Raw genomic sequence first — 111538 nt, forward strand, 5'->3', positions numbered from 1 at the left:
TGTGTTTCTTGGGAGACAAAGCAAAGCAGATTCATGAAGGATGTTTGATTATGGCTTACAGCTTGTAGAAGCATCAGCTGAACCTGATCTCTACACCAAGAAGACTGGGATGCAACACTGCCCTGTGACAACATATCAAACCAAGGCAGCAATAAGAATGGATCAAAATCTTATATTTCAGCAATGTTGTCTGCATTAGTTATGCTGTTGCTGAAATGGCTTTACTGATTTCTTGTCAATCATGCACTTGAGGAAAAGGAGGAGAAGCTGTGAAAAAGGAAAGAACTGATTGACTTGAAGCAGACATGGCTGCATTGATGGAGAAGGAGACCATTTAAAGAGCTTCTGGATCTGGATTGATGAGCACATCTTCTCTGTGATCTGATAGCATGCAGTACTGAGTGGAAAAAAGGATGATGGAACATGTGATGACTGGTGAGAACAGACATTGAATGCTGTCACTAACGCACCTCACTGAAACGTTGGCACTGTGGATGCATCCCATCTGGAGACAAATCAAAATACAAGGTAGGTGCCGGAGACATGTAGTTACTGTCATAAGGGTCTTATGTGAAAGGGTGTTTCCTCTCAGGGGGGGATGATGAAGTTTTGCAATCTCCTCACAATGGTTATAACCTGGGGGTGCTGAAGCTGATGTTAAATAAACTTTTTCAAAAGTGTGTGTTCATGGCAAAGGTTACCACTTAGGTGCTTTCGGATCTGGATTAATGAGCACATCTTCTCTTTGATCTGATGACATTGAGTACTGACTGGAAAGACTCTGAGACAAGGATGAAGGAACATGATATGAGTGATGAGATCAGACAATGCATGTTTGCATAAATTCACTTCCCTAAAAACCTGGGGACTGTGGAAGTGTCTCTTGGAAGACAAATCAAAATGGGACTCATGGAGGATGTTCAATGGAGGATTCATTTAGGCTTTGACATAATCAAATACTTCTTCATATTGTCTGCATGAATTAAAGCTGTGGCTGAAATTGCTTCACTGTTTGCTCATCAATTATGAACTTCAGGAACTAGAGGAGCAGCTAAAAAAACAACGAAAGAACAGTTTGACTTGTAGCAGATATGGCTGCATTCATGGGAAAGGTGACCATTAAGGATCTTCAAGATCTGGATTAATGAGAAGAACTTCTCTGGATCCGATGGCTATAGGAAGCACTCTGAGAGAAGGATGATGGAACATGAGTGCTGAGCACAGACAATGCTTGCTTGCATTAACACTGCTGTAAAAACCTGGGCACTGAGGATGGGTTTCTTGGGTGACAAATCACAGCAGGACTCATGGAGGATGTTCAATTGAGGCTTCATTAAGGCTTCATCAAAACCAAGTACTAATGGAACATTGTCTACACAATTTGAAGCTTTTGCTGAAATGGCTTCACTGATTGCTTGTCATTTTGCACCTGAGAAACAGGAGGAGCAGCTATGATAAAGAAAAGAAGAGTTTGACTTGAAGCAGACATGGCTGCATTTATGGTGGAGAAGACCATTCAAGAGCTTCTGGATCTGGATGAATGAGCACATCTTCTCTGGATCTAATGGCATGCAGTACTGACTGGAAACACTGAGAGAAGGATGATGGAACATGAGATGGATGGTGAGCACAGACAATGCATGTTTGCATTAACACACCTCATTAATACCTGGGGACTGTGGATGCATCTCTATGGAGACAAATCGCAATACAAGGTAGGTGCTCAAAAGCTTGAGACATGTTTTTATCAGGTTCTTAAGTGAAACAGGGTTTTCTTTCAGGTGGGATGATGAAGTTTCACAATCCCTTCACAATGGATATTACTGGAGCTGATTGTGATACAGGTATCAGGGCTTCATCATAATGGAATACTTACACAATGTCTGCACAAGTTTAAGCTGTGGCTGAAATGGCTTCACTGATAGCCAGTCATTAATGCACTTGAGGAAACAGCAGGAGCAGCTGAAAAAGTAAAGAACCGTTTTGACTTAAAACAGACATGTCTGCATCCATGAGGAAGGGGATCATTTTATGAGCTTCTGGATCTGGATTATTGAGCACATCTTCTTTGGATCTAATGGCATGGGACATTGACTGGAAAGTCTCAGAAAAAAGGATGATGGAACATGGGATGAGTGGTGAGAACAAAGAATGCATGAATTACCACACCTCACTGAAAACACTGGCACTGTGGATGTGTTTCTTGGGAGACAAATCAAAGCAGATTCATGGAGGATATTAAATTATGCGTTACAGCTTGTAGAAGCATCAGCTGGACCTGCACAAGTTAAAGCTGTGGCCAAAATAGCTTCACTGATTTCTTGTCAATCATGCACTTGAAGAAAAGGAGGAGAAGTTGTGAAAAAGGAAAGAATGGATTGACTTGAAGCAGACATGGCTGCATTGATGGAGAAGGAGACCATTTAAAGAGCTTCTGGATCTGGATTAATGAGCACATCTTCTCTGTGATCTTATAGCATGCAGTACTGAATGGAAAAAAGGATGATTGGACATGTGACGACTGGTGAGAACAGACATTGAATGCTGTCACTAACACACCTCACTGAAACCTTGGCACTGTGGATGCATCTCTTTGGAGACAAATCAAAATACAAGGTAGGTACCTGAAATATGTAGTTGTTGTCATAAGGTTCTTAAGTGAAAGGGTGTTTCCTTTCAGGGGAGGATGATGAAGTTTTGCAATCTCCTCACAATGGTAATATCCTGGGGATGCTGAAGCTGATGTTAAATAAACTTTTTCAAAAGTGTGTGTTCATGGCAAAGGTTACCACTCAGGAGCTTCTGGATCTGGATTAATGAGCACATCTTCTCTTTGATCTGATGGCATTGAGTACTGACTGGAAAGACTCTGAGAGAAGGATGAAGGAACATGATATGAGTGCTGCGATCAGACAATGCATGTTTGCATAAATTCACTTCCCTAAAAACCTGGGGACTGTGGACGTGTCTCTTGGAAGACAAATCAAAATAGGACTCATGGAGGATGTTCAATGGAGACTTCATTAAGGCTTTGTCATAATCAAATACTTCTTCATATTGTCTGCATGAGTTAAAGCTGTGGCTGAAATTGCTTCACTATTTGATCATCAATTATGAACTTAAGGAACTGGAGGAGCAGCTATGAAAAAATGAAAGAACAGTTTGACTTGTAGCAGATAGGGCTGCATTCATTGGAAAGGTGACCATTAAGGAGCCTCTGGATTAATGAGCAGAACTTCTCACAACAGGACTAATGGAGGATGTTCAATTGAGGCTTCATTAAGGCTTCATCAAAACCAAGTACTAATGGAACATTGTCTACACAATTTAAAGCTGTTGCTGAAATGGCTTCACTGATTGCTCGTCATTTTGCACCTGAGAAACAGGAGGAGCAGCTGTGATAAAGAAAAGAAGAGTTTGACTTGCGGCAGACATGGCTGCATTTATGGTGGAGAAGATCATTCAAGAGCTTCTGGATCTGGATTAATGAACACATCTTCTCTGGATCTAATGGCATGCAGTACTGACTAGAAACACTGAAAGGAGGATGATGGAACATGAGATGGATGGTGAGCACAGACAATGCATGTTTGCATTAACACACCTCATTAATACCTGGGGACTGTGGATGCATTGCTATGGAGACAAATCACAATACAAGGTAGGTGCTCAAAAGCTTGAGACATGTTTTTATCAGGTTCTTAAGTGAAACAGGGTTTTCTTTCAGGTGGGATGATGAAGTTTTACAATCTTTTTCACAACGGGTATTACTTGAGCTGATTGTGATACAGGTATTAAGGCTTCATGGTAATGGAATACTCAACAACAATGTCTGCACAAGTTAAAGCTGTGGCTGAAACGGCTTCACTGATAGCCAGTCATTAATGCACTTGAGGAAACAGCAGGAGCAGCTGAAAAAGTAAAGAACCGTTTTGACTTAAAACAGACATGGCTGCATCCATGAGGAAGGTGATCATTTTATGAGCTTCTGGATCTGGATTAATGAGCACATCTATTCTGGATCTAATGGCATGGAACATTGACTGGAAAGACTCAGAAAAAAGGATGATGGAACATGGGATGAGTGGTGAGAACAAAGAATGCATGCTTGCATTAATACACCTCACTGAAAACCTTGGCACTGTGGATGTGTTTCTTGGGAGAGGAATCAAAGCAGATTCATGGAGGATGTTTGATTATGGCTTACAGCTTATAAAAGCATCAGCTGGACCTGCACAAGTTAAAGCTGTGGCTGAAATGGCTTCACTGATTGTTAGTCAATCATGTCCTTGAAGAACAGGAGAAGCAAAAAGTAAAGAACTGATTGACCTGAAGCAGACATGGCTGCATTGATGGAGAAGGAGACCATTTAAAGAGCTTCTGGATCTGGATTAATGAGCACATCTTCTCTATGATCTTATAGCATGCAGTATTGAATGGAAAAAAGGATGATTGGACATGTGATGACTGGTGAGAACAGACATTGAATGCTGTCACTAACACACCTCACTAAAACCTTGGCACTGTGGATGCATCCCATCTGGAGACAAATCAAAATACAAGGTAGGTGCCGGAGACATGTAGTTACTGTCATAAGGGTCTTATGTGAAAGGGTGTTTCCTCTCAGGGGGGGATGATGAAGTTTCGCAATCTCCTCACAATGGTTATAACCTGGGGATGCTGAAGCTGATGTTAAATAAACTTTTTCAGAAGTGTGTGTTCATGGCAAAGGTTACCACTTAGGTGCTTCTGGATCTGGATTAATGAGCACATCTTCTCTTTGACCTGATGACATTGAGTACTGACTGGAAAGACTCTGAGAGAAGGATGATGGAACATGATATGAGTGATGAGATCAGACAATGCATGTTTGCATAAATTCACTTCCCTAAAAACCTGGGGACTGTGGAAGTGTCTCTTGGAAGACAAATCAAAATGGGACTCATGGAGGATGTTCAATGGAGGATTCATTTAGGCTTTGTCATAATCAAATACTTCTTCATATTGTCTGCATGAATTAAAGCTGTGGCTGAAATTGCTTCACTGTTTGCTCATCAATTATGAACTTCAGGAACTAGAGGAGCAGCTATAACAACAACGAAAGAACAGTTTGACTTGTAGCAGATATGGCTGCATTCATGGGAAAGGTGACCATTAAGGATCTTCAAGATCTGGATTAATGAGAAGAACTTCTCTGGATCCGATGGCTATAGGAAGCACTCTGAGAGAAGGATGATGGAACATGAGTGCTGAGCACAGACAATGCTTGCTTGCATTAACACTGCTGTAAAAACCTGGGCACTGAGGATGCGTTTCTTGGGTGACAAATCACAGCAGGACTCATAGAGGATGTTCAATTGAGGCTTCATTAAGGCTTCATCAAAACCAAGTACTAATGGAACATTGTCTACACGATTTAAAGCTGTTGCTGAAATGGCTTCACTGATTGCTTGTCATTTTGCACCTGAGAAACAGGATGAGCAGCTATGATAAAGAAAAGAAGAGTTTGACTTGAAGCAGACATGGCTGCATTTATGGTGGAGAAGATCATTCAAGAGCTTCTGGATCTGGATTAATGAACACATCTTCTCTGGATCTAATGGCATGGAACATTGACTGGAAAGACTCAGAAAAAAGGATGATGGAACTTGGGATGAGTGGTGAGAACAAAGAATGCATGCTTGCATTAACACACCTCATTAATACCTGGGGACTGTGGATGTATCTCTATGGAGACAAATCACAATACAAGGTAGGTGCTCAAAAGCTTGAGACATGTTTTTATCAGGTTCTTAAGTGAAACAGGGTTTTCTTTCAGGTGGGATGATGAAGTTTTACAATCCCTTCACAACGGGTATTACTTGAGCTGATTGTGATACAGGTATTAAGGCTTCATCATAAAGGAATACTTACACAACAATGTCTGCACAAGTAAAAGCTGTGGCTGAAATGGCTTCACTAATTGCCAGTCATTAATGCACTTGAGGAAACAGCAGGAGCAGCTGAAAAAGTAAAGAAACATTTTGACTTAAAACAGACAGGGCTGCATCCATGAGGAAGGTGATCATTTTATGAGCTTCTGGATCTGGATTAATGAGCACATCTTCTCTGGATCTAATGGCATGGAACATTGACTGGAAAGACTCAGAAAAAAGGATGATGGAACATGGGATGAGTGGTGAGAACAAAGAATGCATGCTTGCATTAACACACCTCACTGACATCATTGGCACTGTGGATGTGTTTCTTGGGAGAGGTATCAAAGAAGATTCATGGAGGATGTTTGATTATGGCTTTTAAATTATAAAAGCATCAGCTGGACCTGCACAAGTTAAAGCTGTGGCTGAAATGGCTTCACTGATTGTTAGTCAATCATGTCCTTTAAGAACAGGAGAAGCAAAAAGGAAAGAACGGATTGACTTGAAGCAGACATGGCTGCATTGATGGAGAAGGAGACCATTTAAAAAGCTTCTGGATCTGGATTGATGAGCACATCTTCTCTATGATCTTATAGCATGCAGTACTGAATGGAAAAAAGGATGATGGAACATGAGATGCCTGGTGAGAACAGACATTGAATGCTGTCACTAACACACCTCACTGAAACCTTGGCACTGTGGATGCATCTCTTTGGAGACAAATCAAAATACAAGGTAGGTGCCGGAGACATGTAGTTACTGTCATAAGGGTCTTATGTGAAAGGGTGTTTCCTCTCAGGGGGGGATGATGAAGTTTTGCAATCTCCTCACAATGGTAATAACCTGGGGATGCTGAAGCTGATGTTAAATAAACTTTTTCAAAAGTGTCTGTTCATGGCAAAGGTTACCACTTAGGTGCTTTCGGATCTGGATTAATGAGCACATCTTCTCTTTGATCTGATGACATGGAGTACTGACTGGAAAGACTCTGAGAGAAGGATGATGGAACATGATATGAGTGATGAGATCAGACAATGCATGTTTGCATAAATTCACTTCCCTAAAAACCTGGGGACTGTGGACGTGTCTCTTGGAAGACAAATCAGAATAGGACTCATGGAGGATGTTCAATGGAGGATTCATTTAGGCTTTGTCATAATCAAATACTTCTTCATATTGTCTGCATGAGTTAAAGCTGTGGCTGAAATTGCTTCACTGTTTGCTCATCAATTATGAACTTCAGGAACTAGAGGAGCAGCTACAAAAACAACGAAAGAACAGTTTGACTTGTAGCAGATATGGCTGCATTCATGGGAAAGGTGACCATTAAGGATCTTCAAGATCTGGATTAATGAGAAGAACTTCTCTGGATCCGATGGCTAAAGGAAGCACTCTGAGAGAAGGATGATGGAACATGAGTGCTGAGCACAGACAATGCTTGCTTGCATTAACACTGCTGTAAAAACCTGGGCACTGAGGATGCGTTTCTTGGCTGACAAATCACAGCAGGACTCATGGAGGATGTTCAATTGAAACTTCATTAAGGCTTCATCAAAACCAAGTACTAATGGAACATTGTCTACACAATTTAAAGCTGTTGCTGAAATGGCTTCACTGATTATTCGTCATTTTGCACCTGAGAAACAGGATGAGCAGCTATGATAAAGAAAAGAAGAGTTTGACTTGAAGCAGACATGGCTGCATTTATGGTGGAGAAGACCATTCAAGAGCTTCTGGATCTGGATTAATGAGCACATCTTCTCTGGATCTAATGGCATGCAGTGCTGACTGGAAACACTGAAAGAAGGATGATGGATCATGAGATGGATGGTGGGCGCAGACAATGCATGTTTGCATAAACACACCTCATTAATACCTGGGGACTGTGGATGCATCTCTATGGAGACAAATCACAACACAAGGTAGGTGCTAAAAAGCTTGAGACATGTTTTTATCAGGTTCTTAAGTGAAACAGGGTTTTCTTTCAGGTGTGATGATGAAGTTTTACAATCTTTTCACAACGGGTATTACTGGAGCTGATTGTGATACAGGTATTAAGGCTCCATCGTAATGGAATACTTACACAACAATGTCTGCACAAGTAAAAGCTGTGACTGAAATGGCTTCACTGATTGTTTGTCATCTTGCACCTGAGAAACAGGATAAGCCGCTGAAAAAGTAAGGAACCATTTTGACTTAAAGCAGACATGGCTGCATCCAATAGGAAGGTGACCATTTTATGAGCTTCTGGATCTGGATTAATGAGCACATCTTCTCTGGATCCAATGGCATGGAACATGGACTGGAAAGACTCAGAAAAAAGGATGATGGAACTTGGGATGAGTGGTGAGAACAAAGAATGCATGCTTGGATTAACACACCTCACTGAAAACCTTGGCACTGTGGATGTGTTTTTTGGGAGACAAATCAAAGCAGATTCATGGAGGATGTTTAATTATGGCTTACAGCTTATAATAGCATCAGCTGGACCTGCACAAGTTAAAGCTGTGGCTGAAGTGGCTTCACTGATTTTTAGTCAGTCATGTCCTTGAAGAACAGGAGAAGCAACTATGAAAAAGGAAAGAATGGATTGACTTGAAGCAGACATGGCTGCATTGATGGAGAAGGAGACCATTTAAAAAGCTTCTGGATCTGGATTGATGAGCACATCTTCTCTGGATCTAATGGCATGCAGTACTGACTGGGAACACTGAGAGAATGATGATGGAACATGAGATGGATGGTGAGCACAGACAATGCATGTTTGCATAAACACACCTCATTAATACCTGGGGACTGTGGATGCATCTCTATGGAGACAAATCACAATACAAGGTAGGTGCTCAAAAGCTTGAGACATGTTTTTATCAGGTTCTTAAGTGAAACAGGGTTTTCTTTCAGGTGGGATGATGAAGTTTTACAATCTTTTCACAACGGGTATTACTGGAGCTGATTGGGATACAGGTATTAAGGCTTCATCATAAAGGAATACTTACACAACAATGTCTGCACAAGTTAAAGCTGTGGCTGAAATGGCTTCACTGATAGCCAGTCATTAATGCACTTGAGGAAACAGCAGGAGCAGCTGAAAAAGTTAAGAAACATTTTGACTTAAAGCAGACATGGCTGCATCCATGAGGAAGGTGATCATTTTATGAGCTTCTGGATCTGGATTAATGAGCACATCTTCTCTGGATCTAATGGCATGGAACATGGACTGGAAAGACTCAGAAAAAAGGATGATGGAACATGGGATGAGTGGTGAGAACAAAGAATGCATGCTTGCATTAACACACCTCACTGAAAACCTTGGCACTGTGGATGTGTTTCTTGGGAGAGGAATCAAAGCAGATTCATGGAGGATGTTTGATTATGGCTTTCAAATTATAAAAGCATCAGCTGGACCTGCACAAGTTAAAGCTGTGGCTGAAATGGCATCACTGATTGTTAGTCAATCATGTCCTTGAAGAACAGGAGAAGCAACTATGAAAAAGGAAAGAACGGATTGACTTGAAGCAGTCATGGCTGCATTGATGGAGAAGGAGACCATTTAAAGAGCTTCTGGATCTGGATTGATGAGCACATCTTCTCTGTGATCTTAAAGCATGCAGTACTGAATGGAAAAAAGGATGATGGAACATGAGATGACTGGTGAGAACAGACATTGAATGCTCTCACTAACACACCTCATTGAAACGTTGGCACTGTGGATGCATCCCATCTGGAGACAAATCAAAATACAAGGTAGGTGCCGGAGACATGTAGTTACTGTCATAAGGTTCTTAAGTGAAAGGGTGTTTCCTCTCAGGGGGGGATGATGAAGTTTCGCAATCTCCTCACAATGGTTATAACCTGGGGATGCTGAAGCTGATGTTAAATAAACTTTTTCAAAAGTGTGTGTTCATGGCAAAGGTTACCACTTAGGTGCTTTCGGATCTGGATTAATGAGCACATCTTCTCTTTGATCTGATGGCATGGAGTACTGACTGGAAAGACTCTGAGAGAAGGATGATGGAACATGATATGAGTGATGAGATCAGACAATGCATGTTTGCATAAATTCACTTCCCTAAAAACCTGAAGACTGTGGAAGTGTCTCTTGGAAGACAAATCAAAATGGGACTCATGGAGGATGTTCAATGGAGGATTCATTTAGGCTTTGTCATAATCAAATACTTCTTCATATTGTCTGCATGAATTAAAGCTGTGGCTGAAATTGCTTCACTGTTTGCTCATCAATTGTGCACTTAAGGAACTGGAGGAGCAGCTATAAAAACAACGAAAGAACAGTTTGACTTGTAGCAGATATGGCTGCATTCATGGGAAAGGTGACCATTAAGGAGCTTCAAGATCTGGATTAATGAGCAGAACTTCTCTGGATCTGATGGCATAAGGAAGCACTCTGAGAGAAGGATGATGGAACATGAGTGCTGAGCACAGACAATGCTTACTTGCATTAACACTGTTCTAAAAACCTGGGCACTGAGGATGCGTTTCTTGGGTGACAAATCACAGCAGGACTCATGGAGGATGTTCAATTGAGGCTTCATTAAGGCTTCATCAAAACCAAGTACTAATGCAACATTGTCTACACAATTTAAAGCTGTTGCTGAAATGGCTTCACTGATTGCTCGTCATTTTGCACCTGAGAAACAGGATGAGCAGCTATGATAAAGAAAAGAAGAGTTTGACTTGAAGCAGACATGGCTGCATTTATGGTGGAGAAGACCATTCAAGAGCTTCTGGATCTGGATTAATGAGCACATCTTCTTTGGATCTAATGGCATGCAGTGCTGACTTGAAACACTGAAAGAAGGATGATGGAACATGAGATGGATGGTGAGCACAGACAATGCATGTTTGCATTGATACACCTCATTAATACCTGGGGACTGTGGATGCATCTCTATGGAGACAAATCACAATACAAGGTAGGTGCTCAAAAGCTTGAGACATGTTTTTATCAGGTTCTTAAGTGGAACAGGGTTTTCTTTCAGGTGGGAGGATGAAGTTTTACAATCTTTTCACAACGGGTATGACTTGAGCTGATTGTGATACAGGTATTAAGGCTTCATCATAATGGAATACTTACACAACAATGTCTGCACAAGTAAAAGCTGTGGCTGAAATGGCTTCACTGATTGCCAGTCATTAATGCACTTGAGGAAACAGCAGGAGCAGCTGAAAAAGTAAAGAACCATTTTGACGTAAAGCAGACATGGCTGCATCCATGAGGAAGGTGATCATTTTATGAGCTTCTGGATCTGAATTAATGAGAACATCTTCTCTGGATCTAATGGCATGGAACATTGACTGGAAAGACTCAGAAAAAAGGATGATGGAACTTGGGATGAGTGGTGAGAACAAAGAATGCATGCTTGCATTAACACACCTCACTGACATCATTGGCACTGTGGATGTGTTTCTTGGAAGAGGAATCAAAGAAGATTCATGGAGGATGTTTGATTATGGCTTTCAAATTATAAAAGCATCAGCTGGACCTGCACAAGTAAAAGCTGTGGCTGAAATGGCTTCACTGATTGTTAGTCAATCATGTCCTTGAAGAACAGGAGAAGCAACTATGAAAAAGGAAAGAACGGATTGACTTGAAGCAGACATGGCTGCATTGATGGAGAAGGAGACCATTTAAAGAGCTTCTGGATCTGGATTGATGAGCACATCTTCTCTGTGATCTTATAGCATGCAGTACTGAGTGGAAAAAAGGATGATGGAACATGAGATGACTGGTGAGAACAGACATTGAATGCTGTCACTAACACACCTCACTGAAACCTTGGCACTGTGGATGCATCCCATCTGGAGACAAATCAAAATACAAGGTAGGTGCCGGAGACATGTTGTTGTTGTCATAAGGTTCTTAAGTGAAAGGGTGTTTGCTTTCAGGGGGGGGGTGATGAAGTTTTGCAATCTCCTCACAATGGTTATAACCTGGGGATGCTGAAGCTGATGTTAAATAAACTTTTTCAAAAGTGTGTGTTCATGGCAAAGGATACCACTTAGGTGCTTCTGGATCTGGATTAATGAGCACATCTTCTCTGTGATTTGATGGCATGAAGTACTGACTGGAAAGACTGAAAGAAGGATGATGGATGAGAGAAGCCTCACTAAGGCTTCATCAAAACGTAAATACTTATGCAACATTGTCTGCATGAGTTAAAGCTGTAGCTGAAATTGCTTCACTGATTGCTCGTCACTCATACACTTGAGGAACTGGAGGAGCAGCTATGAAAAAGGAAAGAACCATTTTCACTTAAAGCAGACAAGTCTGCATTCTTTGGAAAGGATACCACTTTGGAGCCTCTGGATCTGGATTAATGAGCACATTTCTCTGTGATTTGATGGCATGGAGTACTAACTGAACCACTGAGAGAAGGATGATGAAACATGAGATGAGTGATGAGCACAGACAATGCATGTTTGCATTAAAACACTGTTCAAAAAACCTGGGCACTGAGGATGCGTTTCTTGGGTGACAAATCACAGCAGGACTCATAGAGGATGTTCAAGGCTTCATCAAAACCAAGTACTAATGCAACATTGTCTACACAATTTAAAGCTGTGGCTGAAATGGCTTCACTGATATCACTCGTCATTTTGCACCTGAGAAACAGGAGGAGCAGCTATGATAAAGAAAAGAAGAGTTTGACTTGAAGCAGACATGGCTGCATTTATGGTGGAGAAGACCATTCAAGAGCTTCTGGATCTGGATTAATGAGCACATCTTCTCTGGATCTAATGGCATGCAGTACTGACTGGAAACACTGAAAGAAGGATGATGGAACATGAGATGGATGGTGAGCACAGACAATGCATGTTTGCATTGACACACCTCATTAATACCTGGGGACTGTGGATGCATCTCTATGGAGACAGATCACAATACAAGGTAGGTGCTAAAAAGCTTGAGACATGTTTTTATCAGGTTCTTAAGTGAAACAGGGTTTTCTTTCAGGTGTGATGATGAAGTTTTACAATCTTTTCACATCGGGTATTACTGGAGCTGATTGGGATACAGGTATTAAGGCTTCATCGTAATGGAATACTTACACAACAATGTCTGCACAAGTTAAAGCTGTGGCTGAAATGGCTTCACTGAAAGCCAGTCATTAATGCACTTGAGGAAACAGCAGGAGCAGCTGAAAAAGTAAAGAACCATTTCGACTTAAAACAGACATGGCTGCATCCATGAGGAAGGTGACCATTTTATGAGCTTCTGGATCTGGATTAATGAGCACATCTTCTCTGGATCTAATGGCATGGAACATTGACTGAAAAGACTCAGAAAAAAAAGGATGATGGAACATGGGATGAGTGATGAGATCAGACAATGCATGTTTGCATAAATTCACTTCCCTAAAAACCTGGGGACTGTGGACGTGTCTCTTGGAAGACAAATCAAAATGGGACTCATGGAGGATGTTCAATGGAGGCTTCATTAAGACTTTGTCATAATCAAATACTTCTTCATATTGTCAGCATGAGTTAAAGCTGTGGCTGAAATTGCTTCACTGTTTGCTCATCAATTATGCACTTCAGGAACTTGAGGAGCAGCTATGAAACAACGAAAGAACAGTTTGACTTGTAGCAGATATGGCTGCATTCATGGGAAAGGTGACCATTATGGATCTTCAAGATCTGGATTAATGAGCAGAACTTCTCTGGATCTGATGGCATAAGGAAGCACTCTGAGAGAAGGATGATGGAACATGAGTGCTGAGCACAGACAATGCTTGCTTGCATTGACAAGGCTCTAAAAACCTGGGCACTGAGGATGGGTTTCTTGGCTGACAAATCACAGCAGGACTCATAGAGGATGTTCAATTGAGGCTTCATTAAGGCTTCATCAAAACCAAGTATTATTGCAACATTGTCTACACAATTAAAAGCTATTGCTGAAATGGCTTCACTGATTGCTCGTCATTTTGCACCTGAGAAACAGGAGGAGCAGCTATAATAAAGAAAAGAAGAGTTTGACTTGAAGCAGACATGGCTGCATTTATGGTGGAGAAGATCATTCAAGAGCTTCTGGATCTGGATTAATGAGCACATCTTCCCTGGATCTAATGGCATGCAGTACTGACTAGAAACACTGAAAGGAGGATGATGGAACATGAGATGGATGGTGAGCACAGACAATGCATGTTTGCATTGACACACCTCATTAATACCAGGGGACTGTGGATGCATCTCTATGGAGACAAATCACAATACAAGGTAGGTGCTAAAAAGCTTGAGACATGTTTCTATCAGGTTCTTAAGTGAAACAGGGTTTTCTTTCAGGTGTGATGATGAAGTTTTACAATCTTTTCACAATGGTTATTACTGGAGCTGATTGGGATACAGGTATTAAGGATTCATCATAATGGAATACTTACACAACAATGTCTGCACAAGTTAAAGCTGTGGCTGAAATGGCTTCACTGATAGCCAGTCATTAATGCACTTGAGGAAACAGGAGGAGCAGCTGGAAAAGTTAAGAACCATTTTGACTTAAAGCAGACATGGCTGCATCCATGAGGAAGGTGATCATTTTATGAGCTTCTGGATCTGGATTAATGAGCACATCTTCTCTGGATCTAATGGCATGGAACATGGACTGGAAAGACTCAGAAAAAAGGATGATGGAACATGGGATGAGTGGTGAGAACAAAGAATGCATGCTTGCATTAACACACCTCACTGAGAACCTTGGCACTGTGGATGTGTTTCTTGGGAGACAAATCAAAGCAGATTCATGGAGGATGTTTGATTATGGCTTACAGCTTATAAAAGCATCAGCTGGACCTGCACAAGTTAAAGCTGTGGCTGAAATGGCTTCACTGATTTTTAGTCAGTCATGTCCTTGAAGAACAGGAGAAGCAACTATAAAAAGGAAAGAATGGATTGACTTGAAGCAGACATGGCTGCATTGATGGAGAAGGAGACCATTTAAAGAGCTTCTGGATCTGGATTAATGAGCACATCTTCTCTGGATCTAATGGCATGCAGTACTGACTGGAAACACTGAGAGAAGGATGATGGAACATGAGATGGATGGTGTGCACAGACAATGCATGTTTGCATAAACACACCTCATTAATACCTGGGGACTGTGGATGCATCTCTATGGAGACAAATCACAATACAAGGTAGGTGCTAAAAAGCTTGAGACATGTTTTTATCAGGTTCTTAAGTGAAACAGGGTTTTCTTTCAGGTGGGATGATGAAGTTTTACAATCTTTTCACAACGGGTATTACTGGAGCTGATTGGGATACAGGTATTAAGGCTTCATCATAAAGGAATACTTACACAACAATGTCTGCACAAGTAAAAGCTGTGGCTGAAATGGCTTCACTAATTGCAAGTCATTAATGCACTTGAGGAAACAGCAGGAGCAGCTGAAAAAGTAAAGAAACATTTTGACTTAAACAGACATGGCTGCATCCATGAGGAAGGTGATCATTTTATGAGCTTCTGGATCTGGATTAATGAGCACATCTTCTCTGGATCTAATGGGATGGAACATTGACTGGAAAGACTCAAAAAAAAAAAAGGATGATGGAACATGGGATGAGTGGTGAGAACAAAGAATGCATGCTTGCATTAACACACCTCACTGAAAACCTTGGCATTGTGGATGTGTTTCTTGGGAGACAAAGCAAAGCAGATTCATGGAGGATGTTTAATCATGGCTTACAGCTTGTAGAAGCATCAGCTGGACCTGATCTCTACACCAAGAAGACCGGGATGCAACACTGCCCTGTGACAACATTTCAAACCAAGGCAGCAATAAGAATGGATCAAAATCTTATATTTCAGCAATGTTGTCTGCATTAGTTATGCTGTTGCTGAAATGGCTTTACTGATTTCTTGTCAATCATGCACTTGAGGAAAAGGAGGAGCAGCTGTGAAAAAGGAAAGAACGGATTGACTTGAAGCAGACATGGCTGCATTGATGGAGAAGGAGACCATTTAAAGAGCTTCTGGATCTGGATTGATGAGCACATCTTCTCTGTGATCTTATAGCATGCAGTACTGAATGGAAAAAAGGATGATGGAACATGAGATGACTGGTGAGAACAGACATTGAATGCTGTCACTAACACACCTCACTGAAACCTTGGCACTGTGGATGCATCTCTTTGGAGACAAATCAAAATACAAGGTAGGTCCGGGAGACATGTTGTTGTTGTTGTCATAAGGTTCTTAAGTGAAAGGGTGTTTCCTCTCAGGGGGGGATGATGAAGTTTTGCAATCTCCTCACAATGGTTATAACCTGGGGATGCTGGAGCTGATTTGAAATAAACTTTTTCAAAAGTGTGTGTTTATGGCAAAGGTTACCATTTAGGTGCTTATGGATCTGGATTAATGAGCACATCTTCTCTTTGATCTGATGGCATTGAGTACTGACTGGAAAGACTCTGAGAGAAGGAGGATGGAACAGGATATGAGTGATGAGATCAGACAATGCATGTTTGCATAAATTCACTTCCCTAAAAACCTGGGGACTGTGGATGTATCTATCGGAAAACAAATCAGAATAGGACTCATGGAGTATGTTCAATGGAGGCTTCATTAAGGCTTCGTCATAATCAAATACTTCTTCATATTGTCAGCATGAGTTAAAGCTGTGGCTGAAATTGCTTCACTGTTTGCTCATCAATTATGCACTTAAGGAACTTGAGGAGCAGCTATAAAAACAACGAAAGAACAGTTTGACTTGTAGCAGATATGGCTGCATTCATGGGAAAGGTGACCATTATGGATCTTCAAGATCTGGATTAATGAGCAGAACTTCTCTGGATCTGATGGCATAAGGAAGCACTCTGAGAGAAGGATGATGGAACATGAGTGCTGAGCACAGACAATGCTTGCTTGCATTGACAAGGCTCTAAAAACCTGGGCACTGAAGATGGGTTTCTTGGCTGACAAATCACAGCAGGACTCATAGAGGATGTTCAATTGAGGCTTCATTAAGGCTTCATCAAAACCAAGTATTATTGCAACATTGTCGACACAATTTAAAGCTGTTGCTGAAATGGCTTCACTGATTGCTCATCATTTTGCACCTGGGAAACAGGAGGAGCAGCTATGATAAAGAAAAGAAGAGTTTGACTTAAGGCAGACATGGCTGCATTTATGGTGGAGAAGATCATTCAAGAGCTTCTGGATCTGGATTAATGAGCACATCTTCTCTGGATCTAATGGCATGCAGTACTGACTAGAAACACTGAAAGGAGGATGATGGAACATGAGATGGATGGTGAGCACAGACAATGCATGTTTGCATTGACACACCTCATTAATACCTGGGGACTGTGGATGCATCTCTATGGAGACAAATCACAATACAAGGTAGGTGCTAAAAAGCTTGAGACATGTTTCTATCAGGTTCTTAAGTGAAACAGGGTTTTCTTTCAGGTGTGATGATGAAGTTTTACAATCTTTTCACAATGGTTATTACTGGAGCTGATTGGGACACAGGTATTAAGGCTTCATCATAATGGAATACTTACACAACAATGTCTGCACAAGTTAAAGCTCCGGCTGAAATGGCTTCACTGATAGCCAGTCATTAATGCACTTGAGGAAACAGCAGGAGCAGCTGAAAAAGTAAAGAAACATTTTGACTTAAAACAGACATGGCTGCATCCATGAGGAAGGTGACCATTTTATGAGCTTCTGGATCTGGATTAATGAGCACATCTTCTCTGGATCTAATGGCATGGAACATTGACTGGAAAGACTCAGAAAAAAGGATGATGGAACATGGGATGAGTGGTGAGAACAAAGAATGCATGCTTGCATTACCACACCTCACTGAAAACCTTGGCACTGTGGATGTGTTTCTTGGGAGAGGAATCAAAGCAGATTCATGGAGGATGTTTGATTATGGCTTACAGCTTGTAGAAGCATCAGCTGGACCTGCACAAGTTAAAGCTGTGGCTGAAATGGCTTCACTGATTGTTAGTCAATCATGTCCTTGAAGAACAGGAGAAGCAACTATGAAAAAGGAAAGAATGGATTGACTTGAAGCAGACATGGCTGCATTGATGGAGAAGGAGACCATTTTAAGAACTTCTGGATCTGGATGAATGAGCACATCTTCTCTGTGATCTTATAGCATGCAGTACTGAATGGAAAAAAGGATGATGGAACATGAGATGCCTGGTGAGAACAGACATTGAATGCTGTCACTTACGCACCTGACTGAAACCTTGGCACTGTGGATGCATCTCTTTGGAGACAAATCAAAATACAAGGTAGGTACCGGAGACATGTTGTTGTTGTCATAAGGTTCTTAAGTGAAAGGGTGTTTCCTCTCAGGGGGGGATGATGAAGTTTTGCAATCTCCTCACAATGGTTATAACCTGGGGGTGCTGAAGCTGATGTTCAATAAACTTTTTCAAAAGTGTGTGTTAATGGCAAAGGTTACCACTTAGGAGCTTCTGGATTAATGAGCACATCTTCTCTTTGATCTGATGACATTGAGTACTGACTGGAAAGACTCTGAGAGAAGGAGGATGGAACAGGATATGAGTGATGAGATCAGATAATGCATGTTTGCATAAATTCACTTCCCTAAAAACCTGGGGACTGTGGACGTGTCTCTTGGAAAACAAATCAGAATAGGACTCATGGAGAATGTTCAATGGAGGCTTCATTAAGGCTTCTTCATAATCAAATACTTCTTCATATTGCCTGCATGAGTTAAAGCTGTGGCTGAAATTGCTTCACTGTTTGCTCATCAACTATGCACTTAAGGAACCAGAGGAGCAGCTATGAAAAAACAAAAGAACAGTTTGACTTGTAGCAGATATGGCTGCATTCATGGGAAAGGTGACCATTAAGGATCTTCAAGATCTGGATTAATGAGAAGAACTTCTCTGGATCCGATGGCTATAGGAAGCACTCTGAGAGAAGGATGATGGAACATGAGTGCTGAGCACGGACAATGCTTGCTTGCATTGAAACCGCTCTAAAAACCTGGGCACTGAGGATGGGTTTCTTGGCTGACAAATCACAGCAGGACTCATAGAGGATGTTCAAGGCTTCATCAAAACCAAGTACTAATGGAACATTGTCTACACAATTTAAAGCTGTTGCTGAAATGGCTTCACTGATTGCTCGTCATTTTGCACCTGAGAAACAGGATGAGCAGCTATGATAAAGAAAAGAAGAGTTTGACTTGAAGCAGACATGGCTGCATTTATGGTGGAGAAGATCATTCAAGAGCTTCTGGATCTGGATGAATGAGCACATCTTCTCTGGATCTAATGGCATGCAGTACTGACTGGAAACACTGAAAGAAGGATGATGGAACATGAGATGGATGGTGAGCACAGACAATGCATGTTTGCATTAACACACCTCATTAATACCTGGGGACTGTGGATGCATCTCTATGGAGACAAATCACAATACAAGGTAGGTGCTCAAAAGCTTGAGACATGTTTTTATCAGATTCTTAAGTGAAACAGGGTTTTCTTTCAGGTGGGATGATGAAGTTTTACAATCTTTTTCACAACGGGTATTACTTGTGCTGATTGTGATACAGGTATTAAGGCTTCATCATAATGGAATACTTACACAACAATGTCTGCACAAGTTAAAGCTGTGGCTGAAATGGCTTCACTGATAGCCAGTCATTAATGCACTTGAGGAAACAGCAGGAGCAGCTGAAAAAGTAAAGAAACATTTTGACTTAAAGCAGACATGGCTGCATCCATGAGGAAGGTGATCATTTTATGAGCTTCTGGATCTGGATTAATGAGCAAATCTTCTCTGGATCTAATGGGATGGAACATTGACTGGAAAGACTCAGAAAAAAGGATGATGGAACATTGGATGAGTGGTGAGAACAAAGAATGCATGCTTGCATTAACACACCTCACTGAAAACCTTGGCACTGTGGATGTGTTTCTTGGGAGAGGAATCAAAGCAGATTCATGGTGGATGTTTGATTATGGCCTACAGATTATAAAAGCATCAGCTGGACCTGCACAAGTTAAAGCTGTGGCTGAAATGGCTTCACTGATTGTTAGTCAATCATGTCCTTGAAGAACAGGAGAAGCAACTATGAAAAAGGAAAGAACGGATTGACTTGAAGCAGACATGCCTGCATTGATGGAGAGAAGGAGACCATTTAAAGAACTTCTGGATCTGGATTGATGAGCACATCTTCTCTGTGATCTGATGGCATTGAGTACTGACTGGAAAGACTCTGAGAGAAGGAGGATGGAACATGATATGAGTGATGAGATCAGATAATGCATGTTTGCATAAATTCACTTCCCTAAAAACCTGGGGACTGTTGACCTGTCTCTTGGAAAACAAATCAGAATAGGACTCATGGAGAATGTTCAATGGAGGCTTCATTAAGGCTTCGTCATAATCAAATACTTCTTCATATTGTCTGCATGAGTTAAAGCTGTGGCTGAAATTGCTTCACTGATTGCTCATCAATTATGCACTTAAGGAACCAGAGGAGCAGCTATGAAAAAACAAAAGAACAGTTTGACTTGTAGCAGATATGGCTGCATTCATGGGAAAGGTGACCATTAAGGATCTTCAAGATCTGGATTAATGAGAAGAACTTCTCTGGATCTGATGGCTATAGGAAGCACACTGAGAGATGGATGATGGAACATGAGTGCTGAGCACGAACAATGCTTGCTTGCATTGACAATGCTCTAAAAACCTGGGCACTGAGGATGGGTTTCTTGGCTGACAAATCACAGCAGGACTCATAGAGGATGTTCAAGGCTTCATCAAAACCAAGTACTAATGCAACATTGTCTACACAATTTAAAGCTGTTGCTGAAATGGCTTCACTGATTGCTCGTCATTTTGCACCTGAGAAACAGGAGGAGCAGCTATGATAAAGAAAAGAAGAGTTTGACTTGAAGCAGACATGGCTGCATTTATGGTGGAGAAGACCATTCAAGAGCTTCTGGATCTGGATTAATGAGCACATCTTCTCTGGATCTAATGGCATGCAGTACTGACTGGAAACACTGAAAGGAGGATGATGGAACATGAGAGGGATGGTGAGCACAGACAATGCATGTTTGCATAAACACACCTCATTAATACCAGGGGACTGTGGATGCATCTCTATGGAGACAAATCACAATACAAGGTAGGTGCTAAAAAGCTTGAGACATGTTTTTATCAGTTTCTTAAGTGAAACAGGGTTTTCTTTCAGGTGGGATGATGAAGTTTTACAATCTTTTCACAACGGGTATTACTGGAGCTGATTGGGATACAGGTATTAAGGCTTCATCATAATGGAATACTTACACAACAATGTCTGCACAAGTTAAAGCCATGGCTGAAATGGCTTCACTGATTGCTCATCAGTCATGCACTGGAGAAACAGGAGGAGCAGCTGTCAAAAAGGAAAGAATGGTTTGGTAAAGGAGACCATTTAAGACCTTCTGAATCTGGATTAATGAGCAGATCTTCTCTGTTATCTGATGGCATGGAGTCTTGACTGGATACACTGAGAGAAGGATGATGGAACATGATATAAGTAATGGGCACAGACAATGCATGCCTTCATCCGTAGACTGTACACAAAAGTTGGGCACTGTGGATGCCTTTCTCTGGAGACAAATCAAAGTTGGAAATATGGAGGATGTTCAGTTATGGTTAACGCAGCCTGATTAAGCCACCAGCTTGCCCCGATCTCTACGAGATAAAGCTGTGTCTGAAATGGCTTCACTGATTTCTCATCAATCATGCACTTGAGAAAAAGGAGGAGCAGCTGTGAAAATGGAAAGAACCATTTCCAGTTGAAGCAAACATGGCTGCATTGATTGTGAAGGAGACCAAATAAGACTTCTGGATCTGGAATAATGAGCATATCTTCTCTGCAATCGAATGGGAAAAGAGAAAATTGTTGACCGTGGTATTGTCTAAGATTTGGAAGTTTCAAGACTGGACAATGATTGGGTTTGTGAAATGCCAGGAGTTTTCACTCAGCAAAGGATGTCCGTAAACAGGAGCAATGTGCCACAACAGGAAGGATTTGGAAAAATGGCAAACCAGTCAGCAGTGACTCTCAGTAGAATCTCACTGTGAAACTGGATGAACTACGGAATCAACAGTTCAAGGTGGACTTCCCGGAAAGCAGCCAGGACAGGCTTTCAAGGGACGAAAAAAGGTCAAACTTCCCAGTGGCCACTACAGTCTCTGTTTGCCTTTAATAAACAATTGGCAGAGGAACTTGCTTTCAACTGGAAGAGGAGGCCAACTGGCCAACTGGCTCTATCTGCTGGTGCCAGAATTGAAGGTACGCAATTGTTGGATCTGCTTGCTGGAGTGCTTGCAGGTCTGCAGGTAAGTGAACACAGGTAAGTGAACACAGGTAAGTGCTGGAAATCAATAAAAAAGTTTGTTTTTTTGGAAAAATCAAAATACAAACTTTTTTTAAAATTCACAATACAAAAACAGTTATCTTAAAAGTAAAATAATTATTTACTTAACAAATAGACAAATGCCGTAAAAAAAATCTGGAGGTCACAATCTGTAAAAGAGACTATACACCACATCTTGTAAGCTCACTGAGTCAAACTATTAAACAGTAATAATCTGCGCATCCATAGCCTCCTACACAGGAATAAATCCTAAATTGTAACTGAGCAGCATCTTAAAACAAATAGAAAAGAGTAGCTTGAACCAAAAAGTAAAGACAAAAAACCTCACTGTGAACAATAACGAAAGTAAAGCTCAACTAAGGTGATTTGAACCCTTCAACATCAGATGTGTTGGCGAAGACACATCACAGTCTGAAGGACGGTCATTTCTAAACGGTAAAAACTCCAACGGTTTGCGAAAGCTGAGAGAGTTCCAGCGACACACACCAGAGTGCCAAGCAGATGGATGACCACTGAGGTTTCAGCATGATTCTGGGACCAAAGGGACATCTGAATGAGCAACTTCATTTAAAAAAGGTAACACTAGATAGGATGAACTTCATGATGAATGAGGCTCTCTCTTTCTAGTTTTTACTTTGCACATTTAATAAATGTTACAATCCTTAGTAAATGAACTATTTACTGCAGTGTAATGTAAATACATTGATGAGTTTTATTATTGTTTTGTAAATACTTAATTGTTTTAGTCCAGAATTCTACGCTTCTAAATGCTGCCTTAGTTCCACTATTCTGTCACAAAACTTTTGATATGTTTAACTTGGTTCTTATGTTCAAAGTTTATTCATTTTCAGTAAAACATTTTAAGTGTGTGCATTGCTTTAGTTGATATTTTATCCTGTAAAAATGTTATATCCTATTCATCCATGTTTTATATCTTCCAGAAAACTTCAGTTTCCCTTCATTTGTGTTTGTATGTTTGTCATTTCTATCCACTTTATATGTATTTGTTTGTCATTTCTATCCACTTTATTTGTATTTGTTTGTCATTTCGATCCACTTTATTTGTATTTGTATGTTTGTCTCGATGTTCGTCAGAGTTTGTCCTGTTCGCCAAGTACGTCTTGTCCTGTGTCCCCACTCATGGCCTGCACCTTGTCGTGGTGAGTGGGCTTTCAACCAAGACAGGCCACCTGTGTTGAAAAGCTTGTTACATGTATTGTGTTATTAAAGGTAGGAGAAAGCTCACACAGCATTCATATTTCCAAGTTTTATTTGAATAGCCACATCAGAAACAAAGTCAGAACAAGAACAGTCAACAACAGCAAAACAAACAAACACATGGTGAAGAAAGTGAGAAGCTGCAGTTTGATACCAAGTACCATATATGATTTGTAAACATCATGGCTACATAACTACTATTTTAATTTCATATGTTGAAATTATGGGATATATTGTACTATTCTGTAATGCATAATTAACCTCTATATTTAACCCTTAAAGTCATAAGACTGTTATAAATTAAACATTGTAATACTTCTGAGTCCAGTCAGCAACAAAAAATTGTAAGGTTAATATGTAAAAAACTAAGCTTGATAAGTTTGGATGAAAACATCTTGAAATGTAATTATTTGTATTGAGTCACAGTTTCTGCTGCCATCTGCTGGTCAGTTTTTTTGATAGTGCATCAAGCAGGTGCAGTCTGAAGTGAAGCACAGACCAGGGACTTGGGGGGAATCATGTAGCAGCAAAAATCTGAAGAAATATCATGTCGGAGACTTTCTGTTCTTTGGATCAAACATGCCCTTGATCAACACTTTCATTGCTTTTTTAAACTTGTGGTGTTCAGCTGGTTTTTTTTGTTGTTTTTTTTACTTAAAGGGATAGTTCAGTTTTTTGAAGTGGGGTTGTATGAGCTCTATGTGACCACTAAGGACATTAGATACAGTAGAAAGTTGTCTCCTCTCCCTCAGTAAGACACAGACTGTAATCGATGGTGACGATGAAATAGGCGCTAACAGGGACAGACGGTACCAAATTCAAAGGCTATTTTCTCTACCTACAAGAACTAAAATCAAAAAGTAATACCACAGTTTAAGAGTACACTACATAAAATTATTTTTAAGTGCATAAAGTCTTCGGAAATACAAACATTTATCCGGACCTAACTAACTGGTCATGTATCCTTCCGCGCAGCGCTAGTGCGCTCCGTCCCCCCTCCTCCTTTCAGCTGTAGGGAATGTAAACAAGCTATGCTTCGGGCGCCAGTTGTAGCCTCGTGTAAGTTTGATCAAGTATCGTAACTCTTTTGTTTGTACTCTAAGGATTGTAAGGTAGCGTAGGAAATTCAAAATGAGTGACTATGACAGCGACGATGATGTTCCATTCACTTCGGAACCAAAAGGATACCTGTATGAACCGGAGCACACAGAAGAGCTGCTACAGATGGCGACTGAAAGGAATACAGAGGAAACATCCACGGACACTCTTCAAAAAAAGTGAACTATCCCTTTAATACAGAGCAGTGCCTGATTTAGTCAAAGACAATACTTTTTAAGTAACATGAGTTGTTTCTTTTTTGTCATTTGATAGGATTGTGTGTTTGAATGAAATTGATTTGTTTTATTGTCACTTACTGGCACTTGTCTCTTTTTATCTTTGAAGTCTGTATGTGAATTAGATTTAATTTATCCAACGTTATTAAAGTGAAGCAGATCATGAGAGTTTGGATTAAAGTTTCTGGATAATTAGATGAAACCTTTTGAACAACTGGACCCTGATTTTTACCAGAAACATTTTCAGTTGCAGAGCAAATCTTCAATCTGCTTTAAAACAGAAGCATCACATGAGCTACTCACAGTCAACTTTATGATTATGTTTCTGTGTGTTTCTACAGAAGCTTCTCTGAGTCAGGCTTCATTGCCAGCCAATGACAACATGGAGGATTAGTTCCCAGAAGAGATTTACAATCTTCAGCAGGAAAAAAAGTGCGAAGAAGCTGAATCCCAGGCTGAAAGACGTTGTACTAAGAGTTGGTGGGAGACTTGGCAAGGCCGCCATGCCTGAAGAATCCAAACATCCTGCAACTGACATTTTTAGTAATTGTCTCCAAACAGGGATATCAATTATTGTTGCAGAAACACAGTCTGTTTTTTTAAAGGCAGATCAATCAATAATAATATCAGGTTAGTTTTAGACATCACTGAATATCAAAACCTAATCAAAGATGATGGATTCCTTCTGTTCCTAGATTTCTACAAGGCCTTTGATTCAGTAGAGCATCTTTTTTATCATGTTGGTACTTGAACACTTTGGCTTTGAATCCAAATTTAGAAATTTTATAAGGGGTCTGTATCGAGATATTAGCAGTTGTGTCATATTGCCAAATAGAATAGAATAGAAAATACTTTATTTATCCCCGAGGAGAAATTCAGGAGTCACAGCAGCAATGAGGAAAACAAAAGTAAGAAAGTGTATAAAGAGTGCAAAAAGGTCCATAAGAACATAGATGATGACAGTTTGTCCATCATTCTCTAGCCCAGTCAGTCTCCACCTCCACAGGGTCCAGGACTGAGCTTCTTCAGCAGTCTGTTCAGTCTCTGTCTCCTGGATCCTGTCTGCCCACAGCAGGCGAAGCTCCTCCAATGTGGCGCCGGCGTCCAATGGCAGCTCCGTCAGCCACATCCGTGAACAGCATGATGCCACTCTGCCCTCTGGCAGCCCCTCTGGGCTAGCACGGCTAGCTCGTCCATCCCACTGGAGATAGATCCCACGTTCCCAACAACGATGGATGGAAGGACAGGTCTACATCGTCACCTCCCCTGCTCACACCTGAGAACCAGCACGTCGTCCTCACCTCCTCCTCCTCCTCACCTTGAGGGAAATCATCAAGCCCTACACTAGTTAGCATTGACATGCTACAGGCTACTAACAGCTAATTTCACATGTAAATAATGCAGCCATGGTTACATGTAGGATCTCCATGATATTATATATGATATGCCCTTGTTTCCTTTTGATTCATGGTTTTTCCTATTTCATTTATTTGTTATTGTTATTATTTCTACTTTTATTGCTGAACTAAGTCCAATGCGCACTAAATGCATTTTAAAACACTCTTTTTATTTATATTTTTCAAAGTTATTGTACTGTTAAATATTGTCATGGCAGCAGTTCTCCCTTGACTGCTTTGTATTATTACTGTTCTGTCATGTTAATAGTTATATTTTTACATAATCAAGAGTGTTCCATGAAATAAAAATTATAAAGAAGGAAAAAAGCATGATTGAGGGATACATGGACTGTAATAAAATGGACATCATTTTGCTCGAGGTCGCCACAAAAAAACTTCCCTGGTGGCTGGCTCAAGTATAGGTGAAAAAAAACAATCTGTCTCCCCAGCCATTCCAGATGAGCTGTGCTCAAACTTTAAAAAAATGATTTCACCTTGTTTAAATGTTTCTCACATCCTGTTGTTTTGGTGATTTGAAGATAATATTGGGCTTGTAATCAGGGCCTCTTTATTGTGAAAAGTTTAATTTTCATTATTTGCAAGATGTTAAAAAAAAACAGGTTTTATGTCACGTTAATGATGATTGACAGCTGCCGTTCTTGTGTATTTTTATCGGGAATTGTAAAATATGACAGGAGGGAGAGCCAAGAAGAGACTAAAATCTCGAAAATAACAGTAATTAATATTTTTGTCACCTGGCTCCACTCAGATTCTGTCCAAGTCCCTCATAGCCTCCACTGCGCAGACACAGGCTGCACAACGGCTGCCAAAGGCAGTGCCTGTGATGGGGGTACTTTGGGTTCAAAACGTTCAAAACCATGCAACTGAGATGCGCAAGAGTGGGGCAAGATGGCGGCTGAGTAGATGCTCTACAGTTAGCAGACACAGACTTTCACAAATTTTATTTGATTTACCTGGTTTACCAAATCATATGAACTCTAACTGCATTATCAATCAACGGACTCTATATTTAATGTTGTGATGGCCTCAGAATACCCGAAAAATGGAGGAACAGAAGGTACCGCCAAACACCCGCCAACAACTCTGAGTAAAGCTGAGATGAAGAAACAGAAAACCGGTGAGATGACTGATGATGAACCAGAATTTTCCAATACTGCGCTGCTGGTAGCTATCCAAGCATCTCTACATTCTCTCATTGAGCGTTTTGACAAGCAAGACAGGAGGCTTGAGGACATGACCACTACTATCAAAGAACACAGTGAGAGCATCGCTTTCAACATGACAGAAATATAAGATTGTAAAAAAAAAAAAAGGCCAACATGGAAAGTGTGCTGGCAGAGTTATCCCGGGAAAATAATGAGCTGCGTGAGAAAGTCAAAGATATAAAGAAGGTGGAACCTCCGGATCAACGGGCTCAAAGAGCGAGAAGGTGAAAATATAAGGCAGGATGTCATCAATGACCAAGGTACGTTTTATCAGTCTGTTTCCTGGGTATAAAAGACACGAACAGAAACAAGAAATCAAACTGTTTTTCCGTTTTGTACAAAAAACGAAAAAAAAAAAAAAAACAGGAAATGGCTTGTTTTTTCGTTTTTGTATTTTACACAAAATCAATTCAATCATCCCTAAATGTCCAAGTGATCCATACATGGATGACGATACGTGATACTTCAATTTTTTAATCTTGAATCATGAAAAACACATAAACGGTTTCAAATTATATATATATATATATATATATATATATATATATATATATATATATATATATATATATATATATATATATATATATATATTCTCCATTTAAATGAATTATGATTCATTTATGATATGTCTTATCTGAGTCAACACTGACCTATATTGATATTTTAATAAGTTTTGTGATCATCAAATACCCCATTTAATACCGAATAAATTAGCACATCTCGTCAAAAATAACGATGAAAAAACTAAAAATAAACTATAAATACTGGACTACACTGATTGGGCTAGAATTTTTTTATTGCGAGTTTTATTGTGAAGGGCACAGGACTGTCAGGCTTCGAAGCCCCGCCAACTAACAAAATGAAATATTGAATAAAATCATATTGTTTTTGGTGTAAAAACGGTAAAAACAAAAAACGGGCCGTTTTTTTTTGTCTTTTGCACAAAATATAGAAACGAAAAAAAACAAGCTATTTCCTGTTTTTTTGGTTTTTTTTTTTTTTTTACAAAATGGAAAAACAGAAAAACAGCTTGATTTCTTGTTTCTGTTGGTGTCTTTTATACCCAGGAAAGCGACTGATAAAACGTACCATGGTCAAGTAGGCTGTTTGTATAAATCTTTTGATTTATTTCATATTTGCGCAGAATAGTGCAGTGTTTATAATTTTGAACTGCACAACTATGTATGAAGTATCTCTGTATTTGATCAAATTAAAACTAGGGCTGATATATACTCTTTGAAATGAATTCAATTAGTTTGACCATTTGGCCCTGAGGAGACCCACAATGATTTTAAGACAATATGTTGTTTCCTCAGCTCCTATATATTTACGGCTCAGGTTTGCCCTTTTGTTCTCTTTAAATAATTTTGCATTTGGTCCTTTTGGGTCTGAGGTTGTAAGAAAAAAAAACTCAGCCATTCCTACACCGGTTGAATAAAATATAATATGATAAATGAAAAAACAAAAACAAAAAACAAGTATTTAAAAAAAAATAAAACTCAACTAAAAATCAATGAACACATGACAGACGTGATCTAACAACAGAAAACTAATACACATGAACAATGTGCGTGAGTAAAACTCATAAACTCGAAGGGTATACTTGGATGTGGGATGTGGCAGACCTGTGACCGAGCCTTCTGCGCGTGCGCATTACCTTCTTCTAATTAACGACCACATGTTCAGGTACAGTATTTGCTAATGCAGTGTTGAGCCATAAATTTGATTTAATTATATAATTCAGCGTCGTATGTTGCAGGAGTTGCATTTTTAACTTGTTTAATTCGTGTATCACAGTTTTTATTAACGTAAAAGTTGCTAACTGGTAAGCAAGCTGACATGTTCATCGCTTCACCTGAAGCACGAGTTAGCTAGCTGCTTCGCAGTCCTTTAGCTCGCGATAGCCTTTAAGTATTATTGGAAATTTAATGCACATTAAGTCGTAACTGACTGTCTGTCAAACATTATCAACAGCTGCCGCCATGCACCGTGCATTTTCTCCGAACACGGTTCGACCTAACCCGCCCTTGAGGAAACCCTGGACGAGTCCCATGGGTTCTCCCATTGCAGCGCCTCCTCTGAGGTTTGCTATCTCGGATGCAACGGCTGCGCACCACGTGCAAAGATCGGCTGGAGACGGTATGTTAATGCCACTTATAAAACATATTTAAGTTAAACATATCGTTTGGAGGAACCTTCTCTTCAGACTTGACTTTGTGCTGAATTACCTGCATTAAGATATGCGCAGTTCTAAAGGTAATACCAGCACTGTGCGTAAATTTGTATGAATATTTTAGTCGTTCTTTCTTTACAGGTGTAGGTGTCTCACCTGTCAGGAATACTTCTCCAGTATGTAACACTTGAGTTTCATCTTTTTTCATAATCAGTGGTTTGTAGAAAGAAATACAGTTTGTGATTTCTAACATTTTTTGCTCTTTAGTTTTTGGGACCTATGTCACCTGTACTTGGTGTATACAACTGCAACTACTGTGGTCACAAAGGTAATATTATCAAAAACAGTTGTAACTGACAGTTGGTGAAACTGACACATGTCAATTGATGTGACCAACTTTTCTCTTATTAATCTGACATTGTGCAATAAAGTTACTATGAATCTGATTTTGGCAGTCTACTACACGCTAGAAATAAAATTTTAAATTCTTTTATAGGAACTGATCCAAAAATAGAGGGAAAAATTGTCTAGGCAAACTGACTTGCTTAGTACGTCAAAAACCCTTTTAAAAGTTTATAAATTTAATATTTTAAACTTATTTTAAGATGATATTTTTTTAACAAATATCTTATAACATCAGAACACCTGCTAAACTTTTAGAGGGGTAATTATTCAAAACTCTTTTTTTTTGTTACACCATTCGATTATTGAACAGGACTGATTCTTTAATTGGTTAAAATGGTAGAAATGCCTTAAAATACTATGACACCATCAGAAATGCAAAGTACACATTTAAACAAATATTTAAGACATAGTTTTAACAAGTTTAAAGTTTTTTTTGATTTGGACATCATACATTTGGACATGATATTTGCAGCCCAGTGGTAACCATCAGCAAATCCAAGAAGGGATTATTGGGTCATTAACTTAAAAAAAAAAAAAAAAAATTCGTAAGGTTTCTGTCTTAACTTTGCGGTTTCTAATGAACTAACTCTGAACCCTCAGCAAACTGGCGTTGCAAGCGCTGCAAGAAGACCCCTTACTGCTCCGTGTCCTGCCAGACAAACGACTGGGGGGCACATAAAATCATTTGCAGTCCTGTTCCTGAATCTGCGATGTAAGCTTTCAGTCCACACAAACAACTCTTAACTGTCAGCTGAGATTATTGTAGGTTCATGCTGTTAAGTAGTTTGTGATCTGCCTGCAAATACTTGGATCATTGTGTGATGTCTCAAAATGTGTGTTCTTTTTTTTATACATAGGGAGCAACCGAAAGTGACTGTAGCTCCAACCATGACAGAAGACAAAGCCATTTTGCCTCAGTCCAAGGTAAATGGAATGATTGAATTTTATACAACATAAAATTAAATAAATCTTTTTATTTATGATCTCAAAACCATAGCTTTTATTCCTCAAAGAGTGTATTCTAGTCACTTGACCCCTTTGTTGAAAAACTGATCAAGACAGGAATGGAAGCTGGGGTCTCTGAAATGTGGCTGAATTATGAGGAATAGTGGACCCCATGTGCAGCACTTTATTGGCAAGCATTTGCTCCAATTTTCTTCAGTTTTTTTCAACAAACTGGTCAAAGTGACTGGAATCTGTGAGTAAATCCTTTAGTAATGACAAGTGCCTTTCTAAACCTGCCTCACAAAAAGTAAACCAGTCACTCTGTTTTGTTGAAGCCTGAAGATGCACCCAGTGAAAAGAGGGTCTACTTCAAGGACTTGCACGTGACTAAGGTCATTAAAGGATCTGACATTCAGGTACAGCTTAACTCTGTCTGTCTCAGTTGTAAAAACAACTCCATCAAACTTTAGGAAACACAATGATTAATGTGTCCTATGTGTATGTGTGATTTTAGGCAACTTTGGCAGAGTTCTACAGCCCCAGCAGGTTTTTCCTCGTTGCCCAAAGCCCTGAGGTGCTCGATGCTCTGCAAAGCATCAGCATGGAGCTTCAAAGATCTTACAGCTGTCCCTCAACAGCCATTTACATTCCCCATGTCGGAGAGATTTGCGCGGTTCAGTTTTCCAGTGATAAGGTAAGCAAAGATTTCTTTATCTGTAAAATGAGAACAAATTAGTTTGACGCTCCTTTGTTGAATATGTTGCTTATGACGCTCTGCTTTCTTTCTGTAGAACTGGTACCGAGGCCTGGTCCAGACTTTGGCTGCTGACCAGAAGATGGCAAATGTCCTCTACATTGATTTTGGAAATGAAGAACAGGTCCCTATGGAGAGGATCAAGCCCTTAGCTGATAACATCAAGCCATTTTGTCCATGTGTAAGCACAGATTATCTGCATGCAAGCTGCTCTTTGCTGCTATTTTAGTCAAAGCAGTAAAAAGAGTAATACACAAATTATCTTTGTGAATTACACATCATGTATTTAAATATTCACTTAGGCTGTGAGAGTGTTGACATAGTGACTTGAGTGGGGATCTTTTACTTCCAGGCGATGGAGTGCCGTATTGCCAGCGTGGTGCCAGCTGGTGGTAACTGGTCCAGTGAGTGTTGCTTGGCAGTGAGACAACTGCTAGCCAGCAAGTTCAGGACTGTCAAGCTGGTTGAAACTTTGGAGAACGGTTACATCCATGCTGTGGATATTCAGTTGTACCAGGGTGGGTTAAAGGCACTACTGGAGATTTGCAACATTAAGTCAACGCTCCAAAAAATCGAAATGTGGAGCCCATCACACAACTTTCTTTTGTGTTTTCTAGGAAAGCTGTTGAGCTCCTTCCTTCTTGAACATGGTTACGGGGTAGAGGAAACGGTCAATGTAACACCGACTGAGCAGGACATAAGTAAGAAAGCTTCATGTGTTATCTATTAACCTGGGGGGTTAGGATAGTGGTATCTAACTGGAGAGACATACTGGTAAAACATTACAAAACTGTGTCTCGTGCCTTGATTGCCTCACAGCTGGACTATTTAATGGCCTCTGTCTGGTCATTGGTCAGTTGATCCTGTCTGTGAGGTGGCTCAGGCTTCTCCTTTGCTCTTAATCCTTGCTGCACTGTCCGCACCATATAAATTAATGCACATCTTCCACAGATGCTATGGTGAGCGCATCTTTAGAAAACTTCAAAAGACTCTCCAAGGGGAAGGACGACAACAGCTGGGCTCAGCCTCCTGAGCCGCTGACACAGGCAGTGGGTGACTCCTTCTCTGTTATAGTCACCCATATCCAGTCACCCGATGACATCATTGTGCAGAAAGTGGAAAATGCTGGTGAGTAGAAAGTCTTCTTGGAAGTGCAGCTATAAGCTCTGGACGTTGACGCACAGTTTATCTCTAACTTGTGTGTATTGGGTCCACAGGTGCGATTCAGCAGTTGCAGCTGCAGCTGAGGGAGCACTGTGCTCAGGCCCCTGCCCCGCAAAACTTCAGACCTGCCCCTGGCACAGTCTGCTGTGCCCAGTTCTCAGGTACAACATGTAATGAAAATACAAAACATTTAACACATGACAGTTGGTGGGTATACATTCTGAGTGCAGTGCTGTGTTTAATCTACCCACATATAAAATGTAAGTATTTTTCCCTCTGACATTGAAATGCCTTGAATCTGAAAAAAACAAAACAATAAAATATAGAATGACCTCTGACCTCTATCCTTTCTTTTTCTTTTTTCTCACAGAGGACAAACAGTGGTACAGGGCCAAAGTCCTGGCATATTCATCAGAGGACCATGTCTGTGTCGGTTACCTTGATTTTGGAAACTCTGAGGAGGTGGATTTAGGTCATCTGCTACCCATCAGCACTGCACTGCTGGCCCTGCCCATGCAGGCCATGCCTTGTGGCCTAGCAGGTAGTGTGTGGTTTTATTTTTTTGGTTGAATGTGAACACATTCTTCAATGTCAAGTACGATTCTCTTTAAAAAGTGTCATCATCTGAGACGGTTTTGTCTTTGGGCTCTTTTCAGGTGTGCGGCCTGCAGAGGAGAGCTGGTCGAAGGACTGCCTGTTAGCACTGCAGCGAAGAATCTTCAACAGAATCCTTCGCATTGAGATCCAGCGAGCACATGAGGGAAAAGCCTTGGTGGCTTTGATAGATGAGTCCAGCGATCCCCAGGCCAATGTGGCTGAGCTGCTGACCTATGCTGGGTTTGCAGTGCCTGCTCCCGTTTCCACTAACAGCGACCAGCAGACTAGTCAGGCAGCTGATGCAGCAGAGGAACCACAAGGTGCGAAGAAATGCATTAAAACACCTTTATTTAAATTATTCTCAATTTTTTTTGCCAAACATAACAGTGATTGTAGCTGCTGAGCATTGCCATGTGCCTTTTTTAAGACACATCAACTCCCCATTCCGTAATGGGAGCATATTCATGCTGCAAACACTCATGAACTGAATCCCAAACTTGATCATTTTGGTTGAAATCAGCAGAAATTTAGATATTTAAAAAATATATTTTCAATATTTTCCTCAGTGCCTACTCCTGCTTGTGAACCTCTGAAGTGGTCTTGTGCTGAGCTTCCCAGTGAGGGCCAGACAGTGGAACTGTTAGCCAGCGTGGTGGAAAACCCTGGGGACTTTTACTGTCACATCAACAATCCAACAGGTTTTTTCTGTTTTTCTTTTTTTCATCAAATTTAGCTCAGAACCAGAAGAAATGGGTCATGACTTTAAAATTGAAGGGCCAAAGTAAATGTACTTCCATTTCAAAAGTAAAAATGTTAATTTTTTTTAACTGCTGCCTGACTGTTAGACCTAGTTTTTGCCAGATGCCAGATGCTGGCTATAGAGCATCTTAAAGCTAATTGCCAACTGCATCAAGACAGAAGAAGAATGCTAAATGCATTGAGTTGCAAAAGATGAAGAAAACATTAGCAACAGTTGCTGGAAAAACAGGTGTAATGCTGTGAGGTTCAGATATGTAGAGAATTGCAGACACAAGGTGTTAACATGTAAACATACATTATGTTGGAAAGATGTTACATAAACCTGTTACTCAGACATTTTAACTCGCTATTTAAAGAAGTTTTTTGTTTTTTTTTGTGTTTGTCAGCTCATCAGCAGTTAATGGAGCTTGGGGCTGAGTTGAAGCAGCATTGTGAAGCGCAGACAGCACCTTTTGTGCCCAAAGAAGGAGAGCCCTGCTGCGCCATGTTCCCCGGTGAGACGCTCAGCCATGAAGGTCTTTGCACACTGAGTCCGTTTTTTTTTGTTTTGTTTTGTTTTTTGCTGTTTTTGGATCCGTAATCTGAAAAAAAAACTTCAAGCACAGACACCTTGCACACTGTCTCTGCTGCGTTTTTATTTTGTAATTTGCGAAAATTTGAAGCACAAAAAAAATGGAATCATCAAGTAGTGATCAAGCAATTGATCCTCAGCAGCAGCTGTTCGGACTGAAAAAACGGACTCACTGTTCAAAGGCCTTTACAGTGTTAAATCCCCTAGATTATCTGTATCAAGTGGGCTGAGGTGTTTTCTTCGACTTGATCTTTGTCTGTTGTTGGTACTTCTGGAGGATTTTCTGGAACATAAATTGCTTGTTTTTTTGTCTCTTCAGATGATGGAGCATGGTATCGGGCTATGGTTAACAAGGTGTATGAAGACAAGGTTTCTGTGAACTTCGTGGACTACGGCTATAGCATGAAAGTGGGCATGAACCAACTTCGATCCATTACACCCAAACTTCTGACTCTGCCTTTCCAGGCAATTCACTGCTCACTCTCAGGTAGATTCTGAATATATGTGAAAGATACACTAGTTGAGAGGCCATCATTTGATATCCAGAGAAACAGATTAAAAATTGGCCGGCTGAAAGAAAGGGAAGCTAAAAATAGCATTAAATTAGGATTCATATTCTGATTTCGTGTGCTGCCAATGTTGTTTCTTTTGTTCAGGCGTGGAGCCGCTGGGATCAGAGTGGACCAGCGAGGCCCTCTCGCGGTTCCAGATTCAGGTGTATGGGAAGCAGCTCTCTGCACGCGTCCTCTCTGTCACCGAACAAGGTTACAGTGTGAAGCTGGAGAGCAGAGGCCAGAATGTGGCAGCAGCCCTAATTTCTGAGCAACTGGCCAAAGCTCCTGGAGAGCTTCCCAAAGAGGCACATGCAGCCAACGCCTCTGAAGCCAAACAGCAAGAGAAAATAGACAAGAAGGAGCACAGCCAAATACGAACAGAAGCCAAAGAGGCTTTGCCTGAAATACAGACGGCAGCGCTGTCAGAAGGTCAGAGGCAGTGTCACGCTCATGAAGATCAAATCTGGTGGTCTGATGATCTAAAGTGGGAACTCTCTTCTTTGTTTTAGCACCGTCATTTCCTGTGGAGTGGAAGACAGTGGAGCTGCCTCTCAACGAGACCTTTCAGCCTTACATCGCAGCCATCATCAATCCATCGCTCTTCTACCTGCCCAGTCCCCGCCAAGGTTAGATCTCCCACAGGAGTCCTCTTCATGTCAGAGGATGATGTGTCAGTGTCAACAGTTGCAGATAATATTCCTGTCCTTGTTGTTTGTTGTCATTGTGCAGTGAACCAAGAGAAGCTTCAGGAGGTGATGCTGGAGCTGGCTGTCTACTGCAGAAACAACCAGGCCTCTCTGTCCTCAGCTGCCCTGAGCAGACCAGCGCCTGGAGCTGCCTGCTGTGCCCAGTTCTCTGGTGAGGAACACTCTGTGCCTTTGCTGATTGTTTCTATCTTTAAAGCATGATATGTGGGTCACTAGTTGGATAATCATGCTGCATGATTAATAACAGGAATCAAAGCATTTTTGTCAAACATATAAGCCACTAAGTCATTTAGCCTTTTTTCACTTTTCTGTGATGTTTAAAAACACCACAGCCACGGGAAGCAGTGTGAAGACAGACATGAAGAGGCTGCAGACAGTAAATTGAAAGCTTCCCTCTGCTGCAGACCTCATTTAGAGAAAATACAGATTCTGTTACTTTGAGTTCCAAGCATTGTCATGACCCCACATGACCACTAGATGTCAGAGAGGTAAATTATCAATGAAAGATGGAGAAAAATAGGGCTCCAAATTCAGCTAATGTGTCACACACCCAGCCTGATATTTTTGGAAAAGAAAATGTAACTTGAAAGGACAAATAAAACTACAGATCCAGCTGGGAAATAAAGCCAACAATGTTATATTGTTTTGTGCTTGAGGAGGAAATATTCTGCTGACTGCAACAAGAGGGACTATTTTTCACATTTAATAATAGTTTATGAGGAAGTATCAGTGGAAGGTTAAGTGATACTGTCTGTAGGGGAAAACCCCGTAACTCAAGCAGTGTCAGCCCCACTCATTGTTTAATGATTACAGGTAAGAGGCCTTTTGAGGAAAAAATGAAGCTCTCACACTCTAAGACACACACACACACACACACTATGATCCTCATTATGAATGACCTCTCCCCATTCTTTTATCCAGTTTCATGTTAGCTCTCTGACTGAGCTGAGACCCCACCTGCAGTGGTTGCCCTTCAGCCCTAAGCTGCTAATTTAACGTCTGCTTGTAGAAGTAATTACACAGCGTATGTGCAGCCGAGCTCAGGAGCGTCTCTCCTTTAAACACAGTATGTAGGTGCAAGACTATAGCCTGGCATGCATTCCACAGCTAACAACAGGGTCTGTTTAATAGAGTTTTCTGTGCAGGACCCTGGCTGATAAAAGCTCATCAATTACTCAGGGCAGCTCTGCAAAGACCCCCTGTCATGTGTATGAAAAGCTGGAATCTAATCTTTAATCCAAATTAACAAAAAAGAAATGTGTTTAAAATTTTGATGTGCATTTGTCATTGCTCAGAGTTGCCAGAAGACATTAAATTTTTTTTCTCTTTCCCTCAGCTGACAATAACTGGTACCGTGCCGTTGTCCTGGAGGTTGGAGACAATGAGCTGAGCATAATCTACGCAGATTACGGCAACACTGAGAAGGTGCCATTCTCCCGTGTAATGCCCATCACCAGCCACCTGCTTCAGCTCCCTTTTAGGATCACTCGCTGCACACTCACTGGTAAGTAGGGATAGACCGATTATCGGGGCCGATATTTGGCATTTTGGGGCATATCGGTATCTGCCTTTTTTTCAATCTGACGGCTGATATGAAACCCATTGAAAACTGTGTTGTTTTGGCTCTGATGCTTCTCTGCACAGAGTTTCTCCCTGTCTACACTATGGAAGCCCTAGATGGTCATTTAAAATCAGTCATGAAAACCCAAACAGAAAATTAATTGAACTGCATTACATGCCTGTAAAAGGTAGCACAAACTAAATTCTGTCCAGCTTTATTGCAGTTACGTAGAAAACTTTAGCTATATATTTTTTAAGTTTTCATTTAACTTTATAAAGCATGCTGCTGAGCCTGAGAGCTGTTTAATAAACATATGCTTGAAGGTGTTTGATTGCAGTTAAGTGTTGGAGTTTGTATTGTTCATAATTTTTTTCGCCAATATTTTCACTTTGACTGCAAATGAATATCGGCCTCCTTGCCTACAAATAATCAGTATCTGTATCTGCCCCAAAACATCCATATCGTTCTATCTCTACCAGTAAGACAAGCCGTCACTTTTCTTCAATGAAACGTGCGACTTCCTCCCATGCTGACTCTCCTATGTTTTCAGGCAAGGACCACTTCCCCACAGAGTGGACCGCAGAATCACAGCAGATGTTTCAAAACCTGCTGGCGAACGGCGTCCTGGCCACAGTCCTGTCCTTTGATGGCTCCACCAACATACTCTCCCTCACTCTGCCCATTGAGAGAGGCGGGGGCAACGTGACTGCCATGATCTTGGATGCAATACAAGCTGAAGCCAAGAGTAACTCTCAGGCACCCACCACTCAGATTGACCAAACAGACTTCAGCTGTGGGGAACCCATGCCAAACTGTCCCCAGACCCAGGAAAGTACACCTACAAACGCAACTCAAGAAGCAGCACCTGGGTTAAACCCGCAGAAGAAAAACAGCCCCACAGAATCAGTCAACGCAAACAATGGTTGGTCAATAGCTGATTCCATTTCAGTAACATCCCTATTATATATACATTTTGCAAGTCCATTGGTTAAATTTGATATACTACAGATAATAAGGCTGTGGCTAAAGTGTGGTTTTGGTTGGGACACCCTGAGATGGCATATTTGAAGGGACCTGTCTGAATAGATGAATTTCCTGCTAAGTGCTCTGTTATAACATTTTGTCTTTCAGCAGCTCCTGCTCCAAAGATTGTGGGACAAATGGGGCCCCCATGCCAAGTTGATAGAAAAAATGATGGTTTGTATGCTCTTAAACAAAATCATGATTTTTGATTATGCTTAAACGAATTGCTTGAAAGCTCTTCTCATGTATACATGTTGCTTTTTGCTTTAGTTTTGAGATTTTTTAGCTTAGTATCATTTTCTTTTTGAATCCCAGATCCTCAGGCATCTGGCTGCTGCTGCCCCAGCCTGGCAACAAAGGTTAGAGCAAGTTTTTTAAGCTTTTCTTTAAATTGTACTTTTTTATCTGTAGCTGTGTCAAGTTTTGTAATCTTACTGGATGCACACATGAAAAACTTTTGTTTTTGTTATTTCACAGATCGACCACCTGGAAGAGCTGATCCAGCTGCAGCTTTCTCTCATCAGGCAGTTAATGGGACAGACAAAATAAGACCTTAGTACATGCTGTTATTGTTTTATTTGGCAGGTTGTTGAGTTCAAGGATGTGGTTTTATTTACAAATGTCTTAAAAAATAAGTTAACTGTTTTAAGTTAAGAACTCTGATTTTGTTGTACCTTTTATTTTCATCTCTATGTAAAACTATTATGTTTTTAAACTGAAATTCAAAATATTTTTTTTAGTGTGTCAGGACGTACACAAGCACTTTTATTTCTTTTAAGTTTATAGCAATTATCCAACTTGAATATCATCCATATATTTTTGTAGTGCTGTAGCATGCTGTTCTAGCATCTGTTCCTCGGCTCTGTTCTAATTATCTGTCCAGCCTGACCTCTCTGTTTGACACGTTTCAGTTTTTACATAAAGGTTCTGACTCATTTTTTGGTGCGTTTTGGAGTTTTTATATTTTGCACACAGTATAAAAACATGAAAATGTCTCATTACAGGAATTAAAAAAATGAGACAAAATAAATTCAGTGAATCGTTTTTCCAATTTTCATACTACCAGTAAATTAAGATCATCAGAACAGTAACACAAATAGTTAAAGTTTTGCTGTTATTGAGCTCTGAATCGATGCTTCTTGTCCAGTCATCTCTTGGTCATTGGGGCGGTTATTTCCCGTCTCCGTGCATGTCCTGTCTTGGAAAGGAGGGCAGATCAGACCCTGTCGCTGCAGGTAGCGACATCGTAGGTGGGCATGGCAGAGTAGGTGGGGTTGCTGCTCTCATCTCATCCTGTCCTCCTGGAGCAGAGAACACCGGCAAATGAGCTCCTGCGCGGACACGAAGCGGTGACGGGAGCCTGCGAGGAAGTTTGAGACGATAAGTTTTGGAGTTAAAAACACGAAGCGGCGCATGGTGAGTGACATTATTTCTGTCTGAGAGGAGAAGGTAGACATAAAATGATTTACTACAAGCTCCAACCTGTCATGACGGACCTTGTTAAAGCTGCTCTTTAATATTTGGGGATGTAACGACAACTTTCGACGCCTGCAAAGTTTACGCTATTTACGCAACTGAAAAATGATAAAGCGTTTTTACAATGGCATTAAAAAGGGGTATTAAGTTATATTTTCCAGGCTACATCAAAAAATGCTTGGTAAAAATGTATTTACAAGTAGTAGTTTATGGCTGAAAGAAGTTGCATACTTTCCACATGTCCCTATATTTTAGAAAAGCAGGTGACCAAGCAAGCCCCTGCATCTCTAAAAGCATTTCTTGAGCTCAGTACTTACGAAGGCTTACACACATCAGTCTGTTTGGCATCTTGGTTTAAGCTAGGCTAATGTTGCATGTCAGGACCGTAACCTTTAACCCCATCTTAAACCTCCTTTGACCCTTGTCACATTTCAGAGTGAGCAGATGTTAGAAGATAACAGGCTTGAAAAAACGTGTAAAAGCAAGACTCAGTCTCTGCGTGACTTTGTGAAACCTGAACTCAAGTCTTCTAATTAAGAGAAGTTACCTGCACTCCATGTTTTATTAACACATTTTGCTTCCTGGTGGTTCAGAAAGTGTTGTTTTTCCTGCAAGCTGCAGGGGCTTGCATCCTTTGTGTGGTTTTTAGCTTGTTGTTGCAACACATTCCCATGATTATATGCATACCACAGCATTCTGAATGATATACCTGTGGCTTTTAATCAGACCTTTGTCACAACATGGAAAAATGCTAACACATTTCCTCTTCTGTTGTTTTCATAGTGGCCTCTTTTTGTGACTCACCCTGAAAGTTTGTCAAGCGACACACCTCCAAGTACAGGCTGTGACATCTAAGATTTTTTGAATGAAGTTGGTGCAAAAACTAGCAATCCTTTCTAATTACAGAGTACAGAGAGGAGGCATCTTCCAGCTCGCCTACAAAGCCAAAACAGACAGCACATCCACAGCTCAAACCTTTCTTTAATAGAGGCTAAAATCTCACCCACAAAATGTCTTTACTCTCTTGTTTTTGTCATTTCTGGTCCAGATTTTTGGGACACATTTTAGTTTTCTAATGCAGGACTTTGATGATGGGGTTCCTCTGGTTCAGTTGGGAGCAGATGAAGCAGAAAGGTGTTTGCTGACAGGGGGAAAGTGAGGAAAACCGAAAGATGAGGGGTGAACAGATCCTCAAGAATGCTTGTGAAGAAGGAGCCAATTTTGAGACAGGTGTGCGCAGTCCATGTGTGTCTGTGTGTGTGTGTTTTTATATGTAGGCATGCATGAGTGCTTCCGCCCAGAAGCATATGTGCGTCTCGAACACACACACACACATTCACAGCCCTCGCTGGCACTAATGAAATCTCTTGTTCTCACGAGGAACCAGGGAGTGCACAAACAGAGCATCAATAGCTCCCGGTGATGTTTATCTGCCCCGCGGCTCCTCTCAGAGCCACTGCATGTCAGCTCTGCAGATCTGTATCGCAGACACACAGACTCCTCTTAAAGAGAGGCTCCGTCCTGCACACAATTCTATCTCTGTCTCAGGGATACACACACTTACCTGAAGCCTGCTACTCTGCACATCCATCCATACACACACACACACAAACAGACAGGGTATCATGGTCAAGCTTATCAGCAGCCAACTTTAATCAAACCTTATCTGCAGACCTTCAACTTGAAACCAGGATGAACATATAGAATAAAGCAGGTGGGCTGTAACTCCCTGATTTCATTCTCGACGTGTTTCTGGAGCAGCTCACATGAAATTATGTTGTTCCTAAGGTTCCCATGGATGAACCAGAAAATGACATTACAGGAAAGCTAGTTAGCAAGAAATGAATGTCTCTTGTTGATTGTAACACAGAGTAGCATTAGCTTCCAGGAACATTAGCTCTTATACTTAATGAAGATCTTTTGTTATTCATCCATCAAGCACTTAGCTAGCGCTTACAGTTTTTGTCCAATTAAATGATGGCCCAGCTAGCCGCTAGTTACCCTCAGTTTTATTGGTGTTGACATGTTGACAAGTGGAAGGTCAACTTAAACAAGGGTTTTGTCCTGCTTTTCCTTATTTTAAACATAGATATAAAGTATCAATGTTGGATGTTCCCAATAAAAGTGCAAATCATCAAATCACTACATATGTACTTGTCGTTGAATTCCCTGAATCTGAAAATGACAAGAATCTCCTAACTGGTTTGTGACGTGTTGGAGGGACGGGCCTTAGACACCAAGGTTTGGCCATAGCTAGGGATGGGAATCGAAAAACCGGTTCCTGTTGAGAATCGATAAGTAATGTTTCAGTCCATCGATACTGTTAGCCTTTGTGCTTAACGATTCCCTTATCAATTCTTATGTCGACTAGTCTGCTGCAGCTGTCTTAGCTTAGCAGTTAGATAACATTTCCCAAGAAAACTCTGAATCAGGATTTTCATCTTGAAGTTTTGCTGAAGACCTGACTTTATAAAGAAATGTACATCACTCTCTCTCAGGAGATTCATATTCAGTGCAGTCAAAATGGTATAAATCTCCTTATTTACCAAAATAACAAAATAGCGCAAGCTTGATGCTATAGTATATGGGAAACTGCATTGATATGCTAGCAGTTAGCATACATCAGTATAAGTTCAACTTCAGAATCGAATTACAACTTTCATCACAGAAACATATCACATCAACTCTTTGTGTAAAATACTGAGAATTTCAAATGTCAAAAGCTAACAGGCTAACGAAAGGCTCATGGCTGACTTCATAACTACGGAAGGCTTCCAAACAACTTAAACCACTGCTATAACCACTTTGAGACACTAGATGGCCTCCTTGAATTATTAATATATTACAAGACAGTACATCGTCACATTGTGAAGAATTTTTACCTGTTTCTGTATAATTAGAAATATCCAGACTCGGCGACCAATTACATTTAATTCACTTACAGTATAAACTCAATTAAATGTTGTTGACACAGAAAACCTGTAAAGCTACTTTTTGTACCAAGAAAATTCACAACAGGAATTGATAAGAGAATGGATAAAGAATCAGATCGATAAGCAGAATCGATTAGGACATCGGTATTGACAAAATCTTATCAATTCCCATGCCTAGCCATACCTCTGCTCCTGATAGGGCTCCGGAGTGCTGGCCAGTCACATGGAGGGGGGGTTGTGGAGCATGGAGTCTTAAAGAGACAGCAACTAAAAAAACAAAGTTTTTCAGAGGCTGAACTAAGGGTTTTCTCAAACACTAGTGTGAGATGAATAGGGATTTCTTAAAGCTGTATATCATATACAGCCACTATGGGGCTACTATAAGGGCAGTATAACCCACCCCCCAAAAGCACAATACCCCTCTTTAAATGGAGGCTGACAAAAACTTAAATGCTAAGCTTTACACCAGCCACCACCTGCAGGTGAACACACCCCTTATCACACTGTAGATAACACTGAACAACCCTCACACTCAGACTCTTTGTGTACAGGTGGCTGGACACACTTTCTGGGTATCGCTCGTCTGTCTCACCCAGACGAAACACAGAACGGCGAACATGCTGGTGTCAAGGAAGGTTATAAAACACCTTTTATGTGGTTGAGTGTGTTTTGGAATGTGCCAGTGAGGAAGGCTTTGTCTGCTGTTGTTTGAACATTAACAAAGTAGAACTCAGACCTCTGCATTAGTGTAAGATACATAAAACTACAACAAGCAGAAAGAAAGTTGTTCAGTTCTTGAAACAGTAACATCTTTATGTTGGTCCATGGTAGTGCCATCAATCATCTGGGACTTCTTCATTAAGTCCTCTTCAAAGGTCAGCCTGACCAGCTCTTAGTTTTTACAGATGGTAAGAGGGTGCACTTGAAAAGAAACTTGACTACTTGTCCATCAGGTCAAGTACTTCTGCTGCCTACAGCCAGTGTTTTTGACTGTTAAGAGTCTTCAAGAGTCAGGAATTAAATATTGTCATTCATGTCTGGCTACAAGGCTGACAGAGAAGCTACTGAAACAGAAACTCCCTGAAATATGTATTTTACATCTTAAATGAATTTAAAGACAGAAGTACTTACACCCCTTGACATAGTAAAAAACCTAAAAATGAAAGGTACTTTGTTCCCACTCACCTCTGGCAAAGGGTAAGGGTATGCTGCTTCATTTGAAGGTTTTTTTTATAAGCTTGGTAATTGCAGAAAAGATTCCAGTCTCACATTATTTATCTAAGCGCACCTAATTGGAATAGTTTTCTTGTAATTTGTGCTTCCTTTTTAAATCTATGTGCCTTTTGTATCATTCCAGGTGCTCCAACATGCATCCTTTCATCCCTGTCAGTCTCCTCCCAGTTCTACTGCTTCTTCACGGTCAGTTGGTTGGTTTTACAACTGTTTTTGGTACCGTTTCATCAGGGAGTGAACTTTCTGTTCCCCTTTGGTATTCAAAGTCTTCAGAAGGACTGTTCAGTTTTTTGTTTTGGAATGCTTTAATGGTCAAATTGAACAACTAATGTTTGGTTTGTGTTTTTGAAGCCCTGTTGTGTGGGAATAATACATGAAAATGAAGTTTGGACTTAAAGTTAAAGACTAATGTGTCAAGAAATAACATGATTTAATACTTAACACAATATCCAACAGCCAGTTAGCCTAGCCTTTCAGAGTGAAGATGATGGACCAACACAAAGTTGGTTAAATATTGTTAAATATTGGAGAAATTAATCTGTACACTTCTTTTTGAAAACTAACCAAAAGATTGATGTAATGTAATGTAATACTACTTTCATACACAGCATGTAGTAGGTGAATTTGAAAAACGGCCTGCGTTTTCCTTGTGACATCACACACATGTCTTTGTTCCAGTGATTTTCATTGTGATAGTAAATCTCCATTCATTTAAATGGGAGCGGAATCTAGTCATTTCCATTGGTCTGAAACTGCAAAAGAATTTAGTATAGCCACAAAAAACATTGATATAGACCTGAAAAGTCATAGCTGCGTGGTCCTTTTTAATGGGAAATGGGCAATCAATGAGTGTTGTTTACACATAAACATCTACTTTATTGACTTCAGATGTTATTTCTGTGAAATTTAACTGTATATTATTAAATTCACCATGAGCAGAGCCTCCATTATAACCTTAGACTCTGTAACAAAACAGATAAAAAATGCCCCAAAAACGACAAAACTGCTCCCAAAATCCCCTAAAAAGGACAAAAGTGACAGTCATCTTGAATTTGAAGGTTAAAATAAGGTCAAATCATTATGTAACCTAGAAATATGTATTTCTTGACAAAAATAAGGTCTGAAAACATGTATTGTAGGTCAAGCTTTTAAAAAGATCATTTGCAAGACAGCCAATTTGGATTTTGGATTTAAAAGATTTTCCCCGTCCCGGCTAAATTTCTTTTGTAGCCCTCCTAGATGACAAATCCATTGAGAAACGGACCTTCGCTCACCGTGGTCACGTTTTGCTCCAAAATGACCCAACTACAAGCCTCGAGACTGAAACAGCAAATATCCAAACAGCTTGCTTTGTGAATCCATGTCCAAAAACATCAGAAACAGCAGTTTTTAAGTTATTTTCTTAATAAGTTAAGTTAAATATGTACATGAGTGATACTTTCCAGCAGTAACAATAGTAGAAGTGTTGACTGTGGCAGCATTTCTGATAAAACAGGTCACACTCCATCATGAGTAATGCTTCACTGAACCTCCTCTCATCAATCTAACATATTTTACAGTTAAATGTCAGCAAAGAATCCCATTATGTTCGCCTCACAGTGATTTCCTGCCCATTGACCCAAAACGCCGCCTGTTTCCAGGCAGGTCTAATTTTGCGTTGCTGTTAATAGTAGCGATGTTTTGTTGGACCCCCGAGCGTTGGAATTTGCCTGAGGAGAGAGGCGGGATAGTCGTTGGCCAATATAATCTTTAAGTTGTTTTCAAAAATGACAGCTTTAGCACCAACTCAGGTATTTATTAGTGGCTTTTTTAGAACTTTGAACTTGAGCAAACCAGACTCTTTTGCCTCGTCAGGACGCCCCTTTTTCCTGCTGTGCTGACAACACAGATAACACATTGCAAAAGGTTATCCAGCGTGTCAAATTCGACTTCCCAGAAAGGTGCTATAAAAAATTTCCCATAGGTCTACCGGATAATTGGGTGGCTTTTGCTAATTGGACATAACCTCATGCATTTGAGCCCAACCATTAAAGATACACTGACATTTTGCCAGAGGCATTTGGCTGTACAGTGTGTTTTTGTATAGAGCGGTGGGGCCTTGCTCAACATGAGAGTGGTTTGCCAAGAGCCTGAACATTCACTGTCAGGACTCCTGAGGCTGGACTAACTTTGAAATAAGGAGATTTTAATTCACCAGAATTGATAAAGTGATAGCTAAGGCCTCTTGGATCAAACTTTGTGGCTTAATTTAAATAACACAAAAAAGACAGAGACAGATAAGGTGATTTTGTTATATTTACAGTGTAGATGATCAAATTAATATCGCTTCTATTGATGCTTCAACACAATTAAGATATTCTACCTTTTCTATCTGATTAAAAAGAACCAACTCAAAGTGAGGCAGCGTGACACACTACACAGTGCTGACAGGAACAGACTGACCACTGCTCTTTCTGTCCTATTTGAAGACAAGGCCTGAGCTATTCAGGGATCAGAATGTGTCATATGAGGATGTTTATGTCCAGAAGTGCCTATGCTCTTCATGTTGGACAAATTTCTATGTGACCAGACGAGGTTAGCAAGGACAACATGTTCATGCTCACATGGGTTTGTGAACAGGAAGTCATGTGTCCCTCACTCCTCTCTGTACGTGGGTCTGAATAGAGCCACGTCCTTCCACTGAATGAGGTGAAAGAATGGTTTTCTTCACTTGTCCGCTCACATTAGCCGTGAATACTTCATTATCTGCACAGAGTGGGTCAGTGGGGCCAGTGAACTGTACCGGCTTGAGGGTTAGGATTCTATTTATAGATACTGATAATTAACTTCATTGGTATAGAATGTTGCAGATTAGTGCAGAGGGTGCTTCATAACAAACCCTCATTTATGGAGAGAATAAAGTAACGATAAAAATGAAATGTACAAAATCCATCGCATGAACATGATAAAATCTTCCTTATTTTCATGTGACAGTTCCAATTGTGTTCTGAAAGGTGTGAAGTCCTGCAAAGGTGATCATTGTGTCAACTTGTTATCTTGAGTGCAAAACCACATTAGTTGTTGGGGAAGTAGTTTATACCAGGGATGTACTGATAATGATCCTGGTATTGGGTATTGGTGGATCAGTGCCCCTCACAGCTGGATCTATGCCCTTTTTATCAGCGCTCTTGGCTACTTAATTTAAAATGTTACCTCTGATGCCCTTTCTTTGTTTCTAGCTGCTTTACCAGTCTACAGGGTATCAAAGTTTAAAATTGAATACAACTTGTATACAACCAAACTACTGGTAAACACTTAAATATTTTATAGTTTAATTCTATATACTCTTTTTTTTTGCCTTTACCCAAAACATTACCAGTCTGATCCCACAGTAGGGCATTAGGTTATTATTCAACACTGGTATTGGATTGGTATTGGCATTGGTCGATACCCAATCCCCAGGTATCTGTATCAGTATTATGTCTCAGAGCCAATGTTAGGAATTAGTGTTGTGGCTAACATTGAAGTAGTTGAGTATAACTTGGTAAACTGGGTTACAGTGGATTGTTTTGGATAATAAAATCAGACCTTTTCACTAACATTGTTTACCAGTAAAAAGCTATTTCACCAAGAAAAACACTCAACTAATGTGTTTAATAAGCAAACAAAGTCTGTCGTATATTTAAGTGGAGCTTGTTATAAACACAACATTGGGCTCACCCCCTCGACTCTGCTCAACAGAGGGCACCTTTCTATTTTTCTTTTTTTTAAAGTAATGTTTAACAGAATTTTTGTCTTTATTGGTTAGCTAGCAACCATTGCATCAGGGCATATTGCCTGCCTTTTATCACTCAATCCACCTATTCCAGCCATAAGTGGACACATTGACTTATAGACTGTATAAATTATGGATGTAATATCTGCTACATCACCTGTCCATTCATGATGCAGAGTATTAAAGCAGATATCAGCGGGGGCCATATTGGAAATGCTGACTTAAGAGGCAAGCTCTGAGCCTGCACACTGACAGCTACTGGACAAACTTGTGATCTTAATATCTTCTAAACCACTGAGTGAGACGATAATCTGCCTGTACTGTCTGTGCTGATAGTGAAATTAGTGATTCAGACCCAAGCTGTTTTTTGAACCAGGCTGTCAGTGTGTTTTTTTAAAGCCGTAAAAGTTAAGGTTTTTTTTTTTCTTGTTGTGTATGTGATTTCTGGTCTTTCTGCAGCCAGCCTCAAGTGGACAATTGGTACACTGCAGCTTCAACATAGGCCTTATTTTTTATGAACTGGATGTCACTCCTTGTATTTACCACACAGTTTTCCTGTTTCCTGTTCTGCTGTTATAGTTATAGTTTTTTTTTCTTTTGGTTACCTAGTAACTGAGCTTGGGAGCTGTCTGATTTTGCAGGGTAAGATGACTTTGAATGGTAAAAATTTTCAAGTTTTCATTAAATGGCAAAGGATCGGGTTGGAATGTTGACGGGTGCTCAAGCCTTGGAGATGCTGCAAATTTGGGAGGGTGACTTAAGAGGGTTTATGAGACTTAAGAGGCTCCACACAGCAGTGTAGCAGATACACTTTGATTTCATATTCTGACAGGTATTATATTTCTCACTTCCAGAGGTGTCAGAAGTATTCACATTCATCACTCAAGTAGAATTATAGGTTGTGGGGTTTAAAAAGACTTTTGTTAAAGTCAAAGTATCGACTTGAGCTTTTTACCAAGGTAAAAGTGTAAAAGTTTCAAAACACCTTAAATTATGAGAGTAAATGTAATATAAGGGGAAAAAATATCATTAACAACAAAAGTTTAGGCCATGCCACAGGGGCTTAAAGTGCACTCTAAAGGCCATAATGACTATAAAGTTTCGTTTTCGTTAAAAAGTTAATGTTGAAAAATTTGGAGCAGCTGGTGTTGACCAATACTCAAGGCTAAATCGATTCAAACAGATCTAGGCTAGCCAAAACTTTTTTTTTACTTTATTTAGACACCACCACAACACACCCGCAGTGTTTCCCCTATGATTGTATTGGGAAGCGCTCTGCCAACCAATGGCAGCACCCACCCCCCATGTAAGCTAAATTAATTTTATTTTCCATGCGGTGCCAGACCAAAGCACGAGTAATTCAAGGTTACTGTGGATAATTTCCAGAATTTTTTTTTTTTTTCCCATAAGAGCCACCGCACTTAGAAAATGCTGTTTCCTGTTTTGTGCCAGCAGGGCGCAGCACTGGGTCTTCTTCATGTTAAATGATTGTCATGATGCAAAGTGTGTTCACCTGCCGATGGTTAAATAAATGTTGAGAACTTCACTGTTCCTCATTATTCCAACTCATGCTCAGGCAGTGTTACGTTTATACCACCCATCCCACAATCCAATTCACTTTATCTGAATGGCACAATTTATTTGGAAAGGATTTTATTTTTTGTGTGCGTGTGTTTGTGTTGTACTTTTTTTTCCCAAGCTGAAAAGAAAACAGGAATAACGAGGCTTTTTTTTTAAATGTAGGGAGTAAAAAGTACAGATATTTGTCTGAAAATGTAAAGAGTAGAAGTAAAAAGTCAGCTAAAAAATAACTACTCTATAAAGTGTAATTACATAAAATTTCTACTTAAGTAAGGTAACAAAGTATTTTTACTTTGTTCCTAGACCCCTCTGGTGACTTCATGTACAAGTTCTTTAGTGAATTTGTATCAAGTTGAACTTTTTGATAAAGAAATTAATTTGTGCCTAACTTTTTGACCTGTCCAATCTCTTTGATTTAACCTGAGCTCCATATTAAACGTGATGTCATATTATGTACATGTATCTACACTTCCTGGACAGGATGTGTTTGACTGAAAAACATGTTTTTGTCCCTTGTAGTCCAGCAGGCCAGCTCAGTGCAGGAGATCCAAACCAGCCATGACAACATCCTCAAGATCAACTCAGCAGGAGAAAGTAAGTCCTCTTGTTACTTCTGTTGTACAACAAAAAATAATTAAAATTATAGCTAAACAAAGGGTTTAACTTTTACTCTCGCATTATCTGAGAGTGGTTATTAAAAAGAACAGACAACTGTGATTTAAATAAAACGTGAGAAGAATTCTTCCAGGTGTTGGGTGATTTTATTAGCTTTCTATCTGTGCCTCTAGAGAAAGTGTTTATAGGTGACTTTCCCACCAACAGACAGAATGACTGATGCACAGACAGGCGGCACGTTTTCCCCGTCTGTAATGGCCCTCTTCACGATCAGCTGCACATTCTAACATGACAGCAACACTGCTGATTATTTACACCGGCAGCGAGTACAAACATGCAGGGAGAAAAGAAAGAGAGCTGTTGCTTGTTGATGGTTTTCTCAGTGTGCACTTCTGAAAAGAAAATTGAGCTCAGGCATGCTAATCTTTTCTTTATCTCTTATAATAGGAGGGATTATTTTCATCTGCAGCAGCCCATTTAGCTTCAACATGGATAATCCCATAATGCTCATAAAGAAGAGGGGAGCCTTTACTAGAAATGCAGTAAATATGTTGGACTTTAAGTTTTTATTATTTATTGAATGTGTTTAATGTTTTCCACATGGGAAGTGATGCAGTGCTCAGCAGCCATGGATATCCTCTTCCTCATGGACGGCTCTTACAGCGTGGGGAAAGGCAGCTTCGAGAGGTCCAAACACTTTGCTATCAAGCTCTCCCAGGCGTTAGACATCGCACCGGACAAGGTTTTTATTTTGTCTCTTTTTTTTTCTTCCTCTCTTCTTTTCATATTATTCTTTTCTCAAATCATTCCTTGGTGTTCTAGGTGCGAGTTGGTCTGATCCAGTTCGGTTCGGTCCCCAGGCTTGAGTTCGCGCTGGACTCTTATACAACCAAACAAGAGCTGAAGAAGCACATGAAAAAGGTTTCTTACAGGTGAGTTTTTGTTCTTATTGTGTCTCTATTTACAGATTAATAATTAAGAAGCTGTTGAGGAAGAAGTTTTGCCAAAGCAAGTGTTCTGATTCCTGTTTGTAGAAGTCCACAAGCATCCGTGTAGCTGTGAACTCGCCTTACATAAGAAAACAGTTCTCATGAAATTCTTTTCAGGAGTCCAAACAGGGACTTAAATATGTTAACAAAGCTTTCTTTGTCTGAAACATGTTACATGACCTGCACAGGATTTAGTTCAAACCCATGTTGACAGCAAAACACATACACACAGAAATACACACACACACTCCCTGATGCTTAGTGTTGATGATGCTGGGTGAAAGGGAAAACAAATTAATTTCAGATTAGAGGGTTCTGCACAGGTGGTCGCTGGGTATTGGATTAGGATGTAAACTGAGGAAGAGGACGGTGATTTGGCCATGAGTGTCTGTGTGCGTGTGCGTGTGCGTGTGCGTGTGAGTGTGTGTGGGGCACAAAGATTAGAAGTGAAATTTTGACCATCTGGTTTCAAAGAGCTGTTCATGTTTCAAATGTCAAGTTGTCAAATCAAACATGTCTTGAGTTGCTTGTTTGTTTACTTATCACTGGTTTTACTCAGCTTTCAACAATTTTCTTTTATTATTATTTTTATTATTATTATTATTTTTTGATATTATTATTATTATTATTATTATTATTATTATTATTATTATTATTATTATTATTATTATTATTATTATTATTATTATTATTATTTTTATTATTATTATTATTATTATTGGCAGGTCACAATTAATTCATTGCATTGTTACAAAACACTTGTTTAATATTGAACAAGAATCTTATATTTTCAACAAATAATTACCATATTATCTGGACTACATGTTGCACTGATTTTCTTAGTTTGGCTGTTCCTGTGACCTAAAGTCAGGTGTGATTTTTATATCAAATAAACAAGGTGCTGTGTTTTGGATACTTTATGGAAAAAGATGGCTAAACTCATACATCAGAATTATTGATGAGGAAATATCTTCACGTTGTCTGTGGCATTGAGTGCTGATGAAGGCTCTGCATTACCAGCTTAGACAGCCTGACAGCTCCCAGTATTTAGCGCCTGATGATGTGATTTAGAGAAATTAAGTTTCAGTTAAGTCACAAACTAGAGTTAAAACTTCCACAACTCCTTGAAAATGAAGATATTTGTCTGATAAAGCTCTGTCAAAGTCATACTGCTCTGGTCCAACCAGCAACACTCACGGCAGAGCAGAGGAGGAGGGAGATAAAGTGAGTGAGAGGAACCCACATAGAGAAAAGAAACTGAAACTTAACACCAGATCATAATTCAATAAATTACAATGATAATCTGTGATAATGATCGAAGCCAGGTGTTGAGTCAGCAGGTAAAAGGTTTTCAGAGGCTGAAACAGACAACACCAAGGAGGAGAGTTTCAGGAAAACCCTTTTTGAAAATGCTGCTAGTTGATATTGATGGAGCCCACCGCCACACCACTATGCAGCGGAGATGGACCAGACACTGATCTGGTGGATGTTCAGGGTTACAGTTATGTCTGAACACCTTTCTGGTTTAATCTTGTAGTGACAGCACAGCTGAGAACAGTAGCCATGAATACAGCGAGAAGTTTTGGTTTCACTTCAGAAGGGATGCTGTGTCATCCATTCTTTTCTGCTGCCGTTACACTGCAAAAAAACTGAAATCTCATCAAGTGATTTTGTCTTACTTTTAGTAGAAAATGTCTTTTTAGACTTAATCTGAGCCACATTCACCTGACCAGTCCAGAAAAATGTCTTATTTCATGTTATTTAAAGACAACATGAGGTCTGAATTGCTTATAACAAGAAGAAAAATTCTGCCAATGGAACAAGAGCAGAGTTACTTGTATTAAGACATTGTTTTAGTTTCAAGTAAATTTTCAAGCAATTTTTCCCGAATCTATTGGCTGATTTTTTTTTTTTTTTTTTTTTTTTTTACAAACAAGACCTCATTTAAACAACTTGAATTAAGACATTTTTCTGGACTGATAAGTGAAACGTGTCTCATATCAAGTATAACAAGACAAATTTTACTTAAAACAAGACAAAAACTCTTGATAAGATTTCAGTTTTTTTGCAGAAATGCATTTTGCTTTGGCCCATGCAGCACACACTCATCCACTAAGACAGCAATCGCTTCTCCATGCTCTGAACTTACAGGGGTGGCAGCACTCAGACCAGCCTGGCCCTGAAGTACATCCTGAGGAAAGGTTTCCCAGGAGGCCGTAACTCCTCCACGGCAGCCCAGATAGCCATCCTCTTATCAGACGGGAAGTCTCAGGGGAACTCGGTGCAGGCGGCTGCTCAGCTCAAAGAGGCAGGCGTGGTCCTGTTTGCTGTGGGCCTCCGCTACCCCAGGTATGTCTGACTGTAGGAAAACATTAACAGCTGCCATTATTGATAACAGACCTAAGCAGAGGAATTACTGTTTTTGTTTTGCAGGTGGGAGGAGCTTCATGCTATGGCCAGCGAGCCGATAGAGAGCCACGTGTTCTTCGCCGAACATTTCTATGATGCTGTGAACGGCTTGTACACCACACTGTCCACCTTCTCAGTCTGCAGTGCCACACCTGCAGGTGCTGCGCGTGAAAATCATCCTCTTGTCTCCACTTCTTAACCTGTTATTTTGTTCCTTTTTAATTTCTGCCTCCTCCAGTCTCCTGCGTATCACATTTTTAATATTGTCCATCTCATATCGCTTGGTGTTCTCAGGTTGTCATGTAGAAGTGTTCCCGTGTGAGAGGAAGACACTGGAGACAGTGAAAGAGCTGCTGGGGAATTTTATGTGCTGGAAAGGTGCCAAGGGTTATTCCCCGTACACGTCTCTCTGTCCACACTACAGGCAAGTGAACCAGCAGGCATGATGTCAGAACGGCACTTACACTGATTACAATACGAAACATCAAAGCAGTGCCACACAGTTACTCTGTGTTGCCACAGTAAAGAGATAAGAATTTTTTATTTATTGGCACTTACTCCAACATATGTGTTTTGGTTCCACTTTTTAAAATTAGCTGAATCTAAAACTCAAATTGACCTTGTCCTGTTGGTAGCACTCCTACTATTGAGTGTCCCTTGAAACTAGCATTTAGCAAGTTCAAATCAAGCAGCAACCTTGCGTCTAAAAATATGAGACAAGGGGAATGTGCAAAAATCTGCCGTATGTCGAGTGAAGTGCATGAAACCATGTACACACCAAGCCAAAAAAAGAAAAAATGTTTTCACATCAGAAATAAAATGTCACAACCAGGAACAAAAAATAAAGAAATTCCACCAATATAGCTAATTTCTCTTACTACAGACTAGGGATGCAAGTTATTGAGTAATTCATTAATTGATGATTGTTACATCTTAGTGAAGACCGATTAATTCAGGGGTGGCCAACCAGTCAGAGACCAAGAGCCACAAAAATTACCGTAGTACTACAAAGAACCACATCACGCACCTGGTTTTACAAAAACACTTCCTCTCACACATAAACAAAATGACATAAAATGAAAATCAATACATTTCCAATTTTCAAAGCGAGATTTATTGTGTTTAATAGTGTGTGACACCTGCCTACATTTACCTTCCACCATGCTGCAGAGCTTGAGTCTTAAAGTCAATCTTTAAGAAAGTTGTCCACTTCTTTCATTTGTCTTGTTAGGGTCCTCGGCCTGAGCAAGGGCACCTTCTAGTTGTTGTCAGAGGTCTGCTTCTCTCTGGGAATAATGGGTTAAAAACGTGAATAATTGCAATTCATTTATTTTAATCAGGTAATTTCTTATCCACAATTAATCGATAATTGATTGTTTGCATCCCTGCCACAGACATACAGGTGGTGAATTTTTTTCTATCTTAGCAGTTAAGAAGATATTAAGATGATGAAATTGCCCACTTAGAGGCTAAGCTCAGCTCATTGACAGCTGTTAGTGTGTACATTTCCAATATGGCTGCTGTTGACGATTTGCTTCAAAACTCTGTTTCAAAAGCAGATGGGTGACATCAAGGAGACTATTTCCATTTATTATGCATTCTTGCCCTGTTTCCAACTAAATCCATTGCCTGCCCTTTCTGGATAGAGGCACAAAAAAGACTTTCTGGGTTTTTTTTCTTTTTATTCTCTATTTAGGAAAACTTATTTGTTTGGTATTTTGTTTTTCTTGCGTTGTTTGGATTTATATATTTTGGTAATTTGTTAAGAGAGACAACAATGTCATGTGGGTGGAGTCTTGTGCTATCAATGATGTGCTGCTGTGTCACCATGTCCTGGTTTTTCCTTTTTTTTCTTTTTTTGTTTTCAATATGGATTTGGCAACATTTGTGCCTCTATGTCTGGTAACAAACCAGCACACCTGACCTTAACTCACCTGATAATCCCTGTTTTCATATGTATTAGAAAACTTAATAAAACAGATTTGAAAACAAACAGAAAGAGACTGACAACAAAAGCAATGAATGAAATGATGGACTAGACCCTGACAAAAATCGCAAAATCACAATAAAAAATGATTACAGTGGAACCCTACTCATACCAGAATCCAGGATCAGGAATAAATCAATGACCAGTCGCCAAAATTTGAATGGAGCATCACTCTAAAAGAATGATCCCAACTTTCCAAGCCCTTTATTAATCATTCTACTTTATCACACAAAGAAAGTAGCATTATTCAAAAAACAGGTTTTCACTCACTGGTTTCCTAAGAGGGGTCTCTTTTATGGAAATATTAAACTTCTTTTGAAAACTCTCAGCCACCCCAGCAAACAGACATTGAGACATTATGCAAATGTATGTACACCTTGTAGTATTGATACCTTCTACACTACTCCCTGCACAGTGTGCACAAATAAGGAAATGAGCTTTTCAGATCAAAGCGTTTTTTGATTCAGACCATATAAATGTTACACCCTGCACTAAAGGCAGGCGTTTTAACATGGGTGTTAATGAGGTTTCCCGCTTACTTTTGGACAAGCTTCCAAAGCCATTGGTGTCTTGTAAAGTACTGTCCATAATATGTCCTGTACAGTATTCATGTAAATAAGGGGAAAAAAGGAAATGTCAATTTGTGTGTTTTGCAGGTACAACAAGGTGTATAAAAGACACCAGACAGTCTGCCATCGGACCATCTGTCCAGGTAAAAACTGGTCTTTAGTTTTGTATCTGCCTGTTTTCAGTATTTGTCCTGCACATGTGCCATTGTTCACTCTCTGTGCTCTTCTTCAGATCCATGTGACTCCCAGCCCTGTCTGAACGGAGGGACCTGTGTGTCAGAGGGGCCAGAGGGCTACAGCTGTGTGTGTCCACCTGGTTATGGAGGAGACCCTCACTGTGGTCTGTGCCTCTGTCCTCACTTACTGAAAAACATCAAAAATGCACTACGTCTCAGTCTGAACTAACCGGACTCTTCACCCCTCAGCTCCTGCTCTGTCGCTGGACTGCTCTGTGGACCTGCTCTTCCTGGTGGAGGGCTCCACCACGCTCACTGTGGAAGGCTTCCTCCGCCTCAAGTTCTTCCTGAAGCGTTTCCTGCAGACTGTGATTGGGTCTGACACCCCGAGTAAAGTGGGCCTGGCTGTATTTGGTGGAGAGACCAGAGTGGAGGTCCCTGTGGGAAAATTTAATAAGAATCTTAAGGGTCTTCTAAAGGCTGTGGAGGCTCTTCAGCCAATAGGAGGAGAGACGCTGACAGGCCAAGCTCTCCGCTATGTCACACGTCACGGCTTTGTGAGTGCGCCGGTGTTTGCTGATGTCATAGATGACCTCCCCCGTGTGGTGGTGCTGCTCACTGCTACTCCTGCTGTTGATGAAGTGGTCGAGCCATCAAAGTACGCTCGAGACCGAGAGATCTTCTTGGTTGGGATGGGGCCGGACTTCTTAAAGGGACAGCTCAATAACATCACAGGAAATCCTCAGAGGACGATTACGTACTCATCTCCTGAGTTCACGGCCAAAATCCCTGAACTGAAGGCTAAGATCTGCAGCGTGGACACACAAGGTACAGACCCTCCAAACCCACTGAGCTTTTAACCTAAATGGGCTCTGTGGGGTTGATTTTTTAAGTGACCAATCAAGAAAGTAGAAAGTCTAATAAGCATCAACCTCTGTCTCTTTCTTTCCTTCAGGTTGTCTGGGTCAAGCTGTAGACCTCGTCTTTGCTATCGATGCCTCTGCCGGCGTTGGCAGTGAAAACTTTGTCACCCTTCGTGACTTTGTGCGCAGCCTCACCGTCCAGTTCGACATCAACCGTGACGTGGCTCAGATAGCTCTGGTCACCTACGGTCGCAGAGCCACCACCGTCTTCAACCTGGACACTCACGACAGCGGCTCAGCCATCCTCAAAGCTGCGCTCGAGGCCAACTACCTGGGCGGAGTGGCTTCAACCGGAGCTGCGTTGCTTCACATTCACTCCAACGTCCTGACGGTGGCTAAGGGCGCTCGGCCTGGGGTCAACAAAGCTGTGGTGGTGGTGACGGATGGGTCGGGTGGTGATGACGCTGTGGTTCCAGCTCAAAAGCTCAGAGATAACGGAGTGTCTGTGTTTGTGATTGGGATTGGAGACGTGCAGAGAGAGCGGCTGCTGCAGATCGCTGGTTCAGAGGAGCGCATGATCTCTGTACTATCCTACGAGGACCTGAAGTACTCTGAGGATGTGCTGGTGCAGATGTTGTGTTCAGGTGAGAATGTAGAAGAAAACACATTTAACTCTGTAGATCTACCTTCACAAAATCTAAACCTGTGCTCTGCATGATGGAATACCTGTTTCATTGTTTCTCTATCAGAGATAAAGAAGCCAGTAAATCTCTGCAAGCCCAACCCGTGTATGAACGACGGGACCTGCGTCTTAACTGGTGGGAGCTTCCGCTGTCAGTGCCAAGGCTTTGAAGGCCCACACTGTGAAACACGTCAGTAACTATTTCAATGCTTATTTCTTACTTTGTTTCTAATCTCTGTTTGATAAAACTTTAAACACTGACTTGGGGGAACCTCTGATTAACATCCAAACAAATCTTAACATTACATTTTGTTATCAGAAGTGTTTGTACTCAGTTCAAACAGCTGCATGTCTGGCACATAACGTTGAGATAACCAGCATGTTCTCTGCTTATCAAAGTGTTCAGGGATTGTGTCAGGTGCCTCTTTGTGTCTCATCTTGTAGTAACAGAACACTCAAAACAACAACTCTAACTGAAGAAGGAAAAGTTACTGGAAGTGAATGATAGATCAAAACAGTTTAGGACTTTTCATCCCATGTGTGAAACCAATTCAGAATATTACAACCTTACCTAATGCATTTATTAGTAAGTGTATTCAAAGCAGGCGCTACTATGTGCAGCTTCATAACAAGCAAAAACAGTCCTGTGCTTCTGAATAAGACACCTAAAGACATGTCTTGCTTTAAGACAACTGGGATAGGCTCCAGTCACCCGCAGCCCTGAACAGGATAAGAAGTAAAGAAAATGAATGAATAATGATTAAAAATAACAAGGAAGGAGCTGCGTGGTGGCGCAACGGTTAGCACTGCAGCTTCACAGCAAGAAAGTCACAGATTCAATTCCCAGATTGGCCGGTGGGCCTCACTGTGTGGAGTTTGCATGTTCTCCCTGTGCTGTCCCCGGGTCCTCCGGCTTCCTCCCACAGTCCAAAAACATGCTCATCAGGTTAAGTGGACACTCTGAATTGTGCGTGAATGGTTGTCTGTCTATGTGTCAGCCCTGTGATTGGCTGGCGACCAGTCCAGGGTGTACCCCACCTCTCGCCCAATGATAGCTGGGATAGGCTCCAGCCACCACGACCCTGATGGATAAGCGATTTGGAAAATGAATAAATGAACGACAAGGAACAGACAAAGCAAGGAATAAGATACCTCATATACATCATGGACATAGTCTCTGTGCAGTGTTGCCAGAGAAATAAGCAACTGAGTTTATAGAGCGTTGACCTCATAGCATAATTACTTGAGTCAAAAAAATTGAAATGAAATAAATAAGTTAACAGTGGTATTAAAGATGATATATATATCATATTACGAATAGTATTGAAAAATGAGATTACATTAAAAAACTGTTTTTCTTCTTGTCTGTAAGCTATGAAATGCTATAAGTTAAATGAGATGCGTCTTGGCTCTTGATATGCATAAGCAAATGCCTTTAGCAAATGCGTGGTTCATTAATCTAGGGCATTTGGTCCAGTGCATTTAGATTTTTAAATCAGTGGAAGTTGCAGAACCAGTTACTGTGGTCAACAGCATTAAGAGGCTAAGTGGCTACCTGCAGCTTACCTGTTTGCCTTGTCTCATTTTGTTTTGACATAGCAAATTCAATGTCTGTTGGCGGTATGAACAAAGGAAGGTGCTGGATTCTTTTGGTTCTGTCGTGTTGAAGGAAGTGCATGATACACACATATTTCTCTCTTGCAAAACTGACCAAGTATGATGGCACATAAATTCCACAACCTTTGTGTCTGTTACCTGTGTGCTTGGGGGATAGGGGTGACCAGGGGAATGGTGCTGTGTATGGATCCAACAAAGGAAAAACTATCTTGCTCTGCTTATTGGTGTGAGCTTTAGAAACAAGGCTCAAAAACAGAAACCACATCTAATATTTGGAACTAACTTCACAGTAAAAAATTACAAAGTTGGTTTCTGAGAAAGCATTCGATGGCGTGTGGAGCCATGCTGGGCAGACTGGTCCAATCGCATTGTTGGTCAAACCAGATAACAAGCAAAGAGCTGGAGATTAGCCAGACTTTAAGTCAGAAACCATGCATCTGCCTGCCAGCTAACTGGAATCTTTATATGTTACAAAAAATGTTCTAGCCCAGGTCAAATAGCAAAGAAATGGACTTGGGCTCCATTGGCAGACTTTTGGGAGCCTCTAGTGGACACTCAAGGAACTGCTGTTGTTTTTGGGTTTTTTTTTTTGCACTTCTGTATTGGCTTTACTTTTCAAAAGTGGAATTTGCTGCTGACACTTCTCCAACCAGTGATCACTACTGCCCACTGCTGGGTAGCAGCATAAGTGCTCGTGTCACAGTCACTACATCTTTACAACAGCCTCATTTTTTAACACACACAAAGATTCATGATCCGTCCGTTGTCTGTCTGTCTGTAGGAAGCATCAGACCTTCATCCAGAGGAGATCGCCCGAGGCCGGCTGGTCTGAAGAAGAAGAGCCGACAGAAGAAGATTCACCAGGAGCTTCTTCATCACTACAAACTTCACCGCAGGAGACACACAGCCTGATTCAGCTGACACTTAAAAAAAACATACCATACACATAAAATTTTTTATTGAACTGCTGAAAACCAAGGATGTATATGCTGGAGTTAACTATGGTTACTGTTAAAAGATTTAAACTTGAACTCACCTTCAACAAAGTGGCTTCAGACTGTCTAACTCACTGCTGTGCAATGCTCTCATGTTTATATCATATGAGTGTTTATCATGTTGAGATGTAATTTTTTTTGTACATTCACCACAAAATGGTTTATCCTTTGAAAACTTTACTTTTATATAAATACATTTTATATTCCTTTAACAAAATAATTTTATAAATATGTGTCTTACATTTTTTTTATTTGTTAGACATTCGTAAAAAGTACAAAACCAGCCTCATTTTACTCTGTGCTTGATCACTTTTGGTAAAAAAAAGATAAATCTCATAACGGCACACAGTGGATAATACATGATTTTTCACCCCAGCATATTTAAAGAGTAAAATAAACAGCTTGTTCAAAGGCTAGCTTTAAAAATGTGTTTAAAATCATGGCTCATTAATAGATAATGGTCCATTTAAAGGCTTTCAGTGTTCTTTAACATCCCATGGCCCCACTTCATGAAGGTTTTATGACTTCATTAGGGAGGCTCAGTTAAGTATCATAACTCCGTTAAATTTTAATGCCTCAAACCTCCAGTGTCCTCTGAATTTATACTGCAGTAATCCTCAAGTTAATTTCAACACAAGGGCTGTGTGAACAGATGTGAAATTAAGGGAAAAATCAAACACCAAGGCTTTGTTGTTGTTGTCAGTACATTTTTATTTGAATAAAAAGTGCATCTTTAGCTAGCAATACAAGCCAACAGGCTGAATAAATGTGTAAATATATTTACATCTTGGCTACCAGCATATATGAACCAAGCTACAATCTATGGTGTACAAAACAGCCATGTTTGAAAATGGGCTTTTTTTTAATGTGAAGTGGTTTCAAATGTTTGTCTGGGCTCATTTTAGTTTGTGCTTCATGAACTGGCCGTAATGCTGTAACTTTAAAGTTGTTGAAAGTCGGTTGGCAGTTCCTGGATCTCTCTGATTGGCTCTCGCAGGGTGTGGCGTTACTTGGGCACTGGCGTATACAGGGGTGGCATGAGGTGTGTGCATCCCGAAAAATAAATATCTTACTTTTTTCACTCTTTCTGTCACCAATCATCATAGCTACTTGATTACCAACTCTGAAGTAACAGACAAATGTAATGTATTGCTTCAAGGACTCAAAGTAAGAATTTTGGTCCAAAATCTCTGTTTAAAGAACTTAAAGGAGCAAGGGAAACCTCACAAGTTGTCCATCATAAGTGCATAACCAAAAAGTTTAATACCCAAAAGTTTTTTTGAACAAATGCACTTGATGAACACTTATTTCATGAAAAACGTGTGAATTATTTTGCTACAACTCAAAGTACCATGAATGAAAATGTGCTACATTTCAATGCAAAGTAAGCTTATAGCAGCTTGTTTCAACACTGTCATTTTAACACAAGTCCCGCCTCAAGCAAATCAAATCAGCCAATCATAGAGGAGGATTCTGGAGAGGCATCTTGAATGGCAAACCAGATTTCAAGAGGGGCCCATGCCACCCCTGATCAGCCCTGTGGACACACCCCTGGTTGACAGAGGGTGTTTTACCAGATCAGAATACATTTTATGACTTGAGAGGTCAAAGGTCAACCTGGGTTTCTTCTAGCTGGTGGATTTCTTCTCCCACTCCTGTTGAAATAATAATAAGGGATTTATTTCACAGGATTGTGAACGTAGCGCTATGAATCAAACAGATTTAGGGATGTTTCTGTGCATTTTGGGAGCCACATTCTCATAAGTGAAAGCACTTTTAGCCAAATGGCAACTAATTCTTGCAAGCTCTTTGAAATGTGTAATCTCACCTTGGCTTTCTGCAGGACTTTGCCTTTGGTGGCCATGATGGAAGCAGGTCTGTTCTTGAGTGCAGAGGCAGAGTTGACAGGAGAGGCTGAGTCTGCGCTAACGTTGCTGTTTGAGGGTTGGGATGACGAGGATGACGATGATGATGTCAGAGAAGCAGATAGGCTTGCTGTTTTAGACTGAGGAGTGGAGAGGAGAGGAATGAGGGCGTTAGGTTGGAAAAGCAAAGACAGAGGGGATGCATTTAATATAGATGAATCTGCTTTCACACTCACTGCAGGCGTGTCTTGGAGGCTGCTGTCCAGTGTGGTTCCCAGTGTGAACGGCCCTGACTCCACCTTCTTCAAACACTCTTTCACTTCCACTAACTGCAGCTCCACCTCTACCCTGCGACGCTCTGCCTCCCGACACGCCTCCTCCTTCTGCTTCAGGCGGGCCTCTAACAGGGCCTGCTGCTTGGGATCTGAAGAGGACAAACACCTGTCATTATCACTGGAGACCTCCTGATTAAGAAATACATTTCACAGGGAATCAGATTGCACCTTGGCAGGCGCTGAGCTCCTCTTTGGTTTCTCTCCTCTGCTTCTTCAGGTTGGCCAGGCTGCTCTTCACCTCCTCCCTTTCTTTCTCCAGGCGGTCGCGGTCGTCAGTGTACCGGCGCATGTCAGCCTCTGTGCGGTTCTTGCCTAACTTTACTTCATATGTACCGGGACACCCTGGATTGTGAAATATTAAAGAAAAAAGTCATACACAAATACAGAAAGCTTTGGGCTGAACTTGAAAGAAGATGTGCCTCAGATGCAGTGGACACAGTCTTCCACTAGAGGGAGCCAAAGGAGTGCAGAATTAGCCCCCTGTACATCAAGCTTTATCCTCACCTATCGTGTGTGACTTTGGCCGCAGTGGTTGAGGACTCTGAGGAAACCCTGCAGCATTCTGCACCACTAAGCCTTTATTATGGATCTGTGCCCCTGAGGAGGGGGAGCCAAAAGCCTGTGGGATCTCTAGAGTCCTCTTAGGGGTCTCCTGGTTTTGCAACAAGGTCTTGCCCGGCTGAGTTTGCTGTTGCTGGGTAATAGGAGTTGGGGGGCGCTCTTGTTCCGGTTTGTTTGCTGCAGAACTTGTCCCATTTAACACAGGCGTTGGCTCTGGCTCAGCTGTTGCACTGACCTAGAATACAAACATAAAGTCTTCAATGTTAAAGAAAAGCAGGGTAACATTCCTGATTACAGGGATTTCTTTCAATTCCTCTTCAACAACCTCTTTAATTTGAGATGTCTGGTTCTTCTGGTCGTCTGCTACCACTGGAGAATGTGTGGAAATGTCTTTGGGAGCAGCGGGTTTATTCCCAGAGGCTGTGTGCAGAAAAGAACGCACAGGGACCAGGTCCAGGTAAATCCTGCTTTCAGGGTCCTCCTCTGAGTCCTTTTTATCCTCTGAGCAGGTTTCATTTTGCTCCTGAAGGTTGTTGTCCTCGCTGTCAGGAAGGCCGCTCTCTTCAGTATCCTGTGGTAGAGGGGGATGAGGAGGAAGTTATAACCTCTGAGATGACCAGCAGAAGTAATAGTGAAAGTGAAAGAAATCAAAAAGCCCCAGCCAACGGATCATTTCATTTCCTTCGGGGTCAAAATATGAAAGGACATTTGGAGTGGTGACTTCTTTAACTTGTTGCAAACCTTCAGAAGTTCTTACTCTGAGTGCTCTCTTTTTCTGCTTTTTTTCCATTCCAGGAAACAAACCAACACATTTGTTCACTGTGACCTGACTAGGTCAAGTGATGCTATGGTAACATTAATGAGGTTGTTTGGGCTGTGTTTGTTTTGTACAGGTGCAACTCTAAGAGGAGGAGTTTTGATTATTTGATGTAACATTGTTGCAATGGTTTAAAACTATCGTCCCGAGACAATGACACTCATAAGCTGATATCCTGTGAAAACAATGAGAACATTTGGCCTTATAACTGAAAACAGAGTAATCAAAATTCAATTCTCATGCCAGTTAAGGGCCTGCATACTTAACTATACCACTATTTTTTAAACTTTAGTGGTTAAAGATAAGACCGCATTACTTTATTTTTTCTATTTTATTTTTTTATTTTATTTCTTTATTTGTAAATTTATGAGAGCACAATTTTTGTGACAACAACCAGAAATGCAAAAAAAAAATAACAATAATAAAATCGAATGTAAAAAAAATGATGAGCCCAAAATATAACAACTTTTTACACATTTTGGGTTTAATAACATCTTTTTAATTTACACTTTGGGCTCAGCACTTTTCTCTCTTTATTGACTAGTTATTACATTTCAGGTTTTATTATGTTTTTTTTTTATGTTTTGTAATCATACTACTACTACTACTACTACTACTACTACTACTACTACTACTACTACTGCTACTGCTACTACTTATAATAACAATAATAATAACAATTATAATAATGACAATAATTATGATTATAGTAATTATACAATATTTTTATTAAATAAAAATAATAAAAATCATTACAATTTTTATTGTTTTTATAAATGGATAATATTTTTCCATTATTATAATTATTATTATTATTATTATTATTATTATTATTATTATTATTATTATTATTATTATTATTATTATTATTATTATTATTATTTTGATTTTTATAATTATTATATAAAACAAACATATAAAATAATAATAATATAAATAATAATACAATATTTTATTAGATATTTATAATTATACCAACTGTATTATTATTTATTATTGTTATTTATTATTATTATTATTATTATTATTATTATTATTATTTTTATTATTATTATTATTGACAGCAAAATGTCAGTGTTAGCTTCCTCACACTATTATATACATTATGTAGATTATACTTTGCAATCATCTTCTTCTTGAAGAGACAGCTAGATAATTTCCTTATTCATCATTCAAATATTTATCCCATAACAAAGCAGAAGAAAAAAGTTATTTAAATTAAAACATAATATATTTTGATATAATGTGACCTTTAACCTGTGTCAGCTGTTTTTTGTTGCAGCACCCACAAAACTCATGAAATCACTTGAACTTTTGGGACACTGCACTGCCCAATTATGTCACCTCCACATTACTGGCCAATCAAAGTCAAGAAGGGGCAAGACTACTGTGTATCAAAATATGTACATATCAATAGCAGAGGTCGTATGGTGGAGAGCTTTCATGTCTTAAGCTGCTGCTAATGCTGCAACATGTTTTCTACTGTTTGTTTCTTTAAGATTTACTGAAGAAATATTATATATAAAGAGCATTTTCAAACAGAAACAACGCTAACGATCAAGAGTGATCAAACATCACAGGTTTATTTCAGTGCTTAGCAACTAACCTCTGGATCAGCTAGAGACGCCACATCATCGTACAGTTCATCAGAGTTGTGGGAGATGGAGGGTGGGGTGTCGATGTAGGTGTTTGGCTCTGAATACCTCCTCTGCATGAAGCTATAGAAACACAGTTATAAATTGAGAGCTTGTTTGAATGCAGGGAGCACTTGGAAGCAAGGAGTGATGATCTTACTATAAGGAGGTCTTGGCAGCATTGACGATGCAGGAGATCCTCTCAGCGTTGACGTAGTCGTACGTCAGCTCTTCAGGGTCTGTCTTTGTCCCAGTTTGTGACAGCAGGAGGCCCAGCCAGTGGCCCATGTCTGCAGAAGTCTTTGCCTGAGCGAGGAGAGAGAAGAAACGAGGCAGAAAGTGTTTACTACATACCCTCCACTTACAACATCACAAGTCTTAAAGCAGTTATTGGTTTGTACTGCATGCCAGCTGTCACTTTGTATTAATACAATGATTGCTGCAGCATACTTTCCCAGCTGTTTATTACACACTGAGCAAGAAGTGTTCCAAAATAACATGAAGAGGAAAGCACAGCTAGTATGAGGACAATGAGACTGAAGACGATTGAAAAGTGGATCACCTTGTAGAAGGTTTTGAGTTTGTCGTGGTGGAATAAAACAGAAAACAGAAAAACTGTCAGGCAGCAGAGCCGTGGAGACTAAACATCAAATTCCATTGCCTATGACCAAACATAGTGTAAGCAGGGTGGTACTGGAGACCTAATGAAAAAGGGCGTAGCATCAGTCCCTGAAACACTCACACCCTCCAAACACACACACACATACGCACAAATACACACAGACCACCCCTGTGCATATACATACATTACATAGGCTTAGTTTGATGTCAGCAGAAATGACTCCCAAATAAGGTAGCATAGTAGAGTGTAGATTAACTAAAAACATGTTTTTAAAGCAAAGTTTGTTTTTTCTACTCTAAATTTACCAGCCTATATTTATTATTCATCAAACTGGTTTTAAAAGCTGTATGGCTCATGTTTTTTTTAAACAGATCTGAGGTTGTGATCCTTTTTACTGTATTTAAAATATTTATTTCATCTTGGCATAGGTTTCTTAACAAAAACAGCAGTTTTTTCTTTCAATGCAAATTTGAGAACTCACACTGCCCCCTACAAACACACTTCACTAAAGTCACGACTACTCACCTCTTCACTTATTCCCTTTCCTCTTTGATTTTATTTTAGTCTTTGCTTTTATTAGTGAGACCGCCAAAGAGAGACAGGTCAGAGACAGGTGTCATGGTCCAGTTCATCCATCTTTTATCATTTCTAGCTTGTAACCCCTTTGAACCTCTAGTCAAACACCCCTGGTCAACTAGTATCAGTCACCCATGGCTGTTGCTCAGTCTTCTTAAAGGAAATGAAGAGACCTGGCTTTCAATGCCAGTACATACCATAGTTAGGAAATGTGACTGGTACCTTAAGAGGTGCCAGACTGGGACCTTCTAGTCCAGGGGACTGCAACCTTTACTTTCATAAGAGCCATTTTGCCTCAGCTCATCTGGATTACAGTAATTCGGGAGCCACAAAATCTGATTTATCTTTACAAAAAAGACAAATAAGTGTATAAAATTCTCTCCATTGTAAAACTCAAGAGATGTCTTGTTATTAAGTTTCAGTAAATTTGCAAATATTGAAAAATTAATTGAAAAATTTGTAATGTCATAAATTTCATTTATTTGAAAAGTTTTGATTTTTTTATTTGAAATTTCAAAATTTTCCTGACTTTATTTTTTTTTTTTAGATCAGTTAGAAATGAGCAAAAAATGTGCAAAATGTCCAAAATTTTAAAATGTCAAAAATTTGCAAAAATAATAAAACACATCATTGTAATTTCAGAAATTTCTAAATTAAAAAAGAAAAAAATAATAATTAAAAAAATAAATAATTTGCAAAAATGTGTAGCAACTCAAAAAATGTTGAGATTTGCGAAATTTAATAAAATAAATTGCAATGTCTGCAAAAATAATTTGGAATTTATATTATAGATTTAAAAAAAACTGAAATGAGTTAATAAATGTTTAGCTTAACAAAATGTTGACCTGTTTTTGTTTGGTGTCAGTGCCTTTAATCATCAATACCCTCTGTAAGAAACCCCCCAAAAATCTTTATTTCAATAATATTTTCATTAAAACTACAAGGAGCCACCGCAGAGAAGTCATGAGCCGCATGAGGCTCCAGAGCCGCAGGTTGCAGACCCTTGTTCTAATCCAAATTACCGACCCTTTTCCTACAATTGCTACAAGGCTGGAACAAGGACCCATTTTTTAAACTTATCTCCAAATGCTGCAAAACATGTTCCTAAATACTTCTCATATGACTGATTTTGGCCTCTATACTTTGCCACATTTTAAGCCCCATTCATTTATAATAATGAGACATTTTAGCTGATATCGAGGGAGGCAAAGGTCGTAGGCACTCAGGACTGGGTGGCATGGAGACTAAATCTTGGGTGCTGTATACACCAGCCAATTTCCTATGACCTTCATATCAAAAGTTTTATTTACTCTACCTTTATTTCCAGGTCTGGCTGGGGTAAGTTAACCCTTGATGATGTATCTCAGGAATAAAAGGTGGTAGACACTCAGGACTGGGTGACACATACATTAATATATAGGTGCTGAACATACTCGTTTAGGTTTCATGTCTGTAAAACCTTTTGTTCCCAAGATACCACAAAAGAGCTCTTGTCTGATTTATCTTCCTTTTGATCTTTTTGGGCACTACTAGCTTGGCCATAGGACCATGTTTACGCATACGTGTATCTTTACAAAGTGGCACCACCAAGGGGGATTGCCAGTTGCATACACGCATTGCCACCACTATGAAACATGCTGGAGGCACCACTGCCTTTACGGCTCATGTCTGCATCAAAAACAGTGTGTAACTCAAATCTCCTCTTTCCTGGATCTGGATTCTTAAATTAGTGATGTAGAATTTTGTAAAATCAAAATCATGCTCAGTTTGGATTGGTAATCATATTGCAACACTTGATAAGAATGGACCATTGCAAAAGGACTCACTGCAATCCTATCAATGCATACAAAGGAGTCTAAATAGTTTGACATTTGTCTTTGGTGGGGAAACAAAGAGACAGAAACAGCAGAGGAAATGCAGGAACACTTAAAACCACAAAAACTGGAGGCTATAACAGAGAAATCAACCAAACTGAAGACAAAGTAAACCCTCAACTGAACACGGTGTGGGATACAGCAGAAAAAGACTGTTTGTCTACCTCCAGGGTTGCCAGCTGTGCACCGTCCAGGTCGATCCTGAAGGAGTACAAGTGCTCAGGGCTCGGGTCAGGCAAAACACTGCAGCCTCCCAGGGTCACAGCTGGCTGGCTCACTTTGTTCCTGCCCTTGTCCTGGTAGAACCACAGCTGCCCGTTCTTGATTAGACACCAGCAGGTCCGCCACTGGCTGTTCACCAAAACATTAAGGTAGCCTGATGGAGGAGACAGAGGCCAAGTCCAACATCAGGGACCAATTTCTGCTCCTGGTTGCACATATTTTCATGTACTCTGAGGCATTAGTTATCATTAAACCTAACCAAAAACAATCTCTCCAGAACTCTGCGGTGAGAATTTAAAGTCTTAACATCATAAACATACCAACGTTTCTTAAACAAAGCAGCTAAATGTTACAAAATCAAACTCTCAGCTGAAGTATGACTTCATTTTTGAAGGCTACAAATGGAAAAATATTGCCATGTTTAGTCTTGTATGAAGTACGACCGATAAAGACCTTCACCAGAAATCATCCAGCGACTGAATGAAGAAAGTTTCTGAATGAAGTGATAAGAGGAACCGCACCTGAGTTATAATCAGTAACCATAATGGAACTTATAATGAGATCTGTGCTCACCGGAGGTGTCCACACATTTCTCTGGGCTCTCTAACAACGAGGTTTTTTTCTTCCCAATGTTCATAAGGTTGCTGAACTTCAGCCCTGCGCTGTATTTTTTCTTCACTGTGAAAAAGGGAAAAGAGTAGTTACAAAATCATCTTTAAAATCAGAAAGCTGCTGAAACTTAGATGTTGGAGCCCACAGTTGAAGAAGTGACTCACCATCTTTGTTCTCTGGTGTTTCGGCGTGACTGTCAGTGCTGCTGCCGCTCTCTGACGCCACTGAGTATCTCTCGCTCAGATCTCCCTGGAGAGTCATAACAGTATCGGCCTTCGATAAGCATTCAACCACAAGTTATGACAGAGATTTAATCTGCATTTCCACTGAGAGGAATTTCCTCTGGCAGTAGAGGAATTAATTGTGCGTGTAATAAAAGCCCTTGGGACAATAGCCCAATGTTGGTCCTTTTAAAGGATCATGACTTATTTTTAATTTGTTACTTTCATTGTCCTGTATCTGGCTTTGAGCTCCAGGATGTCCACCCTGTTTGTACTAGCGGAGTCATCCTTTGTTTTCCTTGAGTGTATTAGTGATTACGTCTCATACTGTCATTCGTTACTCTTGTGTCCATGTGGTTCTTGTGTGTTTACTGTTTTATTTTGTAGTTCCTCCAGCTAAATGTCTGCTTTATTTTGACTTCCTGTCTTAATTAGTTCCACCTGCAGTTCGTTTGTCACACCTGTGAATTCTTCAGTGTGTTTTGTGTTTGTGTCCTTTTGACTTCTTTTTATGTCAAATAATTCATCTTATTCTTTATAGACGCTGTAAAGAGGATGTGTTTAAATTTCACCCCCTCGACACCTTGTGGCCCGCAGTCTCTGCACACTGTCATAAATTACTTTAGCGAGGTGTGAGTCTGTTTAGGAATTCAAGACAACTTTTTACTGGATACAACGCGCCAAGGTAAGGTATTTATCAGTACAGTTATGCAGCCCTAAGGTTTGAAACGTGACATCAACCAAGCATTATAGTAACCAGCTATGTGTAGTGCTATCGGCAGCCCAGTGCTCCGGCATATCTGTAGGCTAACGTGACTACAAGTAAACACTGTCAGTTTGTAAGTAGTTTAGTAGCCGTTTATATTTAGCTCAGCTGGCAGCCCGGTGCTCTAAGACATGTCTGTAATGTGTAATGTCAGTAAATCCTGGTTAGCCATCTACCAAGCAGAGCTAATGTAACTTCACTCTTCATTTTATTGACAGACTCTCAAGTTTGAAAAGACCACAGCAAAATAACTGCTGACTGTGGGTTGGAATCAACATTAGCACAAATAGTTTAGCCCCCTGTGTTATAGAGTGTTACAGCTGGAGCTAAAGGCTAATTAGCCTTTAGCTCCAGCTGTATCACTCACCTGTTTAGCTTTCTTCTGCTCTTTCGTCCTTTCCCTGTCTGACAGTTAGGCTCCAGTGTCCACCATCACTACAAAATTAGTCATAGAAATAGTTTTCAGCATTGAAAAACAGGTCTCTGTGTTTTATCTCTTCTCACTACTAAACTTCGTCAGCTGGCGTGGTGTTGTCATAAAGACCTAGACGTGCTGTAAATGAATCTGGTCCTGGTCGACCCAAACTGGAAGCTAAGAAGTAGCAATTAAAATAATCTGTAACCAGCAAAATTGGAGCTGATAATCCCATTTTACAGTGTGGGTTATGACCAGGCATATTTCTAGAAGGGAGACTTTTTCAAGATCACTTTCAAACTCCTGCAGGGTTTTCCTAAAAAACATAAAATGTCAACTTTTACAGGAATAATCCTGTTTAATTGTCTCCTATGGGCCTCTATACATGTGTGTCAGTGTCTTTTTTTGCCTTTAATCAAACGTTTCTGGGTGGAGAGTAAATGTGGTTACATCAGCCAATCACAGGCTCAGTATGCGAGTGACTTTGCGTGTCGATGATCCAGAGTGAAAGCAAATCAGAGCAGCTACAATAGTGGGCATAGCACGGAGGAAAAAAAACACAACCAAAGTGAAAGGAAATGCCAAGTAGATAAAGCTTTTCACCAAACGAGGATGAAGTCTGATTCAACCTTATTTGTTTTTGGCACTTGGAGAGCAGCTCTAACCAGGTATGTGTCAAATAACCAGTGATTAGCTTGTGCTAACATGCCAAGTCAGGTGCACTGCTCTCAAGTCTCTCCCACATAGAAATGTGATGCTACAGATGGTTGCTGGGCTCGTAAATGTGTTCACGTAGCTCTGTTTGGAGGCTGTGGGTGTGCGCTGCCGCTGGCACTGAGCCAAGGGGGGGAGCTCAGTTTGGATTTATGTTCACTAACACAACCTTTAAGGTTCTCAGATGCTGACTGAAAATATAGGGGCGTATGGATAAACTGAACCCTTTATATGCTCTTGCCACTCAGAAAAGTTAGTGTGAAACCAAGAAAGCTTACCAGTGGCATGCCCAGCAGGAGGCCAGAGGGGTGGTTGCCCCTTGTTGTAGCCCAATTTTTGAAAAACATACACTTAAGTGCCAGCAAAAAGACACTAAGCTGCCCTCTTGGCTGGTTCAAGTGCCCTCAAAAACATGCAGAACTTGGAGCTAGCTTCAGTGGTGAGAAGCGCTGTATGTGTCTTTTTTTTCTTTTCGCCCCTGCCCTTCAAAAAGTCTCTGCACGCCACTTCAGCCTACCTTTGTGCAGATGAGCCTTGGGGAGTCCGACATGGAGTGCTGGGATTCACAGTTTTCTGCTGGCTTGGGACTTATCTCATGAATAACCTAAAGGCCGACAACAAGAGGAGAATCACCACCAAAAATTGAACCCGGCTTTGAAGCGGGCAAGTTATGTCATGGTGAATGTACAGACGGGTCAAACTGTGGACTTTCTCACCCTGAGCCACAGCTCAGTCTGCTCCTTGCTCTGCAGTCCTAAAACGATAGCCTCCCCTCCCACCGGAGTGATCTTCAGTTTGTGCTCCTTTCTCTTCAGCTGCTTCTCTTTGTAGACCACAGAGCAGCCCAACAGGCTCACATCCAGCAGAGGTGTCTGTTCTTTGGAGCTCTTGTAACACTGAGGAAGAAGGAAGTGACACTGACTCATCTTTGAGGGCTGACTGTGGGTTTTAAAAAGAAATCTGTTAAAGCACAAAGTTTATCAAAGTTTCTTCCTTGGATTCATACAAAAAACATTATCTTTAAAATAAATAAAAATAAATCAATTTAGCATGGGTTGTTTTCAATACCAAGAATAGTTCATACTGCAATGTATTCAGGGGAGTTTTCTTCCAAGTCTATAAAAATCAACTCCACAGAAGGAGCAAACTTATTCTCTACAACAAGTTAAAATTATTCATAGTGAGCAGTGAGGTAAATCTAACGATCCCTTTCCAAAAATACAACGCCCAATTTAAAGATTATGATAACTGATAGGAATTTATTAATTTGCAATGTATCTAAGAGCTAGATGCTAATCATACTTTTATTTTGTTGTCTTTTTTTCTGTAGCTTTAGGGAAAAAGTTGGGAAGTGATAGCTCTTAATTTAGCGGGAGAAATGGCTCACCAGGCTCAGCCATCTCCTGCTTGAAGCTAAAACCAGTACTGACTGTTATTATGTCCTCCTGGTGATGGCATAACAAACTGAAAACACCAAAATTACACATTACAGCCTAAAACAGGGAATAAAATGAACCAAAATGTAAGCATTATGCATCCAGCAGCTATGGAAATAACTCGACATGTTTTTCTGTCTGCGGACTCTCACTAGCTTTTTCACTTCACTCACCAGCTTGTCTCTAAGTTTGTCCGTCTGCCTGCACACACATGTTTGATCTGAGATTTGCACTGAAAGTTTTTCCCTGTTTGCGAGGATGGAGAGCTGATAAGAGTGCTGCAATGCTGCAGCAAGATGAGGGAGCTTTAGCAAGTAGTGAACTTTTTTGCTTCACTGCTACTCCAGGAGTCAGATAACTTGCAGTTATCTCATCAAAATCTTGATTACAAACCAAACGAGTGTGTTCCCAGAATTATTCTATATTAATTTTCTCAATCAAAGGATCTGGTTTTGTAATTTTTGAGTAGTTGGCATGGAGTACTTTTTTGATGTTATCAGCCCAAATCAGGAATGAACCGTGGTGGGCTCTGGCATGTTTTGTTTTGTTGTTTTTTAGGACTTTAATTTTCCATTCTAAAAATAAATGGCAAACAAGGACATTGTGTGATGGCTAAACACAGAGTACAACAAACAAAACTTTTATCCTTGTTCGACTGAACCGATCTCATGACAGAATAAGAATCTGATAGTTTCCGCTCACCAGCAGGCGATGATCTTTGATGACACAGAGCTGTTTGGCCCATTGGCCCAGCCATTTCTTCCTCCACAGGAAGGCGCAGATTCGAGCGTCCTTCATTAGCTCAATGGACGCCTCCGTCGATGGCCACTGGTGCTGCGCTGACGCTGATTTCTCTCTGGTTGCTTCTTCTTCATCGTAGGATTCGTATGAGCTGCTTACTGCCTCTCCATCGTCTGAGAAACAGAGACAGGAAGTTTGATACCGTGTGCTAAGACAATAAATGAAAGCATTATGAATTAGTTTGATGACCAAAAGATGATGATGATTCTTGATCTTGATGACCTCCAGCTGAAAATGAGAAATTGAAGCGCTGATGGGAGATGTGATAAAAGTAAAACAAGAGAAACAAGACTGATGATGCGATGGCTGATGAATGACTCGTGAAGTGGTTTGTTTACATGCACGACTTGGGCCATGCTGCAGGCTCATACAGATTAGACAGCGCATATTCTTGCTTAAGGCCTCAGAAACTGAAAGATCAATACATGCCAGGCCAAAAAAACATAAACATCCAATGACAGACAAGAAGCTACCCCTAGTGATAACAGCATAGACCACACTGTCAGAGCTCTGCACTCGCATCCAGGGCCCTGAGCGGAGGCCGAAACAGTCTGGATCTACACAACAACAAAAGGAGCAAAGACAAAATAAAGAAAAAGGAGAAGAAGAAGGAAGTAAGATTGAAAAACGTGTCAAAGAAAATGATTTCATTTATAAAGAAAAAAAAATCCTGTAGAAACTGAGATAGGCAGCAAAAAATAAGAGCATCAACCTACACAGGAATGTGACTATGAGAATTAGTCAGCTGTCAAAGTAACACAGGGAAAAATGTGTGACTTTGTGTTAAAGTGTAGGCCTGTTTCACCTTTTAATCCTTCACAAATGTATAATAATGACTCATAACTTGCCACTTGTTAAAAGTATTGTAATGACATGTTTAAGAGCTACTGAGATGGAGTTAAGTGACTCACATTATGCTCCTTCAGGCCCGTCACAGCCAAATATTCTGCACTGCTGTGGTATAATGACACTTAATGAGTGCATCAGCACTTTAGAAACGTCTCACTGTACTCTATTCGAGTAATTAGAGCATCTTTAATACCACAGCCTAACATGTTTATGAGCATAATGCACAGCTTCACCCCTGCGGTCATGGTGTCTTAGCTCTTAGAAATAGCTTTGTTTTCTCCCAAAGTCTGCAGGTCATGCAGTGTGTGAAACCACCTTCTCAGAAAACAGACCACTTTAACGTAAACGGCACAGCCAGTGGTTTTTTTTTAATCATGGTTAAGAGGTTAATCTTACAGGTGCAAAGGAAAACAACTCATTTGTTTGAGGTTGGAAAATATCACCTTTCTGAGTTATGAGCTGGCAGTGTTTCCATGATGGTACAGCCTCATGTGATAGTCGTGAAAATAAATACGAGGAAACATCTTTGACAATAATGCTGCAGGTTTTTTTAAGTATAGCTATAATTGGTGAACATTTTAAGGAAGGAATACGACCAAGTATATAGGATGGAACTGAAGGAACTGGTGCACAATAAAACCAAGCCACATAAATAAGTTTTGTGAAGACTTGAATTCTCTTGGTTGGCCCACATCATCTTTGATTTGTAGAGCCTGTAGTGACCATACTTTACGTTGGACCGATACACACAGGGCTTAACAATTTGATTAGTCCACCTGTTATAAAAATGAGGGAACCATCCAGCATCATGAAGCAATTTTTTTTTTCAATTTAACGCTGACTCTTTCTTTTGTGGAGATTTTGCTTTACTTCACCATTTTGAAGAGGAGGGTTTCAAAATTATCGTTATGTTTTAATACCTAAATATGAGCCAAAAACTGGAATTCTCTGAGGAAACAGAAATATATCAAAATTACTAAACAGCCACACAAACGTTTTTTTTTTCTTGTTTTTTTTTTTTTCCCATTCTGTCTGGACAAGTAAGTTAGTTAGTAATAATAATGGGCTTAACTTTTTCCTGTTTTTTTTTTTTTTTTTTAGCAAAACAGTACATTTGACAAACAACAGTAATTAGATTCAAGGATTAAATATTTATTTTTGATTCAAGAGCTTTTATGTCCTAGTAGTTTAACCATAACAGAAACATAAAAAGTGTTGTTAAACTATATACAGTTAATCAGAGCAGCGGTACACACCTTGCACTGAGTTATGGTCTAATAAATTTATAAGCAATGTGGTTTGTGGAGAACATTATACTGTATTACAAAAGACTGGAAAGCAGCTAAGACCACAAATCTTTAACAGGTCAAGTGGCCAGAAGGAAAATTCTCTCATAGCCTTCAACACAACTGGACTTCTTTTTTGTAACCCCCCAAATGAAGTCTACATCATAGAAATGTATCAATCACAAAGTAGTCACACCCTTATGCAAACACTTCGTTTTCACCCTTTCTACTGTGCCAACACCAAAAATAACAAAACCATTTGCTGTGTTACAATGCAACCAAGAACTCAGGATTTTTTTTTTACAAGGGCCTGTGTCCACTAGCAACATTTTTCACACTGGAAGCCCAAAAATAAGAACACTTATTATCATTAGTACCTACAGTTGCAAAGCTAGGAAAATCCTTTGCTGGAATCAACTGTGAAGTTCTTCTCTATTTGCTCTTCATCATTGTTTCTTTTCTTCAATGGAGTTTAACAAAGAAAAGAAAAAGATAGAAATCTATTGTAGAACTGGCAACAGCTCTAGATCAGGAAAGTGACTTTTGGCCCTGAGTGTAATGGAGCAACGACTGGTAAAAGGCTTTTTGGGCCAAGAAATATAATCAGTGAAAATCACTGAGGTGCATTAGGTTGGACAGAAATCACGGCTTCCAAAACAAATGTGTTCAGTGGACACAGGCCCTTAAGGAAGTAAGTTATTTTAGTATTACAGTTGTTTCTTTTAATTCACTCTCAAACAACAGCAAAGTTTTCTTTACTCACACCTTTTGAAAAATGGAACATTTTAAGCAACTCTTTAACTAGACCATAATGTGAATCATTGTAAAGAGGAGGGGATTTCTTACCATTAAATGTTTCCTCGTAAGGCTGGGCCTCCTCATAGTAACTCTCTGTATTATCTGCAGATGGTGCGGGGACTGCAGGTAAGGGGAACGGCTCCCGACCCACCACGCCCTGATGAGAGAAAGGCAGGAAAAATGTTTCAGTTTAGTAAATTGATTTAGGTTACATGCCCTACAACCATAAAACCTCCAAACCAGTACATAAAACACACAGTCGAGCACAAACACACTCATATTATCAACATGTGTTCTCCCTGCAGGCAGATCATCCAGCTGTCACTGCAGGAGTAAGTAGGGAATTCCTCATGTAACCAATCCTTGTCTGACCCTGTGCACTAAACACTTACATGCTCGCCTTAAGGGAAGAGTGTGTGTGTATAAGCATGGAAAAGAGAGAGAGAGGGTGTGTGTTTTAATATGTGTGTGTGTGGGCTTAGTGGCTTTCCTGAAATCAATCAGCAGTCTGGCTTCACTTCTGTCTTTCTTCTCGTCTCCTGTGTGGTAAGGACCCTCTGTCTGTGCTTTCCCATACTGCTGGAAAACACCAGACTCTCCAGACGCTGTTTGGCTGCTTACACAAGTCCTAATTCATTTGGAAGGTCTCTGTAGCACTTAATGAGCGACATGATACAAGATACATTTAGGAGACATCTGTCATCACTTTGTCTGCTTTTGCATATCTTAAAGATGACACATCTCACACGCCAAACTTTTATATTATGATAATGATAATGGCAATTGGACTACAGTAAGAAAATTTTCTGGATTGTATTCCTCAGTAGCGACAGCAATAATCTAAAGAGAACTGGACTCTAATTCTTCATTTGGGAATTGGACAAAACTCAGACTAAGACATCAGGGACTCAACACTAAACTTGATTCATGGTGAACTATGGCTCACATTTTGGGATCTGAAAGGTATCAAGCGTTGCAGAGATATGATGAGCACTGTGCTTTACAGAATCCAAAGTTGGATTAACGGCACCCAGGAAGACATTCAGCACAACTTATGTGTGCAGAAACTCAGAAGTGGTTGGCAGTGCTGATGAGCCCAGTTCTTGTGAACATTTGCAGGAGTTTCATGAAGAAATCCAGACAGATTCCCCAGGTTAAGACCTTGTAAAGTTTACAAGAGGTGTCCTTTTTAGAGAAAAGAGAATGATTGACAATTTGTGTTTGTTGTGGTTCTTTAACTTTGTTTTTTTATTTAAGGGGGTGTAAAACACATTTCACCCATTTTTCTTTTGCAAAGCAGATTTTCCTTCTTCAGAGATTAAATTTTCAACTGTCAGCCAAGAAATTATTGTTGTATTCGTTTTCAATGGTGCATTTATTTTGTACATTCAATTGGAATTTTTGTTGCTTTTTAACTTGAAAAGGAAATAATTTAGACTAGAAGTTGTCAATGGGAAATGACAGGGGACTTGAGGCTATACTGAAAAAAAAAAGTTAATTCAGCTGTGAAACAGATAAAAAAATATACCATCAATCTTTGACCAAATAAAAATTCCAGTTAATCAACTTAATATAGATCAGTGAGTTGTTTTTAGTTAATCTACTTGAAATAGCATCTAGCTAGCTTTAAGATAGTTTTTGTGACTAACTTCTATTAGCTACCAGGTACCAGGTGTGTGAACTTACTTCTATTCAGCTTTAAGCTAGTCTGTGTGGTCTTTTAGCTAACATTATGTTAGTTTTAGCTACTCTGTGTGAACTAACTGTTTGGCTAGTTTATGAGAACTAACTTAAAGCTAGCTTTAGCTAGTCTGTGTAAATAAACTTTATACTAGTTCTAGTTGGTCAGTGTGAACTTCTAGTCAGCTTTTAACTAATCTGCGTGATCTTTTAGACAACTTTAAGCTAGTTTTTAGCAAGTGTGTATGTGTGTTTCTGTGTGTGTGAACGATAGACTGTGAAAAAAATGGACGTCATCATGCTTGAGTCGAAGTGAGGTCGCCACAAAAACTGCTCCCCCTGGTGTCTGGCTGCGGTATAGGTAAAAGGAAAAAAAATCAGTCTCTCCAGTCATTCCAGATGGGCTGTGGTCAAACTTTAAAAAATTAATACACCTCGTAGAAATGTTTCTCATGTACGATTGTTGTAGTGATTTGTATATATCATTTGGCTGCTTTGTTTTCACGTCCTCTTTTTTTCTGAAAAGTTTCTTTTTTATTAGTTACAAGAGGTTAAATAAAGATGTTTTACGTCTAATGATGATTGACAGCTGCCGTTCTTGTGTATTTTTTTCGGGGAATGAAATATATGTCAGGAAGCAGAGTCAAGAAGTGATTCGACTCTGGAAAGAAAAAAAAATATTATTTTTGTCACTCAGCTCCGCTTAGATTCTCCCAGAATCCCTCACAATTGCGCAGACTCTGGCTGCAAAACAGCTACCAATGGCTGCGCCTGTGACAGGGGAATTTTGGCTTCAAAACCGTACAATGATAAATGGCGGAGCCACACTGTCCACTCTATATACAGTCTATGGTGTGAACTCACTGTATGCAGTTTTAGAGTGAACTTGCACAACACTCACTCTATCAAGGTGAGTTGTTTTTAACACAAACATACTGTTTGTGCATACCGTACCATACGAGTAATTCTGGTGAATAATTTGAGATAACACATAAATAAATATATATATAATCAAATATACTGTGGAAATCTGGCAGTGGTATTAGGTGTAAAAGTTGATTATTTAGATTTATTTGTTGCCTCTAAGCCCATTTTCACCCTCCTCCTGGCAGAATGAGTTTTTGTGAATTGCGTTATCAGGTGGGAGCATCATGTTGGAATTTCTTCCCTGACAAACATCCTTTATCCCCTCATCTCGTGGGCACACGTCTCAAGCTATCACATACTGTATCTTTCTTATGTGGAAGATGTCAGATATGCAAGTCTTGTCTTGGCACACATGAGGACTAAGATGACATACCAGGTCTTAAAATCCAGTAGCTGCCTGTTAAGATGAAATCTACCTTTACTTTTGGGAACGGAAAGAAACATCCTGACGCAATAAGACAGATGATGTTCAGTATTCCACTGTTGGATGATTCCTCTGAGGCCAGGATGGGATATGACAGTAGTGACATACGTCACATTGAAGACTGGGAATGGGGAAAAGAACACATGCTGCAGTAGTCCAGTTTGTGTATATTCTTTCCCATGTGAACTCTGTGAAACCTCACAGGCTGAATGACAAAAAGGCGATTTCCTAACTAAATCTAATGTTTCCTCCCACCACAAATCAGAGCGTGCTGTCTGTGTTCCCTCATTCCACTGCAGCTTCCCCCTAAGGCTGTCAAATTCTCTGCAAGATCATAGAAATATGAAATACAACCCTTAAGGAGAGGAGCTGAATATATCATGAAAAACCACGCCGGAGGGAGGCTGGCTCTGTGGAAAACTCTGAACTCTTGCAAAGTTAAACTTCAAAGTTTTTCACAAGATCAGAGTTTGTAAAATTGAGTGTGGAGATCAGTTTGATTCAGCTAAAACTACTCCTTTGAGCGATATAAAACCCTGAAATCAGCTTTTGGAGTTTGGTAATGTTTATTTCGTTGCATTTCTTACTCACTTTAAAAGAAAAATAAATGAAATTGTAGAGAATGGCTTGTTTTTGATTATGTATAGGGGTTTCCAGCCTGTGGTGGGTCTTGAGATACCACTGTTGTGTGATAAATATTGAAAAACATCATTCCAGTCTGTTTATGTTAAAAATGCAGAACCATTATTTCAGATGTGGGCCGTTAGGAAGGGATTGCCCTGTTTGTAAGATAGTTTCCCACCATATCACATCACTGATCTACCACATTACCAGTAATATAGAGCAGATGCAGTCTGTTGTCATAAGGACTGGCGTCATGTCATGGTCGGCATGCAGTCACAGTGACGATGACTTGATTCTGTGATTGGCCTGCATGCCAGAGAGCAGAGGAAAGGATCCACACAAAGAAAATGCGTGGGACAGAGATGTTATCACTGTGGTTTAAAGAAGGTGGAGTAACATCAGCTCTACATTATGGAGCTGTTGCGGATTTCTCATAATGCAAGTGTCAGCAAATATAAATGTCAGAATGTAGAGTGAGTTACACGCTCTCTAGGCAGAATGATGCAATGAAAGGAAATAGTGAAGAAAAAAATACCACATGTAAAGTGAGGAGATTGATCTTATTAAAAAAACACGTTTGAAACTAAGATGTGACACGAATATTGGCTGCATTCCATTTAGGTGAGTCAATGACAAAGTACCTTTCCAACAAGTTCAAGTTAACCCTTAAAGCGAGTAAATCCTTCCCTGATTTATAAAATTTGATAATATTTGTATAAAATGTTATTGTCAATACCTATATGCTTGTCTTTTAGGTTTATTACTGTGAATTTTAACATTAGACCTGTCAACTTTAACTGCCATAAGTATTGAGGTTGGGCTATAGACTGATTGACTGATGGACTCGACTTCACTGGAACCCACCAGTCTCACACAGACCTCTACTTCCCTTTAGCAGCCATGTGACACACTTTCAGTTTCATAGACTATACAGTATGTAGATGTAGGTCAGTGACATCACCAATTGGTTACTGCAACTGAGTTTTGAAGCCTTGGTGGACACCATGTTGGAGAAGCTAACTCCACCTAGCTTACTGTTCCGTGCCTTTCTGAAGTTGTCTGTCCACGTGCTGGGTGACATATTAATAACTGTGTGGATATTTATAGTTTCTACAATTGTTCCAGTATTCTCCTAAGCTGTGTATTTTGGTTTGTCATGAAGGGGAAACTATCTTCTAAAACGCCAAGACGGATAAAATCTCACGCCCCGTACACTGAGCGTCAATAGTGAAATTAACATTTCGGACTCAAGCTGTTTTTTTTAACCAGGCTGTCAATGGGCTGTTAGTCTTGGTGTGTGGGTGGTTTACAGTCTTTCTGCAGCCAGCCTCATGCAGATTCTCAACAAACAGCAACTTCTCGCACATCAGCATAGACTTCATTTTTCTACACTGGATGTCGCCCCTCGATCTGTGTCTGTATCAGTATCCTTATCATGTCTGTATCTATGACAAAACTGTACCTGTGTGCGTATCTGTATCATATCTGTATCTGTTATGTGATGTATCCTTATAGTATCTGTGTGCATACTATATATATATAACTGTAACGAATTTTATCCTGTCTGTATCATTTATATCCTTATCTGTATCTGTATCCAGATTGTATTTGTATCTTACCTAAATTTGTATCTGTATCTAAACAATTTAATTGAACTGGACCGTCAACACTTAATGGACCATTTATGCTCAATGTTACGTACGGATACAAAAAGAGCCTTCTGTCTGTGCTATGCGTTCATTTCATCCGTATTTCTGTACGTTTCCATGAAGCTCATGGATACAGACCAAACGGAGCAGTACCACTGGAAACTGTGGGGGGAGTGTTGCTGTTACTACCCTATACAAGGCTTTAGTGAATAGAATAGAACTTTATATGTCATTGCAACAAGTACAACAAAATTTTGGACGAAATAGTCAGACACAAAGAAAGAAATAACAATGGCGGAACTTTAGTGATGTACTTAACTACCTCACCGACCCCTGCCTGCTACAAAGTTGCCTTCTGTTTTTGTCTTTTATGCAAGTGGAACATTATCAGTACCTGCTCCACAGTCAATCAATCAATCAATCAGTCTTTATTTGTATAGCACCAAATCATAACAAACGTTATTTCAAGACACTTAACAAAAACATTCACAGGTCTAGACCCGTAAATGTTGATAAAATTTTATTGGCAGAAACCCAAAATCAAGACAAGATAAGGAGTCTTGTCTCATCTTAACCCACCATGAGTACAGGACTTTGCAGCGTTTAGCAAGTTACATTGAGGAAAAACTGCCCTTTAACAGGCAGAAACCTTGGACAGAACCAGACTCATGTTAGACAGACATCTTCCTCGACTGTGTTGGGTTTAGAGAGACAGTCGCCATGCTTTTTTTTTTGAGTTTCGTTGTCATAAACTTTTGACTCTGGGCTGACCCCCCCTGGTGGATGTATTAGTTAACAGCAATGCCAACGCAAAGGACGTACAGAAGTATGCGGGCAGTGACGGTAACATTGTTTGAAACGGATCGATACACTGTTGTGCATAAAGGGAGTATAAATAGGCCTTCAGACTGACTCTAAGTACTTCATGGACATTTGCTCACATTTTTGATTTAGCACTCATCATGCTTTTACTCATTGACATTTCTATTGAAGGACACAAAACAAACAGCTCCAAAAGTCAAAGATCCATCAGAAAATTCCTGAGAAACATTAAGTTTTTGGCTGCTAACTGCAAAGTGAAACTCAGTCAAACAGACATAACAACATTAACAGTTTTAAAGTGCTCCACAGTGAAAAAAACAGCAGTTTCAGGCATCTGTTATTAATTAAAACAAAGAGCCAGGCATTCCAGAGCAGCAGCAGCAACAACCCCCTGACCGCCCACCCACCCGTCCACCCTTATCTGTATCTTCTTTCTGTTTCTCTTTCCTTTTTTGTCATCTCTGTAAAAATCATTCTGTCTGTTGTTGTTTGGGCCAAGGCTTAAGAGAAGAGTAGCAAGCGTTCACAGAAACCATCTGCACAGGAGAGGAAGAGTCAGGTGAGTCTGTGAGAGTGTTTCTCCACTCAGAAGACTTTCGAATCACAGCAGTCACTTAAGCCACACACACATACACACACATCCTCACCACAGAAACATGGGGTAGGAGGAATGGATGGAGGAGTCAGAGCATAAATAACAAAGCGAAGGGGGGGAAAGGAGGCTGAGGAAGAGGAGGAGGACTACGGGTGTGGTGGAGGGGCTTTGAGTAAAGAGTGGGAAAAAGAGCCCAAAAAGCGAACAGTCAGAGGAACATGGAAAATCCCTGGTTCCCATGCCAAGAATCCGGCAGAGTGAAAACACACACATACACACATTCACACACACATGCTTTAGAGTGTGTCTTAGAGCCTGCTGGGAGCTTAGAGCAGAGAAGAAGGTAATGATAATCAGCTCAGGAAAGTTAAACTCAAGAGAACTCCCCATTTTGACGTCGCTTTTAACATCATCTTCATTAAAAAACACTTGAACAAAGTCAAAACTATTTGCAGCAAAAGACACAAATGGGGAAAACCTGCTTCCCTGCAGGGTGGGAGGCAGTAAAACCTCACATGACACACATTTTGTACAAACTGTATTTATTTTTCCATCATTTTGTCTGCTTGGGAACACTTTAACCTCTGCTAAACCTTGCATACTTTTGGTTCAACAATTTGGTTTTCATTCCTGTTTATGAGGTACAAACTTAAAACCCATAAAAAGGTGAAATATGCATCTAAAAAAACAAACAGAAAAAGTAATGTAAACAAAGCTAGGTTAAAAAGGGCAGTGCTGGCTGATAACATAATCATGAATAATTCAGCAAATACTTGCGCGAGCCAATTATACAACGGTTTTCATAATGACCAGTTGCGTGCAGCCACATAACCGAGTGCTGTGCATGTCAACAGTTTTCCTTTCCCTGCCTGACGCTTCCAAGTGGCACAGCTGCTATCTATAGACCGACTCTATTTTCAGACCATGCAGACAGGACGCAATGGAACCCTCGCAAACCTCTATTTACCGTCCAGATCTGCCGGAAAAATGGCGAATCAACACTTGAGTCACACGCTGAGTTGTCTCTTGAGAGCCGCTTTTAGGAAGAGCAACGACCCAGGGTTTAAGAGATCATGGATGTGCCTGAAGGCTTGGGGGTCGACCGGGATATCCATGCTGAGAATTTGACTCCTGATCCGGAGCACCAAGCAGGTTGGCTGAGAGTGAGGGTGGAGGGAAGCTGGTTCACTGTGCAAAGGGCCTTTCTTGCAAGACACAGCAGCTACTTTAGCGCTCTCTTCCAATCTGGGATGATTGAAAGCCACCAGGATGAGCTCCACCTGAAGGGGGGAGTTTGTGCAAGGGGTTTCCTCGTCACGCTTGCTGTCTGCAGGGGAGAGATCCCAGATCTCTCTGACCCGGATGAGCTTGTAGAAGCTGTAGAGTGTGCTGCTTTCCTGCAGGTTGCATGTTTAGAGCAACATCTCTGTGACATTATCGACTCAGACAACTGCCTCCTGCTTTACAAAGCAGCATCCTATTTCGGGGTGCACATGCTCTTTCACAAAGCTGCTCTCTTCCTCTGTGATGCTTTCGAGGATTTGAAGGAAGCAGCTGAGACTACAATCCCTGAAGAACTTCTTGAATATTCTCAATCACTGTCTCCCACTTCTTTTATTGCACTAGGCACACATTCTCCTTCGATGGAAATGCTGCACGACTCCTTCAGGGTTGTGTGCTACTTTGATGAACAAGAGGAAGAGTGGAAGCACCTGACGAACCTCCCAACTCTCTGCAGCACCTCCATGGCGGGCGTGGCGGTTCTTGACAACCGGCTGTACATCGTTGGGGGAGTTTATGGGTACGGTAAGGACACCGTGGATGCCAGCTTCTGCTACGAACCAAACTCAGGGGTTTGGACGGCTCTTCCTGGTCCACAGCAACCAAGATATGACTTTACTCTACTTGGGCATGAAGGGCAACTCTACGCCATTGGTGGCGAATTCCAAAAACGAACGATTGCCACAGCAGAAAGTTACAACGTCAAGACGGGAGAGTGGACTTTCATTCAAAACGCACCCCGACCGGTAGCATCCGCAGCTTGTGCTGTAGCAAGACGGCGGATGTTTGTTTGCTTCTGGAAACCACCAGACACCACAGATATTTACGAATACATACCAGTGAAAAATGAGTGGAAACTTGAAACCACCATGATCAAACCTCAAAGCTATGGCCACTGTATGGCAGCCCACAGGGACAATTTGTATGTGATGCGCAATGGGCCTTGCGATGACTTCCTACGTTGCTTAATGGACTGCTACAACATCACGACAGGTCAGTGGACAGCCATGTCTGGACATTATATCAACAGCAAAGGGGCACTTTTCACAGCCATGATAAGGGGCGACTGTGTGTTCACAGTGAAGCACATGCTAACTCTGGTGTACACCATCACTGGAGATGGATGGAAGCCCCGCAGGCAGATGAAGGGATTTCCAAAGAGCGGTTCACTTTGGACGTGTTTACTCAGGCTTCCCAAGACTGGACCAGTTACACCACAGCTGGAGGCAGAAGAGAAGGATGGAGTAATGCCTTTAACAGACACGTCTGAGGGATTTGTGGAAGCGTTACTGCAACTGTGAAACGACCGCACCAGTGAAAAACAGTGTCATTTTTATTTTGGGTTACCTAAATAGAACTGTGAATTAAATGATACTAAATGATTCTGGAGCTGCATGGTGACACCAGGGTTCTTTATTTCAATCTGTTCACTTTCACATGCACACACTGGTACTGTACACACACATGTGCTGACACAAAGCATTTCCCTGATTAACAACAGCTGCTACTGTAGTTTATATTAGTTGAGGCCACTTTGTGTGAGTGTGTGTGTGTCTGTGTGTGTGTGTGTGTGTAAAGTTCAAAGGCGCTTAAGGGATGTTCAAAACCCCTCATTCCCAAAGTTTTTCCTGAAGTCACACTGAGCCAATTCAGGAGCCACCGGCCTTGCAGCCGACATAAAACACACCACAGCTCTTTCACACACTCTCTGATTCTCACTTCCTCAGGTTTTATGCCCCCTGAGTGATTAAATACCTGTTTCTACGGGAGAATTGATTTCACACAGCCTCAGGCTTGTGCGACTCTGAGAATTGTGGGAAATGTTTTTGGCTTGAATGTCCACAGACTCAGAACCTGAGACGTTCTGTGGTAACACTTATCAATCCATAGTTCATAAAACTCACTGAACTTTCTCATGTACTTTGTTGAGCTCAAAAGTGTGTCTGGGGGTCAATTATGCTTTTAACATCACCACAAGAGTGGAAGGAGCCCAAAGGAGCAGATCAAATTATTTCACATTAAGCCACAATGATGAAATAGCTGATAATCACTTACTGTTCTTGGGGGCGGCAGGTCAGGGAGGCTCTTCTGTGGGACAGGGACATATTTTGCAGCTTTTCCATTGACCAAGGCATCTGATCTGTCATCTAGGTCATGAATATCACAGAGTGAGAGGTTAGTAAATCAAAGCCATCCAAACCCTTACATGAGTATATAAAAAAGTATATCAAATTGGTCATTCCTAAAGTACTACAATTAACAGATGTCAATGTGCATATATAAGTGCACCCTAACATGCACACACACTGTGTTGTTCCATTACTAAAAACCAAAAGGAAGCTTTTGAATGGTGGTAGTGACTTCATTTTGCAAAACAGACATGACAGAAATGTATCTCAAAAGACTTTCGGAATATTAGTTTCCAGTCACTTTGCTTGACAATTTATGATGGCTACTTTCTTAACATCAATACTTCCCCCTCTCTGTCACTTGACATTTTAAAGGAGTCTTTTGTCAAGGAAAATTTTTGCATACAGACTGTTGATGAATAGTTTATATGTATATCATCATCACTTTATTGTCTATCTGTTAATTTTAAAGCTAAACAGATAAGCTAGGAGACAATTAGCTTAATTAAGCCAGCAGTTATATAACAGTGGAAAACAGTTTTCAAGTAATTTGTGGTCATTAAGCAAGATTTCTTAATCAAACAGTTTGAGAATTGCTGATTAGCAACATTAGCAGCTTCTCCAATAAGTATGTGTAGTCATTTGCCCTGCCATTGTAGCAGCTAAGCAAATATGCTGTTGGCTACAAGATAGCAGCTTATTTTTTCTTCTTTTAGCAAAAAGATAGTAAAAGTAGTATTTTCATTTCAGTCCAATTAAAAGTCAGGCAGACATCTCTGACAATACTTTATTTCAAAAATGTGAAAATGTAGCCGCTAAACAAATTAGAGTTTAGTCACTTTAGAAGAAAAATGTAAATTTATCTAAATACTAGCCAGCAATAAGTGTTAGCAAACAAACTGACATCAGAGAAGTAGATAAGACCACCAGAGTCAGATTTTAAGGATATTTTTTCCCAGTTTTATTGCCAAGATAATTGTTACAATATCGTTATTCTTCCCTGGTCCTACTTGAATTGGAAGGTGACACCTAAATCATCTGATGGAAAGCAATAATTACACAGCTAACTAAAAATAGCCTTAAACTTAGAACTCATGACTTTGCAAAAAAAAGGGCAAAAGTTCTTTCAGTGTTTCTCCTATATAGGGTAAAGCCTTTTTTCTGAATAAATTCACCTGTTTCATAACAACACCTCAATGTCACATTCATTTCTCAGCTCTGGTACTGGCAAAGGAAGCTCTTGTTAGCCACATGCTCAATGGTAAAGAAACCTCAATTCTCACATCTCACCCCCTACTTTCCATCAGTCTGAGAAAGAAAACATGCGGCTTTGCAAATGTTGCTGCTGAAAATATGCGTTCAGTCTAGAGCTCACTGAAACCACATTCTTCAACACTGTCCAAACAAAACAGGTCAGTCTCAGATGGTGAGGAGCTATGAAGAAACAGACAGGAAATGGGGGTGAGAGGAGGGGAGCTGAGGGGGGGAGACTGCTGTTTGTGGCAGCTTATTCACATGTCTGCTCTTCACTTGAATCATGTCAAAAAGAGAAAGCACTGCTGTGACACAGATTAAGGGGTCTCTAAACTACAAGCTGTAGTTTATGTTTCAAAAACATTGTTTACAATGGTGCAATGCAATTTTAGTTTAAGCTAGCTGGCCAGTAGCTAGAAGGATACTTTTGGCAGTTACTTAAAGAGGGCAGCACTAAACTAGCACTTACTTCTATGAAGTACACATATTTCCTGTAACATTTTCTTTAAATAAACAAAAAAAAGCTTAAAATAGAGCCCTAAAACTTCACATGAAGTTGATTTTGTGAGTATGTCTCAAATTGCCTTGTTTACATTTGTGCATTGGAATAAAATACACAGCAAAAAGCTTTGCTAGCTTATCTGTGAGGCTTGACCCAAGCTATGTTTTTGGCTAACCGCTAATGTCAGATGCAACAGTATCATGCTAACAATAACAACTGTTATAGTCTTAGTTTGATTCCTGAAATAAACCTTAACTAAAAACTTTGTGATGTTTTAAGCAGATGTGGTCGTTACCATCTATCATTTTTTTAAATTCATATTACTTCATATTTGCTAGCATGCTAACATTTGGTCAGCATCATTGACCGTATGATAAATGGATGTACACTAGTATCTTGAAACAAGTGTTTTCAGCATGAGTATCTGTTAATATTATCATGGCTTTTAAGCGTTTACACTACTTTTCAGGTTAAAGGCATCAACAAGTGTCATTTTCACACCTTGGAAAAAACCTTTGAAACGCAAACCTTTGTCATCTTTGTCCTTTCCACCAACAACGACTTTGTTCATGTAGATATACTCCTCATCAGCACCTGCGTAGAGACAATGAAATGTGGTTAACAGCTGACGTTAGCACCTCCAGCATTTGGCAGATGTTATTGCTTTCTGGGTGGAAACCTGTTCACCTACTTTTTTGGTTAGTGAAGAAACTAAGGGACAAACAACACAAGATATGACAGTTATACATGTGAGATACTGTGTACAAAGTAACTTAGCACAGCACAGTTAGAACTAAAGCATGCTTGTTTTTTCTTTCTGGAACAAAGTAACATGTAGCCCTGATGGGAAATCTGACTCCACCTTTGTGCCAAACACACTTTCATCATTTTTGTCAAAAATCCAGGAGTAAAGGGGGACTTGACCCAAACAAGAGGCCTATTGTGCAGACAGATAGGCTCATTATTGACACCCACCCTCACCATGGCGTGCATTCATGAGACATTAGTCAGAAAACTCCTTGCCTTGTTACAACAATAAAAGCACTGTGTCACTCTTATCTTTGAAGTTTCCGAGATCATATATCTACATATACAAAAAAAAGGGTAAAGTAACATTTACTTTCAATCCAAATAATATGTAGTGTAATAGACAACTGAAGATTTTAAGGGTGCAATTACATTGAAATGGCAAAAAGTATCATTTCTGTGGTTATAAATTTGTAACAAAAGTAAACACTGATATGGAAATACATGCATTAAATGATGAGAAACTTAACATCTGTTCAAATACAGACTACGTTTCACCTCTTTTCTCACTCATACGTTGATACTTAAGAGGAAATGTTAGCTTTAGTTTTATTTAAGAAATAAGCAGGATGATGAAACCCTCTGTCATACATCTTGGTGGTGTTAGCAGAGTGAGAGAAGTCCTGTGTTTGGTTTAAAGGTGGCTTCAACATGCTGCAGTAATTACAAGCTGGTGGGGACATCACTAAAACATTGCCACATAAACAGTCTGAATAAATAACTTCTTCAGAAACAATAAACTCTGTGGTTTTAGGCAACAGATGGTTACTGTAACCTGTTATGGGACTTTGTAACAGAGCAGTGCATCATTTCATTGGATTAACATTTCTGCTGACACCAATCTTAACTTCCGAGGAAATCAAACAGAACTCTAACCCTCCAAAGAAGGTTTCCTCTGAAACAGATATCATGAGGTGAAACCAAACAACATCAGAAAGAAAACGGTGTTTTGCTTGCACAGTGGAAACAGATTTTTCGGGGAACAGAGTTGAAATGCTATTTATAATCCCCTGCTCAAAGGAAGTTAGCTTCCCCAGAGGATAAATGCAGCTTCGGAAAAATGATACAGCTTGGAGCCAGGAGAGGAAGTACGGAGAGACAAGTCCAGGACCTGAACATGGAAAAGCATGACTGCTTGTGTGTGTTGGTGTGTCAGAGTGTGAGAGACAGAGGAAAACAGAGCAAGAATAGCAAACCATTATTGGCAGTTTGGATCAAAAAGTGACACTGAAGTCCCCAGAAATGGTCATTATTTTGTAATAAGGATCAAATAAAGCAATGAGCTTGAGCCAGTGTGGGCTCTGAGTATTTTTACTCTCTAAGTCAGCAACTTTTCCCTGCAATGCAGAAGATTTCCTAACAAGCATCAATAATTGCTTCCAGTGTTTTGAGCACCAAGCGTCTGGGGCATGGATGAAACTCCATGTAGCACTGATTCACATTGTTTTGTGCAACTTCCAGGCATCATTAATCTCTGCAGCCCACCAACAGATGCAATGTTTGCATGTGGAGCGTCAGAGCTGGAGAGCAAGAGAAACAAACTATTTTTAGCCGTTTAAAAAGATACATTAGCAAGCCATGCATTATTTACAGTAAAGCAGGAGGCTCTTTACTGGATTATTACCATTAAAAAAAAACCAGACTGTTCTAAAGTCTATAAAGCCTCTCTGAAAATTCTGCAAAAGAAATAAAAAATCCAGTCAAAAATATTGAAAGTGATTTTGAGGCTCCAAAGTGAGCCAATAGGCCCCAAATGCATTAGTTAATAGCAGCCTGTAAAGTTATCATTATTATCATGGTGGTCAGGAAGAGTTTAAAACAGCAAAGTAATACCAGAGTAGATGGCTTGATAGCTCCTCTTAGGCCAAAAGGTTGATGTAATGTACTCACAATGAGTTGTGGGAAACACAAGACCTGACCACATGTTACATAAAGTGTGTGCATAAAGGCCGACTGGCTGCCAGCGTGACCTCTGCTGAAACACAGTGGTCAAACCTCGGCAATTTGACTGTCATGTCATCATAAATATCAAAGAATTAAGACATGAAAATAAGAAAAAGAGAGGAAATAGTCTGGGTCGAGTAATTTCTTGAGAAATTACCAGCTAAGATTTGTAGATATATCTTGCAAGATAAAATCAGAGGTTGGTTCTTAAAGAGTTTATGGGAGCCAAATGCAAACTCATGGCAAAGAGCAGACCTAGTTTTACCCACAGATTTTTATGTTTGAAACCTTCATTCTGACTGGTCAAAACCCAAGAAAACGTTATTTATACTTAACTTTAAAAACAACTCTTGGAACAACCTGATTGTGCATTATACTAAGGAGTTTGACCTGATAAAAATGATATAAGTTTTTTTCAGCACCAAAATTTGAATAGGCGTAAAAATATGAATAAGATAATAACATCTTGTCCTGCAATCCGGGCAACAGCAGCAGAACTCCTGGGTACATGTCTATGCTGTTGATCACTACAAGATGCTTAAACTACAGTGGAAATGCAATAGCAAAAGTGTTAGTGATGTTTCACTTGCCTCATTTATTTTTGAAACGGTGTATGCTACAGCTCTGAGAAGGACGCTCAAATACGGACAGAATGAGGAAGGTTGCTCAGTTTAGTGTCAAGGTCATGCTCACCCTGTCAGGGTTCTAATTTGCATAACCATCTGCTCACTATATATGATCTTTTTCAGGAAGTATTTATGCAAAATATTTTTTAAAAGAATTTTTGAAGCTATAAAGTTGCAAAACATCATTTTCCTTCTGTCTAGTCTTTGTTTTTGGCTGCATGTGTCAAACCAATGGTCTGACTTCACCTGAATTATCCAGAAAATCTGGTTCTTGAATCAAGTATATGTTTTATAGCTGCATTTCCTCGTCGCAAGGGAATTACCTACAGTAGATTATAGTAGCTTTGACCTATTTGTTAAGAAAACTGCTGGAGCACAGGCATGGAGTGCAGATCACTGACATTCAGACCAGACTGTCTTAAGATTGGCTTAAACACATAGCCCCAAGTTTCTCTATTATACATATCTAAATGATTTTAAATGATGAAATGATTTATTTTTTCATACCACTGGCAGTTCTGTAGGACTGGAAGAGATCGGAGAGCAGGCCTTTCTGGACGGTCGCATTCCCACTCAGCGTCTCCTTATCCAGGATGAGCAGGAAGCGGTGGAGCTCCATCAGGAGCTGGTCCAGCACTGAAAAAGCACAGGCAGACAAAAAAGGTCTCATAGGTATAACATAATAAAAAAAAAACTTTATGTCTAAAAATATTAAGTGTTTCTTTGGATGGAAATATTTAGGATTTATTGACACAATGGCTTCTGACCAGCTCTGACACAGTTCCCATCAGAAAGAAAGAAAGAAGAAAAAGAGCCATGAGTAATATAAAGCCTGTGAAGTTTCAGAGCAGACATGTTTAGAATATTATACTGTAATTTATGGCTGAGAACGAAGGATGAAAATTGTCTTTTATAACTGGATTCAGCTGTCCGTGTGCTGGATTTTTCTCACTGCTCAGCTTTTGCCAACAATTTATATGGGAGAAACGCTCCAGACATTTTTAGCTCGCAACAGCTATAAACAATCAGACTTCATGTCATTCAGTCATTGGCTTCTTATTGACAGTTCAAGCCCATCTGAGGTTGTTTTGGGAGTTGCAATGGTTTAGAGAAAGGAGAAAGGTCATGTTCAGAGGAGGGAGGAGTCTGGGTCCAAGTCGGAGGGGGCACTGAGTCTGAGTGCGGCCCACACACATCCTTCAGGGGTCAGCGCTGAGCTCACAGGCCTCTCCTCCGTGTGGGGAGCTCTTTGTGTGCCTCTTCACTGTCTCTCAGCTTCGTGAATAGGCCCCTTGCTACAGTGGGCCTCAGTGTGGGAGCACTTCACCAAAAGACCAGACAGGAGGGGGATGAAGAAGAGGGACTTTATTAAAGGAAAAAGGTGGGGCCAGTATCAAAGAGGGGGCATACTGTTACTAAATAGAGGAATGTATGAATTTCCCCAAAGAATCAAAGACATAATAATTTTTTTCCTTTCTTTTTTTTTAAATTCAGTTTTTGTATTTCACTGATCACTTCTATCATGCTTCTTTCATGTTAGCTTATGCTAAAAATATACAATTGTAACCCTAGAAGACCAACATAAACATAGACAAACAAATTCAAACTGATACTTAAACTATCAAATTTTGTCTTTTTTTTTTTTTTCAACATAACATAACAGTATCGGCCGATACGTTTTCGGTATCGGCTGTTATGTTATCGGTATCGGACGATATTTACTCATTAGCTGCCTGTTTTTTCAGCTATCTTGAACAATCTTTATAAACCCAATGATGTTGTTTTCTATGACGATGTAATCACCATAACTACCTAAGAAGAATGAAAGCTCTTCTTTTATGTCTCTCTTCCTGTTTTTGATTAAAAAAAACCGTACAAAACATACTTTTTTGATCACATTAATCTTGGGCGCTCCATCCTTTGATACTCTCAGAGATCGTTTTTTCTCACAATTGCACCGCTCTTTCTCTCTGAACTACCTCGACACATCATCTCAGATTGTTTTTTTTTTGTAACCAATATCAATATTAGTAAATATTGGCCATAACAACAATATTAGTATTGGATATCGGTATCGGACAAAATTTTCATATATAAAATATACCTCCAATCAGCAATCCTCTGTGATGCTCTTTTTGAAGCTAAATCTTAGAAAAAATGAAGACTTTACAATCATTTTTTAAAACCTGAGACAGTTTAAAATAAATGCTTGTTTCCTCACTGGGAAATAAGACCAAAGCCATTCTCAGATCATGTTTTCATGTTTGTAAGGTAAAGATCTAATCTGAGAAGATAGCTAAGTTTAGCATAAAGACTGAACATAAGCGCTAATTAGCTCTCTCTCTGGGTTTTAAATACATGTGGGCTTGACATGCTAATTTGGCAACTCATTTTGCAGCCCTTTATGATGTTGTTAGCACTTATTGTTTCTTATTTTGAAAGCCTAATATTCGTTTTGTTCCATTAAGAGGCCCAGAGGTGCTATTTATAATTGTTAAAGCTATGACCCCATTATTGTGGTTGTTTAAGAGGGGATTTTTGTTTTAAAAGTCAAACGTGTAGATTGTATCTATCTTGCTAAAAACTTGGCAACAAAGTGCATATTTCCCTAAATGTCATCCTGTTATCTCACAATAAGTTTCTTCTGGAACTCTACTTCTAACATCACACATTGAAAAACTATTTTCTCTTTAAACTTTACTCTTTAAACTCTTGTGAAGCTGTCAGCTAGTTTGTTTGAGCAGCTCCTTCCGGCTCACACTGATCACTAACAGGGCCATGTGGGAGACCGCATCCATGCCCTCTCCCCTCCTTCCTGCACTCCCACACATCAAAGGGGGAATTTTTTTTGCAAAATAAGGTGTCAGAGACCCGGTAAGCCTTGCCTTTCAGAGATGACGAGAGGCTTTCCTAAAGCTACAGTGAGCTGGGTTGTTTTAATGACTCCTGCTCAAGCTGAGTCAACTTCTGCTGAGAGGCCCTGTGTAGGAGGACCTTCCACCTGGAAAACATCACTGGTTTGGACACATATAGACACATATAGGATAAGGAGTGATTAAAATCAGCTTTAAAAGGATCCTGGAAGAGCTGTCGCTGGCTTCTAGTTGGACGAAACTCAGCTCAGATTAGAATCACGCACATTTACTTTCATTACATTTCCAGTCGTTGTTTAGCTGCTAATGTTTGGCAGCTCAGCATGAATCCAAACATTTTTCCAGCTTCTCCTCCGTGTGTGTTTGCAGAGATTGACTCTGATGGCCTTTTGGATTGGGGGACCCTGGGAAACGGAGTCAGCTGACAGGACAGGGAGGTCTGTCTCTGTGGGCTACGGGCTGGCTAGGAGCCCACTGCACATCCAGTGAGTGACCGCAGCCTCCACAGCATAAACAGTTGACTTCTGTGGACCGTCCAGGAGGAATCAGAGCGACTGTGAGAACGTGTTGTTAACAAAAGAAGTATATTTTTCTAAAAAAGAGACAGTAAAGAAGAAAATAAAGAGTGCACTTTGCCACATTAAGACTAAAAGAATGAGAGGTTGGGCTTTTCAGACAGCTACATCATTCTTAAGGGGAATTTCTCTTCCTCATGCCTGAGGTTAGACTTCCTGCTCGGCTTTGAGTTTTCTTTGATTCCTCCACGCTTGAGATTTTAATGTGTTTGCTTACTTGCTTTGAGAATTTGTCATAGCAGGTGCATTTTGAGTTTTTTATTCACTTATGACAGAAGAATAACACTAAGGAAAAAACGTTTCCATGCAGTGGGACTGTTTGGTTGTTATATGAACTGCTGGTGTAAATTTTGATGAAACTATACATATAAAATCTGAAGACAGACCAGTCAATTTGTCCACATTTTTCCAATTGTACCACCAGTAGGATGAGCAAAATATTTGGGATGTTTTATCTTTAAAAATCCTCAGTTATTTTAACTGTGACCAGTTGACGAGTCTTAAGGTGAGAAAACAGTAGCTGAATATGAGTTACAAGCAGAATCTAAACCCTTTAAAGGTCCCATATTATGCAAAAATCACTTTATTAAGTCTTTTAGTGAAATTTGTGGGTCTTTGGTTTTCCTCCCAGCCCACAAAATGTGATATTTAATGACAAAACCTGTACTTAGTAGTGCTTGTGAATGTAAAATCCTGACCTAAAATGAACTGTTTGTATTTTAGGGATTTGCAGACGTCAGCGATTCCCTTTTTTGACCAATCGGGAGCAAGTCTGACCTGATTGGTCCACCAGAGCAGATACCTTGAAGAGCCATCACTGCTCTGTTTTTGGCTGTAAACAGCCATATAGTTCAATCCACAAGCTTCCCATCTTGGAAGAGGACAAGTCTAAATGTGCCAGCTACACTCAGTAAAACTGTGCATGTGTGTGCTAGTCACTTCACGGCCGACTGCTTCTCCAACTTTGGACAGTACAATGGAGGGCTAGTGAATAGACTGGTCCTGAATCCAGGCACATTACCAACCATCCACCAACAAACCTCGGACCCCGGAAATGTGAGTATTGTAAATGCTGTGGAGCAGATGTAAGAGCTTTTTCTCAGTGTCCCCACTGTCTCTGTGTTAGCTTCAGGATGCTAACTTTAGCTGTGGTTAGCCTGTTGTTTTAGCCCGTAATGTTACGGTAAATGAGCTTCGCTGTTTTCTAAACATTGTGCAATTAGAGCTCGTGGCGCCGCTCTCAGTGACACGGAAGAGCGATGCGGTATCAGCGGTTGCTCATTTACATATGAAGGCCACGCCCACTAAATCAGAGCGTTCTGCACAGAGAGGCTATGAGAGCCTGCAAACAACGCTGCTGTGCTTGATTTATTGGCTTTTTGGACCAAAACATGTTATTACCATTTCATGAAGACATCAATGATCCATTTTAAACTGCAGAAAAGGACCAAAATATGGGACTTTTAAGTGCTTGTCTCCATCTGTTTACCTCGTCTGAACCCAACAAAAGCCTCACTCTTTCAGTTTCCCCTTTGGAATGACTTTCATTAGCACTCTAAAAATAGCCATCACATTCGATGAATGTCAAACTCATGTCCATGAGTGCCCATGTGTGCATCTGGACAACAAATGACACTTTTAAAATTTTAGCAGCTTTTAAGCACAGCTGCTGGCCTCATGTCTGCTCAGGGAATGATGAATATGGGCCAACTGAAGGAAAAGCTTGGGTTCATACATCTTTGAAAAATACACAAGTGATGTGATTCAGATTTATTGGGTCTCACAGAAACGTAAATCAATTCTAGACTCTTGTGGGGGGGAAAATAAAACTACTCGTGGTATGAATCAGCTAAGGCATAAAATAGATAAAAATGAGACGACAATAAAGAAATACTTGACTTGTGGAATTTGTTATTTGGCAGCAAATTCAGCATACACATTTCATTTTCTGAAATTGAAGAGGTGTTTTTTGTTTTGTTTTTTTTGTTTACATTTTTTTTTAAGTTAAAAGTAGGCAAAGTTCCCCGTGTCCAAGACTTGGCTGCCCTGAATGCCTTATTCATAAAGTCACTTAAGAATTCAGTGAGACCAACATGACATCTGCTCAACTTGTGACATCACAAGTTGATGGATCTTTAAATGGACATTTAAAGGGAAAAAAGCAACAGAAATAAAACTTTGTTACATGGCAATAGTGGAGGAGGCTTCTTGAATCCTGGTTTCTGGAATGACTGTGTGATACCCCTTCTTTAACCAGGCAGGCATGGCCTCTAATTTCAATTACAGTTACTTCCAGTTGAAATACCTCTGCTAATTGGTTGAATCAGTATCTTCACATACTTGGCAAAGATAATTTTCAAGAATCTAATTATCTTTGACTCCTGTTATAGTCCCTCCAACAAGGATAAGAAAGACCAAAACTGAATTTTACTCAGGTGCCTCTCTTGTACTCTGAGAAACCAGAAAGCTGTCGACAAAGATAACAGTAAGATCAGGATCCAGCTTTGCTTTTTCACTTTCATTTTGTTTTATGATGCTCACTTCTGTATTTCAGACACCAGTTTTACCTTTTCTCACCTTCAACTCCTCAAACTCATGCATACTCCTTCCAGTTTATACTTGTAAAGCATCCATGTGATTTCCTTGCAACCTAAGGGATAGACTGACTGAGCTAACACACTAGCAAGTGTAACAATATGTGTGTCTAACAGATTAAACACACTGTATCAAAAACAGCTTGAGCTTGATTGACTGGAAAACAGTCTGGAAAATCCACCCAAACAAAAAACTGCTGACTTAGCACCCCATGGTATTTACTTGGTTAACATGAGCCAATAATAAAGGGGCATTAATTAGACTGAACACTTAGCTAACGATGGAACCATCTTTCTCTTTCTTGAGAAAGCCTTTTGTTTACTCATAAAACTTGTTTACAACACAGCTATCGCCATTACTCATGACAGAGGTTAACTGGCAGAGTAATTGAATGTGATATCATCTGTTTGGCAGCTCAGAGGAGCAGCTGCCCCAGAGTCCTCCTTCGAGGAGACAACATATTAGCCTGCTATCAGACAAATTCAGAAGGTTAACCACATAAAGCAGTTTATAAATGGTTGTATGATGTTCTGCACAAAAAAATCATCTGGTAAAAATATGATTCCAGTGTAGTTAACTGTCACATACCATTGTTTTAGCATATTTTGCTTTATGGGTTAGCATAGGTTGCTTTATGGAAAAAAAAGTTCAACTCTCAGTTTCAGATATTATGAACTAAAGACTTTCAAAACTGAAAAGAACACATGAGAATTGAAACCAGCAGCCTCCTTGAGCTCTGGCAGATGTGTGTGTGGCCACCTCCCATTTAGAGGGATTTCCACCAGACCTGATTTAGGTCAGGCCAGTCACAACTTTGGTCAACCAGTTCTGGTTGTTTAAGGGTCAAGACCAATGCTGAAAATTAGGGGGAATGCTCACCCATGGTTGATATGTAATACCAATATCACACTGTTATGGCTGTTGGTGTTTCTTTGCCTTTGATATTATAAAACTATTTCATGATGATAACATTCAGTATTCAGCACACATTGCAATTGCATGGCTATCTTGGCTAGTAAGATGCTTAAGATGGGACTTTGGAAATTTATGTCAGAAGCAATACCAAACTGCATATATCTATATACAAAATACAAATAAATCAACTCAAAAGACATATCAAAGACAAAACAATAATCGTTTTAGATTTGGTATGCAGTTATTTAGGATGTGAAAACATTTTATCGTAACAAGAATGTTAAAAATGCTTGACAGTATCCTGACTTATGGGGCTGCCTTTAGTGTCTGCAGACATTTTTTTTTAATCTACCATGTGTATGAACCATGAGAGTGGTTAGCAAAAGGTTAAAAAAATATGTGTTAATGTTTTAGGCTTATTGTAGAACTAAGGGAAACAGAGTACTCTGACATCTTGTGTCTGACAATGACAGAGCCACTACTCCACCAAAAAAGCAGAAGTGGTGAAAAGAAGGAGAACTGAAACCAGTGACTGACCAAACCTAAAATCCTCTGGACATCAGTCTCATTTATAAACTATCACAGATTCAGGTCCCTCCTGTCGCACTAGACGAGGAAACACACCAAGCAGAAGCAGAGCAGACTTCTTTCCTCATCATTCTTATCTCATGACTCCTTCACAGGAAATCTCCAAAGGGAAAACTCAAACCTGATATCGACCTCTGGGATGACAGAAGTAGCCACGTATAATTTATTTCATCCAACCTGGCCTTTTTTGCTGTGAAAGCAGCAGTTAACTGGCTCATGTTGAGGCCTGATAAATAGGATTAAACAGCAATTTTGACTAGTGTTTGATGGTTGTTGGCAGAAACATGTCTGTCTCCTCTGAAACATGCTGAGTTCAGCTGTGGGGCAGGGACCGAGTGGACTTGGCTGGATTAATCCAAGCTGTGTTTTTGTGTTATTGCCCTAGAAACTGAAAAAAGGAGGGGTGTCGATTTGATGTATTCAGGAAAAAGGGGCCATGGGATAGCAGCAGTAAGTATCTTTGGAAAGAAGTGGACAAAAGGACACAGTCAGAAGTAGAAGTGAAAGATTGAGTTAAAGGAAAGTTACAAAACATGTAACCTGATTTTGATCTGTCAAAACCTCATAATATATTTTTTAGTCCGAAGTAGCAAAGTGAGTCTGTCAGATCAGTCAGCTAAAAAGGCTGGCACATTTCTCCTCTGCCTGTTGACATTGTGGCAAAACAGTTCTGTCTCAGGGGCCGTTTACACGACAATGGTTTTAGGGTAAAACGCAAAAGTTTTGTTGTGTTTCAGCCTCGCGTTTAAACAGAAACGGCATTTCAGCCAACCTAAAACGCAAACTTTTGAAAAGGGCCTCCAGAGTGGGATTTTTCTGAAATGCTACCTACACCGTTGCTGTGTAAACAGTAAGCCGGCACTGTTGTCCTGTATGTGCGCGCGAGGCAGAGTGTGACGTCAGCGTTTCCACTGAAAATGCCAGTTTACCATTTACACAGCAACGGTGTCAATCGAAAGTTTGCGTTTTAGGTCTGCTGAAACACCGTTTCTGTGTAGACTCGAGGCTGAAATGCAACAAAACTTTTGCATTTTACCCTAAAACCATTGTCATGTAAACGGCCCCTGAGACAGAACTGTTTTGCCACAATGTCAACAGGCAGAGGAGAAATGTGCAGTGGAAACACTGATGTCACACTCTGCCTTGCGCGTGCATACAACAGGACAACAATGCTAGCTTACCGTTTACACAGCAATGGTGTTGGTAGCATTTCAGGCCTTTTTTACCGTTGTTACTATCATCGTGAACTACCGTGCTGTGCTTGTGCTGAATCTGCTTAATCTGCTGACTGTCTTTCAACAAAATGTGCATCTGTTGCTCCACTTTTGAATGTAGTATTCCTCAATACACCAGATGATCAGCTCAACTCTACTTCGGTGGAGATGTCCCAAAAGCTGCCTCTCGACAAGACAGTTATAGCACCACCTACAGGCCTGGCATACTTACTATAGCGTTTCCAGTCCCTTAGTGTTTCCGTGTAAACGCAAATTTTTTTTTTTACTGCATTTTGGCTTTTACAGATGAAACGTTGTCATGGAAACAGGGCCTCAGACTGATCTTGAAAGTTGGAAAGTGACAACAGTTGATGGGTTCAGATGTGAGAGCAGTCTGAGGAGCTACTGTCTCCCAAACATCTCTGGTAGTAAAAAAAGGACCCTGTCTCTAGATCCAAGTAATGGCAGAAGAGCTAGTGAAAGCATCTCCTAAGTGGAAGGCCTTTGAGCAGTTTTATGTTGGAATGTTTAGAAATGTACCTCACTAATGTTGAAAAGTGCGTCATCTTCAAAGCCTTGAGAAGGAGCCCCGAACGACCATAGAAATGTCAACATAAATATTCCTTCAAAAGATTCCTTTTAGTGGAAATGGTCAGTTTAATGTGAATTCTAACTGATGTTTGAAGTTGAAGTGATGTTTAGCTTAATGCTAGTTTTTACAGTGTGCAGGTGGTTGTACCATTTAGAAACCCTTCAGGATAAAACAAGAGTCTTCCACTCCTGCTCACTCTGTCTGGATTCCCATTTGCATAACCACCCACTCACTATACATTACCACTTACATAACACAGGTCCACTCCTGACAACATAAAGTCAACACTCTGTTTCAGCATCTGTTTACGTCCAACATTGCAAGTTAATATTCTCATTGCATGACATATTTCCTGCGAACAAGTGTCATTTTTGATTCTTTGCCACGAAACACTGAGGTCAACCCTTTTTCAGAGTCCCTGGACTCTTTCTCTTCTGCACAACAGCCCTGCAGGTTTTGGTAATCCTGTTTGAATGTGACAAGCTGGGAGAATTTAAACCAGAAGAATGCTAAAGTCTGCACATACTTATTCCTTCAAAGACCGTGGAGAGGCAAAAACAGGCTATAAAGTTGCAATTGCAGAATCAATAAAAGCCCATTTTCTTCTACTTTATAAACAAAACTGTGGAGTTGCTAAAATGTCAGAGTGCTTCGGAAATAAAGTCCTGTATTGAGGTCAGAAAGGAGGTCATGGCAGAGATCTTACAGAGGGAAAAGAAAGTGTTTTAAACACTGTGGGAAAAACTTTGATATGGGAGGAGTTTGAGGTTGCTTAGTGGTTCAAACAGAGCGAAGAATCCACTGGTTTTAACACTACAAAAGCTTGTTGAGCTGTTTGAAATGCCTCTAACCAGAGGAGAGAAAATTAGAAGAATTGTTTGGATGAAATTGAAGTCAGCAGTCTTGTTGAAACAAGTTCAGAGCTGGTGCAGTGCAGCAAATGTAAACTTTTTATTATTATTATTACTTTTAATGTGCCAGTTTCTTCTTTCTTCAGCAGATAAAAATCAGCTCTCTCTCAAACATGTGATTATGGAATTCTACAAAGCACAATTTAACATTAAAAATGCTTGAATATTGTGATTAGACCATGTAAAGAAGCTGTCACATAAAGAAAACATGGACAGGATAACAATTAGCAATAGCCTAGCATTAGCCTGAAGTGCAAACACATACTGAAGACAATTATAAAGTTTAGTCCCCCTTTCTAAGTCAACTTCTTTTCCCTTCATCTTCCTTCTACCAAAACTCTTGAATCACTTCTGTATTCAGCCCACAGTATCTTTTCCTTACACCCTTTTCTTTCTCCCCAGTCTTTAGATCTGTGCTGTCTCAGTAATATTGAGACCTACAGTTCAGCCCTTGGAGAAATCAGCCATTTTTTATAGCTACAACATGCTAATGGGCTCTAAAGTCAAAGTAAATCTTTGCCTGTTTTATAGAAAGGGGGCCCTGGTCTGCTTCAGCAGCTCAGTGTTGATTAGGATGCAGCGTGTGTTACAGTGGTCCCTGCAGACATGGGCTGTATAGCTGAAGTTTCAACATTCTGGCTGCTGATAACACTAACTTCAGTTTTTTTCTTTCTTTTTGTTATAATGTTTAGAGAGTGGAGTCAAACATGAGGAGGGTAAGACAAGCAGTGTAACAATAAGGTTTGCCATCGTGCATTATCAGAACTCTTGCTCAACGGACAATTGAATTAAATTTAAATTCAGATTTTAACTTTTAGCTTATGTATTTCATATTGTTATGTAACATTTTAGAAATAAAGGAAGAATTTCTGGTGTGTTTTTTGCTCAGTTTAATGAAAGTTTTTCATGGCTAGCAGCTAGCAATAGCATTAGCCTTGTAGGCAAATAAAAACTGTTTTAACATTGTTTAATACTGATAATGTTCTTTTTTAAGTTAATTTGGGGCTTTTATGCCTTTAATTACATAGTAAAGAGGACAGTGGAAAAAACAAGAGAGGGGAGTGGCATGCAGGAAAGAGGCCACAGGCTAGACTCAAACCTGGGCCACCTGCACAAGGGCAAACCTCATGTAGCACAACCTTAACCACTAGGCCATCTGTGCTATGTGTATTAAAAATGTTCTGAAATACCTAACAGTCAAAAGTCAAATGAAAAGAAAGCCTGCGTTCATAACTTCTTCAAAGACAAGAAAACAGCTAGCATACTTAGCTATATTAGCAAACAGTTTCCTAGTTGACTCTTTGGCAGACAGAGAGTGGGTTATTGTCCTCGGGGGATGTAATAGGGATCAAGTACATAGCTGAAAAAGCAAGTATTTTAATTTAATCGTCTTGGGGGACAAAACTCCATAAATGAATGCTAATACTGTTTAGCATCACAAGCTAGCTGCATTGGTTACACATTAGCATACTGTGTTTTAGCTAATTAAGCAACAAATTTAGGTATTACAATAAAACAACCGGACCAAATTATCTTAACATTAGCAGTGTTTCCATTACACCTAGAATTGCGCAAAACGTAAAAATCATAATAAAAAAATGGTAATGGAAATGCCACATTTTCGCAAAACCTCTCAAATTCGATAAAAAGTTTTTACGCTCTCATGAGGTGGTTTTTCAGAAGTTTCAATATTGACGTTTCTCGCAATAGTGCAATGGAAACACCTTTTCGCAAAAACGTCACGGATTCTGGTCGTAATGGAAACAAGGCGAAATTGTTCTTTATCAAAACTTCAGAAATATTGCTTTTATTTTGTGAAAAAGTGTGATGGAAACACAGCTATTAACTGATTTGTTTTTAGCAGTGCAACATGCTAATGAGTCAATGTATGCCAGCTGATAATTAAATGAACCATCCACTTAGCAAGGATAGCATGTTAGCTGCATAGAAACTATGACTCAAGGCCAAAAAGGCAAAAAAAACCTGCCAGTCTAGGCCTTTGAGGAAAAAGGGCTCAGTGTGGGTCCAATTTCTCATCTTAAAGCAGCACCCTGCTAACATCCCCTTCCCGTCACTCCATAGGCCCCTTCTAACTGGCTTATCCATCATCATTAGGATACTCTGAGGTACAGTATTCATGTATGAACCACTCTGTGTGGGCATTAACCAGCAGTCATTTTTCTATTAATAAATTCTGTGCAGAGATAATCAGATGCATGTTTTGGAGGCCATCTTCTGGAGCTTTACAAGGCTCCACAGTCTTGGCTTGACGAAAAAGAAAGCGACAGACTAGGAGCAGCTGCTGACAAATAAAAACTAACTAGCAATGCCGCCTCAGAGTCACCCACATAAAAGCTTCTCTGCTTAGTTATTATCCCACAGATAAGTGGCCAGGAGGGCTACATGGAGAGAAAGGCCTAGTGAGGGGCATATGTGTGTGATTACAACAAGGTAAGCTTCTATTTAAGTGCTATTTCCTCCACGAGTACCTGGTGAGAAAAAAAAAACAATACAGGCTAACTCGCAGCTCCTGTATCTAATAAACAAAGCCATGTTTAATGTGCTGTAAACGAACAGGAGCAAACACCCAGGGCCAAACTCACATGGAGCTCTGTGCCGCCACAGATCAGGAAGACCGTCTTTCTTTTCATCATTTTTATAGCTCACTGCAGCTTCCTGAATTACCAATCACTGCACTCACTTCCTGTTGGCAAGCAGAGCCCCTGACAGAGAAGTGAACCGGGAGACCCCATGCTGTACCTGATGGCCTACATGTTAGAGTTTATGGGAGGTCAAACCCACTAAACTCACTGGCTCAGTCAGTGTCATGCTAAACACAGACAACTCTGAAAGTTTGATTTTTAATAGATGTTAACCATGATACACTTAGAGTCATTCAATTTTGTATGAAAACTGTTGTTTGCCAAGCAGGATTAGGTTATTAAAAAGCACTGCAAAACTGAGATGTGCAGGATCCATAGTAGTTTTTGGCATTGTGCAAAAAAAAGCAGAACATTTTTTTTCATAAAAGCATTTTTTGCATCAAATTACCTGAAGCCAGATGATAATATAAATTAGCATAACGGAAAAATGTTTTCACACATGCAATCCTGAGGAGATTTTGGGTGGTGGATAATTGAGGTGTTTACAAAAGTTTTTGTCTAACATTACTTTTTGTCCACATGACTGAACCAAAAACTAGCAAACAAAAGAGCCCATCATCATCCATCTGCTTTTAAACAACATTGCTTGTGCCTCATGTGAATAATCAAGCATTAAAAAAAAAAAAATCCAACACTACATCCATCAGTCTTCCTCCCTCTGTCTGACAATTCATCTGGGTAATGATCACAGAAGCAGATTATTGGTAGAGAAGACAGCAGATGCTGGTGGCTACAAAAGGAGGCGATCATCCTCACGCCATCAATCCTGCTTTTTTCTGCAAAGACTGTGAAGTCAGTAGCACAGAGAACTCAACACACACACACAGGCTTTACCCAGAAACTGGTGGGTCCTTAAAAACATGGAAAGCAAAATAAGCAAAGGCATGAGGTAGAGGGCACTGAATGAGAGGACGGGAAGATAATAAATATCAGAGAGGATCTTGCAAAGAGAAAACAAACATTTTACTCCCTTCAATGGGAATATTTCGGAAAATCATTGCTATTTCTGTATAAGAACCACAGAAGTATTTGCTGAGTGTTTCTTTTGTTTGGTATCATAATGGAAACATACATGTATGTGATTTATTTTTGATGACTTTTTTGCTGATTGTTAAAAACAAACATTAGAAAAGTCATGGTTGTTGTGACAGGGTCAAAACAGCACATGAATTGCAGTTGGATGCTGAAAAAGTAACCATTGATTTAAATGTTGAAAAAAAAAGAGAGGAAAAAAATCGAATCATCTCTTGGTGGGGCTTCTACAGTCCTGATGGTGGAACATGTCCCCACACACAAAACCTGGTGCTTTTACTAACTTGATCTCCATTTCTGGCAGAAGGTGAGTAAACCAGTGCAGGTAATGAAACCTGCATGACTCAGACATCACATCCAGAATACTAAACAATGCTTTGCCTTTTCTCAGGCCTCCCTGGAGTTTCCCATGTTTTCATCTCCTTTACCTTCTCCACTGGCTGCCTGTGGCTGTTGGTATCATATCAGAGCCAAAATGCAGAGTACACTTCATAACCACACGTCTATATCTACCTGCTGTTCAGTATTACCCTGCATTGCTTCACATGTCCTCACTTCTCCATTCACTTATGAGTAATACAATAATAAATTCATGCTACCTGTGCTGCTGTTTGTTAGCTTTTCAACTGAGGCTCACGCACTTCAAAAGCATTTACTATGTATTTAAATGGATGGCGCCCCTTTAGCTTCCCTTTGTAAAAAGTGAAGTCAAAATACCACCTTAAAGTGATACTCCGGGATGGAACAAGTTGGGTCCTATCACAAGGTTTAGGGCAGAAATTACCCCTACAGCAGTGTTTTTGTGCAGCAGAAGCCCAGAGCGCTCGCACCAAACACCCCCTCCCTGCTCCTCTGCTGGTTTCCTCTGCACTCAGACGGGGCCATATTTTACTTGACCAAAAACACAAATAAACGGACTCCCACCGAAAAAATCTGATATCGGTCTGCATTCATGCTTTATTTAGAGAATTTTCAGCGCATTACTTTCACATAAAAACACCGCTAAATAAGGCTCTAGTTCTCATCGTGTCGTAAAACGGCGCTACCTCCGCTGCAGAGCCACAGCAGGCTCCGAGGCGCTCGCCGCTTAGTGTATCAGTCCACGCGTGCGCGTGGTAGAAACGCAGGTAGTCTGCCAGGACAAAGAGACACGATGGTGGTGCGATGGTTTGGTGTGAGCGCTCTGGGCTTCTGCTGCACAAAAACACTGCTGTAGCGGTAATTTCTGCCCTAAACCTTGTGATAGGACCCAACTTGTTCCATCCTGGAGTATCACTTTAAGGTGGTATTTTGACTTCACTTTTTACAAAGGGAAGATAAAGGGGCGCCATCCATATAAATACATAGTAAATACTTTTGAAGTGCGTGAGCCTCAGTTGAAAAGCTAACAAACAGCAAGGTGGACACTTGGATATAGAAAGTTAAGTGACTCTTATGTTCATGTCATCACGTTTTATAACCAAAGTCTTCAGCTACTGTGCCAAAAACCAACAAAACTTGCAACTTAAGTGTCTCCACTTTTTTTAACATTATGTTAAATTGGCTTATCAAAATAAAACTTATTTAAAAAATGAACTTTTTTATGTTTACTAGCCTGATAAGAATCCACTTTTCTCACTGAAAGCATTCTTGAGAGAAAAATATTCAGCGTGTAATTCTGTTTTTCAACTTTGAGCCAAATCCCACCTGTTAAGATGGAGGAGGCTGGTTCTGTAAACTATTCTGCTACTGGCCAGCAGGAGGAGCTCTAAATATCCTTGGCTTCACTCTTGGAGAGCTGTAGTGCTGTCCATGAGTTTACAGTCCATGTTTCAAAGGATATAAATTAAGTAATAAAGCTCCCCTAATGGACAATCAGTGTAATGTCTTAGATTCAATGTGAGGGATAAATCCCCTCTGCAGGAAAAGTAGAATCAAGATAGGGATGGCACGTTTTAAAGGGAAGTGCAACTGTCAAATGATTCATATTGTTTTTTTTTAACTGATTATCAATTCATCCACATGTCTGACAAATAAAGCAGAAATTGCCCATTGAAAGTCTCAAGGCCCAAATTCACCACTTTAAAGAGACATGAGGGTATCTGAAAATGTGCAGTAGGATAGTAGAAGAAGACAGAAAAGCAAACTTTTCATTTGGGATTGATTTTGGGATTGAGATTTATTCTCCCCATTCAAGGAATTTTATTAACAACTTAATGTCTCAGCTTCAAACCTGGTGGACAAATTGATAAACAAATGAATAAAAGACCAATTCAAAGTCACCACTGCAAGAATGAATTCCCTCAGCAAGATAAACAGAAAGCGCTCTGCATTTGGCTTTCTGCTGCACTGTATTTTTCTCTGTGAGCGAGTGTGGGAGTAAACAGACTGAGCCAGTCTGATCAGCTGGAGAACAGGAATGTTGGAGCAAGATTTTGCTGAGCCCTGTCCAGTTAGATGAGTGGCCATTGTTTTCAGACTATAAAACTGCTCCATCAGGGTCAGTGACATGGATCTGGACACAAACTAGAGTACTCAAAGTCCACAGTTGTCTTTTTATCACTCCAGATCATCTGACACTTGAAGATGTGATGCATTTATGGCCACTTGCTCTTCTTTTGACTTTGCATTTTGGCTTTAACTCTGTGTTTATGTCAATCAGGAAGTATTAAACGGCCTTGCTCATCCCTCATGGACAAATAACCACAGGAATTTCAGGAATGCCATGGGAACAATGTTGCAGCTATTGGAATCCATCAGTAGCCACAGTGTAAACTGTTTTATAGAGCGAGCTTCGAGGGGAGGCATTTGGAAATAAGCTAAACATCTCATCCTCCTGGATGCATTCAACTCAAAGTAGTTTAAACCTAGTTTGTCATGGGTGTCTGTTTGTTTTTGCCAGCTACCTAACTGGACCAGAGGAATTATCACTGCCAGTATTAGTGGCAGGTGACCAACAGCTCAGCCAAAATCATCCATTCCAATGTTTTTGCATGTGCAAGCAAATTCAAATGACTTAGGGCCACCAAAAGCCATTCAATGTAATATCAGGATTAATATTTTATCAATAAAGATGGATTACAATATCGGTTAGGGTTAGTTTGACATACTTTTAGAACCAAACTCGTTCAAAAAGAAGTTAAAAAAATGTCTAAATGCAATGTCAGTTTTGATTTTGAGACAGTCGTGAAGTTATCTCTCTTACGCATGCGACAAAGAAAACACTTTTACGTCCGTTTTTTATCTTACCTTTGTGCTTCTCCATTCCCTCACACAGACGCTCGCAGCTTCACCTCCTGTCTTGTTCCTCCTCTCATACAAATCAAACAATCCTCCAAAGTTAGCAGTCAACTTTCTGAGTGATGACGGGACGGGCAACTTCAGCAGAATTCCGTTTCCAACTACACGCTGACAGAGTGACTGAGTGACTGCCCGAGTGTCTGGGCTCGACAGGCTTCAGAGTTTGTGACGGAACAACAGCGCTCTCCTCTTCTTCCTCCAAATCTCCTCTGCCGCACCTCCTCCTCCTTCTCCCGTACAGTGAGCATCCACACTGCAGCGCGTTATGGACGGAGAGACTCTCGGGTGGCGTTCAGAGTCACGCGACAAAATGCCTCGTGCCGTCTCACTAAGAGGCAGTATCTTTGAGAAACAATATATTCAGGGTTAGTTTTTTTTTCTCCTCGGGTTATTTTAAACACTTGTCTCTCAAACCACAAAGGGGAAACTGCTTTAAAACTCTGTTTGGGGTTTATTAGCTAGCTCATATCTCTATTTCTGTTTACAGCCAATGACTTAGAAAGCTCATTCTGTCCGCACATGAGTTAGAGGTAAACAGGAAGTGGCCACCAAAAATAAAAAAGTCTATCATGGTGTACTTTTCAGTCTTCTTCAACGCAGTTATAGTTTTCTGGCCAAAGCAGTTGACAGGGGCATTGCAAGCATTTCAAAGCCTCTTACCCCACCATTAAAAAAGCCCAGACCAATCCTAAACACACTGTAAGCCAGAAACTAAAATCTGGCCAAAAAATCAAGTAGAGACACGTTTTAATGCATTACTTAAAAAAAAAAAAAAAGTATGCCTGACTTGCTGGGATGCATAGGCTTTTTGATTACAGTCATCACTGTCAGTTGACTCAATCCAAATATTTGACTTTTGGCCACACCTCTAAACAAACAACCAAACAAAGGAAAATACTTTTTTGTGTGACTTCCTTTTTTTTTTCAAAATTTTAGTTATTGTGTTCTAGGGGGCTGTGAGGAGGACTATCTGGAAAAGCTAGTGTTTTCCGGGAGAAAGACTCTGTTTCCCATGAGCACTTGCACCACTGTTATGACACCAAGGGTGTTAGAGGGCTGTGTTGGACCATTGTGCTGACTCTGATGGGGTTGTGTAGACAGATGCTTCTTGATGATGTAGGTGGGCCATGTGTGTGCTTTAAGTCTGTTTCATATTGGGTTAGGGTTAGGGTGTGGGTGATACTGGTCAGCAGGGGGCAATCCTACTGAAGTACGGCACAAAGGCGAGTTTCAGATGGCCAGTGTGACAACGCTCCAAGATAAGTCTCTGACTTGTAATATCAGTGAATCCTTTTCACATCCTACTAGTGCTTACAACCTCATCAAGCAGAGCAAACATAACCTCTTCACTAGCATAAGCACCACTGACCTGCTTGCCAGAGGTATTGATGTCCAGCACTAGTCCCTAGTGATCAACTATGACCTCCCAACCAACAGGGAAAACTTTATCTACAGGTCTGGTTGGGGAAGTTGTTTTGGAAGAAGGGGAGCAGCCATCAACATGATGACTGAGAACGACAAGTGAACCCTGGGGGACATCAATACTTCAAACAACACCACCGTTGAGGAGATGCCCATGAACATGGCCGATCTGATCCAAAAGAGTCTTTTGGCTCACATATCTCTATTTTCTGCTCAACTTTGTCGGCCGACATTGTGTTGTCATGGGGACAAGTGCTGACCTGATTGGGGAGCTGATAAATACCCTGTTTTGGCGCTGGTAATCCCATTTGAAGTTGTGAATTTCAATCAGGTGTACGTCTAGAAGTGAGACTTTTTCAAGATCACTTAGAGAGTCCTCACAGTCTCTTTTAACCAGTGAAATTACTTCAAGTACGAAGCGTACCAAACCCTGTATTTTAACAAACTTTCATTACTTAACAAACTTTGGTTACTTATTATAGTAAAATGGAGGCTGCACAGCGGGTTCCCCTCAGGTACTGTGGTCAGTTCATTGATTTGCCCCAATGTGAATGTGTTCATAAATGGTTGTCTGGCTCTAGTGTCAGAGAGGCTCCCAAGTTGTCCAGGGTGTAACCCGCCTTGCCCCCAGGGTCAGTTG

The 111538-nt window shown here is 40.2% G+C and overlaps 4 protein-coding genes across 9 annotated transcripts; 3 read left to right on the plus strand and 1 right to left on the minus strand.

Moving 5' to 3' along the window:
- The first annotated feature begins 29097 nt into the window (after positions 1 to 29097).
- On the plus strand, positions 29098 to 39655 carry tdrd1 (tudor domain containing 1). Of its 4 annotated transcripts, none has more exons than XM_074664135.1 (26): positions 29098 to 29165; positions 29454 to 29618; positions 29794 to 29828; positions 29920 to 29980; positions 30658 to 30769; positions 30915 to 30981; positions 31338 to 31418; positions 31517 to 31696; positions 31794 to 31937; positions 32109 to 32274; positions 32374 to 32457; positions 32708 to 32884; positions 32974 to 33081; positions 33291 to 33461; positions 33577 to 33837; positions 34084 to 34215; positions 34663 to 34770; positions 35167 to 35334; positions 35504 to 35830; positions 35911 to 36027; positions 36131 to 36259; positions 37445 to 37612; positions 38220 to 38591; positions 38801 to 38866; positions 39008 to 39051; positions 39170 to 39655. In XM_074664135.1, the coding sequence occupies exons 2-26, from the start codon at positions 29462 to 29464 to the stop codon at positions 39239 to 39241; spliced, it is 3507 nt and encodes a 1168-aa protein (XP_074520236.1). In that variant the 5' UTR covers positions 29098 to 29165; positions 29454 to 29461; the 3' UTR covers positions 39242 to 39655. The 4 variants fall into 4 exon arrangements, with proteins under 4 accessions (XP_074520236.1, XP_074520235.1, XP_074520237.1 ...); XM_074664134.1 differs by lacking the exon at positions 29098 to 29165 and adding an exon at positions 29179 to 29304; XM_074664136.1 differs by lacking the exon at positions 29098 to 29165 and adding an exon at positions 29179 to 29304 and having other exon boundaries at positions 38804 to 38866.
- A 258-nt stretch (positions 39656 to 39913) lies between these two features.
- Positions 39914 to 60661, plus strand: vwa2 (von Willebrand factor A domain containing 2). Its single transcript, XM_074663410.1, has 14 exons — positions 39914 to 40108; positions 44459 to 44520; positions 50189 to 50263; positions 50893 to 51026; positions 51107 to 51216; positions 53425 to 53622; positions 53707 to 53840; positions 53977 to 54106; positions 56326 to 56381; positions 56471 to 56578; positions 56664 to 57242; positions 57370 to 57921; positions 58027 to 58149; positions 60358 to 60661. The coding sequence occupies exons 2-14, from the start codon at positions 44469 to 44471 to the stop codon at positions 60486 to 60488; spliced, it is 2382 nt and encodes a 793-aa protein (XP_074519511.1). The 5' UTR covers positions 39914 to 40108; positions 44459 to 44468; the 3' UTR covers positions 60489 to 60661.
- A 603-nt stretch (positions 60662 to 61264) lies between these two features.
- On the minus strand, positions 61265 to 109728 carry afap1l2 (actin filament associated protein 1-like 2). 3 transcript variants are annotated; one of them, XM_074662604.1, is made up of 19 exons: positions 109426 to 109728; positions 92747 to 92875; positions 89364 to 89456; positions 87033 to 87124; positions 77024 to 77132; positions 73944 to 74155; positions 72522 to 72701; positions 72323 to 72409; positions 69854 to 69938; positions 69651 to 69755; positions 69020 to 69231; positions 65944 to 66089; positions 65756 to 65867; positions 63658 to 63903; positions 63276 to 63567; positions 62940 to 63113; positions 62673 to 62860; positions 62400 to 62576; positions 61265 to 62226 (listed from the first exon to the last, which is right to left on the minus strand). In XM_074662604.1, the coding sequence occupies exons 1-19, from the start codon at positions 109439 to 109441 to the stop codon at positions 62200 to 62202; spliced, it is 2682 nt and encodes an 893-aa protein (XP_074518705.1). In that variant the 5' UTR covers positions 109442 to 109728; the 3' UTR covers positions 61265 to 62199. The 3 variants fall into 3 exon arrangements, with proteins under 3 accessions (XP_074518705.1, XP_074518706.1, XP_074518707.1); XM_074662605.1 differs by having other exon boundaries at positions 89391 to 89456; positions 109426 to 109727; XM_074662606.1 differs by lacking the exons at positions 77024 to 77132; positions 87033 to 87124; positions 89364 to 89456; positions 92747 to 92875; positions 109426 to 109728 and adding an exon at positions 74516 to 74720.
- Positions 84770 to 86278, plus strand: LOC141784758 (kelch repeat and BTB domain-containing protein 13). Its single transcript, XM_074662608.1, has one exon. It carries the CDS (start codon positions 84770 to 84772, stop codon positions 86276 to 86278), a length of 1509 nt encoding a protein of 502 aa, XP_074518709.1.
- Positions 109729 to 111538: the final 1810 nt, after the last annotated feature.

This window comes from Halichoeres trimaculatus, unplaced genomic scaffold (genome assembly GCF_033239565.1).
Source record: "Halichoeres trimaculatus isolate MK-OKI-2021-1 unplaced genomic scaffold, fHalTri1.1 fHalTri1_scaffold_23, whole genome shotgun sequence".
NCBI lineage: Eukaryota > Metazoa > Chordata > Actinopteri > Labriformes > Labridae > Halichoeres > Halichoeres trimaculatus.

What these genes read in the sequence shown, in the direction of transcription:
- tdrd1 (XM_074664135.1), top strand. Translation starts at nt 29,462, where the DNA reads ATGCACCGTGCATTTTCTCCGAACACGGTTCGACCTAACCCGCCCTTG. An exon ending in CAACTACTGTGGTCACAAAG is followed by an intron (nt 29,981 to 30,657) that starts GTAATATTATCA and finishes CTGAACCCTCAG; the next exon opens with CAAACTGGCGTTGCAAGCGC. An exon ending in CCTGTTCCTGAATCTGCGAT is followed by an intron (nt 30,770 to 30,914) that starts GTAAGCTTTCAG and finishes TTTTATACATAG; the next exon opens with GGAGCAACCGAAAGTGACTG.
- vwa2 (XM_074663410.1), top strand. Translation starts at nt 44,469, where the DNA reads ATGCATCCTTTCATCCCTGTCAGTCTCCTCCCAGTTCTACTGCTTCTT. An exon ending in TCTCTCTGTCCACACTACAG is followed by an intron (nt 54,107 to 56,325) that starts GCAAGTGAACCA and finishes TGTGTTTTGCAG; the next exon opens with GTACAACAAGGTGTATAAAA. An exon ending in AGGCCCACACTGTGAAACAC is followed by an intron (nt 58,150 to 60,357) that starts GTCAGTAACTAT and finishes GTCTGTCTGTAG; the next exon opens with GAAGCATCAGACCTTCATCC.
- LOC141784758 (XM_074662608.1), top strand. Translation starts at nt 84,770, where the DNA reads ATGGATGTGCCTGAAGGCTTGGGGGTCGACCGGGATATCCATGCTGAG.
- afap1l2 (XM_074662604.1), bottom strand. An exon ending in AACACCAGAGAACAAAGATG is followed by an intron (nt 69,756 to 69,853) that starts GTGAGTCACTTC and finishes CCTTTTTCACAG; the next exon opens with TGAAGAAAAAATACAGCGCA. An exon ending in AGACATCTCAAATTAAAGAG is followed by an intron (nt 63,568 to 63,657) that starts GTTGTTGAAGAG and finishes TTTGTATTCTAG; the next exon opens with GTCAGTGCAACAGCTGAGCC.